Source organism: Alexandromys fortis, unplaced genomic scaffold (assembly GCF_014885135.2).
Source record: "Alexandromys fortis isolate MF-2015 unplaced genomic scaffold, M_Fortis_MF-2015_v1.1 scaffold_197, whole genome shotgun sequence".
Classification (NCBI taxonomy): Eukaryota; Metazoa; Chordata; class Mammalia; order Rodentia; family Cricetidae; genus Alexandromys; species Alexandromys fortis.
This window is the reverse complement of record NW_026068072.1, coordinates 889,554-1,031,073: the sequence shown is the minus strand read 5'-3', so window position 1 is coordinate 1,031,073 and position 141,520 is coordinate 889,554. Positions and strand designations below refer to the sequence as shown.

General features: G+C 48.7%; 5 protein-coding genes across 12 annotated transcripts in view; 3 read left to right on the top strand and 2 right to left on the bottom strand.

The window, feature by feature from the left end:
- The first annotated feature begins 7,186 nt into the window (after window positions 1-7,186).
- Window positions 7,187-25,163, top strand: Dao (D-amino acid oxidase). Its single transcript, XM_050121139.1, has 11 exons — window positions 7,187-7,293; window positions 11,281-11,480; window positions 14,363-14,477; window positions 16,210-16,286; window positions 17,070-17,135; window positions 19,104-19,158; window positions 20,306-20,410; window positions 21,192-21,274; window positions 22,538-22,655; window positions 23,451-23,549; window positions 24,853-25,163. Exons 2-11 carry the CDS (start codon window positions 11,290-11,292, stop codon window positions 24,979-24,981), a joined length of 1,038 nt encoding a protein of 345 aa, XP_049977096.1. The 5' UTR covers window positions 7,187-7,293; window positions 11,281-11,289; the 3' UTR covers window positions 24,982-25,163.
- A 3,127-nt stretch (window positions 25,164-28,290) lies between these two features.
- Window positions 28,291-94,704, bottom strand: Svop (SV2 related protein). Its single transcript, XM_050121129.1, has 16 exons — window positions 94,670-94,704; window positions 71,387-71,547; window positions 69,333-69,418; window positions 66,961-67,059; window positions 65,054-65,125; window positions 60,383-60,507; window positions 50,328-50,391; window positions 47,248-47,373; window positions 45,446-45,574; window positions 44,264-44,337; window positions 40,773-40,849; window positions 37,304-37,411; window positions 34,599-34,710; window positions 33,369-33,450; window positions 31,958-32,047; window positions 28,291-28,497 (listed from the first exon to the last, which is right to left on the bottom strand). Exons 1-16 carry the CDS (start codon window positions 94,702-94,704, stop codon window positions 28,291-28,293), a joined length of 1,647 nt encoding a protein of 548 aa, XP_049977086.1.
- An 8,373-nt stretch (window positions 94,705-103,077) lies between these two features.
- On the top strand, window positions 103,078-130,140 carry Usp30 (ubiquitin specific peptidase 30). Its single transcript, XM_050121070.1, has 13 exons — window positions 103,078-103,301; window positions 105,326-105,435; window positions 106,741-106,923; window positions 110,914-111,017; window positions 115,338-115,436; window positions 115,932-115,977; window positions 117,200-117,294; window positions 121,577-121,636; window positions 122,206-122,292; window positions 123,769-123,849; window positions 123,951-124,170; window positions 127,677-127,794; window positions 128,150-130,140. Exons 1-13 carry the CDS (start codon window positions 103,219-103,221, stop codon window positions 128,412-128,414), a joined length of 1,551 nt encoding a protein of 516 aa, XP_049977027.1. The 5' UTR covers window positions 103,078-103,218; the 3' UTR covers window positions 128,415-130,140.
- Window positions 130,141-130,868: 728 nt separating this feature from the next.
- Alkbh2 (alkB homolog 2, alpha-ketoglutarate dependent dioxygenase) lies at window positions 130,869-137,313 on the bottom strand. Of its 8 annotated transcripts, none has more exons than XM_050121072.1 (4): window positions 137,172-137,313; window positions 134,008-134,308; window positions 131,977-132,202; window positions 130,869-131,193 (listed from the first exon to the last, which is right to left on the bottom strand). In XM_050121072.1, the coding sequence occupies exons 2-4, from the start codon at window positions 134,219-134,221 to the stop codon at window positions 130,887-130,889; spliced, it is 747 nt and encodes a 248-aa protein (XP_049977029.1). In that variant the 5' UTR covers window positions 134,222-134,308; window positions 137,172-137,313; the 3' UTR covers window positions 130,869-130,886. The 8 variants fall into 8 exon arrangements, with proteins under 8 accessions (XP_049977029.1, XP_049977033.1, XP_049977037.1 ...); XM_050121076.1 differs by having other exon boundaries at window positions 137,199-137,313; XM_050121080.1 differs by having other exon boundaries at window positions 131,977-132,175; window positions 137,172-137,311.
- Window positions 136,326-141,520, top strand: part of Ung (uracil DNA glycosylase) — an 8,620-nt gene continuing 3,425 nt past the window's right edge. The window contains exons 1-4 of the mRNA XM_050121071.1: window positions 136,326-136,559; window positions 137,001-137,207; window positions 137,835-137,930; window positions 141,258-141,355. Coding sequence (XP_049977028.1) covers window positions 136,440-136,559; window positions 137,001-137,207; window positions 137,835-137,930; window positions 141,258-141,355 — 521 coding nt within the window. The 5' untranslated portion in view covers window positions 136,326-136,439. The remainder of the gene's footprint in view (window positions 136,560-137,000; window positions 137,208-137,834; window positions 137,931-141,257; window positions 141,356-141,520) is intronic.

Below are 141,520 nucleotides of genomic sequence, written 5' to 3'. Positions count from 1 at the left end.
TTATCAAGTTTGAGGGTCTCCATAGTTTTTCTTCTGTGAAAACAAAAGCAGAACCCATTTACCAATGTAAGTCATGTCCTAGTTTCCATTCTGAGGTCAGTACATCTTTAAAGTATATTGGCTGATTTAATTCTGCATTTTTTCTACTATCCAATGTTTCTGCACAGCTGTTGTTCCTTTCTCGTTAGCAGTTAGAAAATTCAAAGTTAATAAAGCATTATTCATTCTATCTAATTATCCCTTTCTGTTTATTTAACATATCCATTAGAGTTCGATTTCATCTTTCTATAACTGTCTGCCCTGCAGGATTGTGTGGTGTAGCTGTAATATATTTTATATTACAATAATCAAAAATCTGTTTCATTTTCTTAGAGACATATGATGAAGCATTGTCTGTCTTTATTTGTGCAGGCGTACCCACGATGGCAAGAATTTCTAGCAAATGTATAATTACTGAATCAGCCTTTTCTGAACTCAAAGCAGTTGCCCATTGAAAACTTGAATAGATATCAATGGTATGGTGTACATATTTTAGTTTTCCAAATTCTACAAAATGGAACACATCCATTTGCCAGATTTCACTCTTCTGAGTACCCTTTGGATTACTTCTTGCAGGTAGTGGTGCTTAGTTGCATAAAGAGCATGTAGGACATCTCCTTGTAATCACCTTGGCTTGTTGCCATGTAAAAGTCCTTTTTAAAACTTTTGCTATTGACGTGATGTTTTTGTGAAAGGCCTTCAGCACATTTCCAACCAATAATTGATCAATTTCCTTGTACTAGAGGACCTGGCTGACTCATATGGGGTCAAATGTGTGTTATGTATAAGGGATGATGACTATTCTTGATTATATCTTGTACCTGAATAAATAATGAAGTCAATTCTGTATTATCTGGTATAAATTCAGTGGTTTCAACATGCAAAACAGCCTTTTCTGCATATTGTGAATTGGTAACTATGTTGAGAATTTCTTTAAAACCCCTTAGTACCATGAGAATAGCATATAATTCTGATTTTTGGACAGAATCGTAAGGCTTTGTTCCACTTTATTTACATTTTCTGATTTGTAACCTGCCTTTCCTGATTTATTTGCATCAGGATAGAACATGCAGGCTCCAGTAATTGGTGTGTCCCTACAGTGTGAGGAATGATCCAATGAGTTCTCCTTACAAGTCAAATTCTCTCGCTTTTGGTTCACTTTCTACCCATAATTTTTTAATTTCATCATTATTAAAAGGTACTATAATTTTTGCTGGGTCTATTCCTGCTAATTGACAAAGTCTCAATTTTCTTTTTAGAATTAATTGAGACCTTTTACACGCAAGTTTTTATTAATTTTTTTTCTCGGTTTAAGTGGTAAATAGATCCATTCTAACAAAATAACTTCCCTCTGCATTAAAATTCCTGTAAGGGATGTTTGGAAGCTAATATGAACAGAGTGCAGTTAAGATTTGGATCCATACCATACACATGTGCCTCCTGTAATTTCTCTTCAATCAAAGTCAATTCTCTCTCAGCTTCAGCTGATAATTCCTTGGGACCATTTAGGCCCTTGTCCCATCTAAGGTTTTGTTTAAATGAATCAGTCCATCAGGTTTTTATCACAATAGTGGACTATAGCTGAGAAAATGTTTCCTAGCAATCTTTGGAAGTCATTAAGAGTCTGCAATTGATCTCTCCTAATTTGCACCTTTGGAATCTAAGTTTTTGTAAACCTATTTTATAACCTAAATAATTAATAGATTCTCCTTTTTGTATTTTTTCAGGAGCAATTTGTAATCCCCAACAAGGCAAAATTTTCTTTACTTCTTCAAACATTCTTTCTAAAGTATCTACACTTGAATAAGATAGTAAAATGTCATCCATGTAATGGTAAATTATAGATTATGTATCATTTTCAATTGCTGACTTACAAAATATTGACAGAGGATGGGGGCTATGTAACATTCCCTGTGGAAGAATCTTCCATTGATATCTTTTAGCAGACTGAGAATTATTATATGTGGGCACTGTGAAGGCAAATTTTTCTCTGTTTTCTTTTCTTGTAAAGGTATAGTGAAGAAACAATTTTATAATCAATATGCACAGCAGTATGGTTTTCTATAACAGGCATTAGTTTCTTTAATTGCTCTGGGAAGGAGTTTCCTCTATGATGGCAGTAGACAACTGAGCCGGATTTGACACAGAGGCCTGCAAGAGGCCCCTCAAGGAGTTTCCCAACATCAAAAGAGTACCAGGAATATTCCTTGTTGACTTATGTTCATTAGTTCAATGCCTGCCTTTGCTATACCTTCCACATAATCCTGAATGGATTATTCTTAGAAAAAACACTTTTTCTATGAACACCTGTCTACAATCCCTTTTAAAGTGACCTTGTTTGCCACAATTATAACATTTGACATTTTGATTTTTCCTCAAACCTCTGGAAATCACCTCTCCTATCCATGCATCATCATGTTCATGAGATTCTATATTAATTGTATCTCGGATCCATTCCTTAAAAGGTTCTAACCTTGCCTTTAATGGCCTAATGATCCTTTTGCATAGAGAATAGGCATTTTCAAAAGCCAGAGATTCAATTATTATTTGTCTTGTTTCTGAATTTGGTATCATTCCATTTACTGCTGAAGTCAATCTTTATAAGAAATCCATGAAGGCTTCCTTTGGGCCCTATATAACTTTAGTAAATGACTCAATTTTCTTTCCTATTTCTCCAATTCTGTCCCAAGCATTCAAAGCTGCTGTGTGGCATAAACCCAGGGTATGGTCATCACATACAGCCTGCCTTTCTATAGAAGCATAGTCTCCTACAAGAATTTGATCTTGGGGACTGGAGAGATGGCTCAGTGGTTAAGAGCACTGCCTGCTCTTCCAAAAGTCCTGAGTTCAATTCCCAGCAACCACATGGTGGCTCACAACCATCTATAATGAGGTTTGATGCCCTCTTCTGGCCTGCAGGCATACACACAGACAGAATATTGTATGCATAATAAATAAATAAATATTTAAAAAATAAATAAGTATTTAAAAAAATAATTTGATCTTGGGAGTTTTCCCTGCCTCTCGCTTTACTCCATTGTTCAATAACCTTAGCCTCTTTCTGACCCAGATACTCCATGGTAATTGTGGACCAGGCTCTAAAACAGCTTTAACCAAATCAATCCAATCTTTAGTAGAGATAATTCTATTACAAACTGGCAGAGTTTAACATTTGCTTCACAAAGGGTGAATGCATGCCATGAGACTGACTGCTTCCTTGAATCTCTTTAAATCTAACAATGGTACAGGAGTCCAGTTAGTTTTAACAGAGCCTCTGCCATATGCCTATTTCTGTAAAGTCACTGAATATATTAAGGTTGGTTGTCTGAAAACCTTAGGCTGTTCCCCTCTGTTATAATGCAATGCTGAAATTGGCTCTTCACTAAACTCTTCTGTCTGGGTTTAAATCTCTCTGTGATCTGCTTTACTAGATATTCTAATAACACCCAGGTTAATCGACTTGTTTAGTGAGAAGACAAACATGATAATGCTGATAATATTTACAATTGGCATTACATAAATCCCATCTAAATTAGATATCCTCTCATTTACTCATTCCATATTCAAACTGTCTAGCATATTATCATACAGAGACCCAAATCCCTCCATTATTATGGTTTTTCCCTTTTTTTAATGTGGGAAAAACTCTCTTTTTTAACTAATTCCTCCCTTTAAGAATTCTTAATTGTCTTAACAAATCTACCAAGGATGTTGATGAAGCTATAAGACCGATTGCTGCTGCGCAGAACAGGAAGCGCCTGATGAGATTTCAAGGCAGCTACCTAGACTGCAAACATCCCGAAAAGGGGCTTCAGGGAGAGCCTGCAACCCATAGTGGAGAGAGAGAGAAAAAAAAAAGAAGAAGAAAAAGAAAGACTAGCCGGGTGGGGCTGGAGTCCCACGTGCAGCCCCAACCTGTATTGGTGGCTAAAAAGCCTCAGGCAAATGACTTTTTCATGACTTCATACCCCAAACATTGGGTGCCAAATGTACCATGAATAATAAAAACCTGGGGACAGATAGTGGGGTTCAACCTGAAAACCAGAAAAGCAAAGCATCTTAGCCACCCATACCAAGACTGGGCGACCACAGACTGAGTAGACTAAACAGACAGAGCCTCTCTCTCCTCCCATTTTATATTCCCTCTAGTGCTGGGATTAAAGATACACCACCATCTGAATTTGTTCCTGCATTGATCTTATGTAGCCCAAGGTGACCTTGAACTCACAGAGAGCCACCTGCCTTTCTCCCAAATCCTGGGATTAAAGGTATGTGCCACCACTGCCTGACCTCTAGTGGTTTAGCTTTGCTCTTATCTTTAGGCAAGCTTTATTTAAACATAAATAAAATATCACTATAAGAAGCTTCTGTCATCTCTTTGACTGAAAACTCACTGAGATCTTCCTATAGTAACCCATGTCTTCTGAAGGAAGCATAACCCATCCACGCAGGGTCCCCGTGCTCAAAGCCTGTCTATTAAAAAAGCTATAAAAATAAGTTTTCAGAAAATCTATATAATGACATCGCCCCTAGAAGGACATTGCAGGGTGAGTTTCTACATAAGGAATTAACAGAATTTATAAAGAAAATAAGGCATACTAAACAAAATTATTTTGAGAACGGATCTCTCTATGGAGTCCAGGATAGCCCCAAATGCACCATCTTCCTTGTCTTAGTTTTCTAAGTGTTATGTTATAGGTCTAAGCTACTATGCCACCTTAAGTAGACTTAAGTAAAAACATATAGCTATAAATATAGCTGTGAGGGTGGCTCATGCCTGTAATCTAGCATCTCAAGGCTGAGGTAGGAGGGTCAGGAGTTCAAGGCTAGTCTCAGCTACATAGCAAGTTCAAGACCAGCTTGGGCTATGTAATGATATTTTCTCTCAAAACTAAAAGCAAACAGAATTTAAGTCTTTGATTGTTAAGTAACATTTACAACAAGAGATAACATCTATAAATATAGAAAGAGTGCCCTCAAGTCAACAAGAAAAATAATTGACATGCCTCATTGTAAAAATGAAGGACAAAGAGGAGGCATGTAATTGCAAAGGCCAACACACATGAAACTGTATGCAGGGCTGGGACGAGAGTAGGGCCGAAGAGGACGGTGTAAAATCCAAGGAGGCTCCAACCGCCTGGGTAGGACGAGAACAGGTGGATTCTGAGGTGAATACCCCTCTACATTTGTAAATAGAGAGAGCTCTCCTGAAGGGCAGAGCCGACCGTATTTCACATGTACAAACTCTTCAGCACGGTGGCTGCAGTTTTAGGAGTTGATCCTAGAGCAGTAATTAACAAAGATGCCAGAAAAGACATGCAGGGCAGCTCTCCAGATTCAGGAATAACAAAGGAAGCCAGGCTCTGGGGTTCACACCTGCAGTTCCAGCCCTCAGGTGGCTGAGGCAGGAGCATGGAGGGTTCCAGGCCTACCCGGACTAATCAGTGAGAGCTTGTCTCAAAACAAAAGACAAACTAAACAATTAAAACAGAGATGTCCATGTGTTGGCATGGTTGCCTAGCCTGCAGGAAGCCCTGGGTTTGATCCCCAGCACTACCAACCAGCACAGACCAGCATACCTGTAATGCTGGCACTTGCTAGCACTTGGGAAGCAGAGGCAGGAGGACCAACTCTTTAGGGTCATTCTTGGCCCAGCAGCAAGCTAGAGGTCAATCTGGCTGACGTGACCCTGACCAGACTCCAGGCAGAAGGCTTGTTTTCTAACCTCGACTCCTCCTTCTCACCCTGGCTTCTGACTTGAGAATTCTCTCGGGTTCTGCCCTGGCCTGGGTGTGTTAGAGGATGCTGTTCATCAGCCAGGCGTGGATAGAAAACCTCTTCTACTCCTGTAACTCTGGCCAAATAAACAAAAATTGCTTCCATAGCTCTGGGGCCTCTGATTTCAATAATTATCAGTTTAAGCCACTTCTGGGATACCTGGGGAGATAATTTCTCACTAAAAGAATGGGGGGGGGGCAGAGAGAGAGAGAGAGAGAGAGCAGGAGGGAGGGAGAGTGAACTGTAATTTGTCTAATTTTTCTGTTTCTAGTTTGGGGCTAAGGACATTCTCATACAAGCTTTTTGACTGGGTGCATCTTAATCTCCAGTGTGCATATGCAATAGAGTCGGGCCAGTGCTGGGTCTTGGGCAGACATGTACTTGACTTTCAAGGGTACTGGACCCCAGCTCTGATATGGGAGTAGTGAAGAACAGCACATACCTTAAAGGGCTGGACCAGCTGAAGACTCAGAACTGGTCCCATCAGATCAGTCAAACGTAGAGCACTGGAGGATGGGAGCAGGAAATGACCACAACACGGCTCACTCCTGTAAACCTCCAAGTGCGGGGTGGTGAATCAGAGTCCCGAGGAACTTCGCTGGGGTAGCAAGGTATGAGAGACATGTGACTATTCTAAGGTCGAGATAGGACGCTATGTGAAAAGAGGACTTTGCCGTGTGCTCTTATGAAAGAGCAGGCTGTGGCTATACAGAGGCAGGGTGCCTGCCTAGCGTGAGTGTGGCCCTGAGATCCCGCCTGTGTTATTCCTGCTTCCTTCTCAGTGGATGTCACTGAGCTCGGGGCTGGGAGTAGAGGCTGGAGCATCGCAGTTCCCCTCCCCTCTTGGGGCCAGATGAGTGTTTTCTCCCTTTCCAGGCTGGAGGTCTAGCCTTGGCAGAAGAAGGACTGGAGCCCTGCTGCTTTTGTCTCTGGGACATCCTCGCTGCCCACACATCCTCACTACCCAGACAGGCACCCCTTCTTAGTCTCATCTGTCCTGTGTCCCAGAACAGCAGTGAGCTAGTTGACTGGCCTGGAAGTCCTTGTCTTCTGCCTTTGGTCCACAATGGCCAGGGACTGATCCTCCCCTCCGCTGAGTGGCAGCAAGAGGGAGGGAAGAGGCTCATCTCCAGCTGGCCAGGGAGATAGGTCTTCTTGTGTTCACGAACCCCTCCTCCCCACGGGCCTGTCCACAGGGGCTTGGGATCAGCCAGAAAGTCAGGCAGCTCACTAGAGCCAGGGGACATGAGGTTCCTTTGCCAGACTAAGTTCTGTCCCTGGGAGCTGCACGGTGTCTAGCCCCACCCCTTGCTCTGTGCCCCCCCCCCTCCACTGCCGGAGACTTTGACCTTGTGTTCCAGTCCTAGCTGGTGGGCTGAGGGCTGAAGTCAACACACCCCAGAATCTGGAACATTCCTGCTGGAAACGGGAACCTGCAACCACACACCTTTTTCCTCCAGACACCTGGACCCAGTGGTAAGTGGCAGATGAATGCGTGCTGGGGCAGGGGACAGAGCAACATGGCGACTTCCCCAGGCCAACAACTGTGCTTGAGATTGGTGACAAAAAAAAAAAAAGAAAAAAGACAGTCAAGAAAACATCCTTCAGAGAGATGGCACTGTGCCCCATGGAGTCAGATGGGAACAGCGGGTTAAGAACGCCACTTCTCCAAGCCTCAGTTTCCCTCGCTCCGGAACACAGAATCTTTTGCTTTCTTGTTTGTTTTCTGAGGCAGGGTTTCTCTGTGTGGCCCTGGTTGTCCTGGAACTCAGTCCATAGACCAGGCTGGCCTTGAACTCAGAGATCCACCTACCTCTGCCTCCCTAGTCCTGGGATTAAAGGCATACACCACCATGCCCAACTCAGAACACAGTGTCTTTGATCAAATGTCTTTATTATATTATTGTTTAATTGATTTGGTATGGGGATGACTCACACTCGCCACATTCTACATGGGGAGGCCAAAAGAAAACTTCTGGGACTAACTTCTCTCTTTCACCACATGGGTCTCAGTGAAACACAGGCTGTCAGGTGTAGAGGCAGGGACCTTCACCAGCCAAGCCGTCTTGAAGGCTCTGGGATGTGGGATCTTACAGGGTGAATTTGAGATTTAGAAGGGAGATAGATATGAAATGTCTGATGCTGACCCGTGCCTAGTAAGTGATAAAAAGGGTCTTTATCATTACACCGGGGAGGGGCTTGGTCCTCAGTCTCTTGTAACTGTTGTCCCAATTTAAAGGTGAGCTGGAAATAGCACCTGTACAAGATAGTCACTTGGTGTAGCCTGGCTGAGCTGGCTTTTGGTTTTACAAGTCCTTCATATTATTAAGAGCATGTGACAAAGGCACACAATGCTTCCTCTGATTGCTTTCTAGGGGACAAAGGTTATAATCAGAGACACAAAAAGAAAAGTCGGGGCCAGCTGATCTCTGTCTCCGCTTAAATATTTCTAGAGTGCAGCGAGATTCACTCAGGCCGAACTAGATGAGATCTGAGTGTGTCCCACACAGGCGGTAGGTGGGGCTGTCAGCTGGTTCTCCTCTCCTTCAGCTTCTGTCCCTGGTTTCAGATGACAATAAAGGACATTTCTCCTAGAGCAGTTGACCGTAGGATGAAGGTGTTGGGCTGTCTGCATTGTGTCTTGTGCCTTTACTGATGGTGGGATCCAAATAGGCTCTCCTGTGCCATGTTTATGTTGACTTTATTGTCTCTCTCGGTCTCTCTCTTTCTGATCAATGTAATAACTCCACTGGGTCATCTTTGAGGATACACCTTCCAAGCACCTGTGTTATAGCAACTGGCTATAAAACAGGAGCATCACATCACTAGCGTAAAAAACGGCAGCAACCACAAGGAAATGGTTGCCTTGATTCCAGAGCTAAGCATTTGCAGGCCCGTTCATGACTGCATGCATGGATGATCTTACCTGAGGCTGGTCCACAGCTGCAGCAGTCTGGCTCCTGCTTCTAATTAGGACTGCACGCCTTCACATTGCACTCCACGAAGAGCTACCTGTGTCGAGTCAGATGTGATCATTGATAGCACACGCTCTCCTCTTCTGGGCGGGCTGGGAGCTGCTCTCCCTTACCAGTCAGGTCCAGTGACTTGGTCAGGCTTACACCATCAGTGCCTGTCAGAGCTAGGCTGAGCTGAGCATGTCTGCCCTGCTAATCCATCAGACTATAGTTTCTGTGTACTGCGTGCTGTGTGCTGTGTGCTGTGTGCTATGTACTGCGTGCTGTGTGCTGTGTACTGAGTACTGTGTGCTGTGTACTGAGTACTGTGTGCTGTGTACTGTGTGTTGTGTACTGACTACTGCGTGCTGTGTACTGCGTGCTGTGTACGGAGTACTGCTTGCTGTGTGTTGTGTACTGACTACTGTGTGCTGTGTACTGTGTGTTGTGTACTGACTACCGCATGCTGTGTACTGAGTACTGTGTGCTATGTACTGTGTGCTGAGTATTGTGTATTGTGTGCTGTGTACTGTGTATTGTGTCCTGTGTACTGCGTGCTGAGTATTGTGTATTGTGTGCTGTGTACTGAGTACTGTGTACTGTGTGCTGTGTTCTGAGTACTGCTTGCTGTGTACTAAGTACTGAGTACTGCATGTTGTGTACTAAGTACTGAGTACTGTGTACTTATGTGCTGTGTACTGAGTATCGAGTACTGTGCAGTATTTGAGTACTGATTGTTGTATACTAAGTACTGTGTACCGAGTACTGTGTGCTGTGTACTGAGCACTTGGGTACTATGTACTGAAGGCTGACCAGGCACCATAACAGAAACCACTGCCGAGCCCGGCATTGATTCTTCAAGACAGCTGATGAGATTGGAGTTGCTCCTGTTTTACTAATGAAGTGGTCTTATCTCAGGGGTGAGGGTACTTCCTAAACCCCAACACCCAAGTGCAGACTTCAAGCTGCCATCCTCTGTTTGTGGACTCAGTCCCCAGTTTGGCATCGGAAACCTCAGCAGAGTCCAGCCTTCGTGGCCTGCAGCCATCCCCCTTTGCAAAACTAGGCCATATTGAGAATGTTCCGCTGTTCAGGGCCCCAGGCTGGCGTTGCCAAGAGCTGGGGTCTGTGGGAGGCCAGCTGAGTGCAGAGGAGGAGAGTTGAGCTTGGCTCTTCCGGACACACACAATCCCTTTGTTCCACCTCACAGGAGTTGGCTGAAAGGCCCAAGGTCAAAAGCTACTAGGCCTGAACATCCGAAGGTGCAGCCAGCTCAGCACCCCAAGGCAGGCCTAGTCCTCTGCCAGAAGAGGCGGTCCTGAGGGCAAACCCTGCATCGGGGATGCTACCGGCAGCCTGGCGCATAGTAGGGGTGCAGCAAATGTGTCCTGCATTTACTTGAATTCCAGTTAAATTCCAACACAACCACTTGGTGATGGTGTGTGTGAGACACTCCACCCTCTGAGCCTCAGTTTTCTTATCTGTAGAGTGGGACCAAAAGCAGCAGCCCTGACCTCAGAAGGACACAAGAGGCTTAGGTATGAGAATGAGTGAAGCTGTAGCTCAAGGAACATGATAGGTGGTCTCTGAGGGTGGGAGCTTCTCCTCCACACTGGAGCTGCTTTGCCTTTGTCGTCTCCCTGTCCACCCCCCCAACTCCCCATCCCCCTAACTCCCCCACCCCTCCCCAGGTTTGTCTTGCTAAATTGCAACTTAGTAGCTTACCCAGGGTTGACAGCCCACCTGACTAGCCTGCAATACCTGTGGTTGGGACCAACCACCAATTATCAGATCATCTTTGCTTTTGTTTTGTTTTTTGTTTGTTTGGTTCGGTTTTTCAAGACAAGGTTTCTCTGTAGCTTTGAAGCAGATCATTATTTCTTACTGATTTCTTCTTCTTTTCTTATTTATTTACTTTTATCAGGCACAGCTCAGGGTTTCTACTTGAAAACAGAATCTTGAGGATGGAAAGATGGCCAAGAGTTAAGAGCCTGCACTGCTCTTCCAGAGGCCTCAAGTTTAGGTCAGGGGTCTCCAACCCCCTGTAAGCCCAGCTCCAGGAGATCTGATACCCTCTTTGCCTCCTCTTGGTGCCTTGCACCCAGGTTACACATGCATACATGTGCATACGCATCCACATATAGATACATAAAAAATAAGACAAACCTTTTTTTTTTTTTTTTTTTGGTTTTTTGAGACAGGGTTTCTCTGTGGTTTTGGAGCCTGTCCTGGAACTAGCTCTTGTAGACCAGGCTGGTCTCGAACTCACAGAGATCCGCCTGCCTCAGCCTCCCGAGTGCTGGGATTAAAGGCATGCGCCACCACCGCCCGGCTAAGACAAACCTTTTTTAAAAATTGGGAGACTACCCCTTACATTCTAGAATCTTGGACTCGTGGTCATCACCAATGGGAGGGACTGGGCAGCGTGCTTGGTACTTTCCAGGCCGTCAGGAGCCCACCCTGATGGTGGTGGTGACAGTGACCCTCGACCCACTCTCCCCTCTCGCAGGCTGGTGTGATGCGTGTGGTCGTGATCGGAGCGGGAGTCATTGGACTGTCCACGGCCCTCTGCATTCACGAGCGTTTCCACCCAGTGCAGCCACTGCACTTGAAGGTCTACGCAGACCGCTTCACCCCTTTCACCACCAGCGACGTGGCTGCGGGCTTATGGCAGCCCTATCTCTCAGACTCCAGCAACCCACAGGAAGCGTGAGTAGAGGTCCCATGTGGCAGTCTTGGGACTCAGAGGAAGCCTTTTATCACAATTCTTATCGCCAAGGACAAGTCCCTTATGGAAGCTCCAACCTGTGTCCCCGCGCTTGGGAGTAGAGGGGAGTGGCCTATAAGCTTGAGGTCATCAAGGACGACACAAGACTTAGATTAAAACATAAACAGCCAAGTGACTGCACCTACCCATCATCCTGTAGCTCAGGAAGCAGAGGAACGAACGTAGAGTCCCGGCAAGCTGGAGACCAGCCTGATCTAAAGTCCTGGGCTAGTCAAGAGATTTTAAAAGAGTAAATAAATAAGGAAAGAAGAATAAAGCAGTAAGAAAGAATGATGGGCTACAAAGCTACAGAGAAACCCTGTCTCGAAAAACCAAAGCAAACAAACAAAAGACAAAACAAAAGAAATGCTGATCTGGACAGCAGACACTGCTGTGGTCCCCGATCCTAAGAAAGCCATCCTGGGCATTGTTGATCCCATCTAGCCAAGAATAAGACCACTACCACAGTTTTTGAGCCAAATCTAAAGCAAACATTTTTTTTTCCCCTCTGAGAGTTTCTCTGTGTAACAGCCAAACTGACCTGGAACTCACTCTGTAGACCAGGGTGGCCTTGAACTCACAGATTTGCCTACCTCTGCCTCCCAAGTGCTGGGATTAAAGATGTGTGCCACACCCCCCCACACACACACTTGAAACAAGCATTATTAAATACTGGCCAGGATGATGGACACTGGCCAAGTCCATGCCTGGGATTGCTAGGGAATGGCCTCAGATATCTGACGTACTTCCTGCCTATGTATGACCCAGCAATCCTGTGCAGTTGGGACAACCAACCTTGTTTACAGAAGAAAAAACATGTGGGTTGTTAACTTACATGAACAACAAAAGTTGTCTGTCCTTGGGCAAGTGGGGCTTACAGGTTAGAGGCATTTCTGCATGCTAGGAATCTTAAGCACAATAATTTAAACTTATAACTTCAGCTCTCAAAGCCATCACCACGGCCTTGTCTCTGAAACTGGAACAGAGTGGCAAGGGAGAGGCTCAGAATGTAACGCCTTTGCCACTCAAGTCTGACCACAAGGGACAAGATCCCCAGAATCCACTTCTAAGATGGATGTAGTCACTAACATCGGTAATCCCATGTTAGTTAGGGCAACTTCAGGAGGACATCAGAGAATCGCCCAAAACTCACAGCTCAGCTAGCCCAGAGTGCACACAACAAACAGCAAACAAACACAGTGGAGGATGGGGGCAGCACCCAAAGCCGTCCTCCAACCTTCCCATGAGGACCACAGCAGGTGCGTGTGTGAGTATACACACACGGGAAATAAACAAATGTGGAGGCCCATCCTGTGAGGAGTTCCAAGCGCTGGGATCTTCACAGTGCTGGGGCTCGCAACGCTGCAGTACTGATGCATGCAGAGATTGCCAAAGCTAAGGGAGTTGACTGAAGACGGCACAGAAGGCCATGATGTGTGTTTAGTAGCTGACAGGTGTCAACACGAACCCTCAGTGGGTGACATCACACAGACCCTAATGCTCACTCCTGTCAAGAATCTCAGAAACCGTGTTTCCATCCATGGTGTTGCTTTCACGTTGTGTCTTCATCCTCAAACGCAGCTCCCAAGTCACTTACAAGGTTGCTTCCAAGCTTCCAATCTTTCTTTCTTTATTTCTTTTTTTTTTTTTTTTTTTTNTTTTTTTTTTTTTTTTTTTTTTTTTTTTTTTTTGAGCCAGAGTCTCACCATGCAGCTCTGGAACCCACTACGTGGATCAGACTGGCCTCGAACTCATAGAGATCTGCCTGTCTCTGCCTCCTTCTAGGATTTTAAAGATGTGTGGTCCTACATGTGACCTTGATGTTAGCTTCTAGAGGACAATGGACCAGGCACAGAGTCTTCAGCCAGCAAGCACTGGCCCAGCTTGGCTAGAATGGAGCCAGCTGTGTGCCCGAGAAGAGGGACAAGCCAGTGTCTGTGTGCTGTCCCCTGTGGCTCACAGTGGGGGTGCTCAGCTCCAGGCTGCACTGTGTGGTTCCCAGTTCTCAAAGCCTTCGCAGTGTGAGCCCAGACTCCAGGCATGTTCCTGGGATGTACTATGGAATGCTTTTCTTCCTGGTTTCCATCCGGGAAGCCGGGTGTGGGAGAGCTGTTTGGAGCACTGAAGGAGGGAGCCCTGTGGATGTCTGGGTTTTGCACTACACAGGCTGACCTGAACAGTTCTGCCCAGAGCGCTGAGTGACCAAGACCCTGATGCCACTTTGATTAAGAATAAGTTTGGGGTCACAAAGAAAGAAAACAATATTCCAAGTGAAGTATCTGGACAAGGCAACCCTTATATGATCAAGAGGGTGTGCCCAGAAGACCAAACACATGAACACAGGAAGTGTATTCAAGCTTTATTCCAACCCAAATGGTGGCTGTGTCCTTTCCCCATTGACTGGGGTCCAACCATGCATATTCTCTCTCTCTCTCTCTCTCTCTCTCTCTCTCTCTCTCTCTCTCTCTCTCTCTCTCTCTCTCTCTCTGTCTCTCTCTCTCTCTGTGGTTTTCCCTGAGACAGGGCTTCTCTGAGTAGCCCCTACTGTCCTGGAACTTGCTCTGTAGATCAGGCTGGCCTCAAACTCACAGAGATCCACCTGCCTCTGCCTCCCGAGTGCTGGAATTAGATTATTGGGTAGTCTAAAAAGAATTTGTGCACAGGAAAAAAAGGGGGAAGGGGAGAGGGGCCTCAGCTCTAGGTTGTCAAATTCCTTAAGGTCTCACAAGGTAGGGGCTAAAAAGATTTTCATTTCTTGACCTAAACTCGGGTTTTACAGTAACTGGCAGAAGAGACTCACATGTGATATTTCTTACGTTTCCAGGGAGTGGGGTCAGCAAACCTTCGACTACCTGCTGAGCCACATCAATTCTCAAGATGCTGAAAAAATGGGCTTGTCCCTAATCTCAGGCTACAATCTCTTCCAACACGAAGTTCCGGTGAGCCAAGAGTCCTTGACCGTGAGGGCAACACGCAAGGGTGCGGAGAAACTACAGAGCTAGACCACTCTGTGGGCAGAGCGAAAGGATTGGGATCCAAATTGCCAAGGCCCTCTCTTGGGGTATATCAGAGAGACAGAAAGAAGAGAAAAATGGGAGAAATACCAGCAGATTTTATATCCGTGGGCTGTGGATCTGACTGATACAGGTTATAGAGTAGAGAGGGAAATAGGTGTCCTTACCCAAGGTAGCTGACCTTTGAGGGAAGGAAGGTTAAAGGAGGTTCCTGGAGGATTAGGGGTGTTCCTCGTTCGTTCTGCTTTTCTGGTGAACACAAACCCATAAACCCACCTTTAGGTTTGTTTACCCAATAACAAGCTCAGCCCCTGGCATCCATATACCCAAAGAATCTGGAATGTTTGGGTGGAAGTTCCAACCCAAGCCCCCTCCCCCATCTCTCTCCAAACCCTACCACATCTCAGAAAGCCCATAAAATGATGACGCCTCCCCGAGAGATGCTCAAGACCACTCCCACGGGGTATTTAAATTGCTCCTCAGAGAACAGACATGTTTTCCAGTCTCTCTTTCCTGTCTCTCCTCTGGGGAAAATCATTCAGGAGCATTTTATTCATTAAACCTGGGCTTTTTCTAATTCAGTTTGATTTGGTCTGATGTGGATTGCTGTGTCGGCAGAGAGGCTTATCGAGGAGCAGAAACTTTTCACAATTCATCTGCTTACCCTGCCAAAATCCTGTTTAGGACATCACCAGCACTGCCATTTGAGGGGGGGATTTGGACCTAACAGGGCACAGATGGGGCTGGGGTTCTGAGCTGGGGAAGTACTAAGAGATCACAGACTTGCATTCAAATTAGATTTATTTATTTGTTTATTTATTTTTATTTTGGTGGAGGTGAGGATCAAGTGTCTTGTCCCTGAGCTACACCCCCAGCCTCAGGTCCACTGAGATTCTCTGTCTCTCCCCACCACTTACTTGATGCTAAGCAGAGTGAGCATGGACTTGAGCCTAATTGTGTAAGTTCACATCTCAGCTCTACTTCTTCGCTGTGTGACTTCAGACAAGACTTGAACTCTCTAAGGTCATTTGGTCTGTCTGTAAGGATGCTCACCTTACAGACATCCACCTCAATGGCTGGTTGTGGAGACCCAACAACAGAGCCATATAAGTAAATGCTGCCCAATAGGTTTTCTGTAACCAGATAATAGGTTTCTTGACCGATGCTGTAAGCTAAATCAAGTCAAGTTGAAAAAGCAAAGAAACAGGTATATTTGAGGAAGCAACTCCCAGTGAGCCCTCTCGCCCCAGAGATTGGGCCAGAGAAGCTACATGGCTGAACTAAAGCATGGAGCTTATATACCTTGTAGACGAGGGTTGATGATGAATCCTCCACAAACTGAGTTTGTGCCCAAGAATGGCCAAAGATGACTGTTTTAGGTGGGGTCTTGGGTTATTGGCAGCTTCGGGGGAGGAGCTGCCAGAGCCACCAAGAATGTAGAACTAGTCTTTTTGGCACCTTTTCTTTGTTGGAGATTCTCTGAGAGGATGTGGTTTGGAGAAAGAGGGATGGGGTTTTCTGGATGCAGCAGGAGTGAGCTGGAGGTCCAGCCGGACACTGCTGACTGTCTGTCATCCATCAAGCATCCTGTGAGTTTCTGTTATCCTGATGATCAAGTCCACCTATCCCTGTGAGCCTGTCTCTGCTTTCTCCTCAGGACCCTTCCTGGAGAAACACAGTTCTGGGATTTCGGAGGCTGACCCCGAGAGAGATGGACATATTCCCTGAGTACAGGTAAGATCCTGTCACAGGCAAAGACACTGGACATGACAATTCAGACAGAACTGTCTAGAAAGTAGCCAGGAACAGAAGCACCAATTTGCCATCCCATCTCAATCCTAGAGCCCCTGGTACCCTCTACTTCTGGCTTTGGGCTGAAATGTCAATCAACTTTATATCCATATGATGAAATACTAGACACAACTTACCTTTGCAAAAAGGCTTGTTTTAGTTCATGAGGGTGCTTGTCAGAGCTGCTTGTATCTCAAGCTAGGAAGCAAAGAGAGGGGATAATGAAGTCCCACAGTGGCCTTTGAAGGAAGCATCTGATGATTGCGGCTCCTTCCCTAGCACTAACCTTCTAATCTCATCACCTCTCAGTACCTGCCACCTCAGAGACCAATCCTGTGCACAGAACCTTTGAGGACATTCAGCATTTAAATCCTAGCAAATCCACTTTGTCAATCCACTCTCTCAAATGAGAAAACAGAACCTCAGAAAGGCTAAAGGACTTCCCAGGGCCACACAGCCATGTGACCACACTCAGAATTCAGCCCAGCCTGTGTGCTTCCACATTCCTGGCCTCTGGTCCTCTCCTCACCTGACCCCATCCCCCAAAACATCCAGACTCTATTTACATTTCCCAGAATGCCATGGTTTGATGCATTAAGATGAACCCCTACCATCACCCCACAAGCGACACCTGGTGGCTCAGCTCTAGCCACTGGGGACTCGTAGAATAATACAAAGCAACTCTCAAACCTCAGATTCTGACCTCTTTGCCCCCTCTGACTCTAGCTATGGCTGGTTCAACACAAGCCTGTCTTTAGAGGGGAAGAGGTACCTGCCGTGGCTGACTGAGAGGTAAGAGCAGAAGCTTCCTCTGAGAAGGACAGGTGGCAGGGGCCAGCTGTGGAAGAGTAGTCATGCTGCCAAACTCCAAGGCTGAGGAGAATCCCAGGATGCCGTGTGGGAGCTGTCCCTGGTCCTGACCTTCATTCTCTGTGTGCAGAGGCGATGGTCCCCACATCGACTTTCATTTGCTGTACTTCTTAGCAATCTCACTCAAGCCCTCATGCTCATATATAGTGGTTTAAAATGGATTTAAATGTTTTTCTAGATATAGTTACATAACTTGCATAAATTAGCTTCTAAAGCATTTCTCTCCCTTTCATTTTTCTTCTCTAACTGCCCTTGCAAGTATCCCTAGGACGATGTTAAGTGATACAGTCAAGGGCAGATGTCCCGTCTTGCTACTCATGTTTTAACATGAATCATGTAGTGTTCTATATTAAAGGAGACTTGATATATTTCCTATAATTTATTAAGATTTTGAAAAACTCTGAAATAAATGGAGACCTTTGTGATCTGGGAAGACCTTTCAAAATATGGATTTCAGAAGCCTACTCCACACCCACTGAGTTAGAGGCCCTGGGGCAATGGTCCAAAATTTTGGTTTTCATCTTTGTCCTTTTGAGACAGGGTCTCACTATAGCATAGCCCTGGCTGGCATGGTCTCTATGTAGACCGGGTTGACCCAGAACTCGCAGAGATCTGCCTATTCCTACTCCTCAAGTACTGGGATTAATGGAGAGTCTCATGCCTAGTAGTCCAGAAATTTTGTATCTCAATAAGTTCCCTGGGTGAGTGTAGTTATCAGCCAAACTTGGGAACCATGTCATGTGAGCGTTTTCCTGAGAAGCCACAACACACACACACACACACACACACACACACACACACACACACACGTGATTACTCACCCCAGATAGGGAACCCACAACAGACTAAAGTAATTATTACATCAAAGTTCAACTTGGTGAAACCAATGAGTGTATTGAGTTAGTAACAGCAATATGGGTGAGGGGTCACTTACAGGAGTAGAATGACTCAAAGACACCACGTCATCAGAAAGCACAGCCTAACACGGGTGAAAACTGTGACCCTGGTGATCTCTGCTCATCTCAGAGGCAGCTGCATGTCTGGGAGAATCTCCCCTGGGCTGCTCAGCTGGCCTGCGTCTCCTCCCTTAGCCAGTCATTTCTGGTGTGATCTTGGGGAGGGGGCCTCATGAATCTTGTGTTTCATCTTCCCAGTCATGGGGAGTTCATTAACTTCATGTGTCTCAAGAGCCCCCCACCTTCCAGGATGGGTGTTACAGATCTGAAGGAACTGCGCCACAACAAACCACTGGGCTGGCAACACTACTCTTGTCCTTGGGACATTGTGACCCCTGACCAGACTCTTCCCAGGTGTCCACCATTAAGAAATTAGGTAGTTAGAATTCCTTCTGGGAAAACCCTTTGGATAGTTATGCTTTCTAACTCTTTTGATGGGTTTTCGGTGCCTAGTTCAAACCCAAGGCCTCGCATAGTCTGGGCAGACATGCCACCACTGAGCGCTTCTCTGGGACATTCAAAGAGAGAGAAGGGTGTCCCCAGGCCCACTGTCTCTGGTGTTATACTCTAACAAAAGTGCATTTGACACTGGTCCAACTCTGCCTCTTCTCCCCACACCCCTAAAGTTTGTCCCTTTTGATATAAAGCAATCTGATGACAGCAGAATGTAATGAAAGAGAGAGATGGGGTGTGTGTCCCAATCTCGGTGCACACCTCGCTCTGTGACTTTCAGTGAGGGGCAGGGCCTCCAAGAGGACCTTGTTTTCAGAAGGATGCTTTTCAGGCCACTGATCCAGTTGGGTGCCCATGAACTAAATGGCTACATTGGGACACATGGGGCTATGTCCACGAGAATGTTCCCTGTGCTGCCCTCTAGGAGGGATGTGGCAAAGAAGAGAATTCGGGGCTGCTTTGATGTGTCTCTTCATTCCAGGTTGACGGAGAGGGGCGTGAAGCTCTTCCATCGGAAGGTGGAGTCTTTCGAAGAGGTGAGAGGCAGGGATGTGAGGGAGGAAGGCAAGCTGTTTCCTGCTGCTGTGTGGGAGACCCCTTCTTAGACTCTCGGGGCTCCTGCAGGCCTGACCCAGGCTCTAAGCCTGGTCTCAACCCCAGGAGGCCTTGGGCATTCTCGATGTTCGTGGTAAGAAGGCAACAATGGAGTCCCAGAGGCTGGAAGGACCGGGTCTGTTTTAGAGTCAGCTCTAGTCCATGGTGCAGTTCAGGCTCTCCCATGCTTCCTACTGACACCTGGTTGACATTTCTGCAATGCCCAGGCACTCGACTATGGTATGCCACAGGTACACCGTCAGCATTGACAGTGATGAGGTCAGGGCCACCACGTCTTATCAGCCCAGCTGTGTGCCTTCATTTAGTCCCAGAATGCAAAATAATGCTTGGCACAGGCAAAAGGTCAGCATGTCCAGCTGCTGGTGCTGAGCTCGTGGGGTCAGGCCTGGCCCTGATCGACACGTGGGCTCTGCGGTTGACTCTATTACAGCCCCCCTTCCCCATGGCTCTAAGACAGAACACACTTAACAGTTTATATGCCCATGATAGCTTTGTGAGGGAGTCACCAGGGATGGACTGGGAGCATAGGGTGCTTATTGTGTCTGAGTTGATAAGAGTTCTGGGCATAGGCAGAGCCGAAGACAGCATCCTGGCAGAGAGAAGGCAAGAGGATGGGCTCCAAAGGGTCCTGATGGAGGTTGGAGTCATCTTGGCTTAATGTGAACATTCATTTATTCATTCATTCGTTTTTTGTTTTTAAGACAGGGTTTTCTCTGTAGCTTTGGAGCCTGTCCTGAGACTCACTCTGTAGACCAGGCTGGCCTCGAACTCACAGAGATCGCCTGCCTCTTCCTCTCGAGTGCTGGGATTAGAGGCGTGTGCCACCACTGCCCGCCCAGCCATGTGAAGTTTTCTTTAAGATTTTAGGAAAGTTCCCTCTCCACAGTCCTCTCTGCCCAGCAGTCTCTCCTTAGGGTCTCACAGCATCCTCGCTGGCCTGAGGTGAGGCTGCACAGAGAAACCCTGTCTCCAAAAACAAAACAACAAACAATAACAAAAGTGGCTGGAGGGGGCAGGGCCCAGGACAGTCCTCGCTCCTTCCTGTTCCTTGACTGTTCCTGCTGCCAGGTGGCAAGAGGAGGTGCGGACGTGATCATCAACTGTACAGGTGTATGGGCTGGGGCGCTGCAAACAGACGCCTTGCTGCAGCCAGGCCGGGGCCAGATCATTCAGGTGAGGCTGTGGTCAATGGAAAGCTTGTTTACCTGCTCCCAGCACTCTGAAGCTGGTAGGCGGTCTTGTTGAGTGACTCCAGCCTTCGAGGAGGTGACTTACTCCCTGCACCCCAAAAGTTCTGTCTTGGAATTTCTTCCCCATAGTAAAGCGTGTGTGGAGATGTCTCTACCATGTGGGAGCCATTGCACAGGCCTGGGCTATAAAGAAAACGGTGAGCCTTTAAAAGTGCTTCTCAAGTGCCGGATTCACGCCTGAGCACTGTGCTGAGTTGATCAGTTAATCCTTGTAGCAGTTGGTCCTTGCTACAACCCTTTGAGAAGGTTTTGTCAATCAAACACAGCCTCTCTGGAGCACGGAGGTGTCAAGTAACCCGTGCAGGAACGCACCCAGAAAATAGTGAGCCTGGGACTAGAACCCAGGTTAACTGGTCTGTCGGTGTCACCATTGTCCCATGCCTCTCATGATGTGTGGGGCATGTGTGTGCATGCTTGCCTGTTTGTGGGCACACGGATGTGGATGTGCACATGTGCATTGACATGTGTGCAGAGTGTGTGTACGTTCCTTGTGTGGGTTGATACGTGTGTGTGCTTGCTCCTGTGGGCTAAGGTTTTTCCATAGACATGGGGTGAAGATACACAGGATACTCCGGGGAGCAAGGAGAGCTGTCTGTCAGGTGACCCTCCTGCATTTTTGGGTCAGAGGGTCATGAGGGGAGCAAACTAAAGGGGAAACCACTGGCCTCGTTCTCTGACAAGCTGTGACTGCCTTGAACCAACAGGTGGAGGCTCCGTGGATGAAGCACTTCATCCTCACCCACGACTCAAGCCTTGGCATCTACAACTCCCCGTACATCATCCCAGGGTAAATCTCTGGCTCATCTCAGGTCGCAGAGGGGTCACTTTCATGGCCTCTTAACACTCCATCCAGCTGTCTTACAAATGGGCATAGGCAATGAAATCCCTGGGATGGTGGGATGGATTCAACCCTGATTGGGCTTTATCCTGAGCATTCCCTTCGGTGGCAGTGGTGTAAAGCCAGGACAAAGACTCTGATACTCAGGCAGTGACTCCAAAGGTGGTCAGAAAGGCAGCAGGTGGAGAGGGGAGAGCAATTGTGCTGACGGTGTTGATAATGTTGACCGTGGCGCCTGGTGGCGGTGAGGGGGTGGCGGGACTAGTGGTGATGAATGGCAGTAGCATGGTCATTGACGGGGAAAGACGGTGCTGATGGGGATGTTGACAGTCGTGACATAGTTAAGCGGCAGTGTTAAGGAGATCACCGTCATTGATGGTGGTGGAGAGGGAAAGACATTTGGTGCTGATGAAGATGAAGTGTGTTTCTAGCATGGCAGAGATACTGATTCCAGGCAGAGATGACACAGTGGTGCTGGCATGGCAGAGATGCTGATTCCAGGCAGAGATGACACAGTGGTGCTGGCATGGCAGAGATGATGATTCCAGGCAGAGATGGCATGGTGGTGCTGGCATGGCAGAGATGCTGATTCCAGGCAGAGATGACACAGTGGTGCTGGCATGGCAGAGATGCTGATTCCAGGCAGAGATGACACAGTGGTGCTGGCGTGGCAGAGATGCTGATTCCAGGCAGAGATGGCACGGTGGTGCTGGCGTGGCACAGATGCTGATTCCAGGCAGAGATGGCACGGTAGTGCTGGCTGTCCCGGTAGTGACATGAGCGGTGTTGTAGTGTTAGATGTCTTGGGGGTGACTCTATTGGCATGGTGGAGGTGGCAATATCATGATGGTGTTGCTTTGGTGGTATAAATGGTGACAGGGTTGGTGTTGATGACATTGCCGTTTGTGTGCTGCTGTGTCTGTCTTCCCATGACTTGCGGGCACCTGAACTCAGGTCCTCACTGCTGAACTGCAAGCCCTTTATCCCCTGAGCCTCCTCCTTTGTTGATAGAGATGATGGTACTGTTGGCAATTGCGATGCTGGGGATGGGTGGCACAGTGGGTTGGTGGCGATCACAGCGGCAGTGGGGTGTGTCTAGCAGGGATGGCAAGGAACACAGGGTTGGGTGACTCAGTGGAGAAAGAAGGAGTGCGGAGAGGTGCCTCCATCCGCCAGGCTTCATTTTCCTTAGCCCTCTGTATTTTGATCTAGGTCCAAGACAGTTACTCTCGGAGGTGTCTTCCAGCTGGGGAACTGGAATGAATTGAACAGTGTCCATGACCACAACAGCATTTGGAAAAGATGCTGTCAACTGGAGCCCACCCTGAAGGTCAGTGCCTTAGTCAAGGGCATCTGGGTCCTGATGGGAGGATGTCGCTAATGGGATAAGTGGGCAAGTTAACCCCAGACAGACTGGAGTACACAGCAGCACTTGACACCTAACTGGCCCTCCTGAGAAGGTACTTCATAGCGTGGCATCCTAGTGTTTTCAAAGACTTGTGTACTTTATGCCTGTAAGATCATGGCGAGGCTGACAAGATCAGTGGGAGGCAGTGCTGGGTTGGTGGTGACACCTGTAGTGGTGGGGATAGGGACATGGCGAGAATCATTGGTAACACCAGAACAATGGCTGCTGGTGATGTGGTTATTGCTATAGAAGGGGATGGCTCAGGGATAAAAGATTGCAGCACAGCGGTGAGGACCTGATCCCCAGAACTCACGTGGAGAAGATGGGGCAGCACACACCTGTAAGTCCAGCACTCCCGTGACAACGTGGGTGGTGGAGACCAGGACTCCTTGGGCTTGTGAGCCAGCTAGCCTAGCACATGTAGCCATGAACAGACCTTGTTTAAACAAGGTGGAAGGTGAGGGCTGACACCTAAGGTTGTCCTCTGACTTCCACTGTGGCATATATGTACCTGCACATCACACACACACACACACACACACACACACACACACACACACACACACACCTCACACAGCAAGAGGGGGCCGGTAACTGACAATCAGTGATTAAACAGTGTGGGAACTAATGATGAGATTCTAAAAGCTAAATCGCAGCTACCTAGAATGTCAGCAGAGGAAACTAGCCAGGTGAGTTACCAGCTTTTCTCTTCCCCAGAATGCGAGAATTGTTGGTGAACTCACTGGTTTCCGGCCAGTCCGGCCTCAGGTTCGGCTAGAAAGAGAAAAGCTTCATTTTGGATCTTCAAGTGCAGAGGTGTGTTGGGTCAAGGGAAGTGACGCTTGCTCCATCTCTAACAACAACCCTGCCATTTCCTGGGAAACGTCACTGACTGAGATCAGGTGATGGCCACTCCACCTGTGAGTGGGGACACTGAGACTTGAGATGGGAAAGGACTGAGTAAAGAGAAATGGCACTTTATGCCCGGCGGCAGGACAGATTCAGGACCTTCCGGGTCTCCCCTGAAGCTCTTCGAATGGGAACAGCTTTCTCTGTCCTGAGAGAAAACAGGACTGTCGTTGGTGATCTCACCCGCTTAAGTCAGACCACTGGTGACAGGCAGGGCTGTGTGTGTAAACAGAACTTGACTGGAGATATTTCTAGGATGTTCACTTTGTGATGGTACTTTTATCTTTCTGGAGGGGCGCCTCCTGGGTCCCCTCACTGTGGCTGGGAGCTGAGAGCATCAAATCCCTCGGTCATTCTGTGCCAAAGGAATGAGCTGAGCAAGCACACGCTGGAAGCAACCCCTGTACTGAGGTTTGATTTCTCCTTTTAGACAGATAGGGGTGTGTAGAGAGTATATATGTGAACATTGTACTCATGTAGACAAAGGGGCACACATGTGAGTGTGTACAGATGACTGTGTATGTATGGAGGAACCGTGTGTGCCTCTGCAGAGCTGGGTATGTAGATGAGTGTGCACAGATGACTGTGTGTGTGTATGGAGGAGCGTGCGTGCTTCTGCAGAGCCAGGTATGTAGGTGAGTGTGTACAGATGATTGTGTATGTATGGAAGAGCCGGGTGTGCGTCTGCAGAGCCGGGTATGTAGGTGAGTGTGCACAGATGATTGTGTATGTATGAGGGGCCATGTGTACCTCTGCAGAGCCGGGTATGTAGGTGAGTGTGCACAGATGACTGTGTATGTATGGAGGAGCCAGGTGTGCCTCTGCAGAGCTGGGTATGTCGGTGAGTGTGTACAGATGACTGTGTGTATGGAGGAGCCATGCATGCCTCTGCAGAGCTGGGTGTGTGTGTGGAGAGTCATCGGTCAGGGAACATTGCAGCAGATGTCTCTGACTTCAAGGTTTCACGGTTCTACATTTCCTGTGCTAGGGGATGAAGCAAGAGTCTAGATAGGGTACCACCCTATCCCTCCTCAGATAGCTTCCCCCAAGCTAGTCCCAGGCCTTGCCCACCCCCTGGCTAACACACCGATAGAGCTCGTGGCATCTGGTTCAACCGAGCTCTTTAGAAAGCTCCTGGTCTTCCACTGTAGCCAAGCTCTCCCCCTTGATGTCCCTTCTGCATCTGGCCACCATCTCTTTCCTCTCCCAGGTCATCCACAACTATGGTCATGGAGGCTACGGGGTCACAGTTCACTGGGGTTGTGCAATGGAGGCAGCCAACCTCTTTGGAAAAATTCTAGAAGAAAAGAAGTCCAGGATGCCGCCATCCCACCTCTGAGGACTCAAGTGACCATCGCTTGCTCCATGAGGACACCCGAGCCCCTTACAGCCAATTAATTGATATTTTCCTTGGTGATCGTTTTCACTCCCGCTCCCCAGCTTCCTTAGGCAAAGGTATGAGGTGGAGAAATCCTGGTCCTCCCCACACATCTCATCTGGTAAAGCATCGCAGGATGCTGGCTGGCCCTAAACCAGTTTGCGTGAGAGGGGCGGGGGGGGGGGGGGGGGGGGTGTCGAGATCATGTAGCAATGCTATTCTCACAACAGAAGGACTGAACTCAGGCTGGGGCAGGGTCTGGGCTCATCTGCCAAGGAGTGGTCCAGACACCTTTGCTTAGACCTCCGGAGTGGTTCGCAGCACACTTGATGTCTACCATTGTAAAGGGAGGAGGGGGACTCCCGCCCTTGCTACTCTGCTGATCAACATCATTAAAACACTCTGTGGCTATCCACACTCTCTTCAGGGTTGATCCTTGACACGCTTTCTTCCTAGTCTCACCACATGAAGGCCATCTCTATGGTCTTGAGGAGACTTGATCGAGGTTGTACGTGTGTGTGTGTGTGTGTGTGTGTGTGTGTGTGTGTAAGGGCAGGGAAAAGAAGGGGCGGGCACAATTCAGGACCTTGAGCGTGCAAGGTAAATGCACCAGTACTGAGCCGAGCCCCATCCTCGAGACCTGAAATCAGAGAGAGAAGTGTACAACCTTGGGACACTGCATATCTTTATGTTTGTTAATCTATTGTGTCCATGTATGTGGGTGTGAGCCGCCACGGTGGTCATGATGTGTTGGGGTCAGAGGACAGCCCGTAGCAGTCAGTTTTCTCCTTACACCAGGGCTCCACGGATCGAATTCCGGGCATCAGGTACTTACTTACGGAGTCATCTCACAGCAGCACCTGTTGTCATGTTCTGAAGTGATTTCTCATGTGGGGAGAAACAGATGACATTCCCACTAACAAACAGGTTGATTAAAATTAGCTCCCAGCCTTCTGCTCAAGGTCTGGTGGGTTCTGAGGCACGGAGGCTTTGTGAGGTCTCTGCCCTGCTCAGAACACTGATTTTTAAAAAAAAAAAAAAAAAAGTTTATTCCATTTATTTGGTGTGTGTGTCGAGGGAGAGAGGTCTTAAGTCAGGAGGTCTGCATAGCCAAGGCTGGACTCAAACTCACAATCTTCCTGCTTCTGTTTGTCAGGTATTAGTGTGTGGAGTCATGCTGCCCAGGTAAAGCAGAGTCAATCTCTCTGTGTGTCTCTGTCTCTGTGTGTGTCTGTGTGAGTGTGTGTGTGCATGTGTGAGTGTTTTGCTTTTGAGGAGGTCTCGTGAAGCTCAGACTGGTCTCAAGCTCACTAAGTGGCTGAGGATAACCTTGAACTTCTGACCCTCCAACTTCCCCCTCCCAAGTGTTGGGATTCCAGGTTTGTACTCCACAGTAAACTTGAAGTCACTTCAAGGGTTAATTGTTGCTCTTTGGGTAGAAGCTACAACACTCTCCACTGTAGCCCTGGAGAACTCCAGCTGCAACCCCAGCTTCCTCTCCACAGGAGCTGGGTCATTTGAGGATGAAGAAGTGAAACTGACTAGCTGGGGGGAGGGGGGAGAGGGAGGGGAAAGGAGGCAAAGTAAAGACTGCTTGTTACTTAGGACAGCTGAGCTGCCCAAAAATAACTACAAGAAATTAAAAAATTCAAGAAAATGTGACTGAGCTGGGCAATGGTGGTGCCCTAGGGAGTCTGAGACAGGAAGAAGTGGGCTAGCTTGGGCTACACTGGGAAAGTCTGTCTCAAATATCAATAACAATAATAATCAATTAAAATGTGAATGCCAGCATGGGGTTAAGGGGGTGGGCACCAACCTGTCCCCACGAAGAGGCCACTGTGTCTTCCTCCCATTAACAGTGCAGTCTCCTTCAAGCTTACCTCGTGACTGCATCTGAGAGGAGAGGAGACCCAGTCAAAGCACTCTCCCCTGAATGGATCATGTCCACTGACTTTGGAGTGAACTGTCACCAGAACACCATCCCCAATGACCAGTCCGAGGCCCTGTAATGTCTGTCACCAACGTTTTAATAAGATGAATGCACAACGCACATTGACTGCTTCCTGTGTGCGTCAGGCGGTAGGATGGTCTCCTCTGGCCCTTGGTGGGCCTGCAAGCTTCCTTCCTCCCTCGTGGGTTCCGAAATCTGGGAGTACACACAGCCTGCTGAGATCTACCTCAGGTCCTTCTTCCCGAGGCCACGAAAATGGCTTCCCCTCCCCTCTGACAAGGACTTTTCTGAACCTTGTGCCAGGGTGTCCTCCCAGGGCCTACCTCTGTAGGGCCAGGGCTGCTCTTGACAGAGGAGCCATGCGTGAATGCGAAGGCAGGCCCGGAAGGGGCAATGGGCTCCTGGTCCCAAGACAGAGTGAGCCTGCAGCGGGAGCTTCCCCTGGAGATCCCCCAGTCTGTGCAGCCATCTGTACACAGCACAGCCCTGAAGCCTGAGTAAACCAGGACTCGCCGTTCAGTAGGGCTGAGGAGGGAGCCAAAGCAGAGGGCTCAGAAAACCTTCGCTGTTACAGCAGACTCTGGCTTTGGGCTTGAGTTTCCCCTCAGCTAGGCCTCAGTCTCCAGTTTCCAGGTCAGGGAATGGGGTAACAACTTTCTGAGGTTATCGCCCGGTAGGCACCCAGTTCTTCTCCTCAGAGGTTCACCAGGACCCTCTGCAGCCGGGGACGGCAACTCCAGAGGGAGGGGGCCAGGTGGAGGCTGCTTGGCTCAAATTCAAATACCCATTCATCTGCTAGTTTCCACCTGGAAGGCCCTGGAGAGACATCTAGAGGGGCCCAGGCAAGGAAGCATAGGGCATCTCTGGCTCCAGAAAAGCTGCATAAGCCAGACACTAGCTCACCTTAATTCCAAAGAAAGCCTGGGGCCAGGGTGCAGAAGATACCTACTGGACAAAATGGCAGGTGTCACAGGGGTCTGGGCCTGGACTGTATCTATGGAGATCTTTGGGCGGGCAGTGGCTCTCCAAGTGTGTGACATCTGCTCAGCTGGCCCTGAGCTTCCTGGGCCCCTCCCACAGTAGCAGTTTCCCCATGCAGATCCTTCCCCCACCACAGAGAAGCCCCAGGAGCAAATGCCACCCCACCTTCCTGGGATGGGTGACCCTTGACGAACATGGCCAAACACAGAGAAGACGCAAAACCCTGTCGGTTCACATCATCCACTTGGGTAAGTTCTTGATGTCGGCAGTGACCATAAGTGGCCCAGCTGGGCTCTGCCAGCTCCCTAACCTCAAGACCAGCTCAGCTCCCAGGGTTCTTATTCCTGAGAGCCAGAGTTCGACCTGGGGACATCTGCATTGCTGGTCCCTCGACCAACCATCTCCTGGCCCCACTCCCGGTGGCTGGACTCCTGTAGTCCTCGGCCTTTGGTCTCAATGGGCAAAAAGCAGGAGGCCACAGCAGCTAGGAGGCAGCAGCCACTGTAGACGGCCAAGGTCAGGTACACAGAAGATTCCAGCATCACCTAGGGAAGGAGATGGAGATAGATTAGAATGTCCCAGAGATTCCATCTTACGCCTGTAAGAATGGCCAAGATCAAAAACACTGATGACAACTTATGCTTGGAGAGGTTGTGGGGAAAAGGGAACACTCCTGCATTGCTGGTGAGAGTGCAAGCTGGTACAGCCCCTTTGGATATCAGTGTGGCGATTTCTCAGAAAATTAGGAAACAACCTTCCTCAAGACCCAGCAATAACACTTTTGGGTATATACCCAAAGGATGCTCAACCATGCTACAAAGACACGTGCTCAACTATGTTCATAGCAGCTTTGTTTGTCATAGCCAGAACCTGGAAACAACCTAAATGCCCCTCGACTGAAGAATGGATAAGGAAAATGTGGTACATTTACACAATGGAGTACTACACAGCAGAAAAAATAACAACATCTTGAAATTTGCAGGCAAATGGATGGAGCTAGAAAACATCATTTTGAGTGAGGTAACCCAGACCCAGAAAGACAATTTTTTTTAAGATTTATTTATTTATTATGTATACAACATTCCTCACATGTTTGCTTGCATGCCAGATGAGGGCACCAGATCTCATTATGGATGGCTGTGAGCCACCATGTGGTTGCTGGGAATTGAACTCAGGACCTGTGGTTGCTGGGAATTGAACTCAGGACCTGTGGAAGAGCAGTCAGTGCTCTTAACCTCTGAGCCATCTCTCCAGCTCCCCCAGAAAGACAATTATCACATGTACTCACTCATAAGTGGTTTTTAAACAAAACAAAGAAAACCAGCCTACAATTCACAATCCCAGAGAACCTAGACAACAATGAGGACATTAAGAGAGGCTTATGTAGATCTAATCTACATGGGAAGTAGAAAAAAACAAGATCTCCTGAGTAAATTGGGAGCATGGGGACCTTGGGAGAGGGTTGAAGGGGACGGGAGAGGAAGGGAGGGGAGCAGAGAAAAATGTAGAGCTCAATAAAAAAAAAAAAAGACTGTCTCAGAGCCACAGTAAGGCCATATGACTGACGGCAAGCTGAGTACTTCACCCCCATTTTACAGACAGGAGACAGAGGCTCAAGTGCATAGACAAGCCACCAAGTCATACAAGTCACCAAGTATGATGACAGACTTCTGATCCTAGCACCGAGAGGCTGGAGGAGCAGGATCGCTTAAAGTCAAGGCCAGCCTGGGGTCAGAATAAGACATCTCTCAACAAACACACAGCCTAAGGAACATATTCAATCTTATATAATAGTGAGGATAGAGCTGGGATCAGCGGTCAGGCCTGTCAGGCTTAAGATTCTCTACACTGGCCTGGCAGTGGTGATGCTTTAATCCCAGCACCCAGGAAGACAGAGGCAAGAGAATCCGGAATCTAAGTTAGTGCAAGTCTGGGTGTAAGTCAGTGTAAGACTCTGGGTCAAAAGCTAAAACCAACCGAAAAGAATCAACACCCAGTCTGATGGCATATGTCAGACCACAGACAGTGCGGAGCTGAGTCCTCTGTCCCTGAGGACATGGCATAGAGTTAAGACATCCTAAAGAGGCATGGCCCCTTCAGCTCTCAGACTACTTTGAGACAATGGTACCCCAGAATTGGGATTGCTCCAGGGGTCTAGTGCCAGAAGGGGGGAGGAGTCTGGAACCTGGTGCTGGTCAGAAGGAGCCTGTCTCCCAGGAAGAGCTCTCAGAGTTCTGAGGACTTGCTAGAATCTTGCAGGCTGGAGCAGAGACGACGACTGGTCAGTGATGGGGAGGACCACAGCGTGGCCAGGATGGGGAGGACCACAGCGTGGCCAGTACGGGGAGGACCACAGCGTGGCCAGGACGGGGAGGACCACAGCGTGGCCAGGATGGGGAGGACCACAGCGTGGCCAGGACGGGGAGGACCACAGCGTGGCCAGGACCACTAACTATGTAAACCTCTGTTTTCTCCTCTGCTAAACTTGAAGTTTCTCTAATTCTTGAGGATGGACTTGGCGGGGGTCACTGAACCCCTTCATTGGTTCCTCTTCCCAATGTGACCGCAGTGAACGCCCCTCAGCTTTTCTTAACTTTCCATCTCTTCAGTTGGTGCATTGCAACGCTAATTAGGATTTCCAGGATCCAGGGTTTGCCCCTGACAACTCTGGTGACATTAGAAGTGACGTGTGAAGGGACAACAATGCTGAAATGGATGCCAGCACCCCAATTTCTGAGCTACCCAGGACAGGAAAACCTGCAGACACTAGGGGCTGGGGGTGACCCCTAATGGATACAGGGATTTGAGGGGCAATGACATAGTAGACAAAGTAGGGGTACATGGCATTACAAATATACTAATGCCACCACATTATTTGTTAGAATGCTATTGGGAAGACCTTTGGAGACTCAGCTCCACCCCTCTGCAGTTTCTTCCCCCACCCCCACTTTGGGTGGCTGCTGCAAAGAACTGACAGACCACATTCAGCTGCTGCGGGAGCTGCTCAGTCCCTGCAGGCTTCTAAGAGAGACCCCTCGTGGCTATCAGAGACAGGCCAATCCCCACCTTCTCCTGGGAATCAGAGGCAACCTGATTGCAGGCACATAAAGCTCATATGAACTAAGCCTATTTCCTTACAGTCCAGAACTTTCCCTTCTCTTGGACCCAGATTCAGCTGGTGGGACTGAAGCCTCTTGTTGCAGACGCTGGCTGTGCCACGCAGCCTGTCTGCTGGCAGAATTATTACAGCTCCGTCGGGAGGACACCTGACACTGGGTCATTCCTTTGAGCCTACCCCATTCCCTTCTCCTTTTCCCCAAACCTTACATTGTTGCCCTAATATTTGTGTGTGTGTATGTGCGTGCACGTGCACACATGCATACAGCACAAATATGAGCTCAGAGGACAACCTATACACGCCGACTCGCCTTTTGCCTTGTAGGTCCCAGGTGCTAAACTCAAGCCATCAGACTTGGTGATAAGCATCTCTACTGCTGAGCCATCTCACTGGCCCGATTTATCTTTAAAGTAATTAAATTTAATGATGTGACCTACTCCTTAAAATGGATGTTCAGACATGGACATCCATGTTCAGTGGCACCCTGAGTTGCCAAGTTTGGTAACTCGCCCAAATCAGCCAGTTCAGAAAGGAAGACAGACATCTGGAGCAAATAGTGTCTGTTGTTTGTTCCTTGGGTCAATATCCCACTGTTCCTTTGGCCCCGAATTCTGCTCTCAAGCTCCCACCTCAGCCTCCCCAAAGTAGCTGGGACCACACCCAGTGTATCCAAATTATTCTGGGCCAAATCTTCTGGTACCCACAGGGACTTCTGCACTGGGAAAAGCTGAATTCTATCCCAGGCTTGTCTGAGTCCCTGTCTAATGGCCTTGGGTCCTTTATCCTTCTGAGGATCTTCCCCTCTGGGGTGGGTTGCTGGGAAACGTTGTCCACTCCATAGGGCACAGCCGGCCACCCCCTGGATCTGTATCTGGGGCAACACTTGCCTGAGCAATGAACGGAGTAATGAGGGCACCCACTCTCGCCATGCCGCTGCAGGTGCCCAGGCCCAGTGCCCTCGTCGCCGTGGGGTACACCTGGAATGTCAGCGTGTCTGTCAGCAAACATCAGGAGGGATGCTGAAATCCCTTACCCCTCCCACTCAGGACAGGTGGGACTAGCACCCGCAGGCAGGATGGGAATGGGCAAAGGAGGCAGGAGCTTCACCCAAGGCCAAGAGCACAAGGGTGGCTGTGGGCAGGATCCCACTTCCCTCGTTGCTTTTCACTACCGGCAGGTATTCGGCAGTTGGGTTTTTTAGTTAGCAATGTTGAGCGGTGGGATGTGTACAGAGTGCTTGCCTGGCACGGTGAGGCCCTGGATTCTATCCCAGAACAGTAGAAAAGACCGTGCAGTTCAGTAGAAAGCACTGGACCATATATAATACACAATGCACACACATAATTACTGATTATATATAGGGGTCTAGCAATGGCTGTACTCAATATAAAATGAATAAAGGGATTAATATTACAGTTCTGTTTTTCTCTGCTGGACTCGGCAATGGCCGCTGTCTTGTAGGTGCAGACCTACACCATATGCGCCTTCTGCTCCTCCCAAGCTAGTGGATGGCCCCTCAGCCACTTCTGTGTGTTCCGTCTTGAATGGTGTCATTCTGTCTGGTTTTCTATACTAATTTTGTTTGTTTCTTATTTTGTTGTCTATGTGTGTGTTTGGATGGATGCAAGCTGTGTGTGTGTGTGTGTGTGTGTGTGTGTGTGTGTGTGTACCACTAGAGGCCAGAAAAGGCCATCAGAACTCCTGCAGCTGGAGTTGAGCTGCCCAATGTGGATGCTGGGAACCAGACCCACGTCCTCTGGAAGACCAGTATGTGCTCTTAACCACTGAGCCATCTCTCCATCTCCCAGGCTGAGTTTTCAATACAGAAACCTATCACTTGGATAGGTCAAGGCCATCACCTATTCAATTAATTATTCACGGTCACCAATAGTCACTGACTGAAGTTTAGCTAGGCTTAGAGAACTTGAAGAGTTTTCCTAAAACTCTTTTTTCTTTTCTTTTCTTTTCTTTTCTTTTTTTCTTTTTTTGGTACTGGGGCTCAAATCCAGGGCCTTGAATAAGAAAGGCAAACACTTCAGTACTGAGCTGCATGCCCAGCTCACAAACACTGCAGAAGGTTGTCTCCAGGAAGGGGGGATGTGGGCCCTGTCCCATTCCCTTTGGCTCTACACACTTAGGAAACCTCTGGAGTTCTTACACTGAGCTTAAAAATTGGACGAGCAGAAAAAAAGAATGATTGTGAAGTAAGTGGAAGTGATGAGGCAGACCTAAGGATGACTGATATTCCGGTCAACACCACCCCCAGGTGCCCACCCCGCTCTCAGGCACCTCTCCTACCTCAGGCGTGTAAACGTAGGCTGCTTGGAAGCCTCCGGAAATAAATGCTCTTGCAATGAAGAGTAAGAGGGTGAGCACATTTCTGGGGAGGAGAAGACAGCAGGTGAGGGTTTTGCCCGTCTCGTTCTCACCGCACGATCCACCTTCTCAGGAAGAATCAGCACTGAATTGGCAAAGGTACCCCACCCAGCACCTCTGCGTGCTACGCTAAAGCTCGCTCTTACAGTACCCTGCTCTCCATCCAGCAACCCAGCTGGCGGATGGGACGCCTGTGGGCTACAGCTGGGCACGAGGGTGGGAAAATGGTCTGAGTGGCTGAAATCCAGGACTAAGGCTCAGTGACAGAGCACTTGCCTAGCATTCGTGGGGCCTTGGGTTCTAGCAGGACTGTATCTGGCATTCTTAGGGCATTTCTGCTCCCTAACTGTTGGCTTTGTGGTTCTCCTTGATGATCCAGACTACCAACCCATCAGAGTCTAAGCCCCACATCTCCCCCATCCTGCGGGCCACTGGTTCCTTGTCGGGATTGGTCTGTGGCACGTCTATATTCTGGGGCTCTTAGGAGTTGGAAAACTAGAGAATGTCTCTTTAGTAGGGCGTGTTTGAAACAAGGTCTATTTCCATCAAACCCATCACTTTAAAGAGTGCACAGCTTCTGTGGCCACACTGTACTCATGTTTGGGATCGTCATGGTGAGGGAGTTTGAATGAGAAACAGCCCCCATAGGCTCATAGATTTGGATGCGTAGTCCCCAGGGTGTGGCGCTACTTGAGAAAAATTAGGAGGTGTGGCTGTGTTGGAAGAAGTGTGTCCAAGGGTGGGCTGTGAGTTTTCAAAGCCCAAGTCAGGCCCAGCATCTCTTTCTCTTCCTGCTGTCTTCAGAGCCAATACAAAACTCTCAGTTGCTTCTCCAACACCATGTCTGTCTGCATGCCATCATGTTTCTTGCCATGATGATAATGAACTAAACCTCAGAACTAAACTGCCAGCCAGCCCCACTGAAATGTTTTCATTTATAAGAGTTGCTGTGGTCCTGATGTCACTTCACAGCAATAGAACACTGACCAAGACACATGGGAACTCTAAACTTGAAGTTCAGAGAAATAAAACCGAGACACATGGTCCCCTGCTGCACCACAGAGGCTTTGACCGTGAGCCCACCCATCTGCCCGTCATGAAGCACCATGAGCCTGAGTCCTGGTGAGGGGCTGGGGTTCCCCTGATACCCACCTTCCAATGCAGACGAACAGTAGGAGGCTGCAAAGGGAGAAGACAAGGAAACACAAGGCCATGGTCTTCTTGCGGCCCAGGCGGTCAATGACCCACAAAGTCACAAGGACGCCTATGGGGAGAGCAGGGACATGGTAGGCAGTTTCTTAAGTGGTCCCTAATCACCCACCCTATGTCGTCTTCCACCCCTGGGCGTAAACCAGCCGAGCTGAACCCATGAACTCCAGTTCTGCCCCAGCCAAGCGTTTAGACAATACAGTAGACTCCAGACCAATGCCTGCTGCATCTGTGTTAGAGTCAGTGAAGCAGGGGACCTGGGAAGTCACAGCAACCAGGAGACAAGTGTGTACTATTTCAAATCTCTAAGGGAAAGGGTAATGTGTTGCTAAAAGCAAAAAGGCAACTGATACAGGCATCGCAGGGGCCTGAATGATGGCATTCGCTGTAATCAGGCAGCAAGCACACGTCCAGGCTTGGACGCACACCTAGTTGGGTTCAAAGGACTCTTGTTTATTCTAACCTGCCATATAACCAGGAGCCCATCTTCCCTGAGCCTCGGTTTCTTTATCTACAAACGGGACTAGTAAAATGTTGTGCCATCCTCCATAGAGGCAGTACAGCATAGTGCTTGAGATTAGTATATTAGGTAATATTTATTATTACTATATAATCATATTTTGAGAAAGTACTTCCATATCTATTAATCATTAAAAGAATCTTCTAAAACAAATGCCAGTGGATGCCTTTAATCGGAGCACTCAGGAGGCAGAGGCAGGATGATCCCTGTGACTTTGAGGCCAGCCTGGTCTACATAGTGAGTTCCCGGCTAGCCAGGACTATGAACCTGTCTCAAAAAAGTAAAAAATAAATAAATAAAATAAATGCTATCATAAGCCCCACTTTTCATATTTATTTAATTATTGCTTATTGAGTGTCGGGATCTATTCTAGGAGGGCAATATGTGTTAGGAACAATACCAAACAAGAAGATTCCACATTTCAGAGCTGGGAGGTGATGGCAATCAATACTGAACTAAAGTTTCTAAGCTGGCACTCTTGTTTCCTAATGCAACCGGGGGGAGACGTTTTAGGAGAATGATAGAGTCTGGGTGGGGGGACTGGAGAGATGGCTTAGTGGTTAAGAGCCCTGGCTGCTGTTCCAGATGTCCTGAGTTCAATTCCCAGCAACCACATGGTAGCTCACGGCCATCTATAATGAGATCTGGTGCCCTCTTCTGGCCCTGCAGGAATACAGGCAGAACACTGTGTACATAATCAATCAATCAATCTTTTAAAAAAAAAAAAGGAGTCAGGGTGGGGCAAAGGTCTGAACTCTGCCAGCAATGGGACATTCAGTGTCTTAAGCCAATTTCTTAAAAGGCCTCAGGACAAGGGTACAGGCTCAAGGTGTTGTTTGTGGAGCTGACCCGGGCAAGCACCAGTTAAAGATGGTATACAGAGGACTCTGATTGGTCTTTGCTGAGCAGAATGCAATGGTCGCGGAAAATGGAAAGCTGTCGGAGCCAGAATGATCTTGGGCCTCTTTAGTCCCTTTAAATAGCTGTTTAGCTTTGGTTCAGCACTGGGTTTGACATTGTCGCTTTCAGATGGGGGTAGAAAGGGAAGGAGGGAGGAAGGGAGGGACGACAGAAAGAAGGAGGCAGATCACCTTTGCACGGTGTTAAGGTTTGGAAGTTTGATGCCCCCACTACCAGGTCTTTTCCAGTGCATCCGCTGGTGGGGGAGAAATCTCCAGGGCTCCCATCTCTGTGCAAGCCCTGACTGTCATTACAAGATCGTTTATACTGCCAACAGCCTTAGAGGGTAAGGACACTTGTCCCCTCTGGAGCAATGGCAGAAGCTTCTGGAAGCCACTTATAAAGTCCCGGGCATCCTGAGCTTCCTTGGCTGTGGTTTGGACATGGTTTGAGTGTGTCCCCGAGGAATCATGTGTTGGGAACTTGGCCCTCAGTGCAGTTATGTCCAGAGGTAATGGAAGGTGGGTGTGGTCCTGTCTCTGCTTCTTGTCTCTCCTCTCATGGGCTCTCACTACAGGGTTACCATCCCCTGGGAAGCTCTGGTTAGAACTGAGCCAATGCTGGCACCCTGCCCGTCAGCTTCAGAACTGTGCGCTAAATACGCCTTTTTTTTTTTTTTTTTTTTTTTGTTTGTTTTTCGAGGCAGGGTTTCTCTGTAGCTTTGGAGCCTGTCCTGGAACTAGCTCTATAGATCGTGCTGGCCTTGAACTCACAGAGATTCTCCTGAGTGCTGAAATTAAAGGTGTACGCCACCACTGTCCAGTCTAACTACACTTCTTTATAAAGGACATAACCTTAGGTATTTCATTATCATAACGGGGAAGAGATTCCCATACACCTGCGCTGCAGCTCTTCCGCGGGGGCCTTCCTTACCATGGGTGCAAACTGGGGCAGCGGGCCCTGCCATCAATATTTGACCCTTGCTGCAGTGCAGAATTGCAGTAGGGTTCTTGTGACAGGGTGTGACTGCTTGCTCCAATAGCCCAGGAGCCTTGACCTTTTAACAGAATGCTTGGTGCTAGGCAACCTGACTTGCTAGCTTTCAGGTAGGGCCAGACTCTTAGGTGTGTTTATAATATATAGCAAAGGCCTGGGAAAACACTCAAGGCCTGTTTTTCTTTTCTTTTTAAACCCTAAACAGATGGTAGGCTTTCCTGCCCCACCTCACCTGGGAACTCAGACAGGGTGGTCCACAGTAGGTCCATGTAATCCTCCTTGCTCAGGTACTCGCAGGCCAAGCTGCACTTGGCTTCCACTGCCTTCTTCCGGCTGGAGACTAGGGTGGGGAGAGAGAAGCAGGGATAGTCGCACAATCTTGTCCCACAGCTTCCTGTACCCTAGCCCCGGTATGACTTTAACTGTGTAAAGACGTGTTGCATTTGTTTATGCTGTGTAAAGGTTGTTACCTTTGTTTATGCTGCATTTGTTTAATCATGTAAAGATGCATTGCATTTGTTTCTCCTTGCCTGCCTAAGGCACCTGACTGGTCTAATAAAAAGCTGAACAGCCAACAGCTAGGCAGAACCAGATTTAAGTAGGAGGAGAAATCTAAGGCCAGAGAAGAACAAGAGAGAGAGAAGAGAGAATGAGGGAGAAATGGGGGAGACAGCTAGGGCCAGCCAGCAGATATGCAGTAGGACATGCAGAAAGAAAGGTAAAAAGCCCCGAGTCAAAGGGTGGATGAAGAGAAACAGGTCAATTTAAGCTAAAGAAAAGGAAAAGCTAGCCAGAAATAAGCATAAGCTAAGGCCCAGCATTCATAGTTAATAGTAAGCTCCATGTCATGATTTGGGAGCTGGTTAGTAGTCCAAAAGAAAAAACTTGGTACATTCCTTCTTGCCTGTGACTATTGGACGGGGTAACTGACTGCAAAAGTTTATAGTCTTGCCAGATGGTGGTGGTGCACACCTTTAATCCCAGCACTTGGGAGCAGAGGCAGGGGGATCTCTATGAGTTCTAGGCTAGCCTGGTCTACAGAACGAGTTCTGGGACAGTCAGGGCTACACAGAGAAACACTGTCTTTATGAAACAATAACAAAAACTTTTCCAGTCTCCAGGGGTTGGGGTTTGCAGAGGTTTGGATCTGAGACAGCACAGAAAGAGCTGGGAGACAGGCTCAGGAGTGAACCCCTGTGCACCCTACTCCTGCACACTGGTGAATTTTCATGCATTTTCTCCTATTTTGGGGTAGGTTGTAGAAGCACGGGGGAGAAGTAGACTGCTTAGCCATTAATGCGATCCCGGAGCGGCTGCGTTACCTCAGACCCTGCTCAAGCAGGCAGCACCCTCTAAGGCGACTGCTGATTTCTGCCACGTGATAGTGACCCCCTCCATGTTCTTAGCCTCCCCAGATTGCCTGTTTCCACCACACCATGATGTGTGAGAAAACCCACCGGGATTAAGGCCTCTTCAGGAAAACCCCACAGGGATTACAGTTTCTTCAGGGAAGTCCTGGCCGGTCTTGTGATTCTCATCCTTTCTCCTCTTACACCTTAACTGCTGAATAACTCCCCACCCCCAAAAAGTTGGCCCATAAAATGAGCTATCTAAAATCCCCCCTTGTGAATATAGCACTCTCTCTCTTGAGAACCTCACACTACCTTGGGGTACGTACCAGGATCCTTAACACACCCCAGCTCTCATATCACACCAAATCATCATGAAATACCGTGCTGCATGGACAAGATTCAGACGTCACCTGGCCCCTGAAAAGGACTCCCAGACTGCTACTCTCCAAAGACCTAGCCACTGTGTCTCCTACTGTCGTTCCAACTGCATCTTTGCTGGTTTACCTCAGCAAAAGAATATTTATACACACACACATGCATGCACACGCATGCACACATGCACGCACACGCATGCACACATGCAAACACACACATGCATGAAGACACGCACACACACGCATATGCATGTACTTCTTGTGCTGGGTTTCTAGGTATGGCAGAATTGTGTAGCTCTGGAAGCTGGAAACATCTTCCATGTGGCGCTTGACAGAAAAGGCCCCCGATCTCTATCTTCTCTCAGTGCTCAATGTCCACTGTCTGAGGACTGTCCCCTTTGCTCAGTATCAACCCCCCACAATCAGATCTGCAGTTGGGGTGCTTCTAAATAGCTTAGTTTCTCAATAACACCCCCAGTTAGCACGAGGCTCTACCATCTAAGACCTGTAATGAATGAAAAGATAAACAAATTGTGCTGGGCATACTAACCCAGCACCTCAGGGCTTGCTGAGGGCATACTTTACCACTGGGGTCCCCTCCCAGCACCCAGCCTATGGAACTGTCACCCATGGCCCCTTAGGTTTTACAAGCAAACCCTGAAGAAACTTGGTTCTTTTTCCAATGTCAGAATCCCAGCAATGCCTTCAGATAGAACCAACCAAAAGGCTGTGCACCTGCACGCGCATATTTCTCTTTCTTTAATTTGTCTGGTGATTCCTGCTTCAAAATACAGTTCCCTGGGAAGCTTTTAAACCTGACTAATTAGTGATCCTCACCCAGGCTGATTAAACTGGTCTGGAGAGGGTTTAAATGGCGCTGGCATTGCGTCAAAGTTCCCGGGGTGGGGAAACTGCTGGTGGATGCTTGCCTAGGATTCAGGAAGCCCTGGGTTCCAACCACGGTGGGAATGCCCCTTGTAGGGCAGAGATGGAGCTCTGTCCTTGTTCTCATGGGAGAACGGTACATTGGCCACTGCCCAGGATCACGTACATAGAACTGCAAATTGGGTTTTGGGCCCTTCGTGGGTGGGGATAATTTGGAAAGACTATTTTGGCTCTGTGCGGTCCTTGTTTTTAAAAGGCCCCTAGTGACAGAAGCTGCAGCTCTGGGAGGGTTCCAGGACACCCCAACCTACCGTTGAGCTATCCAGCCCTTTCCTTGTCACACTTATGGGGCAACTGTTGCTCCTCTGAGAGCTCCGTCTCCCTGTACCAAATGGAGCCCTAGTCTAAGGGACAGAATCTAACCCAGGGAGACTCATGGAAACACAATGCATTCGGTTTTGTAGAATGCGGTTTTCTCCAATTTCACAACAGCTCTTCCCCCTCTTTTTCTTTCTTTCTTAAAAAACCAAAACAAAAAGCCTGGTGGTGGTGGTGCACGTCTTTAATCCCAGTACTCAGGGAGGCAGAGGCAGGCAGATCTCTGTGAGTCTGAAGCCAGCCTGCTCTAAGGAATGAGTTCCAGGACAGCCAGAAATACACAGAGAAACCCTGTCTTGAAAAAAAAATGGATCTTTATGTTCATTTATTTAGTCATTTTGGTGGTGGGGAATAAACCCAGGACGCCACACGTGCTAAGTGGGCGCACCCCCTTATCTCTTAGAATGCATTCTCCTCAGGTCTCTTGCAGAGATGAACATTTCCGTGACACCCCCTCAGTGCAGACAGATTGCTCTTTCCTCAAGTGAGACTGACCAGTGACACCTCAGCTTATCAGCAAATGCTGCCAGCTTCAGAGCTCGAGCCCTGACTTAGGCTGGGACTGGGCACGTGTCATCTCCATCATCACAAAGTTGCCCAGAGTCTTGGGAACTTGGAATTCATGCCACAGTGATGATGGCAACACCTTGCAGGGGAGAAAATGTGGCTGTGTTCATGTGGGGTGGGGGACAGTAAAAAAAGGGATACTCACTGCTGCAGACATCTCCTGCCTGGAAGAGTTCCGTGGTGAGCAGAACCAAGCCGTAATAAGAAAAGGCATTGGAAAACCTGTGGGGGGAAAAGCCAGGATGGAGACATCAGAGAGGCACAAGGCTCCTTCCAGCTCCGGAAGGCTACTCCCTCACCAGTCTTGGCAGGCTCTTGGAGCCTTTTGGGGATCCTGAGCAGGGAGATGGCTGGCAGGAAGCATTGTGATGGGATAGAGGGATATGATTCTGTGTTCTTGGAAGGACCAAGATGGACTGTGTGACATCCCAAGATGGACAACATGGCATTCCCGCTGGCATCGAAGGGGCTTCTGGGCTAACACGGAGGGGCTAAACATGATTTTTAGAATTTCACACTGCAATGACACTTCTTCCCTCCTGCATAGATCTGGAATTTGCATTTAGAGTGTACAGAACTAGACTATTTGTAAAAAACAGCCATGACGGAACTAAGACACAACCAGAGGCTGAAGGTGAACCTCCCACGTTACAGCGATGCCTGCAAGCAGAAACTTCTTTTTTTTTTTTTTTGATTAAGTAACTTGCATTTATTAAGTACCTTTTACATGCAAGGCATTGCAATAGGATTTTCCCGTATATGCTATATCATTAAATGCACTGGTATTTCAGGGGGTCTTGGTTGGAACTTCGTGCAGTCTTGGATTTGAGAAGGGACAGTCATCACTCAGAAGATGTGAGTCCCTAGTGATCCACGACCCACATGGACTCTAACATCTGGGTTTGTGCTACGAGTACACACAGTCACATAAAGACAAGTAAATGTGAAAAGAGTAACTTATTACATTGTAAATCTCCAAAAAACAATTCAGTTTCTTTTAAATTTAGCAGTTAGCAGAGGTGTGATGCTTAACACTAATCTTTCTCCTGTGCTACAGGGTCTAAATATTCAAGAATACTAAACTGTCTTTTCCTTTCTACCCAGAACAGAAAGACAGCTTTGTGCTTGTTCTTCCTACCTCGGGTAGAGCTGCTGATAAAACAGTCCTCTCCCCACTTCCCAAGACAAAAATCAGGGGTTCACTTTTGCCTTCAGCAACCAAGTCTTTCTGCAGTGGCCCTCTCTTCACTTTCAGGCTTATTGCTCCTGCCTGGCTAACTATAGGGTCTTCTTCCTGTTTGCCCAGACTCTAGTCCAGTGGTTCTGAACCTTCCTAATCTACGAACCTTCAGAACAGTTATGGTTGGGGTTGGAAGCAGCAACTTCTACAGTTCAGTCAGTCTGACTAAAGCAGAGCTGTTTTGATTGGTTAAAATGCCACTTCCTTCATCTTCTGCATCTCTTACTTGTGTAAGTGTACTTGACCACTGTAACTTCAAGCATAACATTCCTGTGTTATGTAACATGTGTCAGACATAGAAGATGGGGAGAGGGGTTCTCACGTGGTTCGTGATGGCTAGTGCTGTCAAAGGCTTCTTCCCTCGTAACTGCTGCCCCGTCACCTGACAATCACCCTCTTGTCTGCTCAGTCTCATTTGTCAAATCTTAGGCATGAGTCTCCTAGTGCCCTGGGATGTAAATCAACTCTCGGCCTCCACTTATACAACACGTGACGCTGGGTCAACATGGGGAAATAGAAAATGAAGTTGCCAGGAACAAACAAAATGCCATGGTGAAGAATGGTTATGGACGTTGAGCATTGCATGCTCCCAGAATTCCCTTGGGCTGTCTTTCTAGCCACGTATTGGTGATCTTCACCTGACCCAGCCAGCAGCCTTCACCTAGCAAGTAAAACCGTCAGAACGTGTTAACTTGGCAGATCACTCGCTTCCGCCAAATACATAAATAAATAAATGCTGAAGGAAAAAGGAAAAGAAAAACCAAAAGTGTCATCAGGTTGCAGTAACCAAGACTGGCAAGTAGAGAGAGTCCTGGGCAAATGCCCTGCTTTGCGCCTTGCCTCTCTCAGTGATGGCAGTTCTTTATTTAAAGACATGGGGCCACATCATAATTGCTTCAAAATAAACTGTTCTCTTGGAGGTACAAACTGGGCTTGACATTGACAGGATTAAAATTAGCCTCTCACAAATTGCTTTTGAGATTCAAAATCAATCCAAGTGAATTACAGATTCTTTAAAAATTATTTAATTTTTTCTTCTAGATTATAGATTCTTAAAAGTTGGTATTTTGATCCTGTCCAACTCCCCTTTCTAAAATCCTACGGGCACCACTTTGAACTGGGCACACAGCGGGCATTTAATAAGTGCTTGGTGAACTGATTCAGCTCTTAGGAACGCGGAGGCAGAACTCAAGCCTGGCTCCGTGCTACCAAGCCTTTCTTCCCTCTTCCCTGTAATCGACCATGCTGGGAACACCTCTCTCATAATCAATGCTTCTGTTCAAAGGTGAACAGGAACCAGGTTGAAAATAGAACTCAAATCCTGCAGCCACACAGAGCCTTGTGCTGGCGCTGCTGCGGGCGAGATCTGGGAAAGAGAAGAATGGCTGCAATTGCACTTGCTACAAAGACGAAATAATCACTCTCTGCACTTGCCTCCCTGCCAGTCTCCTCCCATGACTGCAACTCAAGCAAAATTAAACCAGGCAGGAACGGAGGGGTCCCATGAATGGCTGTGTTCACCACATCTTAGTTTTCAAAGGATGAACTGTGTACCATGGTGGTAGCTGAGGCAGCAGGTGCAGAGAAGAGGCCCTGGTCGGCGTAAACAGTAGCTTCCTGTAGAAAGTTCCCTTGGAAGTTTTCTTTCCGTTCCTTTGGTTGCATCAGCCTCACCATGTACTCCTGGCTCCTGAGCATCTGCCCTTCCCACAGCCGCCCGGTCTCTGGTACACAGGCTCAGTGCCTGGGCACACCAGCCACCCTGTCTCTGGTACACAGGCTCAGTGCCTGGGCACACCAGCCACCCTGTCTCTGGTACACAGGCTCAGTACCTGGGCACACCAGACACCCTGTCTCTGGTACATAGGAACAGTGCCTGGGCACACCCTCTCTCTAGTACACAGGATCAGTGCCTGGGCACACCAACCACACGGCTACTTTACTGTATCTACCTTTGAGAGCATCATTAGGGATGACTTGCAACTCAAGCATTTTCTCAAAGAGCAGAAATAGAAATGCCTCCCTTCAAAGCTACTTATCTGAGTAGCTCCACGTCCAGTTCAAAGTGTGAAGAAGTGAACAGCCCACCTTAATGCAGATGGGGTCAGGAGTGTGGTGCTGGCAGCACACATGGTGGCCAGCCTGTAATCCCAGAATTCCAGAGGCAGAGACCAGATCTCGATAGCAAGCCGACTAGCACCAAGTGAGAGACCCTGCCTTGATTTATAATGTTGAGAAAGACTGGGGCAGACACCTGATGTCACCTATGGGTGACCCATACATACATATGCATATACGTATGTGCAAACATTCATAGATACAAACACATTCAAAACAAATAAGTAAATCTCAAGTCCCAAGCAGTGTTCTGTGAGTGGGCAGTCAGCAGCTCTTACCATATAAACCACAGCAGGAGAGTTGTCCAGCGAAAGTGGGGTGTAAAAAGATCCCTCATTTTGCCTCTGTCTTCCTGTTTCAAGACAAGGACATGTGGATTATTGGCTAGCTCCCAGGGCACAGGGGCTTTGGCTGGAGGCCTGATTCTTTCTCTCTCTCTCTCTCTCTCTCTCTCTCTCTCTCTCTCACACACACACACAGATACATACACACACACAGAGACACACAGAAACACACAGATACACAGACACATAGACACAGACACATATAGATATATACAGACACACAGATACACACACACACACGCACGCACACACATGTACACACACACGCACACACACACACACACACACACACACACACACACACACACACACACTGCTAATGGCATAGCCAGGGATAGAGGACACAAGCTTGGCAAGTCAAGACTCATCCCATTCCTTCCTGCTGAGAACCTAACAGGCCAGAGCCTTGATTACCACAGGCCAGAACCATTCTGTACTTCCAACATGGAGCAGGAGGCAGACCCCCAAGGTGGGCACTGTTGGGCCCCTGGGTTTGTTTCCGTGCAAGGGGCATGAAATCATTTCACACATATACAGCCAGTTCCTGGTCAGGGGCACCACAGTGCATCTGCTGAGAGCCAACTCAACATAGGCTACTTTGCCCAAAGACTGACTACCTAAATGATCTATTTGTCAATTCCACAAAAATTTAAAGAATTTTTTTTCAAATCTTTGCTTAACAATTGCTCTTTTTAAAAATTGAGCTGGGAGCAAAACAGAAGCAGAAGCAGTTATAAACGCACTGGCTGGCGGGACAGCTCCCTAATCGCTGCCTACGTTCTCCAGCAGGAGTTCAGAATTTGGCAGTCAAGCTGCCAGTTGGAATTGCCAAACTCCCTTTACCAGTTCCACACTAGATTTCCAGTTCATGTACACAGACACGCACAAACACAAGTGCAGGCCATGCCAGGATCTGCACTCACCCACACATGTGCCCGCACTTGTATGCCAGCCTCATGCAATCGATTCCTTGCATGCACACACACACATACATGTGCCCATACATGGCATGCCAGCCTCATGCAATCACTTCCTTGCTTCTCTCTCTCTCTCTCTCTCTCTCTCTCTCTCTCTCTCTCTCTCTCTCTCTCTCTCTCTCTCTCCCCAGACTCTGACCTGTCTGGAAATGATGAGCTTTCCCAGAGGCATGGGGGCTCCATTTTCTGTTGCTATCCGCTTTAAGGTGGCAATTGCCTTCTCCTGGTTCCCAGACAGCACGTCATACCTAGCACTCTCCGGCAGCCACTGAGGGGACAGGAGATCCAGATGTGGCCGGTTAGTGGGGAGCAGCACTCTCTGCAGGCCGCCCTCCCTCATCTGTGTGGGAGTCTTTGAGAGTTGGGTCTCTGGAGTTAGAATCCTGGCTTTGAATGCTGGCTCCTCTGTGTGCTACATGGCTATAGGGTCCTGTGCCGTGAGGTCACTTCCTGTGCCTGTTTCTTCCTTCACACCTTCAGGTGTTCAGAGGGGTAAATGGGATAACAGAAGCAGAGAGCTTGGCGAAGGGTTGGCGTGGGTTCGTGTAACTGTCATCACTGTCCTGGTTGCTTTTAGAGTTGGGGGGGAGGGTGGTAAATAATGACACCATCAAAAACCTCCCCTCAACTCTTGAGAGACTCTGCCTTCGTGGGCTTAGTTAGCATCATCTTGTAAACTAAGTCTGAGAGAGAAGTCGGGAGTTTTAAGCCCGATGGAGCCCCAGCCCCAAGTGCAGAGGCAAGTGCACTCCAGTGAAGGGAGACAGTGGTTTGTACAACCACTGATGTTGTAGAAATTGTGGGGCTGGGACCCAGCCAGTTCAAATAAGGTCTGATATTTGGAAAATCAGCCGGCCTCTGGAAGTCAGTTTTCTTATTAGTAAATGAGGACATAGCAGAGTTTGAGGTCCACCAAAATGCATGTCATTGTGTGGAATTCTCCATAGATGTGGCTGCCTAGCCACAGACTACATTTCCCAGCTTCCCTTGCAACTAGGTGAGCCCACAAGACTAACAATCATCAAGGTTAGCAGACATTAAAGGAGCAAGGGTGTGAGCCTCCACTTTGCTCCCCCCACCACCCCTGACTCCAAGTATCCTAGGGGATGACTGAACTACAGGTTGCAAAAAACAAAACTACACAAAAAATATCAAAACTTGGGCTGAGATCCCCCATGGGAACCAGAATGCTCTTTCTAGACTGTTCAGTTGCAAAGAAGCAACCTCCTTCTGCATTGAGCTACTGAGTTGGTGGCTTGGTCACAAGAACAAATGTCATTCTAAGTAACAAGGGCTTCATCACAGCCCTTCCCCATGTGGTTATGGGGAGAAAGAAAAGTAAATGTGTGTGAGTAGCCTAGCACACAGGTTCCCTCACAGCCTCTCTCCCTGCGTGTGTGTGTGTATGGAAGAGTGTGTGCACATGCTCTACACACTATACACAAGATGTGAGATGTAAGATGAGGAGACCATGTGAGCTCCTGGATACAGCCATGTCTGAAAGCCAGACATATAATCCTCTATCATATGTCTGTTCCTATGTTTTGTTCAAGCCAGTATGAATTTTGTTTCTGTCACTTGAAGTTCAGAGTTCCAGTGGGTCCAATGGAGTCACTTTAAGCCTTAGTCTTACAGAGAACATCTCAAAAGAGTTCGCATGCAGGGAATCCACCCCAGGCCACCCCCCCCCATACTCATTGGTTTTTTGATACAGGGTTTCTCTGTGTAAAAGCCCTGGCTGTCTTGGAACTTGCTCCATAGACGAGACTGGCCTCATACACTGACAAAGATCTGTCTGCCTCTGCTTCCCTGGTAGCAAAGGCACCACCACCACGCCAAGCCCACAAATAATAATCTTGAGAGACAGAGCTTTGGTGTCTTCCACTCACTTCACTCTAAGGTTCCCCAGACCGGCAAGGAGATGGCTGTAAACATACGTACGAAGCACAGAACAGCGAAGAGGAGCAGCGGGGCGGCCGAGAGCATTAGCAGCCAGCGCCAGCCCAGGCTGGGCATCACGAACACCGCCAGGAGGACTTCGAACACCGTCCCGATGGCCCAGAAGACCTGGCATGGGAAAGTAAGAGTCAGTGGTGGGGTACAGTGAATAAGAGTGGAAAATCAGAGTGCCCCCCTTTTCTCTCAATGTGGCACATCCTGCTGTGGTCCCACCCACCGCGTAACACTTGAGTGGTGCTGGCCGGACTGCACAGCACAGTGGAGGACGCGGAAAGGACCCGTGTTCTGTGACACAGGTATGACGCTGGGCATCAAGGGACTGTAGTTCCGTCCTATTTCCAAGGTTTTCCTAGCCAGTGCGCAGCGCACTGATAGGGAACATGTCTGGCCTGTTCTGTGGCCATCAGGGCCATCTACCTCTGGAGCTCACTCTCTGAAAGAAACTGTCTCCGTGGTACTCGCCCCTGCTCCCTCCACTCTGCCCCTCCACCAGTCCCTGGGCATCTGTTTCTGTTTTTTACATTGTCGTTTTTTAAAAAATCTGTTTGAGCAGGATCTGGCTATGTAACCCAGGCTGTGCCTCAGACTCTCTACGTAGTCCACCCTGGCTTTAAACTCAAGATCTTTCCTTAACCTCCCGGGTGTCGGGATTATAGGCAATTTCAAGGATGTAGGTCCTGTCCTCATGATCTTGACTACTCCAGCCACCCATGTGGCAGAATCACGTAACATTCATCCTTGGCTCACCAATGTTGTAGCATATGCCACAATTTCCTCCCTTTTCAAGGCTTGATGCTATTCCATTGTGTGTGAATATACCACATCTTCCTCATGGAAACTTGAGGCTTCCGTCTCTCTGTGTGTGGTTATACAGATTGTCACTCTGGCTCTGTCCACTGGCATCTGCTTCCCTTGGTCCACAGGCTCCAGCATCCTTCTTGGGAATCCTCTCTCCCTTCTCCCCAAGTTGCTCAGCTCCCTACCTGTGGCTTCCCACTGTTTGCCGCTAATAGGGAGCCCAGGGAATGAGAGAAGAGCAGGGTGGAGACCAAGGTTGGCTTACTGTCCAGGTGCCTCCCCTGTAGGATGGTCACAGGCTGGCTCAGCTGAAGGTCTCTCCAGAGGATCCCTCATCCAACTGTTATGGCGGCTCACTGCTCCCTCTTGGTCTTTCAAGGGAGACTTTACTGCTGTTATTATTTTTAAGTCACAGTTATTTGCTAAGGGAGTGATGAATGGTTTTTGGAAATCAGTTCTCTCCTTATGTAACTTGGGTCCTGGGTTTTGAACTCACGTCCTCAGGCTTGGTAACAGGTGACATTTCACAGGCCCTGTTATTATGGTTATTATCTTAAGTACTAGAGATCAAAGCCTGAGGCCAGCGAGCGCTCTACCACCTGAGCTACAGCCCCAGCCCTCTTCCCACTTCTCCTTTGGGGGCGTGGTCTTAATAAATTGTCTAGGCAGACCTTGAAGTTATGATGCTTGCCTCAGTCTCCCCAGTAACTGGCATGATAAGCTTGATCCACTAGGCTCAGCAGGGACTTTCTAAGTCCTCTTCAGACTGATCTGTTCTTGTTCCTGGTTGGGCTGTCCAGCTGCAAGCACCACTAAGTCCCTAGAGCCTTCCTAAATCCCCCTTTTCTTAAAGGAGCCACAATCCATTTCTGTGGCTAAGCATCGTGAGGGAACCATTAAAATGTCTCACGACAGGTATGTTAAGGATGTGGACCAGTCAGGATGCTCATGCTACGAACTCAAAACATTTTTTTTGAGACAGGGTCTTGCTATGTGGTCCTGAGTGGCCTGGAACTTGCAGCAATCCTCCTGCCTCTGCTTACTGAATTTGGAGATCACAGGCATGAGCCCCCATTCTCAGCTTTAGTTGTGGATCTTGGGAAGCCCGAAAGAGAACTGAGTATGACCGGGGTTAGTTAGCCAGATTTCAAGATCAGCCGGCCTGCCAGGCAATTCTGTCATTGAAACAACTGGCGGGGATGGTGGTAAATGTCTGTAGCATTAACATGAGGGAGGCAGAGGCAGGAGGATTGCCCCAAATCCAAGGCCAGTCTGAGAACACATAGGGTTCCAGGCTACACAGTGAAAGTCTGTCTCAAAACAAGTACATCAACAGTTCAGTATTCACACAACTGATTACCCCGTCTGTGTCCAGCAGCTGAGAGTTGGCCAGTCTGATGGACCAGAGGCAGGATTGGGAGGTGTAACTCAGTGGGCACAGTGAGAGCGATGCTTGGTGTGATCACGTGACTGGGGAGTCAGCCCTGAAAGCGCTGGTACATAGCAAGCAAAATCAGAAGTCTTTCCACTATCCCTGCAAGGCAGGGTCTGACAGCTGTAGAGTGAGTTCAAGGCCAGCCTGAGCAATTTAGCAAGACTCTTGTCTCAAAATAAATAAAAAGGACAAAGAGAGTTGGGGGACGTAGCTCAAAAGTGGAGCACTTGCCTAACAGGTCCTATGTCAGCAGTGCTCAGCCTTTGGGAGGTGACCGCTTTGGGGGTTAAATGACCCTTTCACCGGGGTCACATACCAGATAATTGTGTTACAATTCGTAACAGTAGCAAAATTACAGTAGCAATGAAAATAATTTCATGGTTGGGGTCTCCACAACATGAGGAACTGAATTAAAGGGCCGCAGCTTTAGGAAGGTTGGAAACCACTGACCTAGATCAACCTCCAATTAAAAGGGAAGGAGGAAAAATATTTATACTCTATACCCGGGAACATATTTGTCTATTGCTAGTGTGTCTGTTATTTATTTATTTATTTATTTATTTATTTATTTATTTATTTATTGAGACAGGGTTTCTCTATGTAGCAGTCCTGGCTGTCCTGGAACTCACTCTGCAGACCCGGCTGGCCTCAAACTCACAGAGATTTACCTGCCTCTGCTTCCCCAGTGCTGGGATTAAGGGTGTGTGCCACTACCGCCTGGCTTGTTATGTTTTTCTTAAACTCCCCTTTGCAGTCTTGTGGCTCCATAAATTCCAGAACAGATTGCCAGTCAGTTAGTATTCCCTAGAGGCCATCACCCTCTCCTTACCTCTATCAGCAAAATGCACTTGGCTCTGGCTTTCATGGGAAGAAACTCAGCATACAGCGTCACCCTAGGCGAGCAAAGAGACAGGGGCTAAGAGAGTAGGAAGATGGCAGATTCTGAATTCCTCCAACAATGGTCTGTGGACTCCTAAGTCAGAACTTTCTGGGATGGTGGCTACAGTCAGAAACTGACAAGTTCTTACTGCGACTCCAGGCTGCCTTCCAACTCCCCATCTGCCTGCCTCCGTCTCCTGAGTACTGGGCTACCTGTGTGCACCTTGGCGTTCTGTAAGTGTGTGACTCTCTCCACCTTTGGAAGCAGATTCTCGAGCATGGGCCCCGGCTACTGCATTTTTAACCAACTTCTCGGAGGATCCTCAGATTCCATTGAGCTTCCTTTGAGGTTGGCTGTAGCTTCAGAGTCTGGGGAAAGTCTAGTTGTGGGTTTATGGGCAGCTGTGTTAATAGTTGCTATCCCCGGGTTTTATATGGCCTTTTGTCCTGGGGGACACCCTCAGCCTGGGCCCCTGATGTCTGTGTGTCCCTGGACAACCACAGGGAGAATGCCACATTGCCCCCAGCAGTTGCATTGAGGGTGCTCGAGGCCAGCCTGCTCCTCACGGGTGCACTAATCTTCACAGATGGGAGTTGATGTCTGACAGATTTCTCCACGCCCGGGTATCATTTTTACACTTGCAACTAGGACGTACTCCAGATTTGCCAGTGTCCTGTTCTCTGCAAAACCTCTACCCACCAGCTGAGCTACAGACCGTGGCTGCATTGGTGACAATTTGTGGCTTTAATTTGTCTTTCTTCTTGCATTTATTAATCACATCCTAATATAAGAAAGCTCTTTTGGAGATGGCAAGATGGGTCAGCCAATAAAAGGTGCCTGCTGCCAAGTCCAGTGTCCCGCGTTTGATCCCTATAACTCCATACGGTAGAAAGAGTGCTGACCCCTACAAGGGGTTCTCTGACCTTCACTGTGTACTAGATCACCTGGAATGTGTCCTGGCCCTGCATCACTTTACCTGAACGATGCTCTGTGGGTGCTCACAGCGCCAACTACTGGACATAAACCGCTACTGCTTCACTGTCACCATCTGCTCCTCATTCTCGTGAAAGGACGTTTGCAACTTTAGTTAGATTTTTGTTTATTTTTTTTTCTATTTTATAGCCCAAAAATCACTTGTAGTGATAAAAAAGAGCACTATTTAACTCCCTTTTAAAAAGTAGAATCCAAATGTTGGGACTGAAGATCGCTTACTGTTTAAGAGCTCGGAGGACTGGAATTGGATTCCCAGCACTCACGTGGTGGTGTAACCACCTGCAACTCCAGTTCTACGGGACCAGATGCCCTCTTCTGACCTCTGCAGGTATTTCACACACATGGTGCACATGTGCATGTGCGCGCACACGCACACATGCAGTCAAAATGTTATACATGTAAATCATTTTTTAATCCAGTTTTGCCCTTTTGATGCTGGAGATTGAGTTCCAGGCCATGTACAAGCAAGGCAAGGGCTCTACCAGTGGGCTATATCCTAAGCAACCAAATCAAACATTTTTAAAATTTGGCAAAGATTTTTTTTTATTTTGTGTGTGTGTGTGTGTGTGTGTGTGTGTGCCTTGCACATGTGCAGTGCCCTCACAGGCCAGAAGAGGGCACTGGATCCTTTGGAGCTAGGGTTGCAGTCATTATGTGCTATGGAACACAGGTGCTGTGAATTAAACCCATCTCCCCTCCGAGAGCAGTAAGCACTCTCAACTGCTGAACCATCTCTCTGCCCCAACAGAACTCTTACACTTCCCCATAGACATAAAGGGAGATCACTCAGTACCTTACTGAGACTTCTCTTACTGTCTTAAAAAGGACAAAAAACTGCCAGGAGGAATAGTCCTCTACTTCTGGCATCAACCTCCAAGAAGGGCAGGCCCTGTGAGCAGCATGCTCTTCTCAGTTGGTGTCAGGGCTGCACGGCTCAGCCAGCAGTTATAAGTTAGGTTTGATTCCCAGCATTGCTAGCTGCAAACTTGGGATGCAGGAGACTGTGGCTGTGGCTTCCTGTCTTAGATCCCAGGGGCTATGTCTGGGTAGAGCCAGATGGAACCTTCTAGGTTTATCAGGTCATCTACTCCACCCCTTGACTGAAAATGTAAGCCAGCCTCGCTGACACAGTAGAACCACCCAACTGCAGGACTTGAGTTAAGCAAATCCTTGTCCTGTAAGTGCTAGGTGATCCGTGACCAGCAATAGCTAATTCTCAGCTCACCTAATGAGCACACAACTTTGGCCAAGACTCCTGTGAGCTGGTTTTCTGATTAGTCAAATGGGGATAGGGTTGGGCTAAACGTGGGAAGACAGTAGCACAGCTGTCCTGTGATACTCAGGTGCGTCACCATCGGCAATGAATCCTCTGTACTATAGTTAGTTATGTCATGTGCATTGGCGTTTTGACTGTACTGTGTGAGGGTGTCAGGTCCCCTGGAACTGGATTTACAGACAGTTGTGAGCTGCCACATGGGTGCGGAGAAATGACCCCGGGTCCTTTGGAAGAGCAGTCAGTGCTCTTAACTGCTGAGCCATCTTCCAGCCCCTGGACTGTAGCTCCTTTTTTTTTTTTTTTTTTTTTTTTTTTTTTTTTTTTTTTTTTTTTTTTTTCGACACAGGTTTTCTCTGTAGCTTTGGTGCCTGTCCTGGAACTAGCTCTTGTAGACAGGCTGGCCTTCAACTCACAGAGATCCGCCTGCCTCTGCCTGTTGTGATTAAAGGTGTGCACCACCATTGCCCAGCTGAACTGTAGCTCTTATCGCCAGTGTAAATGTGTTTGGGGAGGGGAGGAATGAGAGGGACAGAGGCAGGGAAAAGGGCCCCTTACAAGTGGCTTGTCATCACATTGTTGTAATTTGGGTGTCTGTCACATATGCCTGGGCTTTCATATGTTGACACTTCCTCCTCAGTCTGCTAAACTTGATCCAGTTGTGCTGTCTGGGGGTGGAGACTCAAGGCTGGGGGAGGTGATCAGGGTTAGATAGCATCATTAGGGTCAGTCCCCAGATTGAATCCTGACCTTTTATGGAGGGTGACAGTCTTGCTAACCAGGAACTCACTAGGCAGCTCAGATTGATCTCAAACCCATGGTGACCCTCCTTGGTTTGCCCCGGAACTCTGGGATCACAGGAAAGAGCCACCATGTTCATGTTGGATCTTGGAGGTTTGGAAAGGAGACCTGGGAACATGTGTGTGCCTCCTGTCTCTTGTCACGTTATGCTTGAGCCAGGTCAGTGGCTGCCAGCAAGGTGGCTGGTCACCAGCAGATGCAGCCCCAGTCTTCGCCTGGACTATGAACTGAGATAAACCTTTCTTTATAACCTACCCCACTTGTGGCATTGTGTTCTCGTGATGGCACACAAGTTGTTACTATGACACCTGGCTGTTGATTTATTTTAAAATTATAAGCCAAGATGTCATTCTTGTGGTTTTCTGAGGAACTCTGGCTGGGCAAAGTTACTCTAAAGGAATGGAAACTTTTACTATTACCTGACTACCTAAAAATATTGTCACCTAAATGTTTCCCCACATAGCACTTAGGGAGTCATCTTTATAACTAGATGAGAGTGCTGGCTGATTACAACATAATTAGGCTTATGTAAATGACTACATCTGAAGTGCTAAGGGGCCCCGAGCCTTCCTAATGCTTCTGTGATCTTGCTTGTGGTTTTATCTGTCTTCTAAACAGATAACACAGCTGTTTAGATGTAGGAAATCTCAGGTCAGCCATGAACTAGCTGTGGGACCTGTGGCACATATGCCTCTCTCTCTCTCTCTCTCTCTCTCTCTCTCTCCCTCCCTCCCTCCCTCCCTCCCTCCCTTCCTTCTTCCTTCCTTCCTTCCTCCCTTCCTTCCTCTCTTTGGCATGTGTGTGTAGAGCTTCGGTGGCTTTGCTGAGCTCTTTGGTGGCACAAGATCATTATAAACTAGGAAGGCTTTGGCAGATCTCAGTGACTCAGACCATCACATAAAGAGTGTCTATAAATGAACGTACAACCTACAAGATATGTTTTTAAAACAGAGAAGATAAAACAGAGAAGAAGGTCTGTCTGGATTACTCGGAAAAAAATGTGGCAGGGTTGGTATTGAGCTGGAGTTCCTAAGAAGAAAATCGGCAGGAAATCAAATCGTGGGCTTCAGGAAAGCGTTAAAGCCGGAGCAGCAGTTCGTGAAAGACATTGGACAGAACAGTACAGGTGCAGACGATCAAGCATGACCCGGGTGGGTAATTATCACCCAGACTAAGAGAAAGGTTATACTGGAGTGGAGATGGCTACCCAGCCAGGAACTCTCCTAACAGCTGCCCGTGGTAACTGGAGAGGCAGTAGCTGCTGCCACAGCCACAGTGCCAGTCCAGGGCACTATGTCCTAGGAAGCCAGCAGGTGCGGCTGGGAGAGCATGGCCTTGTCCTCCCTTGTCCCTGGGTAGGTCTGAGCAAATTAAGTCAGGCGTGTAAGGAGGCTCCGTGGAAGAACTCCAGGATATGGAAATATAATGGCTCAGAGTGAACCACTGAGGGTTACGGTGAGCTAATCAAGTCAGTACCTCCGTGCACCCAACCTCGATCTGTAGAGGAAGCAACTGATACAGACGGATGGACCCTTCCCATGCCCTTCTAGACCATGAGTGTGTTTGACTTCGGTATCTTTGTAGATGTGAACTGAAATCACTGACACTCCTGAGCACGGATGACTACAGACTTTTAGGGTATTTCACTGGGGTTACCTTTGTTATGGGATGGTGGTTTGGGTTGCTGCCTCACCCTCCCTGCCTGTCCTTTGGAAAAGGCTGTGGTATAGGTGACAGGATGCTGACTTCTGAGTGTTGTCATTCAGATTTGGAAAACCATGGGAGACAGCCAGGTACCATGGTACTTCTGCCCGCCTTCAACCCTACTGGGGCTCGGTTAATTGAAACAAAATATAGTTGTTAAAATAATAACTACAAAGTTTAAGTCCAAAAGGTACCCTACATGGATGGAAAAGGACACTCCAAAATGTCATAAGGTTTTTGAATGACCACCTCAATGGCTGGGGTGTGCTACCTCCCTGTGGGTTGTTAGCCAGGGAAGCCCATGAGGCCCCACAAACCATTAAGTCTATTACTGCTGCTGGTTGTATTCCAGAACGAGCCGGTAAGACCCTCCTGCTGAAGACACTACAGGTAATGCTTTGACTGCGGGACATGGAGAAATTAAGCTGGGACTGAACTGGAAACTCCACCCACTGGCTGGCTTTCAAAAGTGACAGAAGGGGCCATGCAGGCTACTGGTGGAGAAATGTCGCCAACATTCCTGCTTGGCTAAGGATCCTGTGTGTTAAAGTACCATTATTCTAGGCAGGATGTTCCTTCCTATGCAATCGTGGCCGAACTATGGTGGGCAGAACCAACCGCCTTCCAGTTGCATTTGTTTGTTTGTTTTTTGTTTTTCAAGACAGTGTTTCCCAGCATCTATAGAGCCTGTCCTGGGACTCACTCTGTAGACCAGGCTGGCCTCGAACTCGCAGAGATCTGCTTGCCTCTGCCTCTTGAGTGCTGGGATAAAGGTGTGCACCACCATTGCCTGGCTTTCCAGTTGCATTTAAGGCCCATTCCACAAGAGAGAGTTCACATCTGATACTACAATTCAGGACAAAATCCCATGACTGGGGAAGGAAGGTCATAGGACCCAATGGGGAAGCAACTTCTATGGTTTTTCTGGATGGATGTGATGCACCTGTCATACTGCCTTCTAAACGTGTGCATTTACACACACACACACACACACACACACAGTTTGACACAACAGACCACAGTTGTTATCAGCCTCAACTCATACCACTGGTGAAGTTCCTGAGAACAAGTGGCTGTTACTGAGGCATGGCGGCCTCGGCATGGCGGCCTTGGTGTGGCGACTTCTTTCATAGGTGGACATCTGTAATCACCCCTTCAAGGCTCGGGAATCATTTGGGAAGAGGAATGAGAAAGAAGGTAAGAGCTGGCTGAAGGGGTGGAGTGTTGTGTAATGGTTTCCTTGGAGATTGAAACATTCTCTCCTTAAGCCTGAAGGAGAGCAACTCAAGCAGGTCAGGAAGTCCCTGAAACTGACCAGACTCCCTAGGCTCCTCCCTGCCACAGTGAGCAATCAAAGCTGAGAGTCCTTCCCAGAGGAGTGGAGCTGGACTGAGCTGCAAAGAAGACTCCAGAGGAGACCGGCTGCCTCGAAGAAGTTTAGACCAACGGAGGCACCAGGAAGGACCATGCTCCAAACTGATGCAGGCTGTGCAGTGTACTCCAGGGTCCTAGGTTTTATGAGCTGTACCCCGTACTGGAGTGGGCCTTGGTGATCCAGCTGTATAGGAGTCATTTCTGCTCCTGTAAGTAACCCCTCACCCTTAAGTAAGTAACCCCAATAAAACTCACTGGTTCACCCAGTTGGACTTGGGTGGTATCTGTACTTTGGTCAGTAGTGGGTCGCCTGTCTGGGTGTGTAGACATGTGTGCTCTGTCTTCCCAGGGAAAGTTTTGTCATTCAATGCCTGGTGCCCTTTTCCCCATCCCTGAGGACTCTGGGAATGACACTTCTCCCAGACTCTGGGAGCCCTTTTCATCATGTGGTCCTCTATTGTTTGTTTGGGGTATAATCTTCCTTTGTTCTAATTACTCTGCCGTGTAATTCCATATACTCATATGTTTCCAGAAGTTCCTCAAATTATCTGTTTTTAGAGCATCCTTTCCTGCTTATGAGCTCATTAGAGTCCTATCACCTTTATGTCATTTCCAGGGGATGTTTGTAAGCAGAAGTTTAGGGTGCAGCACGTCTCTTCTGCCATTCTAGCGTCCCTGAGCATCCCTGGGGAAGGAATTCACGTGAGCCAGGATAGTTGCTCCAGCCACCAGAGGGAGCCGCTGTGTGGACGGTGGCTCATGTGCAGGAATCTCTGGAGCCGAGCCACACTGGTTACTAGCGGCTGCCAGCCCAGATTGATGACCGTGTCTCTGTTACTGGTCTTTGCTTCGAGCGCCAGTGGTTTTTAATTCCTAACTAGTGTGCAATCATGGTGTTTCACTTCAGGAAAGCCTGCCGGAGGCCAGCTCTACAGAGCCCAGGAAGAAGCCATCTGGAAGGCCTCACTGACTTTCCACAAGGCAGGAGGCTAAACATGGGTGTTAGGTTCATGTGGTCAATCTCCCCTTCACACTACACTCCATCTGTCATTCACCCCCACACCACAACACTGTCTGTCATGTGACTTTCTCATCAGTGCTGTGGGAAACTGGATGCCAAGATCTGGCTTTATAGGAAAATGTTTGCTGGCTTGTTTGGAAACATGGTGTCAAGTATTCCAAGATGGCCTTGGAATTGTTACCTAACTAAAACTTTGATCTCCTGCCTTGAGCTCCCAGGTTCTCAGATTACAGGTATGAGAAAACACACTCGGTTTACGGTGCTGGGGATCCAGCCAAGGGCATGCTAGGCAAACCTGGGGATGATCGAGTCTCTCATATGAAGTGACAGGGCACTTGACAGAGCCTAGGATGACCCAGGAGGATAGTTCATAGGAAGGGAGTTCTCTCCCAGGCACTGTCCTGAGTACTTCATATGTGGTATCATGATGCTCTAGGGGACCCATCAAGAGGGCAGGTGCTGATAAAATTACCATGTAGGAAGGATCAGTGACATGTCTAAGACCAAAGAGCTGAGTCGGGATTCATACCCAGGTCCTCTGGTTTGCAGAGACTGTGATTCAGCCACACTGATTCAGGATGAACCTCCCCTTTCTAGAGATCAGGTCTCCAGATTGTCCCCAAAGAGGCCCATGGGTGTATATGTTACATGCTGTGCCTCCCTTGGCACTGACGCCTGAGCAATGGCGAGGCACCAGCTTGCACACGGAGCTCTTTAACAATGAAGCATGCACACATGCCTTTTAAACCAGCAGTCCTTAGGTGATGGCATTCCCATTAAAAAGAATAGATGGTTCTAGAAGTCAAGGCATTAAAGTGACTTCCAGAGTGATTTTTATTGCTATCATAGATTTTGTTGCTACGGGGTGAATTTGTGTGGACTTAGCCTCAGCATCTTCCCGCGGTCTTAGCTCTGAGAGAGAAAGCTTTCAGACCTGCACAGTTCAAGAATCCCAAAGATGGGCTGGAGAGATGACTCAGAGGTTAAGAGCATTGCCTGCTCTTCCAAAGGTCCTGAGTTCAATTCCCAGCAACCACATGGTGGCTCACAACCATGTGTAATGGGGTCTGGTGCCATCTTCTGGCCTTCAGGCATACACACAGACAGAATATTGTATACATTATAAATACATATAAAAAAATAATCCCAAAGATATTTTTTGTTGCTGTTGTTATTTGAGACTTTTTTTTTTTTTTTGAGATAGGATCTCATTCTTTAGCCCTGCCAAGTCTAGAACTTAATATAGACCAGGTTGGCTTCCAACTCAAACTCATAGAGCTCTCTCTGCCTCTGCCTCCTAAGTGCTGGCATGAAAGACGTGTGTCATCACATCTGAAGTCCCATAAGACTGTAAGCAACAGCTGCCACCTGGTAACTTTGGGTTCCAGATTTAAATGAGAAAGATGCAAACACAGAATCCACATTTGCCAGTGAGAGAAACTGACCCTAATAATTGGGAGCCAGTAAGGCCATCAGGGGGCGCCATGGATGTCTCTGAGTTCCCCCAGTGAAGCGCAAGAACAAGCACTACAGCCCTGGCCTGTAAAGGGTGTGGTGACCAGGGATGGGACCCCTGTGCTGTGAGGTCTGGTCACCCACCTGATGGACCAGCTACATCAACAATCACTCATGCTGAAGATGGGGCCTTTAGACCGGGTGGCAGAGGAGGAAGAGAATTGGCACCCGAGACCAGCAGCAGTAGCAGGGCCTGTGGCCCATCCCTCCAGTCCTTGGGAAAGTCTGCAGGAGAGGCTGGCCAAGTCCTGGAGGGACGGACCGTCCTATGATGGGCACACATCAGGGTGCATGGCCCTCTGAGGAGCCCAAGGGGCAGACTGCACTGGGTGTCACACTAAGCTGCTGGATTAGTTCAGGCACAACGCCTGAACCAGGGGCTTGTTCCCTCATTCCCTCTGCACCAGCCGGGAACATTGCCTGCAAGAGCTCACAGCTGGACCTGTACAGGCTTTGCTTTGGCCCAAGGGTTGTAGTGGGTTGTTTGGAATAAAGACTATCACCTTTTCTGAGTTTCAGTGTCCACCACTGAAAAATGGAGCTTGTGAGATCCATCGGCACACACACCCCTCCTAGCAGCCCCGATGTGGGGACGTTAAATGTACCATCAAAGTTGGGTCTGCTTTGTTCTGACTTTGCTGTTAGGACCTTTGGACGCTGTGCTGATGCTGCTGTCAGCTGAAGGATACTGATGCTAAGGCTGCCTTTCCCACGGTGGCTCCAGGTTCTAGAAACCCAACACAGCTGTCCCCTTATCTCCAGGGCTCTGGGACCTAAACCTGGGGCTGTTCATTCCCCTCCTACAAAATGACGTAATATTTGACGGACACACACCCCTGTATGCTCTAAATCTTTACTAGATGGCTGATAGCACATACCATAGTACAAACGTTAGCCTCGTGGCCAACGGTGTATATTCTCTAGCGACTAATGACAAGGGTGGGGTCCCAACACGTTCACTTCTTCCCTGAGTATTTTTTTTATTTTATTTATTTATTTATTTATTTTTTTTGGTTTTTCGAGACAGGGTTTCTCTGTGGTTTTGGAACCTGTCCTGGAACTAGCTCTTGTAGACCAGGCTGGTCTCGAACTCACAGAGATCNGAGACAGGGTTTCTCTGTGGTTTTGGAACCTGTCCTGGAACTAGCTCTTGTAGACCAGGCTGGTCTCGAACTCACAGAGATCCGCCTGCCTCTGCCTCCCAAGTGCTGGGATTAAAGGCATGCGCCACCACCGCCCGGCCCCCTGAGTATTTTTAAATCCATGGCGACTGAACCTATGCATACAGAGGTGTTTTTAGGCCAAAGCTGGGTATTTACTTACGACTGGGGCACACCTCCGATCCCAAAGCCCACCAGGCCTCGGAGCACCAGGATCCAACTATACACGGGTGCGAAAGCACTGAGGACGCCGTAGTACAGGGTCCAGAGCACACTGATCTTCAGCCCCTGTGGAGACGAGACAAGGAGTCACAGGAGCCGTGGGACCTCCAGGATCTGAACCCTCTTCTGGCCTCCATGGGTACAGCAGGCACATGACACACAGCCATACACACAGGTAAAACACCCATAGATATAAAATAAAAATACATAAAATCTCAAAAGATTTTCAGTTATCAATAGTTCCACTTTATAAGCAACCCACACAGGCAGGGGCACGCCGGGTGTCAGGCAACCTGGGCCACTCTGGCTGTGTGTGGAGTACCATCAGTGCCGGTTAGGGTCCAGAGGGTTAGCCATGAGGTAAACAGATGGCTGTGCATCTCACGCCATCTCCAACATTCTCACCGTAAACCCAGAAGAAGGCTTCTGATCCTTCCTAGACCGTCACTCTTCTCTATTTCAGGGGATGAGGGGACACAGAACGGATGCACTTGGACCAGAGCTAACAGTGATCCTTCCACAGATTGAAGACTCACAGACCGTGAGCCCAACAAACCTTTTATCTCTAAACGCTGGTTTGTCTTGGGTGCTTGTTTTATAGCAGACGATAGCCGGCTAACAGTGTGATTAATATTGATTATGAGTTTTAAGTAAAGGGGACATGATGTTCACTGGGGTTGAGAATCAGACAGGGACAGCATGACAAATATGGTACAAATTTTAGAAAGTGTTAATTACCCTTAGAGATGGAGAAACAAATTCAAGATAAATGTTATTTAAGGGATGCTGGCCGGATACTGAGAGACAGCATTCACTTGCTAATTTAGCCACTGACTTATCAATGTGCACATATGTTGAACACTTGCTATGTGCCTAGCATAACAATGCTGATATATCCATAATTTATGCATCTTTTTCTTCAATATGCATATGTCAAGTAGCTGCTGTGTACTTGGCCACAGGACTGCTGAAACATACCATCTACCCATCCAACCACATGGCATGTATGTACTGAGTTTCTGCTGCTTGCTTGGCACTGAACGGCAGGAACAAACCGGACAGTTGAGTCTCTTGGTGCGGGAGAATTGTCTGTATTCTGTCAATCATGTTATAAATAAATGCTGATTGACCAGGCAGGAAGTATAGGCGAGAAAACCAGACAGGAAGTAGAAATGATGTAATGAGAAGAGGAGAATTCTGGGAAGGAGGAAGCTGATTCCTCCCACTCCTGCCTAGACCACCGAAGCAGCAGGATGTGATCTGCCCCACTGAAAAAAGGTACTGAGCCACATGATCAGAAAAATGGGCTAATCAAGATGTGAGAGTTAGCCAATGAGAGGCTATGGCTTATAATGGGCCAATCAGCTTATAATTTATGGAGACCTATGTGTGATTTTCTTTGGGGCTAAACAGTTGTGGGGTACTGGGCAGGACAGAAGCCCCCCTTCATGATACAGTCTCTGACTTCATAGGACTCTTGTCTGCATTTTAAAAACTGTTCTCGCACAATTGTGTGGGTTCATTGTAGAACCCCTGTGGGAAGGAGGTTTCTCATCTCTGTTTTATGAATTGTTGCGGCAGAGTGGGAGAGTGATTCGTGCAAAATCAGCACATATCAGGGCCACACCCACAGCCAGAGCTTCCAATGCCTGAGAGTTGAGCTTCGAAGAAGCCACTTCCTTCCTCCAGGGCCTTTGGTAGCTTCCACCAATCTCCAGCAAACTGAACTCTTCAGGCAGGTGAGCCCTGGCAGGGACAGCTGGGGACTGAGCCAATGAGTGGACTGCCCTCACTTCATGGGTTTCTACTGAGTTATGACGAAAAGTCACGATGAGAGATGGTGAGTCCCAGTCACTAGGTAACACAGGTTTCCAAAAAAGCTATAAGCCCCTTTTTTTTGTTGTTTTTATGCTTTAAAATGTATCTTTTTAGAATAGAGGCAACTCATTGAAAACCCCATAAAACCCTGTGAAGGATGAATAAACTGTGGGGTTGGGGTGTAGCTCAGGGCTAGGAGACACGATTAACACGCTGCAGGGCCTGGGGTCAACCCCCAGCACTAAAATCTAGAACACACTGGACGTGTCTGTCTCTGGGTTACCAGTTTGCAACCTGTAACCCAGAAAGCCTGGGATGCATTCTTGGTTCTCTCTGACCGGGTGACCTGATTACACCACCCACACTCTGAACTGTAGTAATTACAACTAGAACATTCTAACACGCATTGGCAAACACTTATGCATATTACACATACTTCATTTTGTTTTTTGAGATAGTCTCGTGTAGCCCAAGCTAGTCTTGTACTCACTGTGTACCAGGGTGACCTTAAACTGCTGAATCGTCCATTCCCTCCCTAGCGCTGGGGTTAGAGGCGTGTGCCACCCACACCCAGTTTTATTTGGTACTGAGAGGGAGCATGGCTTTGTGTGTACTGGGCAAGCACTCACCCATTGGACTGCACCCCAGTCCTACATATATTTTCTGGCTGGGCCCCTCCCCCTTTGTTCTTTTTGTCACCTTTGTTTGCATGCAGGGAAACTGAGGCTCAGAGAGGTGAAGCAACTTGCCTTTCTCCATGGGAGTGGAAGAATGGATGGTGGGAGTGAGGATATAACTTCCTTGTCCTCACCTTTCTATGGTTGACATAAGCCCCCAGGCATTAGGAAATTCCATCTGAACTAAAGTACCTCACTGAGCCCCAATGCAGACACTCAGATGGACATGAAAACCTATCACTTGGACCAAGACAGTAAGAAGCCCTTCTGTGTTTGACGCTTCTGGCAGGTGACCTGTTGCGCCCAAGCCCTTGGAGGATCTCGGGGGAGGCTTCCTAATTACAGCCGGCTCCTTGCTTCCTGAATTTGCACAGAAACTCCATCATGGGAGGAGAAGCCATTGGAGGACACTTCTCCTTTCTCTCCGGCAGCCTGTTGGGTGTGAAACTTAGCTAGCCTAGGAGCAGAGCCAGCAGAACACGTTATGGGCAGCACTTCATGCAGCCTCGTTTCTTTGGGACTGATCTCTTTGGGGAGAACTCAGGTCTGTAAGCAGCTGAGGCCATGGTGAAGAACCTGGACTCTAGAGGAAGGTGCCAGTGTGTGGATGCTGCCTACTATGAATGGGGACAAGCTTGACATACAGCAAGAGTAGTAATAGACATTTATGAAATGATTTATCTCTGCCAAGACCTCGCGTGCAAGGCTTTGGCGTGTCCGAGCCATACCACGTAGGCATGAGGACACAAGGCTCAGGAGTTTGTCTGGGAAGTAGCTGTGACCTGACCCCAAGCAGCCTGGCTCAGGCCCATGCTTTCCACAGAGAGATGGTCCCTTGTTGTTTGCTAGAATGAACCAACCACATGGATATTGGATAAAGCCTTATGGTCCCAGGTGATGGGATTAACTCTGCAAGTGACAGCAGTGTCGGAGGCAGGCACTTTCTCTCTGGACCAGGTCCCTCAGTGCCACCCACCTGGGGGCTGGATGGGACTCCTGGCGTCTACCTATGAGATGCCATTGTCACCTCTTCCCTTAGTTGTCACAACCCAGTCTGCCCACACATCATCAAATATTCCCCTCCCCTGTATTGAGAAGCAGTGTCCTGAAAAGTGCAAAACTGGGGTTATAATTTATAAGATTTAGTAACATCATTATTGAAAATCCACTTACGAGTTTTTAAGATCCAAACTCTTGGGTCAGTGAGATGGCCCAGTGGGTAAAAACTTTCCAAAATCAATCCTAACCACAAGGGTTCCCTCCTTGCCGCCCACATGGTGGAAGGAGAGAACGGACTCCCCATAGTTATCTTCTGACCTCTACACATGTGCTGTGGAACAGGAGGCTGTATACACACACACACACACACACACACACACAAATAAATAAATGTAAAAAATAAAAGAAAGGATGGGGAGCATACCCCACGCCAGCTGTGTAGAGCTCCTTGGGCCCAAGTTGACAGATGGGAGGGGACTAACTTTGCCTACAGAGAATGTCAGTGACCCAAGAGCAGTCTAATAAAGTGAGAGGAATACCCGATAAAGGGAATCTCTCATCAAAGCCTTGGAGGAACTGAGAGCTGTGGCAGGAGCCGGGTGGGATTCCAGCCACTTTCCCCTCCTTCCTGTTTATAAAGCCGTTTTATATCATTAAAGCAGACCAGACATGAGCGGTCCAGCACAAATGGTGTTTTGTTTCACTTGAGACAGGGTCTCTCTAGCCCAGACTGACCTCAGATTCCTCAAAATCCTCCTGCCTGGGCCTTCTGAATGCTGGGATATTCACTGCCATGGCCGCAACAAACATTTAAACCAGGCAGTAATCCCCGTCAGAACAGTGGATATGGAAGGCAGGCCAGGGAAGGCTCCTGCCTGGCAGACTGAGACAGGATGCATTCTTCTAGGACAAAAGAGCTGACGTCATCTACCATCCTTCACCCATCGTGGTGTAGGGACACATGTTGGCACAGAACATCCCCTGGCCTCTCAGATGTGCCTTCTGCACCCACGATACTGCAGTCACATCCCACCCCTGCTAACGCGTCAGGCTGTATTGTGCTGCCCCATGATGTCTGGACTGCCACAGAGGGTGAGCATTTAGGGGAGGGGCCTTACTGTTTTCCTGCCGTACTGATCTGAGATGTTTCCCCAGAGCGTGGAACTGGACATCATGCCGATGAACACCACCTATGGGCAGACAGACAGTTTCTATTAGCAGCACGGAGTGAAAGGAAACAGCAATTAGTCTCTCTCTCTCTCTCTCTCTCTCTCTCTCTCTCTCTCTCTCTCTCTCTCTCTCTCACACACACACACACACACAATCACACACACAGCACTGCAGAGCAGATAAACCTGTTGCTGAGACAGCTCCTTTTTCGTTTTGGGACAGGGTCTGTCTGTGTAGTTCAGGCTGCCTTCAAATTCTCAATCCTCCTGTCTCAGCCTCCTGAGAGCTAGGATTAAAGGTGGGTACCACCACCCTTAAGCAGGTCTCCCAACAATCACACTCCACCCCTGCTAAAGCTTTAACCACAAAAATGACTCCCACTGGGCTGTGACCTCACTGCTCAGATTAGTCATGTTTTACCTTACATAGCACCCCAAACAATCAGATAAAATCGCCATAATGATCAAACTCATAAAGCTCAAACCTGGGGTCCATCACTAATTAGCCACAGCTTGGCCACAGCCGAGCTGTGTGACTGGAGTGAGCAGCTTAATCTATCTGCCTCTCTTCCCTTCATGACAGTCAAAGGGCACAACGGAAGATGTGCTGTGGTCATTAGTGTTCACTGCCAACTTGACAGGGTCTAGTGTTACCTAGGAGACAAGCCCGTGTGCATGACTGAGAAGGGGGGGTCTTAACGGGGCAGATGGAGGTGGGAAGCCATTCTAATCACAGATAGCCCTATCCCATGAGCCAGACTGAATAAAAAGGAGAGAGATATGGGTACCAGGAATCATCTGTTTCCTGACTGGGGATGCCATGCGACCAGCTCCCCACACTCCTCCTTCATGCCTTGCCCACCGGACACACTGTATCTCCTCAGACCACCTGCCAAGTCAACCCGGCTCTCTTAAGTTGTTCCTTGTCAGGGTTACAGTCAGCAGTGAGACTAGTAGCTAACACAGGTGTACACTGTATCCAACATGGCTCCGCCCTTTGGACATAAAGCTTTCAGAAACATTGCGATCATGGTTGCTGTTCTCTCCCCTGGCCTTTATCCCTTCCTCTGAATTCCCAGAGCAAAAAATTGGAGGATTCGGCCTCAGTTACCTTCAGAGATTCTCTCCAGAGAGCACAGCACTTACTGGAGTCGACTGCCTGTCAAGGGCAGTGTTTCTAACCCTCACGTTACCCTCCTGGAAAGCAGGGTACAGCGGGGATGTGAGGCTCCTACGGTATACATGCACATTGTGGTGGGTTCCAGATTGTTTGAGGTTCCCAAGGAGCTAAAGCTCTGGAGGGGTAGAGCTGGTTGCTAACTTGCTGGGACCGGTCACAGGGGTAGGGCATTGGGTGGGAGGAGCTAAGAGGAGCCGATATCAGCGTTTCCATCCAGGGCTAGTGTGCTGGCTAGTTTTATATCACCTTGACATAAGCTACAGTCATTCCAGAAGAGAGAAACTCAGTTGAGGAAATTCCTCCACCAATTGGCCTGTGGGCAAGCCTGTGGTATATTCCCTTGATTGACGTTTAATGTCCTGATTAAGGTCATGGTTCGCTGTGGATGATCACTGCCAGGTGATCCAGGTGCTATAAAAGGTAAAACCCAGCAGTGAGGAGCAAGACAGTAGGCTGTCGTTCTCCACAGCGTCTACTTCAGCTCCTGCCTCCAGGCTCCACCTTGAGTCCCTGCACTGACTTCCCCCAGCAATGCACTCTGCAGTGGGACTATACGCAGAATGAACCCTTTCCTCTCTAGGACAGCTTGGCTCTTCTCTGCTGAGCCCTGGCAGCAGGAGATGGGCAGCGCTCCCACAGGACACCAGGGGAATCTGTGAACTGCTGGGCTGCCTACCGAAGTCAGCAGTGCCACCTGCCAGCTGGGGAGTCGCCACTCACAGTGCAGCTGAGGTGCCAGGATGCTCAGGATCATCATCTCCATGGCGTCAGCCATCTGTGGGAAGAAGGGAAACCCTGAGGCCAAAGTGTGAGCTGCCCTGCTGGCATCTGGCCAGACATCCATGGGAAAGCCTCTGGGACGGAACCAATGAGCGGCTACATGGGGACTCAGGCGACACCTGACATGCTTGTTGGGTTTCCTCACAGTGTCTGCTTGCTTTAAAAATTTATTTTTAAGCCTCATATTTATTTCTTTTGTACAAATGGGTGTTTTGCCTTCACGTAGGTCTGTGCATTAGGTGCATGCAGTGCCCTTAAACGCCAGAAGAGGGCGGTGGATCCCCCAGAGTTATAGGAAATTGTGACCCACCATGTGGGCACTAGGAATTGTGGGAACTGAACCTGGGTACTCCAGATGAGCAACCAGTGCTTTTAACCACTGAGCCATTTCTCCAGTCATTTTTTAAATTTACATTTGTGTGTGTGTGTGTGTGTGTGTGTGTGTGTGTGTGTGCCATCTCACTGGCCCCTGTAGTGGTTTTTGTTTGTTTGTGAGACAGGGCCTCATTATGTAGTCCAGACTGGTCCAAACCAGCAATCTTCCTGCCTTCATCTCCTGCATGCTGGGATTACTTACACTTAGCACCATGGACAGCATCATTTCCCCCTATTTTTAAAAACACAGGTTCTTGGGTCAATGAGACAGCTGTAGCATGAATAATGAAAACCCAGAGACAGATATTGGCGTTCAACCTGAAGATCAGAAAAGCAAAGCAGCTAGCCACTGACTCTTACCTCCACCTCAGACAGAAAATGGACGAGATCCTGTTTCCATGAGTCCTGAAGACTCCACACTCCACACTCCGCTCAGTTCTTGGCTCCTCCCCCTTACATTCCTCTCTTCACCCAGCTTATCACTAGGGTCTCCACCTCCCTAGTGCTGGGATTAAAGGTGTGTGATCGCAAGTGTTGGGATCACCTCTGTGTGAGCTCTGTTTCTCTTTTAGACAGATTCAATATCTTGTAGCCAGGGTGGCCTTGAACTCACAGAGATGCATCTGCCTCTGTCTCCCAAGTCCTGGGATTAAAGGTGTGAGCCACCACTGCCTGGCCTGTATGGCTGCTTTGCTCTCTGATCTTCAGGCAAGCTTTATTTATTAAAACATAGATAATATACCACTATAGACTGATTAATAATAACAAACACTTGCTGCCAAGCCTGAGGCCATGAATTTGGTCCCCAGGATCCACATGGTGAAAGGAACAAACCAACTCCTGTCCCTGCCAGTTGTCCTCTGACCACCACATACATGTTCACCATGGCACACACACATGCGTGTGTGCATGCACACACACACACATACACACACGTGATAAAAAACACAGGTGCTCCCCAGATGAAGTGAGAAAGTGCCACGTGCCTAAAAGCTAAGCACACATTTTCACAAAGATAGAAAGACAGTCTGGTCTTTTTTCCTTCGGTGCAGTTTACTCCTTTGTCTTTTGCTGGTCGGTCATGTGTTCATGAAGAATTCTCTGCATATTTAATGAACACAGTGTTTGAATATATTAGCATATATTAAGAAGCCCCAGTTACTAAATGTCTTGATACTACTTTATGACTAGACAGAATATTGGAAAATTTAAAACAGACCAACAAACAAGTAACAGGGGTGTGGAGCACAGTAAGGGCAGACCCACACACAGGCCAGGGGAGTGTGGGGCACAGTAAAGGTAGATCCACACACAGGCCACAGGAATGTGGGGGGCAGCAGAGAAACTGGTGGTCCATTTTGAAACATGTGCTCAGGTCACATCTCACACCATGCTCAGAGAAGCATTGCAGCTAGATTAAAGATTCGGTGTTGTAGCTCTATAAGGGTTCCTTAGCTAGCGTTTGTGGAAACCTTGAATCAGAAGGCACTCTTTGCTTTATTTTGCATTTTGCAGTGCTGGGGTAGAACCCAGTGCCTGGCACATGGCTGGGCAAACATGCTGAACTATACTCCCAGCCCAGATGGCAACTTTCTATGAAGTCTGTTTTCCTGGGTGGGGATATGACCCAACACCACCACCTCACAGTAGCCCTGAGTCCCCAAGGGCAGAGATTCACTTAAGTAGCTGGATGCCTCCTGAGGGTGATGGCCAACCATGTCCACCTTCCTCCCAGCATGCACCTGGGCCACCACACTATATGAATTTTGCTGATTGGCATTCAGGCAGGAGCTCTGTGTGGGGCGAGCTGTGCTATTCTTGTTGCCATGGTATCTAGCTGAGCTTCAGGAGGATCCTTGGAGTGTCCATGAGATGCTATGCCCAGATACTTACCCAAGCCAAGCCAGTGAGAACAGAGAGTTTCCACTGAAATCTTCCAAACCCAATGGCTTCCACCGCATCTTCCACCATAAAAGTGTCTAGGAAGGCAAAGGGGGAGGAGAGAAGGGGTCAATATCTATTGGATGGTGGTCCCCAGACAGGCTAATTAACCACAGCATGTGCTGCTGTAAGAATTAACATCATAGCTATCACCCTTATAATCATCACTCTCATCACCACCACCAATCATGACCATCATCACCATCATCATCACTACCAATCATTAGCATCACCATCATTGCCACCATCAATCATGACCGTTATCACCATCATCACCACCAATCATGACCATCACTATCATCATCATCACCACCACCAATCATGACCATCACAATCAGTACCACCAATCATGACCATCACCATCATCATCACCACCACCACCAATTGTGATCATCGCCATCATCATCACTACCAATCATCACCATCATCACCACCATCAATCATGACCATCACCGTCATCACTACTGTGGTGGGTTGAAAGAAAATATCCCCCACAGACCCATAGGGAGTGACACTATTAGTGCCCTGTGAGAAGAAGTGTCTTGCCATGGGAACGACCTTTGAGGTGTCATATACTCAGGCTAACTCAATGTGGCACACAGTCTGCTCCTGCTGCCTGTGGACCAAGATGTAGAACTCTCAGCCCCTTCTCCAGCACCATGTCTGTCTGCATGCCACCATGCCCTCCATGACAGCAAGCCACCCCAATTCAATGTTTGTTGTGAGAATTTAGCAGAATCGCTGTATCTGGTGTAGGCACTAGAATGAGTAGTTGTTTTCTAGAAGGACTTTGACTTTGAAGAATTATTGTGAAAACTGATTGTTTTCCGTGATTTGGAGAATTGTTTTTCTGAAGGGACGTTACAGCCTTCACATGACTTTGGCCACAAGATGCCTCTGGCATATCTGAGGCTCTGAGATTATCATGCATTGCAAAAGATACACAATAAAGAATTAAAGTCATCGGGGCTGGAGAGATGGCTCAGCGGTTAAGAGCACTGACTGCTCTTCCTGAGGACCCGGGTTCAAATTCCAGTGCCCACATGGCAGCTCACAACTGTCTGAAAATCCAGTTCCAGGGGATCTGACACCTTCACACCAATGCACATAAAATAAAGCTAAATAAACCATAAAAAATTTAAAAAAAAGAATTAAAGTCATGAGGGCATGTGATGCTTCCCTTTAGAGAGGACCTTGGCATGAGGAATAATTTACCTGAAAAACAGCTTCTTGTAACAATCAATAAATGTGCCTTTGTTTGGCTGTTCGGGATTCAGTTCAGTTTTTCAGAGACTATACAGGCCTTAAAATTTCATTTTGGAGTGACCTCTTTCTTCACTAGACCCACACAACACAGAACACTCGCAATGTTCTCCTTGATAAGAGTTGCAATGGTCATGGTCTTCAGACTGAGACAAGCACCACCATCACCATCATTACTCCATCGCCACAATGGCCATCATCATGGTTATCACCATCACTACCGCCATCTTTTTTTTTTCTCTGTGTAACATCCCTGGCTGTCCTGGAACTCACTCTGTGTACCAGACTGGCTTCAAACACACAGAGATCTGCCTGCCTCTGCCTCCCAAGTGCTGAGATTAAAGGTGTGCACCACCACTGCCCGGCTCATTACCACCATCTTTACTGCCACCATCGCCATTACCACCACCACCCCCATCACCATAGTTATCATATCATAATCATCATCATTGTCATCACTACAACCATTTTCAGCATCAGCACCATCAGCACCACCTTCGGCACCGTCAGCGGCAGCAGAGTTGTTGCTGCTCTTCTCAGCCAAGTGCGCAACGATGCATCTAGCAAGGATTGTGAGGTAACCATGCCCTCCTGAAGTAGGCCTTGGAGTCCCAGCCTACCCTGCCAGTGCCACCCTTCGGTGTCTGTGCCTTCCCAGCTGCCCCTTCACAAGAACTCCGTAAGACCACCACAGCAGGCAAGCAGAGTGCCAGCCTAATGCCTGAGTCTCCGGGCCTTCTTACCATCAGTGGGATTGGCAAACTCCTTGGGCACAGCAGCCCCATCATCCAGCTCAACTGCTTCTAGGCCTACTCGGACCCCCTCGATCTGAACGTCATGCTCTCCGGAAGCCACGTCGTCCTCTGACCTTGCGCTCTCTCCTGTGCGGCGGAATTTCACCACCCTAGAGAAGAAGGCAAATGTGATCAAGATGGCTGGAGCTCCCTCCGGACAGCCTTACTGCCCAGCTTTCCCACCCACGACAGGTAAAGAGCATTTGCTCACCAACTGGAAGGCTGGATGGGAGGAAACGGGGGTAGTGGTAACACTGGGAGTTATTGATCTCTTGACAGTATTGGTGCCTGGTGTTCTCATGTGTATGGCTGTGGCTTAGTCTGACCTGAGTTCTGTTTTGACATAACCTTGCACATTGCCTAAGAGTTCTCAGAAAGCGTGGTTGGCTGTTCCCTAGCTGTGGAACATTATAGTGTGTGTTTACACAGACAGCAACAAGGTGACCTAGCCTCCTGAGTTCAATGTCACATGGCCAAGAGCATCACGAGCGTTGTGTGTGTGCAGGGTAGTACAGTGTAGGGCTACTTGCTTGGGTAGACGCATCTGTCTGTAACAGGTATGAAGAAAAGTTGCTCTGGTCTATGCTGCTTTGACCGACAGCAGGGTTTTCTCATGTCGTGGTGACCCCAACCGTAACATTACTTTTGTTGCTACTTCATAAAATCTTGCTACAGTTATGAATCATAATGTAAATATCTGATGTTATATGTAATTTTACTATGTTAAAGTGAAAGCCTTTCTTTTTTGTTTAAACAGAAAAAGGGGAAATGGAGTAGGAGGGCCTTCTGTCTATGTGTTGGTTTCATTGGTCAAATAAAGAATCTGCCTTGGCCTTTTGATAGGACAGCAGCTTAGATAGGCGGAGTAGACAGAACAGAATGCTGGGAGAAAGAAGGGAGGCAGTGAGCCGCCGCCATGAAGCTGCCAGGTCAGATATGCTGAATCTCTCCCAGTAAGCCACAGTCATGTGGTGACATACAGATTATTAGAAATGGGTTAAGCAAGATGTGAGAGTTAGCCAATAAGAGGCTAGAACTAATGGGCCAGGCAGTGTTTAAATGAATACAGTTTCCATGTAATTATTTCGGGTAAAGCTAGCTGGGAGCTGGGCAGCGGGAAGTAGCCCACCGCTCCTCATTACTACAGGATATCTGTTGTCACAGGTTGAGAACTGCCGCTTTAGAGGGACCGCCCAAAACTTTAAATTGGGGGAATTTCACATTAAAAACCACATGGCATTCCCAGGTCTCTTGACCCTGACGGGAACTCAGTCGCCTTTTCCCTAGATGGCCTCCAGCCCTGAGGGCTGTGACCTCACCTCTATGCTCCTCTGCTTCTCCCCACTACCCACTTTGCCCATTTGTCTGGCCCTGAAGATATTTGAATTTGAGTCTCCACAGACCTGCACCGTGCCACTCGCTCCTCAAACTACATATTCTTTCCTCATCCCTCCCTCTTTCCTTCCTCTTCCTCCACTCCTTTTTTAAAAATAAAAGCAGTCAAAACAAACAAAAAAGCTGGGCGGTGGTGGCACACACCTTTAATCCCAGCACTCGGGAGGCAGAGGCAGGCGGATCTCTGTGAGTTCGAGGCAAGCTAGTTCCAGGACAGGAACCAAAAAAGCTACAGAGAAACCCTGTCTTGAAAATCAATAATAATAATAATAAAGGCAGGGTCTCCCTATAGCCCAGACTGGCCTTGAACTCCAGATGCCTCCCTGCTTCAGCCTCCAGGTTCTTCATAGATGCGCGACACAATTCCTGGACAAAACTAAGCTATTTCTCGTCTCTCTGGAGGAGGCATGGTGTCTCTGAGAGACTTTGTCTGAGACTCCGGACAGAGTGAACAGTTTCCTTGTAACCTTTCCTTCCCAAGCAGAAGGCCCCTGCTGTCAGTCACCCAGGTCTAAAGTCAAATGCGCTCCCCAGCTCCAGGAGAGGGCGCTGTCCAGTATGGAAGATTCATTTCCATGTGACTGAAAAATCACAGGCAGTAGAGGGGCCATGTGAGCAACTGAGCAAAATGAATCCTTGGTTTAAAGAGGCAGAAGGAGTGGGCAAGCTCAGTTCCAACTGCTGCTGTCATTATTATCGAGATGGAATTACGTAGTCAGGACAGTAGTGGGAGCCTTTCGCGCATAAGCCACCCCGCCAGCCCTTCATTAATATCTTTCTGACACTGAGCCTGCACGGGCTGTTGAGAAACAGACTTGGAAGCAATTTCTATTCAAGCGCTTTAAACTAAATATTTGGTTTTCGGATTTTTCTCTCTGTTGCCCATTCTGCCCTCAAACTCACTATCCTCCTGCCTCAGCCTCTGAAGTGCCGGGATGAAAAGCCCATGTCATGCCAGCACACCTCCTGACTTGTTCTTGCACATCTGGGCAGCAGATCTTAACAATTATCTAATTTGCAAATGTTTTCCTGAGTCCACGCCCGGGCTCTTCTGTCTGAATGTGTCGTTAGACACAAGGAGAGTTTCTACACTGAGAAGGTCCAACATCTGGTTTTGCTTTTATTGCCTCTGTCATGTCCAGAACAGTCACCACGGGACGCAAGGTCATAAAGTGTTCTGTTCTCTCCTAACCATTTATGTGTATGTGAGCGCACGCACGCATGCACATGCACATATATGCATATCACAGCATACCTGCAGAGGGCGGAAGACCACTTGCAGGAGTCTCTAAAGTAGCAAGCACCTTTACCCACTGAATCATCTTGCCAGTCCCTCTTCTAAAGGTTTGTGGGTTTTGTCTTTGATGCAGTTGGAGCTGAGTTTTTTAGATGGTGTAAGTTTAGGGCTGATTTATTCTGCTCTCCTTTCCCTGATAGGCAGTTGTGTGCCCTTGCTGAGGTCAGCGCTTCTCCTGGCTTTGTATTCATTGAGCTATCTGTTGGGGCAAGTGACACACAGGTTTGACCTGCATAGCTTTGCAGCAAGTATTTTTTTCAAATTATTTTAAAAATTAATTTTGAGCCAGGTAGTGTTGCGGGAGCTCCTTTGGCTCCTTCAGCCAACAGCCACTGAGATACCAGCCCATTGGGGCATGGTCTCTCTCCCTTTAAAAAAGCAGCCACTTCCCTCCACTCACTCTCTGGCTTCTGGCTCCGCTTCCGGCGACTAGGCTCCCTTCCTGACTGCACAGAGGGCTGTTGTCTGGGACGGTGATCTGTAAGTCTTTCCCCCTTAAATAAATAACCATTCTATTAATCATAATTCCAAACTGGTGTGGGATTATTTGTGACTTACACCTTCAAGGTAGTGGTGGCGCATGTCTTTAATCCTAGCACTTGGGAGGTGGATCTCCATGAGTTATTGTTTTTAACGTTTTTTTTTGTTTTGTTTTTTTTTTTTTTACTTTATATAGGTGGGTGTTTTGACTGTATCACATGAATGCAATACCTGTGGAGGCCAAAAGAGGGCATCAGATTCCCCTGGTACTGGAATTACAGTTGACTGAAAAGCCATGTGGGTACTAGGGACTGAACCCAGGTCTTCTGGAAGAGGAGCCAGTGCTCTGAGCCACTGAGTCATCTCTCCAGCCTCTCCACCTTCTTTCTGAGTAACAATCTCACTGAATCTGCAGCTCGGGGCTGACCAGTGCTCCACCTCTCTGCCTGTCTCTACCCCCAGTATCAGGATCAGAGGTTCACAGTCCGTGGGTACTGGGGACCAAACATGGGTCCTGATGCTTCCACAGCAAGGACTTTACACACTCGGCCATTCTCCCAGCTCTGACAACCCCTCGCTTTTAGAAAAGTCATCCCATTTTCCTGGCAACCAACCTAAGAGTTAGGTTCTAGTTCACATTGAACGAGGTGCTCAGGGTCACACAGCTTGAAGGAGTTGAGCCTCCAGCCTGGCTTTCTTTGCAATCGCAGCTCTGAGCTATAATCACCTGGCTCCTGGTCAGAGTCACCCTGAACGTCTACAGGTGTGGAAATGGATGAGCAGCCGGAGCTAAGCAGGTTAGAGAGGGCCAGCTATCCAGACACAGAGAATGGTGTGTTCTAGAGTCGCAATCCAAGTACACAGCCCAGGTCCAGCCTGCTGACCTCTGCAGACTGTCACTATGATACAGAAATCGCCAGAACCCTCAACCTGCTTACAACACAGATAGCTGGGCCTCAAGGTCTGCCCTGGCGGGGGAGTGGGTGGGGGCGAGATTTTATTTTGAAGTTCCTGGGAGCTGCTTGGAATCAGACAAGGATGTCCATCACTCCTGGGACCCCTCACCATGAAGCAAGGCTAAGGGACCTCCATGTTCCCTGTGGGCTGGGCAGGTTGTCTGCAGCTCATCCTCCACCCAGGAGGATAAGAACACAGGACTCCGACCAGTGTCCCATTAGTCTGGAGTGTCCCAGCTGGATGGCAGGTGTTCTCTATGGGGAAAGGGTAGGAGATAAACTGCCTTTGAGAGGACACCAGCTGGGCGGGGGGCGATGCATGCACCTCTTGAGAAGCAACTATCCAGAAAGAACCAGATCTTGCTAAGAGCATGTGTTTATGGGACACTGGGGGCTGCTGATGGAGACCCCAAGAGGCCTTCAAGCTGAGAACTGACTTTCATGCACCCCGTTTTTCAGCACCAGCGGGCTAAATATTTCCATGATGGATGGCCAAGTTCAAGCCACCAGTGGGCAAATGGTAGGATCTGAAAAGTCCTGAGTGTTTAAAGTGAGTGTGCCCTGAACAGCTGGTCCAAGCAGGCTTCACTGTGGCCCAGTCACCCGCACAGGCTATAGAACACACAAAATCTTCACAATGAGTTAAAGCCAATCACAAGAGGCCTTGTAAGTCTGGTGCGCATATAGTGTGACCAGAGCTAGGGTATCTGGAGAGGCAGAAGGGCAAGGTGCTGGTTGCCAGGAGCCAGGCAGTTGCCAAGCAACAGGGAGTGACTTCTAAGTGGAGACCAGGCTTCCCTCTGGGGTGAGAGTGATAACGCCGTGTGAATACCTTAAATGCCACTGACTTGTAAAAACAGTTAAAGCAATAAGCTTAGTGTTATGTGTTTCTACCTGAAACAAATGAACACAGTCCACCCAGACTCTCAACTCCTACGTTGCATGAGTGTCCCAGGCATGGGTGCCCCTGGAGGGCATTTGTTTATTCAACAAACACTTGCCGACTGCACCAGGCTAAAGGGTACATCTGGCATTATAAAACTGGGCATTTGGAATTGGAAACTCTCAAGATGGCTGAACCAAAGCTAGGGAAGCCACTTGCTGTGTGACATGGGATACACTCCCAGCTCCTCTGGGAAATGGGCAGACATGTCCAGTCATAGCCACCCTGCCCTGGGAGGGGACCCACATCACAAAGCCAGATAGTTGGCCTGGTGCAGGCATGTACCTGAGGTCCCAGGTACTCAGGAGGACAAGCAGGACAGCCTGAGCAAAACAGTGAGACCTCATTTCAAAAACCAAAACCAAATCCACCCTACCGTGTGTGTGTGTGTGTGTGTGTGCGCGCACACACATTTTGTTCCCTATAGTTTTCACAAAAACTAAAAACGAAATTACTGGAGGAGGGTCTGGTTTCCATTTCTGTTGCTGTGATAACATATCCCGTCAAAGAGCAACTCTGGGGAAAGGGGGTTTATTTTCGCTCACAGTTCTAGGTTCCATCCCAGGATTTGGGGGAAGTCCATGCAGGAACCTCAGACAGCTGATGCACACCACACCCACCGTCAGGAGCATGCTCTGGCGCTCTTCCCCTACAAGTTCAGGGCCCCACCCACTGCCTAGGGAATGGTGCTACCCACAGTGGGTTGGGTCTTCCTACAGGCATGAACAATCCCCCAGAAACACACCCACAGGCTAACCCAGTGTAGAGAGTCTCTCATTGGGACCCTTATGCCCAGAGGAGCTGGGAGTGTATCCTATGTCACCCAGCAAGTGGCTTCCCTAGCTTTGGTTCAGCCATCTTGAGAGTTTCCAATTCCAAACAAGTCTCTTCTGTGATAGCATGCTGTCAGTGATTTTGCTTCTGCTTGTCTAAACTAGGAACTTTCTTCAGGAGGGGAGGGGCTTATCATTGATGTATGTGATGTTCATTTAAGAACGTGTATCACATCGCACAGTGTGCCGTCACACCAGTCAAAGGTAGGCACAACCCGAGTGTTCATGGGTAAGTGGATGGATAAACTGTGGTACAGCCCTACAATGGAACACTATATAGCCTTAGAAAGGAAGCAAATTCTTACACCTTACAACCTAGGAAAATCTTAAAAGCATTACATTAGGAGAATGAGCCACACACAGAATAAACACTTTATGATTCTACTTTTATGAGGGGACCCAGAGATCAACAGTAGAACCATGGTTCTGGGGGACTGGAAGGAGACGGAATGGGAAGTGGCTTTATTTGTTTTGTTGTTTCCTCTTTTGTTTTGGAGACCAAGATTAGGTAGCTCAGGCTGACTTTGAGCTCATCATGCCTCTGCCTCAGGCTCCTGTTGCCTGGGACTACTCGTGTATGCCCCATGTCCAGCTCAGGGATGAGTATGTGATGATTTCAGAGCATTAGAAGGGGGAGATGCAAGTCTTTGGGGATGGATATGATGGTGGTAGCATGTTATCCAGTGTGCTTACTGCCACTGTGTCCTCCAAAATAGCAGAATGGTTTGCATACGTGTTTCTACAGTAGACATGCATCTTGGCTAGGATTTCTGTCGCTATGAAGAGAAACCATGGCCACGCCAACTCTTATCAAGGAAAACATTTAATTGGGGCTGGCTTGCAGTTTCAGAGCTTTAGTCCCTTATTGTCTTGGAAGGACATGAAGGACACAGGCAGACATGGTGCTGGAGAAGGAGCTGAGAGTTCTACATCTGATCCGCAGGCAACAGGAAGCGAACTGTCCCATTCTGGGCATAGTTTGAGCATATATGAGACCTCAAAGCCTGACCCCATAGTGGCATACCTCCTCCCACAAGGCCACACTTCCTCCAACAAGGCCACACCTCCTCCCACAAGGCCACACCTCCTCCAACAAGGCCACACTTCCTCCAACAAGGCCACACCTCCTCCAACAAGACCACACCTCCTCCAACAAGGCCACACCTCCTAGTAGCGCCATTCCCTATAGGCCAAGCATTCAAACACACGAGTCCATGGGGACCTGCCTATTCAAACCATGACGATATGTATCACATCATGCATGTTTTCCTACATAGACATGCACCACATGCCTTCACACAAGCTGATTGTACTGGGCAACAGGAATCCAGGGGATCCCCCTTGGTAGCTGTGAGAGAGCAGGGCTCTGAGACTTCAGAGTTGTCCTGATCCAGGCTTCCACCTCCCTAAGGAGCTTGCAGAACCTCGGCTGAACTGTACCTCAGTGGTACAGTTCCCACCTAAGGGTACCCAGGTCATGGGTTCAAGCCCCAACATCCCCTAAAACAATAGTGTCCAGCCTTGGCCCCACCCTACTGCATCAGCATTTGAAGCCCTGCCCTGATGCGGAGGGCTGTAGGGGATGGGGGCTCCTGAGGGAGAAAAACATTTTTCTTTTCCTTTTCGACTCAATGACTTTTGAATTGATTTGTTTTGTTTTTGGGGGGTTTTGTTTTTCTGTTTTTTTGAGACAGGCTTTCTCTGGGGAGCCCTGGCTGTCCTGGAACTCACTCTGTAGACCAGGCTGACCTTGAGCTCACAGAGATCCTCCTGCCCCTGCCTTCTGTGTGCTCGACTGCCTGGCAAGTTTGGGCATTTTTTAACTGGGATGTCAGATTGCTTTTGTTCCGTGTGTTTCCTGAGTACAAGTTCATGCTGCGTGGGCTCACAGATGACCTTGTGAAATGGGGAGATGGGCTGGTGGGACCAATGTGAACAGACCCCTGCTGAGTGGGGATGACCCCGTCTTGCAGGTTCTCTTGACGCTTCCTCCCTGATGACCTTCAAGAAGCAGCTTTGATTGTTAGACTTGTCCTCAGACAGATGTGAAAGAGAGACCTTTGACTTCGTGAAATTAGACGCAACCAGGCAAGCCATATTTTGAATCTGTTGGGCTCCAAAAAAATGTTTATCAACTGTATGAGCCAAGGTTTCCTGAGGGGGATATGAAAGGAGCGTAAGACAGGCCGGCTCCTGCTGCTTGGATTTCTTGGCATTTAAATATATATATTTAAATATATATAGTTTATATTATATATATAAATATATATAGTTTATATATATAGTTTAAATATATATAGTTTATAATTTACCAAAATAGCCAGAGACATTTGTTTTATCTAACTTTGCTACTTAAGGAAGAGAAGAGCTTGAGACAGCTGCCCAGCGAGATCTGCCCTGTCAGGGACCCTAAGCAAGGGCCTGCGACTCCAGAGTGCTTATCAGAGTCTTTCTGTTCATCTCAGCCTCTGACCCTAATTCCTTGAGACCAGGCTGACAACTGAAGCTTGAATTGATCTGTGGTCATCACAGGGTAGCATTTGGGGTCCTGCAGACAGAGGGGCCACCTCAGACTGTCTTGGCTTTGACTCTCCATATCCACACTATTCAGGCGCTGTGTGACCCTGGGAAGGTCACTTCACCACTCTGAGTCAGTTTCCTGGATTTTAAGTAGAAAAGGTAGTTCTTGTCTCACAGGGTTGCCATGGGAACTGAAGGTATCACTGTGGAGACAGTATCTTGAAAAGACTGGTGATTTCCTTAAATGCTGATCCAGGGCTGGTGGTCTGCTCAATGCTGGCTACGGAGTAGGACAGAGGTCATATGGTTCTCAGCATTGTAGTGGTGAGGTCATGGAGCACCTTCTCTCACAAGAGGATTATGTTCCCACAGCATTGCGGGAGGGACACAGGGACACCTCAGAGGTAGCTGTCTGTGAAGTGCTTGCCTTACAAATAGGAGGGGGGCCACGTTTGAGCTCCTAAACCCAGTTTTTAAAAAGCCAGGTGTGGGGCACATGTTGGTAATTCTACCTCTGGGGAGCCAGAGCCAGGTGGGTCCCTGGGGCTCACCTGACAACTACTCAGGCAACTTCCTGGTCAGTGAGAGACCCCATCTCAAAGGAAAGGGAAACGGCACCTGAGGAGCAACAGCTGTGTTGTCTCAGGATCCCACACGCAGGCACAAACACGCGTGCACCACAAGCTGTGCTGTGATTTAGGTGTGGACAGGCTAAGAGACCCTTTGAAAGGATGTGTTCTGCTTACAACAGTGGGCACGGGAGTGGCAGGAGAGGGCAGGAGGATGTGCTCCATAGACTGAGAACCAGAGAAGGAAGGAGACTGGGGACAAGATCCCAGGACCCAATGCCAGCTGAGCTTTTGCTGTCTGAGGATGAGTCCACTCTAGAAGGGGTGACACGGTGGCTTCAGTATGAGATACTGTCCCCCACCAGCTCCTGCCCCCGCCAGCTCCTGTCCCCCGCCAGCTCCTGTCTCCCCCCCCCCGCCAGCTCCTGTTCCCCTCCGCCAGCTCCTGTCCTCCCAGCCCCTGTCCCCCACCAGCTCCTGCCCCCACCAGTTCCTGTCCCTCATCAGCTCCTGCCCATCCAGCTCCTGTGCCCTGCCAGCTCCTGTCCCCTGCAAGCTCCTGTCCCCCACTCCTGCCAGCTCCTGTCCCCCACCTGCTTCTGTCTGGAGTAGGGTTTGTTCCAGCTGCTGGTGCTTTTCTGAGAGGCTGAGGAACCTTCAGCATGAAGCATCTAGCAGGAGGAAGGACGTACCCTGTAGCTATGTCATCCTGGCTCCTTCCTGTCACGGTCTCTATTTCCTGGACTCTGTGCTGTTGACAGCACCTACCACAAGCCTTTGTCATCATAAGCTGAGCTGTCCTCCCTCACCATGGTGGCTGAAGCCTCAGAGACTGTGAGACAAAAATAAAAGATCTATTAAGATGTCATGTCGGGCGTTTGATCACGGCAAAGATACCTGAGACAGATTGACGGGGCTCTCAGATGGCAAAGAAGCTGGAATCCAGGAAGCCGACGTGTCTTACTGAAAGATAGTGAGAGAAGACGGGAGACCAGGGCAGGGGGCTGTGTGGTGGCTGTTGTGGGACCAGAGGGCTGTGGGGTAGAGGGTGAGAGCCTTCCTTCAGGACCGCTGGGTCTGCCTCTGCATTTTCCCAGCCAGACAGGGAAACGTCCTCCTGGGGAGACATTTGTAAGGCTAAACAGGCCATTGGGTGACTGAGATACCAGTCACAAAAAGCACCCCTCAACCTCGTCCCAGGTGCCTGTGCTGTTTGGCACTGGGGCCCCTGGAACCTGACAGCCATTGCTGAGTGGGTCCACACACTGCAACTCAAGCAACAGGAACGGCCGAGATCGCTGACAAATGGCCCTCGCCTGGGATCCTGCAGAGCCAGCCTGAGGCCCTCTTTATTTTTATGATTTATTTTTGTTTTATGTACATCAGTGTTCTGCAGCCAAGTATGTCTGTCTGAGGATGCCAGATCCTCTGGAGCTGGAGTTACAGGCAGTTGCGAGCTGCCATGCGGGTGTTGGGAATTGAAGCTGGGTCCTCCGGAAGAGCAGCCAGTGTTCTTAACCACTGAACCATCTTTCCAGCCCCCTTTGAAGGGGCTCTTAGATTGCTGTGGTTTGGGAAATGCTGCCCAAGGAGGGGACCTCTCTTGTCAATACCCGAGGTTCTGGTGTGTGGAAGGACACTGTCGTTCAATCTGGACCCAAAGAATGACTGCTGTAGGAGGTGGGGGACAGGTCTCGAGCCGGTGTAAGGAGCCCCTTCTCAGCCAGAAAAGCCCTGAGACTAAAAGGCTGTTTTAGGGGTGCTAGATGCAGGAGAGGCTTTCTAGGCAGGTGGATGCCCACATGACCAGATCAAGAGTGATATTTAAATATGTATGCATCACAGCAGGGGGCCAGAGGCAAGCCTTGAGGACTGCGTCCTAAGGGGTTCCAATTGATTGACAGGTGAAGTAAGGTTTAGAGAGAATGCTATGACTGCACCAGGACCTTTTAGACACTGACAACCCTTAGACAGTGCATAGGAGACCTTGGATTCAGCATTCTAATCTCTGAAAAAAAATTTACAAAGATTTTACTTTCATTTGTGTGTGTGTGTGTGTATGTGTGCACGTGCGTGCGCGTGCGAGTGCACATATGTGCACATGCACACACACAAACAGAAGCCAGGAGAGAATGTTGGATCCCTTAGAGCTGTAGTTACAGTCGTACAACCTGGACACTTGCAGCTTAACTTAGGCCTCTGCAGGAGCAACCGATACACTTAACCCCTAAATTAACCCCTTAACCCCTCCAGCCCTGTGACTTTTTTACTTGATCTTAGCCAAAAGATCGTGTATAGCATGAATAATAAAAACCCAGAGATAGAAATTGGGGTTCAACTCAAAAACCAGAAAAGCACAGCAGCCAAGCCACTAGAGAACTCTTACCTCTACAAGGTTGGACAACTGCAAACTAAGCAGACCAAGCCTCTCTCTCTTCCCATTTTATATTCCCTCTAGTGCTGGGATTAAACACATGTGATTCCCAAGTCCTGAGATTAAAGGTGTGTGCTATTGCTGCCTGACCTCTAAATCTGGTCTTCAGGAGAGATTTATTGATCAAAATACAAACAATATACCACTACAGTTGAAAAGTGATCCTGTGACTTTTTTAAAACACTGGCTAGGCCGGGCGGTGGTGGGACACACCTTTATCCCAGCACTTGGGAGGCAGAGGCAGGTGGATCTCTGGGAGTTTGAGGCCAGCCTGGTCTACAAGAGCTAGTTACAGAAAAGGCTCCAAAGACACATAGAAACCCTGTTTTGAAAAACAAAACAAAACAAAACAAGACAGGCTGGCCTCAAAGTCATGATCTTCCTGCCTCAGCTCCCCAAATGCTGGCTTCCAGGTGTGCACAAACATGCTAGGCTCCAGCATGGTGTTCTTAATCTATAGGCTAGTGTTTCCCTACAGAAGCCAAGAGCACTTGGAGGGAGCTGTTTAACCACCCCAGGCCAGAGGCTCTAGACCTCTGCAGGGTGGCTCAGGGACTCCAAGCTCAGGAAGATGCTGACAGTGCCCACAGAAGTTTGGAAACCTCACCCTTGAAGGTTCCTTCCACTCCTGAATTCTAAGTCTGTCGTGGATATAAATTCTAGTTTTCTGTGGATTTCATTTGTTTTCCTGTTGTTGATTGATGAGCAATGAGCTTGAATCTGAGAAACAGATGTCTAACTTGTGATCATATTCATTATCTCCCTCACTGTGACCTGAGGAAAACCATCTAGAGGGGAAAGGTCTATTCTGGCTCGTGGGTTACGGGGTCACAGTCTGTGATAGCGGGAAAGGTGTGTGTCTGCAGGAGCTTGCCCATGACTGGGCAGACTAGGAAACAGATCCAAAGCAGGGTCAGGCTGTCACCTAAAGCCCACACCAGGTGACTCAGTTCCTCCTGCCAGGCTCTACCTCCTAAACACTCTCCGGTCTCCTAAAGCATCTCCAGGAACTGGAGACCGGAGGATCACACACGAGCCTGGCCTTGCAGTGCACACTCCCATCGCCATTTTGGTCTTCCACAGTTACCAGCAGAATCTCCCACCAAGCTCTGCTTACTATTCTAAGGCTTCCCTAGCACAGAAGTCTTCCGCATTCCTGCCACAAACCAGTTCTGAAGCCCAGAAGCCTCTGGTAATGCTGAACATGGCAGTGGGTCACTTCCAGGACCTGGTTTCTTATATTGGCACCATTTCCCACGACTGTGATGAAACAATGGATTTCTCTGGGGGCAGATTGCTGTGGCACAGCTGTGCTGGCCAGAGCTCACACATCTGGATGGATCAGGAAGGTTAAAGAAGGCCAGAACCAGGACCCAGCTGCCTGTATGCCTCAAGACCAACTCCCCAATCTCCCACATCCTCCAGTTAAGCCCCATGTCCTGAAGGTGCCACAGACTCTCAAACCCAAGCCATCAACTGGAGACCAAATGTTCAAATGAGTAAGCTGGAGGGGATATTCCACATCCCAACCATAATAGTAATGTTCACAGACAGAGGGAGGGCGCCCATGAGTCCCACACCATGTTCTCTGCACACACTCATGAGTGCCCACTCATGTGTGCTCAGCTTCACAGATGGTGAAGTTGAGGCATGGGAGGAACCACAACCTGCCCCACAGTCCTACAAAGTTAGCAGGTCTGGTTGAACCTGATGCCCAGCAATGGCTCTCAGCTGGGTCACCAATGGAGCAGTGAGGAGGAGTCAGGGCTCAGGCTACAGCTTACAGGTGGTTTGCCATGACCAGCTAGCTTTTATACATTTGCTTTGATACAAGCTCTTACTTGTCTTGTCCTGGCTGACCTGGAACTCATCACATGGGCCAGACTGGCCTTAACTTCCAGAGGTCCTCTTGTCTCTGCCTCTCAATTCCTAGGATCAAAGAGGTCACACCTAGCTGGAAGTTTTTATTCTTGCCACTACACAATGAGTGTGCAGCGACGATCTTCTCATTGTAAGACTGAGTTCTTGCCCTGGTGACTCTCAGAATCTCTTAAGCAAAGGCACACGGAGTGGGATAGAGGTCAGGGAAGATTCGAGTGTTTCTGAGGAAGCAGGTATGAAGTCAGAAACTGGGGTTCCAGGGGAGTCAGAAGTGGGGTTCCAGGGGAGATTGGAAGGTCATAACTGAAGCTGAGAAGTAGAGGAGGTAGGTTGAAGCATTGAGCGGGTAGGGACATAGCTAAATTCCCAACAGTGAGAGCTGATCTAAAATGTCAGTCATGTCAAGGAGAAAAGCTTGTCTTACAGCTTGAACCTGGAGTGTCGCTGGAAGGCCCGTGTTAAAGACTCACCAGCCTCTGGAAGGTGGTGGGTCTGTGGGAGTAAAGTTAGGTCATTGGAGGTAGACCCTGCAACGGTCCTGGGGGCCCTCACCACTTTCCTGTCTGTCCCTCTGTACTTTTTGTATGTGCTGAAGTGAGAGACCTTCTTGGCCACACATTCCTGCTGCCAGAATATGATTGTAATATCATCATTCTCCTAAGACAACAGAGTAAACCAGCCATGGGCTATCCCAAGACAAAGGAGCCAACCAGTCACAGGTTATCCCAAGACAGTGGAGCCAACAAGCCATGGGCTATCTCAAGACAATGAAGACAACCAGTCATGGGTTATCCCAAGATAATGGAACCAACCAGCCATGGGCTAACTCAAGACAATGGACCCAACCAGCCACAGGACAATGGAGCCAATTGGCCATGGGTTAAGACCTCTGAAACCATAAACCAACTTTCTTTCTTCTAGATTGTTTTCTTAGGTAATCTGTTGGAAATAAGAAAATCTTATTAACCTGAATGGATTAAAGACGAAATAGACTCCAGTACTAACACAAGAACAATCACTTAACCCAGAATGGCACCCGGTACAACCAGCTAGAGAGGTCACGACCAGGGGTCAGCAAGATGGCTCAGCTAGGAAAAGCAGCTTGCTGCCAAGTCTGTTAAACTGAGTTCCATCCTTCAGTTCCACAAGGAGAACTCACTGCCAAAAGTTGTTCTGGGACCTCCATATGCATCACACACACACACACACACACACACACACACACACACACACAATAGAAATAATGTTTTAAAAGAAAACTGTGAGAAATAAATAAATAAATAAATAAATAAATAAATAGCAAGAAATCTGTGTCTGATTTTCCGAGGTGGCTGGAGGTTGGAGCCCCTGCAGTGCTGTGTAACCATGTTCATCCCAACTGGCAGGAAAAATAGTTCAGTCACTGCAGGGATTTCCTGTTGTTTTTCTTCATCACAAAGCTTTCTTAACCCTTGGCTGCATAAACTGGTCTACACTAGGGCCCAATGATCCAGCATAAACTGGTCTACACTAGGGCCCAGTGACCCAGCCTTGGGTGGAATCTGCAGCCCTGCTTCCACACTAAGAGTGCGGAATGATTCCTCTCCCTGCAAACCTTTCTTTACAGAGGAAACACACTGGGCGGTAAGGGCTGGGGTGTGGTTTGGGGCACAGCATGCGCCTAGTGTGGTCAAGCCCTTGGGTCAATTGTAACACCAAAATAAATGAGTTTTAGGAGGTGAGGGCTGGCAAGATGGCTCAGTGGGTAAAAGGGCTTGCTGCACAAGCTCTCAGATGCACGGTGAATTCCTGGAACCCATGTGAAGGTGGCTGGAGAGAACTGATAGCATACGTTGTCCTCTGATCTACATATGTGCACTGTGGCAGGTGCACCTAAACACACATATGTATACACACAATGATAGGTTTTCTGTCCCCCCCCCCAATAGGTTTCTCCATCAGTTCAGTAAGCCAGATCAAGCCAAACTGAAAAAGTATAACAGGTATATTTGAGCAGAACAACTCCCGGGCATGTTCTCTGGTCCCAGAGATGGAAGCCCGAGAAGTCACACACCCAAACTAAAGCGAGGAGACTTTATAGGTTGTAGGCGAGAGGTGATATCACAAGCTGGGCACTTCTGCGGGGGACTTGGGCATTCGGTAGCAACAGGGGAGGAAGTTGCAATAGTTGCTAAAATGCGGCACGGGGCTTTTTGGTGCCTTTCCTTTGTTCAGAGCCTCTCTGAGAGGGCGGGATTTGGAGAAAATAGAGAGGGGAATGGGGCTTTCTGGATTGTGCAGGAGTGAGCTGGAGATTCCAACCGAACACATAGTAATAATAAAGCTTTCAAATGATAAATGCTACAAAATGGAAAACGTTAGCTTGATGTCATCCGTGGAGGATGGATGGAGACTGCTTATTTTTTCAGTTATGGAAAAACATATGCAACAAATTTCATCATCTTGCTGCTTGTGATAGCACACAGCTGTAATACCTGAACTCAAGACACAGAAGTAAGAGGCCTAGGAGTTCAAGGCCAGCCTTGGCTACTTAGTGAAGTCAAGGCCAGCTTGGACTGTATGAGACTCTGTATCCAAAAAAGCAAAGCAAAGAATTCCTATTTTAACCATTTTCAGTTCTGTGGCACTGAGTGCAGTTACATGATGACACAGCTGCCGCCAGCATCCAGCTACACATCTTTTCAAACCCCCAGGTCTATGCCCGTCAACTGCTGCTTCCTGTTCACCCCTTTCCCTTCCAACTCCCTGGAGACCACTCTGTCTCTGGAAATATACTTGCTCTGGGCACATGGTTCAAGCCACTGCACTGAGTACTCAGGACTGGCCTGCTTCCCTTTGCACCCTGACTTCAGGGTTCACTCCTGCTACCATGGTCCAGAATGTTTTTCCCTTTCAAGGCTGAACAGTATTCTGATTGACTAGACAGATATACCACACTTTATCTGTTAATGGATATAGGACCTCTCCACGGTTTGGCTACTATTGATAACATAGTGATGCACACGGGTACGCAAAGAGACTTCAGGGCTCAGGGCAGCTTGGTACACACCTGCCAAGATAGACTCAATAGAGACCAACCAGAAAGTAGGCCTGAGTCTCAGTTTACCCTAAGGCAACACCTGACTCCGGAAAAGACCACAAACCTGGACCACCCAGACACCACCCAGCAAAGGACCAATCAGCATCCAAAGGGGAAGTACCTGACATCCCAACAATTTGTAGATAGAATCACCTGACATCCTTTAGCCCAGCACACACCCATCCCCTTTTGCCACAACACCACTAGACAAATGTCAATCAGGGGTCCCTCACTCCCACCTCTGCTATGACAAAACCCCCACCCCAACTGAAGTTAAGCTCTCGGATCATGCCATGCACATGTGATGAGTTCAAGTTCAAACTTGAATAAAGACTTTTTTTGCTTTTCCATACAGGATTCGGTCTCTGTGGTGATATTTTGGGGGTCCCTGTGATCTGGGCATAACAAAATCACATGTCCATTTCTTTTGGGTACATAGCCATCCCTCAGTAGCTATGGAAATTGATTCCAGAACCTTCCATGGAAATCATAGTCTTTGGGTACTCAAATAATATGAAATGGTATGGGATTTACACACGACCTCCACACATCCTCCTGTATACATTAATGGACTCCTAAATTACTTACAGTCCCTGTCACAGCGTCAACACCATAGAAACAGACTGCCATTGAGAGAACAACAAAATCAGCCTGCAGATGCTCAGTGAGGAAGCAATGCTCTTCTCTGTTTCGAACTCACAACTCGTCGATGCTGTGGATACAGACCCTGGCATGTAGAACCTGCTAGGGCAGATAGATCCTAGTCTTGAGTTTCTGAGGCCCCACCACCCTGTTCCACAACAGCCAGACCAGTTCCCACTCCTATGGACAAGGCAAGGAATTGTGGCCTTTCCCAGGGCTCATTGCCTGCATCTTCTGGTTTGAGTTTTGCTGGCTTAGGGCTTATGGTACCTAACTGAGAGAGAGCTCAGCTGTTCGAGGCAGTGTGCAACAAGAACCACAGGAAGCCTTTGAGCAGGTAACTGCATGGTCTGCCATCTGACCAAGGCCCTCTTGAGATGGAGGGATTGCTCAGCTGTTAGGAATACATGCTGCTCTTGCAGAGGACCTGACGGCTCACACCTATGACATCAGCTCCAGGAGACCCAATGACCCCTCTGAACTCTGTGGGCACCCACACTCATGTCCACATACTTACACAGAGACACACGCACACATAGAAAAAATTTAATTAAGTCTGAAGGGAAAACCTTCCAGTGGATGTGCTGAGAGCAGGCTCTTAGGAAGCAAGGTCAAGAGTGGGGAGGCTAGCAAGGAGCTAAATCCTGCGGAGAACAGATGGGACGTGCCTGTGGGATCTAGAGACTGTGAGAGAAGCAGGCTGAAGTGTGGATGACACAGAGACACAAGAGCAGCAGACGAGATTTCCCAAAGATTGAAAGTGCTGGAGAAAGCCAAAGCGGAACTCAAAGGTTTGGAAGGGAGGTGTGGTCACCAGGGAATGGGGGTTGTGGTCACCAGGGAATGGAGGTGTGCTCACCAGGGAATGGGCTGCTGAAAGAGGAGGGATTGTGAGGTCAAGTTGGGGGGCTGGAGCAGGTTTGATGGCTAAGGTCACTAACCCATCTTGCAGAGAATCAGGGCTGCTTCCCAGCACTATGTTGTGAGAGGGCCACAACCTCCTCCAGGAACTCAATTTCTGGAGCTCTGAAGTCCTTTTCTGGCCTCTGAGGATTCCTACGCACATAGTGCACATAAATCTCACTCAGGCACACACATTCACATACATTAACAATCAATCTTTATTACTATCATTTTTTTTTATTCTTTTTGGTTTTTCGAGACAGGGTTTCTCTGTGGCTTTGGAACCTGTCCTGGAACTAGCTCTGTAGACCAGGCTGGTCTCGAACTCACAGAGATCCGCCTGCCTCTGCCTCCCGAGTGCTGGGATTAAAGGCGTGCGCCACCATCGCCCGGCCTACTATCATTTTTTTAAAAAAAAACATTCAAATTCAGACGCATGTGGCCACACCACTGCAGGCGTTTCTGCAAAGATGCTTCCTTTATTTCATGAACAAAGTGAGGTCCAGAGGCCCAAGACAAAGGAGTGGAAAACAAGAAATACCAGAAACATTCATTGGAGTGGCACTACCCAGTGTTTTCCCTTTCTCCCAGATCAGGTTAACTATGTAGGGACAAGCAGGCTCCCAACTTCACGGATGAGCTCCTAGCCTTGGTGGGATGAGGTTAAAGGTCAAAAATCACCCCAGTGGTAAGCATCAGAGGTAGGATTTGAACCCAGCACAGCCTGACTCCAATTCCCCCATTTTGTCTCAGTTACTGAGGCCAAAGAAATGAAGGACTCGTTTGAGGTGTCAGATGCATGCTCCACTGCGAAGACAGGAAATGTAAAAGAGAAATGGTGGATGGAGTACTCAGAAGCTGGAGACTAACTTCACAGCATCCCGGAAGGCCCTGAGTGTCCTGTCTCTGTGCTTTTGGGGTCACCTCTAAAGATGTCCTATCAGCACACTCTACTGGATGACTTTGAGATACATCATACTCTTCCCACGCTGGGCTTTTTCTCACCAAGTCCCCTCTTTCTGGAATGTTCCACACTGCTACTGTGTTTCTGAAAGGAACCACACATCGGGAAGGTCTCCTCGATCTCATTATCTAGAATCGGGATTCCTGAACAGCCCTTGGCTAGATGAGCATTTAAAACAGTTCTCCTAGCTACAAGTGTGACTCCGTCAATGCTCGCCTACTCTCCCAGGCCAGGCCTGCACAACAGAACCCAGGAAAACGCTGCAAGCCGCGCAGTTCCAGAAACTTCTGGACATCTACACACCGTGGTAGCCCCTTGCCACAGGGAGCCAGTGAAATGAAGTGAGCATTTGAAGATGGGCAGGTTTTGTTTATTTATACTATGTATTTGTCCTGGTCAGCTTGGACTATCAACTGGACATAGCTTGAGAGGGAGGCCAGGCTGGCCTGTGTATCCTCTGTGGGGAACTGTCTCGACTGTTACTTGACAGAGGAAGGTCCAGCCCACTGTGGGTGGCACCAGTCCCTGGGCAGGTGGTTCTGAGCTATGTAAGAAAGCCAGATGGGTATAAGCTGGTCAGTGAGTCAGCAAGCAGCGTCCTCCATGGTTCCTGCTGTACCTTGATTGTCAAGTAACCTCCCGAGTAGCAGTAGGAGGCAATGCTGCCTGCAACAGCAAGTGTGCTGCTTCAAGTTCTTGCTCTGGCTTCCCTGAGTGCTGGACTGTGATGAGGAACACAGGCTGGACACGCCCTTCCCTCCTCTGTGATGCAGGCTGTCTTAGCACAGCCACAGAAATGTAAGTAGAACAATATTATATTGCATAAATTATTTCACATGTAATAACTTATATTAACCACATGTGGCCAGTGGCTACCATACTGTGACTATAGACTGCAACTCTTTCAAGGTATGGGCCATTTTCTCCTAACCAGCCATCCAGTGTTGTATCAAGGATGGTATGTATCAAAGTTAAACTATTGAGTGGCCAGGTATGGTGGCACACACTTTTAATCCCAGCACTCAGGAGGCAGAGGCAGGCAGGTCTCTGTGAGCTCTAGGACAGCCTGGTCCATATAGCGAATTCCAGGGGAAGACAGAGTCATCTGAGGGCTGGAGATGTAGATGAGTGACAGAGTTCTTTCTTAGCACGCATGAGGCCCTGGGCTCCAGCCCCATCACCAAAAAGAAGAATCATTATCCTGGAAAAGAGAAATCTCACGCGCACAGGTACACCATAAGGAAGAAGAGTACACAAACTTTCAGCTGCTCGTTCCACACATGCTCCCAGAAGAAAGCAGAGAAACAACAAGGGCCCTTGGTGGTCTCCACTGGGCCATGGCCAGGGCTGCGCAGCAGGGCCTCCAGGCACACCAGACGTTCTTAGACACCCTTGCTCCCTCCCCTCCCCAACACTGCAATCTGCTTAGAGGCTTAGGGCCTGTGAACACCCAACCTCCTGCAGAGCCCAGTCTGTTTCAGAGTCCACTTCTGCCAGCTCTCTGAATTTTTTTTAAACCATATTGCTCTCAGGAAATCTGTTGCCTGCAATCTGTGCATAATATATGCAGGGCATGGTTTGAGAAACAGCTAAGTCGTGATGTATAACCCACTCAGATTCACACGGCTGCCGGCTTCTTTCTCTTTTAGCTCCTTCGTTCTTAGAAACGGAGGTCAGCCCGGCTACAGACTAATTATGACTTCATTCAAGTGTATTTTGGGGCTTTCTCTTTCAAAAGACTTTGGCTTTTTGTTTTTATTTACCTGCACGTGTGCCTGTTTGCCACATGTGAGGACAGAAGAAGGCATCAGACGTCCTAAAACTGGAGTTACAGGTATTTGTGAGAACGTGGGTGCTGGGAACCAAACTCTGTGCCCTGGAAGAGCAGCCAGTGCTTGCTCTTGACAGCCGGACGGGCTCACCAGCCCCTGGGGTTTTTGAGCAGCCATTTTGGGGAATCCAGTAGCACCAATCTACACAATCACTTTTTTTTTTTTTCAAGGCAGGGTTTCTCTGTAGCTTTGGAGCCTGTCCTGGAACTAGCTCTTGTAGACCAGGCTGGCCTCGAACTCACAGAGATTCGCCTGCCTCTGCCTCCCAATTAAGGCATGAACCACCACCGCCTGGTATAACTATCTTTTATAGATGTTTCAGACGTAATGACAATAATAAATAGCCAATGTCCATCCCTTTGTGTAGTCAAGCACTTAGCACACATCTCATTTGACCTCCATAATAAACATGAATCAAGTATCATGGTAGTCATTTCTTCAGGAATTGGACCTGGCTACTCGAGTATGCTACCCACACACCGTGCCGCTGTCCACGTGGCCTCAGCTAGAGAAACTGAGTCTTAAAAAGGCTAATTGATTGGAGATCAAGATTTGAACCCAAATCTGCCTGGTTAAGAGCCATTGTTCTCTGACAGTACACCATTTAATCTCTCCAATAGATACCACATATTCTGTCTATAGAATATTGAGATTGAGAATTTAAAAGCGCCCGAGGGCCAAGATGGATACTATCTGCAAACTGTAATCCCTGCAACTACTTTGTGTGTATTGAATAGTTGTAATATATTTCAATTTAAAATAAAATCAATTGTTATTATTAGTGGTAGTGTTGTCTTTTTGAGACAGGATGGGGCTGGGGCTGGCCTAGAATGTGAACTGCCGAGCTTCGGTCCCCTCCCTCAAGTGCTGGGATTCCAGAGCTGCATCTCCTGACCAAGCCTGAATCAATTCCATGTGTCAGTTTCCCTGTTCTCACCATCTCCTCCTGTATATCAGTGCTGGGGCCGGGATCCACGGCCTTGGCGTGGTAGGAGAGCACTCTGAACGAACCACGCCACGGCTCCCTGTTTGCACTCTTTTTTACTTACAGAAAGAATCAGTAAGTAATGTCATATCTATATATTAGTAGATCAAAGGCATGTATGTCTTTTGCCAAATTCACGTGCTCTGAGAGTGCTTAGAAATTCATTCCACTAAAGCTGACATTCCAATATATGTATTCTGTTTCAATTCGTGGATTATTTTCTTTGGAGTAATTGTTTGGCTCTGTGAACATGATGTTTGAGCTCGGCGAGAGTGGTATGGATTCTTTGAGGAATCTGTACTTTGACATTTATGTTTTTGTGTATGGTACATGGACTTTGGGATATTAGCAGTGCGTACCCTTCAACATTGTAAAATAAAGCTGTCATTAGTTCAGGGGTTTTTATGGATCTAGTAACAAAAGCTGAAAAGTACAATTTCAATTAATGAAAACTGAATGATGATAATTAATTTTCTGTGAATTGGGAAGTAAATATGACAACCCCCACAGGTACTCAGAGGCTCAGAGAAGCCGGATCAGTCACTCGAAAAGTCACTGGGAGAATTCTTCAGCAGCTTGAGTTGGGGGGACCCACACCATTTTTAAAGTCGGTCAAGTACACACAGGCCAACAATAACCAATCCTTCCCAAGAGACCCAAATGGAATTGACTTCCACCTCCCAGATGACTGTGACTCTAAAAATTAAAACAGGAACTTCTGGAAATATTCTCTTTAATCTTAGTTATCCCCACTCAGACTCTTGGAATTTGCTTGACAATTCAGTATTGCTTGTGGCAGGAAAAATACCTGCAACCCCTCCAAGGCCTCCGTCCTTCCCACTGTGTGTGTTCCCCCAAGATTCTTAGAGTGAACTGTCTATCATCCTCCACCCCAATTCCCGACCTCAGAGGAATGCATTCCTAGCGCTTCCAGCGCGCTGAGGCTTACTCCAGCCAGCTCTCCCCAAACCCTTCATTCAGAAGGCGAGAGTCCCCGACCAGCCATCCAGCCACTGCTCACAGCCCTCTCATTCACAGGCTCTACAAACAACGACTGCCCCAGCCTCTCGGCTAGGAACATCCCTGCTGTTAGGAAAGCAGTTTGCAACATCACATCGGTCCTTTCCAAAAGACCTTGCAGGGGAAAAAAATCAGGAATTGAACAACATGAGGAAAGGCTGGTAAGGACAGATATCAGCCCACATTTCCAAACAACATCCAGCACGTTCTCATAGCATAGACCTCAAAACCCCTTCAGGGTTGAGAGCGATTTTCAAGGGAAAACACGGAAAACTAAGGATTCTCACAAGGTCCTGACAGATACGGGGGGTGGGGAGGGGGTAGGTAATGAATCAGAAACAGAAGCTTGGCTAGGAAAATGGCTTTTCTCCTTCAGGCCCAATTCTTCCCTCTGTAATAGCGTTTTCCAATTCAAGAGGCCGTGCGGGGATGCACCCCTGCAGGCTTTGCTCTTCTAAAGGGCACCCCGCCTGCCTCCCTTCGCCCCCGCGATACTCACGGCAACTGCCTGAGCTGGAACAGGTCCTCCTCCATGTCCTCGCTGCGCCAGGGCGAGCCTGGGCATGGCCCTTACATGGTGGAGCCGTGCCGGCGTGCCGGCTTTCAGCACCGGGATGCTGGACAGCTCCACCGCTTCCTCCCCGGGCAGCGGCTGGGGGAGGGAGCCCTACCCGGGAGACAAAGCCGCCGCCGCCAGGAGACCGACGGGAGTGGGCGGAGGACGAGGGGAGGGCTGCGCGGTAGAGGGGGCGGGGCGAGCCCTGCTGCTCCCAGGAGCCCACGGTTCGCTGACTGGGGGTGTCTGCGGGGGCACCCCAGCCTGCCAGATGATGCCTCTCTCTCTGAATGCTTGTAGGAATTTTTTTAGTGTTCTGGAAGATTAAGCTCTGGGATGGAGTACAGGTTTTTGAAAATGTACTCCATGTATTACACCACTGTGTGCTGAACACCAACTGAGTGCCAGTCACAGTAACAGGCTGTTGACAGAACGGAGCTGAGGGCCTGATGAAATGACCTACGAAAGGAAAGGCCAGAAGGCGGAAAGGTAACTTGCTTGTTCTTCACAGTCTGACTAGAACTTCAACCCCTTCGATTTTCATACATATATCTCAGGTGCCCAGAAGAGTGTGCCTGGCACACAGAACGTCCTTAGTAAACATCCATCCTGGCTGTGGTGGCACAAGGGAGGGTTAACCAGGAGGAAAGCCCCCGAGGTTACTAACAAGCTCAAGGACAGATGGGTACATATCAAAACTGTGTCTCAGAACTTAAGCCAGGCGTGGTGGTGCACAACCTTGATGCCAGCACTTGGAGGCAGAGGCTGGTGAATCTCTGTGAGTTCCAGGCCAGCTAGGGCTACAGAGTGAGATGCCACAGAGAGAGAATAGCAACAGTGAGCAATCCTCAATTCTACTGGGGTGGGCCTGGTGCCCGGATACTTAAAGAGCTCCTCAGAAGCCCAGAGTGGAAACTTCTGGTCCTTGTGTGAAGAAATGGAGAAAAGAATTCAGCTACCAAGATGGCAGCTCCTATGCTTCCCATGTATGACAGCCATGACTGGAATGAAGATCACAGGACAGAAGAAAGAGAGAAACATCTTTTTCTAATTTTTTACAGTTTACATGTATGCACATGTGTCTGTGTGTGTGTGTGTGCCTCTAGAAGTCAAAAGAGGGTATTTGATTTCCTGGAACTTGAGTTTCAGGCCCCCAACACAGACCCTCTGGAATCAATGCAAGTGTTCTTTGTTACTGAGCCAACTTTCAAGCCCCCACCACCTTTAAAAATACGGTTTTTTATTGTATGTGTTTGCCTCCATGTACGTATGTGCACCATGTGCATGCAGTGCTTACAGAGGCCACAAGAGGGCATCAGATCCCTTGGAACTGGATATACAAATGGTTATCAGCTACCATGTGGGTGCTGGGAACCAAACTCAGGTCCACTGGAAGAGTAGCCAGAGCTCTCAACCATCTCTATAGTCCCCTCCCCCCAACAATTTTATTCTTTTTCTTTGTTTTTTTAAACTTTATTGCTAACCAACTAGAAGAGGAGTTGGTCCAGGGTACAAGGACACCAATCTGAGAACTGGAAGTCATTGTTATTTCCAAGGCAGATAGAGAGGCAGGCAGACAGACAACACACACTCAAGAAGAACCCTGAGCCAGGTGTGGTGGTCCAGGCCTGTGATCCTCACCCTTGAGGCCTGTCAGGTCAACAGAGTGAGACTTTGTCTCAAAACCATAAAAGTCAAGGGCTAGAGAGATTGCTCCATGGTTAGAGCACTTGCTGCTCTTTCAGAGGACCTAAGTTTTGTTCCCAGCACTCACTTCACATGGCTCACAACTGCCTGTAACTCCAGTTCTAAGGATCTGATGCCTTCCATAGTTACCTGTACACAGATGTGTGTGTGTGTGTACACACACATACACACATGCACACACACAATAAAAATTAAATGGAAACAACAAAAGCTAAAAACTAAGCAATCAAACAAAAACCTTGAAAATCTGGAGTAGAGTGTTCCAAACACCCAGGGTGTTCTGTTTTGTTTTTGTTTTTTGAGGCAGTTTTTCTCTGTGTAGCCCTGGCTCTCCCAGAACTCACTCTGCAGACCAGGTTGGCTGATCTACCTGATGCCTTCTTCACCCAGGGTGTTTTGGTTTGGGTGGTTTTTGTTTTTTTTGAGACAGGGTTTTTCTGTAGCTTTGGAGCCTGTCCTGGCACTCACTTTGTAGCCCAGGCTGGCCTCAAACTCACAGAGATCTGTCTGCCTCTGTCTCCCAATTGCTGGGATTAATCCCAGGATGTTCTTATCCTCCATTGTTCCCAAGATTCTTCAAAAAAGTTTCCATGAAACAGGTTCTGGTCTATCTCTGTGACATGAGGAAACAGGTCTTAGAACCATAAAGAATTCACACAGACACTTGACCAGGTAGGGGTTGCTTTGAACTTAAAGATCTGTTTCTAAGGACTGCATCCTCAAGTTCCAGGCTCTCTTGGAGATTCTCAAACAAAATCACCCTGTGTGGGGATAGGTGGAGGGATGAAAGGAGGGAGGGAGTGGGAACTGGGATTGGTATGTAAAATTAAAAAAAATAATTTGTTTTCTTTTTTAAAAAATTAAATAAAGCCAGGTTGTGGTGGTGCATGCCTTTAATCCCAACACTCGGGAGGCAGAGGCAGATGGATCTCTGTGAGTTTGAGACCAGCCTGGTCTACAAGAGCTAGTGCCAGGACCGGCTCCAAAGCTATAGAGAAACCCTGTCTCAAAAAAAAAAAAATAAAAGTAAAATAAAATAAATTTTAAAAAGAAAAAACAATTCTGTGTTACTAAAACACCAGATAATGATTGGGAAACCTGTCTTCTAGATACTCTTCAGGACATAGAAAAAAGTGACTAAAAACTGCCACTATAGGGGGAACTGTCTTTGAAATTTCCTGTTTCATGGAAAAGTCTGCTGGATACTATGGGCCTGTATGCTGAAGATGGATGCCCCAACGGTACAGAAGAACTTTGGGTGACTTTCCAGGCAGTGAGAAATCTCTGTCAATTCTGGAGTTTTAGAAGTTGCTTACAATAACTTATTGTTTTCTTAGGTAATATTATATCCTTCTGGAGTCTTTGATGGAGTTAAAGAATAGATAGATAGTTATAGTTTTCCTTAGATATGATAAAAGATAAAGTAGATATAAATATTATAGCTATAATTCTTGCTTGATACTTGTCTTGTTAATGTAATTTTACTATGTTAAAGTTAAAACAGAAAAGGGGAGGTGATGTGGGATTTCCCTCTGTATTCTGTAATTACCATTGATTAATAAAGAAAACTGCTTTGGATCTATAGCAGAGCAGTACTTAGTTAAGCATGGAAAGCTAGGCTAAATTCTGGGATGAAAAAGGGCGGAGATAGAAAAACCATTGAGCTGCTGCCAGAGACAGACTGCTAAAACTTTGCTGGTAGGCCACGACCTTGTGGTGATGCACAGATTAATGGAGATGGGTTAAATTAAGATGTAAGAGTTAGCCACTAAGAAGCTACAGCTAATAGGCCAAACAATAATTTAAATAATATAGTTTCTGTGTGATTATTTTAGGGCTAAGTGGCTGGGAACTAACCAGTGGCTGTCTTTGCAACAAGATAACTTGAATAAACTCAAAACTGAGAATCCAATTATAGTGTGATAGCTTGCATTAGTGTGACAAGTTACCTGAGAAAAAGACTTAGAAAGTGTGTGTGTGTGTGTAGTGTGGGGGGGTAGTGTGGGGGGTAGTGTGTGTATGTGGGGGGGTAGTATGTGTGTATGTGTGTGTGTAGCATGCGTGGGTAATGTGTGTGTGTGTAGGTAGTGTGTGTATGTGTGTGGGGGTAGTGTGTGTGTAGATAGTGTGTGTGGGTAGTGTGTGTGGGTAGTGTGTGTATGTGGGGGGGTAGTGTGTGGGTAGTGTGTGTGTAGATAGTGTGTGTGGGTAGTGTGTGTGGGTAGTGTGAGGGGGTAGTGTGTGTATGTGGGGGGTAGTGTGTGGGTAGTGTGTGTGTAGATAGTGTGTGTGGGTAGTGTTGTGGGTAGTGTGTGTGGGTAGTGTGAGGGGGTAGTGTGTGTATGTGTGTGGGGGTAGTGTGTGGGTAGTGTGTGTGTATGTGTGTGGGGGTAGTGTGCATGGGTAGTGTGTATATGCGCGCTCATGCATGTGTGCTTGCATGTGGGGGGTAGTGTGTATGTAGGTAGTGTGTGTGTGTGTTTCTCAAATGTTCAGAGATGTCAGTCCATGCTCATTCAGCCTGGGATGAGAAGGCAACGCCATTGCAGAAGCCAGTGACAAAGGAAAGCCGCTTGCTTTAAGGCAGCCAGGAGGCAGAGGGCAAGGGCCTGGAGCCCAGATGCAACCTTCAAAGGCTGATATAGGGGCTGGAGAAAGCAGGATCCCAGTTCAATTCTCAGCACCTTGTCTGGGAACTGAAAGCAAAACAAAAAGCCATAAAAGCCAGGGGATAGAGAGATGGCTGCGAGGTTATGAGCACTGCTGCTCTTCAAGTCCTAAGTTTACTTCCCAGTACCCACAGCAGGTGGCTCACTACTGCCTGTAACTCCAGTTCCATGGGAATCTGACGCCCTCTTCTGGCCTCCTTGAATACTGCACACACATTCACATACACAATTTCAAAGAATAAATACAAAAATGTAAAAAGCACACTCCAAAAAGCTGATCTCTCCCTCAAGGTCCGAGCTCCTAGCATTTCCCCTGCCTTCCAAAGTCAGGAGCCTCTGGAACCATTGCTTTGAGTACATGGCCTTGGGGACATCACACATCACCTAGCAGAGGGACTTTGAAAACCCATCAGTGTCTGTGGACAGAGCGACATTTGCGCCTAACAGCCTGTAGCCATCTCTGTTAACTCTCTCACATGTGTGCATTTGTGGTGTGTGTATTTGTTTGTGTTCACACATGTAGGGTTGCACATGTGTGTGAAGGTGCATGCACTTGTGTGTGTGCACAGGTGTGGAGGCACAAGGTTGGCATCCAGTGTCTGCTTTGGAGGTTCTCTCTGAGGACTTTCCTAGATTCCAGAACTAACTGTTTCAGCCTGTCCGTCTAGTCAGTTTGCTCTTGGGCTTCCCTGTGTCCACCTCCTATGCCAGGACTTCCTGGAGGCCTCCAGTCCTACTGGGCACTTTATGTGGGTCCTGGGGATTCAAATTGCTGTCCTTACAGCTGCACATCAAGTGCTTAACACGTCGAGCCATCTCCCTACCCCCTCTGGGCTACCTTTTACCTCTTGTTTGTTTATTGCAGTCTGTACCACCCATACTCATTCATAGTCTACCCCACCACTGCCCTATAGCACACCGGGTAACATGACCCCTAGCCTCAGCTGAGTGGTCCAGGAGGTTGACACTATCCTAAAGGTGTCCAGTGTAGGCCTGGAGATGTGACTGCTGGCACAGGCTTGCCTGGCATGCATGAAGATCTGGATTCCAACCCCAGCACTGAGTAAAACTGGATACAGCTGTGCAAGCCTATCATTCCAGCACTCATGAAGACCAGGAACCTAAGGTTGTCCTTGCCTACACACTGGGTTTAAGGCTCTGCCTCAAAATTTATATACATGGCTGTGTGTGTGCATGTCTGTTATGACATCATCTATATATGTATATATATATGCACATATATATTACATGCAATGCAAACACTGGTCAGTAGCATCTGGTCTTCTCAATGATAGACTTCTCAATGAGTCTATCATCTTCTCAATGATAGACTCAAATGCTCTTGAGTTACAATGCAACCCCATGATAATTAGCTTTGTCAACTGAACACAACGTAGAGTCACCTGGGAAGTGATTCTCAATGGGAATGGTCTACATTAGTGCGCCCTATGTGTCTTTATTTTTATTTTATTTTCATTATTATTATTTTGTTTTTTTTTTCAAGACAGAGTTTCTCTGTGTAGTCCTGGCTCACCTAGGACTCGCTCTGTAGACCAGGCTGGCCTCAGACCCAGAGATCCCCCTGCCTCTGCCTCCTGAGTCCTGCGATTAAAGGCATGTGTCACCACCACCTGGCTGTCATTCTGCTCTTGGCTACTGATGTTTTGTAACACACCACCTGAAGGTCCCACCACTGTGGTTTCCCCCAAACAGCAGCCTGTAACTTGGAACTGTGAGCTGAAAGAAACTCTTTTTGCCCTCAGATGCTTTTCATCAGGACAGTTCATCACTGCGAAAGAAGTTAAACTGGAACAGACCCGCCCTGGACTCCCATCTCTATCCTCAATGTATTCCAAAAGCAGGAACTCGAACAGATACCTGTGCACCAATGTTTAAAAGCAACACCTTTCTCTGAAGCTGAGAGGGGGGCCTGGGGTGTAGCTCAGTCGGGAGAGTGCTCAACTAACACGCATGGGTTCAATTCCCAAAAGTGCACAAAAGTGGCCATGGTGGCACACACCTGCAACAGCAGTATTCGGAAGGGGGAGGTAGGAAGAGCAGATCTCAAGCTCATCAAACGTGTGTTCATCCACAAAGAATGAAGTCTGATAGAAGCTGGACAGTGGATGCACCTTGAAAACATTATGCTAAATGAAAAAAGCTGAGCATAAAAGGCTCAGAGGTTAAGAGCACTGACTGGTCTTTCAGACAACCTGGGTTCAATTCCCAGCACTCACATGTGGCTCACAACATCCATAATGAGATCTGGTGCCCTCTTCTGGCCTGCAGACACACATGGAGACAGAACACTGTATCCATAATGTTTTTTTAAGGTCAGACGGTATTGAATTCACACAGCATGTAGAAATGACAAATCCATAAAGACAAAATGTGAAGCAGACGCTATGGAGAGACTGGGAAATCACTCTTTGATTTAAAAGTTATATGGAAGCTAGAGTGTGTTCCTTGTGTCACGGAACTAGTGCACTTATAAACTGGGCTGGCAAGATGGCTGAGCAGGTAAGGGTGCTTGCTACCAGGCCTGGTTACCTGGGTTTGAACCCACATGGTGGAAGGAGAGAACAAAGTCCCTCAAGTTGTCTTTTAATGTGCCACATTATGACACATGCCTCTCCAGTAAATAAATGTAATATTTTTTAATTGGCTAAAGGTTGTAAAATGGCTCAGTTGCTATAAAAAACAATATAAACTGGTCTGAAAAATAATTACAATATAAATCTGTGATCTTGCTGGGTGGTGGTAGCTCACGCCTTTAGTCCAAGCACTTGGGAGGCAGAGACAGGTGGATCTCTGTGAGTTCAAGGCTAGCTTGGTCTCCACATTGAGTTCCAGGACAAGCTCCAAATGGTACAGAAAAACTCTGTCTCAAAAAAAAAATCTGTTATCTCATTACTTGGTACAGATCCAGAAGGACTGAAAACGAGGCCGTGTTTATTGCCAAGAAACGGGAACAACTTGAGTGTCCACTGAGAAGAAGATAGAGGAGAGGAGCTAGTACTTACAATGGAATGTTATTTTGCTATAAAAAAGACTTTATACCAAGCAAACTAAGCCAACCACCAAGACTCTTCCCACGAGAGTACTGGAGACAGCCAACCTCATAGGCTCAGAAATAGAAGGTACTTCCTAGGGTGAAGGAGGAGGGATAGGGAGAGTTGCTCAAAACACACACAGTTTTCAGGAGAGAAACGCCACACAGCAACGTGCTCATGCAAGGCAGGAATTATAATTGTATTTATTTATTATACATTTGACAGCAATTCATCACCTGAGAAATATCTGGTTTGTGTTCGTGTTTTGCTGTTTTTAAGAGTGATTCTAAGAACCGTTATGTAGGACTTTGTAGGAAGTATGAACCTAATAGAAACATTTTTTAAACACTGCATTTTAATTTATTGTGTGTGCACATGGATGTGTGTGCGTGTGTATGTGTTCCAGAACGTATATGTGTGTTTTTGTATGTGTATCTGTGTCTGTGTGTGTGTGTGTGCGCGCGCGCGCGCGCGCGCGCGTGTGCACCAGAGCATATTTAGGGAGGTTAGGATAACTTTGGTTCTCTTTTACCGTATGGTCCTAGGGACTGAACTCAGGTTGTGAGATCTGGGGGCAGGCGCCTTTAGGTGCAGAGCCATTTTGCCAGTCCACATTTTTTTTTTAAATCAAAGATGGAAACATCTAATTTTTAAATCTCTCAGTTTAATAACAGCCTTTCCACAAGAAACATGACCCAAGCTCTGTCCTGAAGGCGGAGCGTCTGCGTTTTTTTTTTTTTTTTTTTTTTTTTTAATTGAGAAGCGTCTGCGTTTTTGACTGTAGCCTGAGCTTATTCTGAAGCAGTCCACAGCCCGGAAAGCCTCCCTTAGCAACGAATCAGGCCGCGGTTGCTAAGGGAAAAGGAATCGGTAAGAGCTTGTCCGTCCACTATTGCGGTCCGGCAACAGCAACTTCCGGTTTGTCGTCCTGCCTTCCCCCCCGCCGAGACGGGGTGGCTACCGTGGGTTCCGTCGCCTGGGGAACGTCGCGTACTGGGATCCTCTTTACGCTGCTGCGGGCGGGGGGCGGCGGCTGTCGGTGGTGGTGGTGGCTGCGGCCGTGATGCTGAGTTCCCGGGCGCAGGCGGCGAGGACGGCGGCCGACAAGGCCCTCCAGCGCTTCCTGCGCACCGGGGCGGCCGTCAGGTGAGCGGGCGGAGGATGGCGGGCCCGGGGCCTCCAGGCCTGCGCCAACCGGGCCGAGACAGACACCGCGGCCCAGCGCCGCTTTCTCGTCCCTGCAGTGGCCGCGGCCTGCGAGGTCCCGCATCCTTTTCGGTGACCCCAGACCCGGACCCCAGGCCCTCAGTCTTCCCAGGTCTGCATGTCCCCTCCAGTTTGTTATATGTCTGTCTCCCACCTCTGCCCTGCTGGCAGTTCTCATTTCTGCGTCTTACATGCGCCGGTCTCCAATCTATCGCAGCCCCTCAGCTGCTAAGCTGCTCAGTCTGTAACTACTTAAGGCTCTTCGTTCCTCCTAGGACCCCTGCGTGCACCCAGCCTGTTTACCTCTATCCTCCCAAGGCCTGGGACCACACCCCCATTGCTCACCCTGACTGCTGGGTCCGACCTGTTGCTTGGGTTGTCTTCCTGGGATATTGGGGCAGCTCTAACACTGCCTTACCCTCCTTGGAAGCCTCCAGTGTCCAACCTGTCCTTAGCGATGAGAACTAAGCCTTGCATAGACCTTGCCTGTGGCCTAACTGCTGACCTGAGAGCAGGACTGGCCTCTGCTTGGGCTTCTCCCTCCCAGACTTTCCTACTCTTCCCTATGATACCACTCTGCAGAGGAACCAATCAATCCACACTCTGCTTCTTTCTTTTAAGCCAAGTTCTGCGTCATTCTATGGACTCATTCTGGAAGAACAAATATTGATTTGAAATTCACGATTAGCTGTGATGTCGGAGAATGCTGGCTATTGCCGACGGTTACTAGTGCCCTAGTATTGTCCCTAATGCCCCTTCTCAGTGAGTGCTTATTGAGCTGGGATACACATTCATGCAGTCGGGGTGGGATATAGCTCAGTGGTAGAGCACTCGTGTATCAGCTATGAGGCCCTAAATTCAGTCCCTGGTACTGAGGGGGAAAATCAACTTCATACAGTCCAAACATTAGGGTAAAAACGTATTACACACATGTCCACATGCAACATGTATGTGGATACATGTTGCACATAAGTGTGATTTCCCTTAAAATTGTGTTTTGGATAGTACTGTGGTTTCCTTATCTGTAGTAGAATCGTGCTGTGTTCAAGTCAAGCCTGAAATGAAGAACTCTTTAATCTTATGAATTTGCAGAAGATCCCTCTCGTATTGTTCAGTATTCCCACAGAGAAATCCATTTCTAAACCCAGGCATGATGCCACAACTCTGTCATTCTAATTGCTCAGGAGGCTAAAGTAGAAGGACTCTTGAGTTCAAAGCCAGCCTGGGCTACAGAGTGACTGAGGGAGACTCTATCTAAAAAACTAAGTAAGTAAGTAAATAGGGCGAGCCTGGGGAAATGGTTCAGGTGTTCAAGAGCTTACCGCCCAAGCAGCAAGTGTGAGGAGCAATGTTCAGATCACCAGAAGCCATGTGAGCACCAGGTAGCCTGGCATAGCCTGCGCTTGGCCTAGGAGAAGCATGGGAATTTGAGCGGCTGTGCCAGTGAGCTCTGTGTTCAAATGAGAGGCTCAGCCTGAAGGGACTGATGATGAGGACGCCGGTGTCAGCCCCTCCCCCACCCCCAGTTTGGTTCTTAGTGCTTAAGCATCCTGATTTTCAAGACACAATCTTCCTTCCTTTCCTTCCTTCCCTTCCTTCCTTCCTTCCTTCCTTCCTTCCTTCCTTCCTTCCTTCCTTCCTTCCTTCTTTCCTTCCTTCCTTCCTTCCTTCCTGTTTTTCAAGACATGGTTTCTTTGTGTATCCCTGGCTGTCCTGGAACTCACTATACAGGACCAGGCTGGCTTTGAAGTCAGAGATCTGCCTGCCTCTGCCTCCCCGTTGCTGGGATTAAAGGCTTATGTGTCCGTGGCCTGCTTCAAGACAGTCTTATTGGTGTATATTACCTTAAGTTTAAAGCTTGCTGATTGGTGGGTTATTTTGACAAAGTCATTCTCCCTGTCAGTGTCTGTGTACCCACCTGCTTCTGTGAAACAAAATGACAGTAAGTGTCTTTTCTTTTTTAGATATAAAGTCATGAAGAACTGGGGAGTGATAGGCGGAATTGCGGCTGCTCTTGCAGCAGGAATATATGTTATTTGGGGTCCCATTACAGAAAGGAAGAAGCGGAGGAAAGGTATTGGATTTGACTTGAGTCCCTCTTGTCTGAAAGGGATTGGGTGTTTGGTTTTTTTTTTTTTTAAGATTTATTTATTTATTACACATTTAGTGTTCTGCTGGCATGCTTGCCTTCAGGCCAGATGAGGGCACCATATCTTATTACAGATGGTAATGTGATATACAGATGTGAGCCACCATGTGGGTGCTGGGAATTGAACTCAGGACCTTTGGAAGAGCAGCCATCTCTCTAGCTCCCTTGTCCTCTCATCTTTAAAGTAAGGACCGTGGTCTGTGAGGGGGAACTCCCCACTCTTAGGTGAGAAGGCTCTGGTTTAGCACCTTTTTGCACTTGATTTTAAGACATGTTTTGTGCTAGCCTGGTGGCTCATGCCTGTAATTCCAGCACTTAGCGCTGGAGCAGGAGGATGCCATGCCATGAGTTTGAATCCAGCCTGTGCTATACAGCAGTGCCTGGCCAGGCAGTGTTACACAGGCAAGACCTGAGTGGAGTTGGTGGGGTGAGGAGTGGGGAGGGCAAGGGGGCATGCTTTGTAATTATGTTTCAAGTGGCTCAGTTGTCTGAGGTTCTCATTAGTGTGTAATTATATTTTCAGTCCTGCAGCTGACTGATTACATCAAAGGAGTGGTTTTCCTGAGAAAGAGGAGGGAAGGGGAGAACTGGGAGGGAGGAGGAACCCAAGTCTATCACAAACTCTGATCCTTGTTAAATAAGGAGATGGTTGTGGAGAATTTTGTTTGTGTTTTCTTGGATGTTTGAGAATTTTCATATTAAAATGTTTCTTAACAAGGCTTGGGTAGCACACACAGTCAGAGCCTAGGAGACTGAGGCAGGAGGCTTTGAGGTTGAGGCCAGCCTGGGCGCTTATGGACTGAGGGAAAGAGGGCATCCTGTCAGCTGTGCTGCTGTCTTTGCAGACAGACTGACCAGAATCAGCGTCTTTCTTGGTCACTGTGGCAAGAACAAAAGCATTGTCCCAGGAGGCAGCTGAGTTGCCCGCTGCTGTGGGGACACTGTTCTCTAACTAAAGGAGAACACGAGGGTAAGGAGGAAGGCGTGGCTACTGCCTTTGTCCATTTAATATCTGTGCCAGGCACCTGGAAGGATTTCAGAGAGAACACAGGACAGAGGCCTGTTGTGTGGTTCACAGTTCATAGCATAGAATGCCCAGTGCCCCCGGCTTGCTCAGGTCGGAATCCCAGCTGAGGGCTCCCTGCAGACGCAGGGCCCCAGACCCCAGACGGGAGAGCAAAGGTCGGCCCAGCTGATGCACTGTCCTTCTCTACCCACGCTCTCCATTAGGACTTGTGCCTGGGCTTGTCAACTTAGGGAACACCTGCTTCATGAACTCGCTGCTACAGGGATTGTCTGCCTGTCCCGCCTTCGTCAAGTGGCTGGAAGAATTCACCACCCAGTACTCCAGGGACCAGCAGGGACCACACACACACCAGTGCCTGTCCTTAACACTGCTGAACCTCCTGAAAGGTACAGTGGGGACTTGAGGGGTACGCATCTTCAGTGAGGAGATAACAGAAGAAAAACTTAGTAGCCATTTTGCATGGTGAGGGGGGCATTCAGAACTAAGATTTTTAGATTAAATTAGATTAAAAGTTAAATTTTAGTTATGTTTTATTAGAATCAATTGCATTCAAATTAAATCAGTCAGAATTTTTTTAAAAGTTGCATTTATTGTATATGCATGCTTGTGTGCCATAGCACACATAACAAGGTAACTTTGGTTCTTTTCTGCTGTGTGCTCCTGGGGTCTGAGCTCAGGTTGTGAGATTTGGTGGCAGGTGCCTTTTCTTACAGAGTTATCTCACCAACCCCACTTTTTAAAAAAAAAAAAAATTAAAAAATGGAGCCATCTATTTTAAAAATTGTCAGTTTAGCCAGGAGTAGTGGCTCGCTCCTTAATCCCACCTCTTGGGAGACAGAGGCAGGTGGATGTCTATGAGTTTGAGGCTAGCCTGGTCTAAAGAGTGAGTTCCAGGACAGCCAGGGCTACACATAGAAACCCTGTCTCAGAAAACCAAAAAGAAACAAATAAATATATCCACTACCACACTTCAACTCTTAGAAGTTTGTTTAGAAAGTGAGTGTTTTGGCCCAGGAACTAAGATCATTCACAAAGTAAAGACAAATAAAAGCTCTTAGGATTTGCTTCCTTTTGCCTGTCAGAAAAGATTAAAAAGCAAATTGCAGATGCCAGAGCCTGGCAGTTGTTAACTGGGGTGTGCACACACTGCGATGGGGGTGGAACTTGGTCTGACCTTTCTTGAATGTGCTTTAGAACAGCTCGGGAGCCCTTGCACCCTGGCCAGTGCTGTCTGGCCTGAAAATCTCACGGCTAAAAGTCTTCCTTGTGGCTGCTGTTAGTGTCTGCAGAAAGATGTGAAGACTTTTTATTTATGTGTATGTGTGGGTGCTTGTGAAGGCCATGAGGGAGAGTCGGGTCTCCTGGAGCTGGAGTTACTGGCAGTCGTGAGCTGTCCTCGCGTGGTGCCGGGAACTGAACTTGAGTCCTCTGAAAGTGCAGCTAAACTCTTAACTGCTGAGTCATCCCTTCAGGCCACCTGTTCAACCTCATTATTGTAAATCTGTGTGCAAAAAGGTTATTTATTTATTTGCTTACGTGTGTGTGTGTGTGTGTGTGTGTGTGTGTGTGTGTGTTTAGGTACATAGACATGGCATGGCCCCTTGGGTTTCGGATTAAATCAGGTCATTAGACTTTGTATCAGCACCCTTACCTGCCAAGCCATCTCATCAATCCCAATTCAGTTTTGAGCAAAAATTTTGTTTTTATTATTTTTAACTATTGAACTGTCCTTGATGGTATTTGTTTAAATCTGGATATTACATGGTAGTACGCAAAGGTCTCCAGCATGTTCCTAAACACCCAGGGTTGTGGGTGCCTGACAGAAGCCACCAAACAGGGCTGCTTTACCACGGTTTGATCTCTTTTAATTTGGGGGAGGTAATAATGTTAAAAGGAGCAGCATAGAAAGTAGAATGTGACTTCATCTTAGTGGCACGGGAGCTTCACAGCTAATGGTTGCTTTCTAGGCAGGAGGTTAAAATGGAGGTGATCCTGGTGCAGCACAGTTACTGGTGTCTTAGCAAACATTCACTGTGCCACTGCCTGGCTACAGCAGCACTTGGCCTGTGGGAAAGTGCTCCTGCCCAAGCGTGTGGACCAAGAGGCTCTGGGAGCACATGCCGTAATCCCAGCAAGGCCTGGCAGAGACAGAGGAGTCCCCGCGGCCAGCCAGTCTAACCCAGCAATGAGTTCCAGTTTTAGCGAGCGTGTTGGTCTCAAAAAATATGGTGGAGAGTAGTGGAGGAAGAGGTTTGACGTCCAATTCTGGCCTCCATTGACACACACACCTACATATATGTGTATGAGGTGCTGTGACATCCGACTCTGGCCTCCATAGACACACACACCTACATATAGGCACATGAGGTGGTATTTTTCTGGCATTGCCATTTCCCTGATGATGAGTGGCCACTGCAGCTCTCCTGCTTGTGGGCCATTGTCTAGAAATGGCTGCTCAAGGCTCTGCCTGTGTTTGAGTTTGGGGTTTTGTTGTTCTTAGTACTTTTTTATTAGAATTTTTTTCTTTTAAAAATTGATGTGTATGTGGGAGGGGGGGCACATGTATGTAGGTGTCATGGAGGCCAGAAGAGGGCACTGGGTTCCCTGGAGCTGGACTTAGAAAGGTGAGCTGGGAGCTGAACTTGAGTCCTCTGGAGAACACAAGCGCTCTTAGCTTCTGAGCAGCCTCTGCAGCCCTGGCACTTTGTGTACCCTACGTCTTAGCCCCTTTGCGGCCCTTGCTTCTTAGCTCAGCTTGTCTATGATCCCTGCTGTTCAGCCTTCCTTCCGGCTGCAGTAGCAGCTCTGCATATGGCCATTACACAGAAGCGTGTGTCCTCAGGTATCGGGCGGAGCTCTACTGTTGGTGGCAGGTTATGAAACTGCCAGTGACCTTGCCAGATTGCCTCACAGCGTCCCAGGCAGCCATTGACATTTTCCCAGGAGTGTGATTTCTTATTCAGCTCTACAGCCTTTGTCCTGGAGGGTGAGTGGCTGGGCCTAGTTGCTCACCTCCTGCTGCTCAGGTAGCAACCTCCCGTGCCCTGCCCCTGAGGCTCTGGCCATTGTCAAAGGGTGGGGCTGCCCTGGGGGCAGGAGGTCTGCAGTGTTGCCACCCTCTGGAGTCAGAGTCTGAAGTGTCAAAACCAAGGAGGAGAAAGTCTGCCCTGTAGTACGTGGATCACTGAACCAGATCCTGAGACTGCAGGGTCTTTCTTTACCTCCCACTTGAGCAACACTAGCCCTGTGCACTGCGTCTGGAGGCCTCTGGTCAGATTAGAGTCAGCACTCTGTGCCTGTGGCCAGTCTAGGGCCCCATCTTTTTTTGTTGTTGTATTAGTTTGTGTGCGTGAGGGGATGGGGCGGGGGGGGGGGGAGGATGCCACTATGTACCCTTGGCTGTCCTGGAGTCTACTGTGTAGCCCAGGCTGGCCTCAAAGTCAAAGAGATCCAGCTGACTCTATCCCCTGAGTGCTGGGATTAAAGTCCTGCACCACCCCCACACCCAGCTTCAATGCATTTGTATTGTTTATGTGCCTATGTGCATCTGTGTGTGTATCCTTAGCTGGAGTTAGAGGTGGAGAGCTGCCTGATGTTGGCGCTGGGCTCTGAACTCCAAACCTCATGATCGAGCAACAAGTTCCTATAACCACTGCAGCCCTTCCAGTCCTGGGGCTGCCTGTCTTGCTAGTGAAGCCTCTTAGTGTCTAGGCTGTATCTGTGCTCCATCTGCAGAGGCTGCTTCTTCCACAGAGGTTGCTTCATCCGCAGAGGCTGCTCCATCCACAGAGGCTGCCTCCTGACCCTCGGTGTAGATAGAGCAAACCCAACTCTATCTTTTTATAATTTATACTGTTCTTTGTTATCATTATCTGGGATAGGACCTTGTTCTGCTGACAAGATTGGTTCCAAATTCCTGGGGTCAAGAAATCTTCCTACCTCAGCAGCCTATGCCAGACAAACTTCTAATGCATTCAGCTGCCCCTTCAGCTGCTTTATGCATCCAAGCACGCTTAGAGCCTGGTGGTCCGTACGAGCAAAGGCTGAGAAGTCATGGCAGAGGCGTGGAGAGAGGTGCTCCACGCTGGGTGTGGAGTTGACCTAGTACGAGGGCTCTTCAACCTTGGGGATTATGAGTTCAGATCATACTCAACTGACAGTCATGGTAATTTGTAGCTACCTGAAATCTTAAGATTCATTCAACCAACATGCTGTGCCTGCTTGCTGATTCAGCAGTGTGTGAGGCTCCAAAGAGCGTGAGGGAAGAGGGAGCTGCGGTGCCACCTGACACTGCTGTCACCTCTGCTGCTGTGGTGTGCGACACATCTGGCCAGGTCTGCTCTCATTCAGTTGTTGTCTTCCTTTCTTGTACCCAGCTTTGTCCTGCCAAGAAGTCACGGAGGATGAGGTCTTGGATGCGAGCTGCCTTCTGGATGTCTTGAGAATGTACAGGTGGCAGATCTCTTCCTTTGAAGAACAGGTGAGCACTCCAGACAGCAGGCTGAGCTTGGAGAGTCCTTTTTCCTAGGGACTGTGTGTGTGTGTGTGTGTGTGTGTGTGTGATCAAGCCCAGGCCTTGAATACGCTAGGCAAGTGCTCTCCCAGTGAGTTATATCCTCTGCTTTTCTGGGACATTTTGGGCAGCCTTAGTGTTATGTGAGCAGAGCTCCAATGTCTCACTCCTGTCCTGATCAAAGAGGACACAAAACTCCATGACACTTAGGGATAGACACCTGGCCTTGGGCGAAAACAGTGGTCACACAGGAGAACTTCCGGCTTCCACTGACTGCACTCCAAGTCGTGAGAGACCCTCCAGCCCATACCCTTGTTCCAAAGGACCCATCTTCAGAGATGACTTTAGCGCCCCCAGGCCTTGAGCAGGCATCTCTCACAGCCACCGGGCTTTGTTCAAGATGTTCTCCCTCCCCTTTTGCAACTTCATTGTGATCTTTGGAATTTGGCATGCCGCCCTCCTGCCTGGGTCCCCAGAGTGACACACTCCAGCTTCCCCAGCACCCAGACGCATCTTTCCCAGCTGCGTCTCCAAGTGGCCTGGCAGAGAGCAGCTCCTCAGAGATGACCACACTGGGGCTGGATGGGAGGTGTGGAAACATGGGATGGGTGAGTGGCCCACACCCCTTGGTCTTACAGATTATTTCTTGTTCCTCCCTGATCTGAAGCCCTGTGCCGTGTTTCAAACACAAAATGGGTGATGAGTGTCTTTGTGAAGGTTTCTCTTGCTGGCTGCACTTGTGCGCTGAACTCTGTGTGTTTCTATCTCCATTTGGAACTGACCTCAGCTGCTGGACTGACTCAGCTGTCCTTCCCTGGGTCTCAGCTGGGAGAGTGACTCCCAGGTCAGTCTCCAAGGGCATTGTTCCTTTTTGTAAGTCCCACCCTTCTGTCAAGGACCTTCTCAAGCCAAGTCACCTTTGGGACTATTTCCAAAAGTCCGTGCATGGCAGCTGATGGTCCAGTCATGATGCAGCCACCGTGTCTATGTTAGTACATCTCTTGCTCCTTGAAGCGGACAGAGTGTTGGTCTGCTGTTGGTCCAGAGCCAGCTCACACTGACGGGCAGCCCATTTTGTGTCTAAACCAGGAGCTATAGCTGGTTTATAGGAGATGCACTAGGTTCAATCCTGCATGTGCTTTACCTAACTGCATCCCTGTGCAGCCCAGTAAGGAGTCAGGGTACAGATGGGAGCACAGGGTCACAGAGGCAAAGTGACTTGCCCAGTCTCCTGCTGTATCAGCGGCAGAGGCAGGGCTGAAGCTGTCACCCTCCACCCTCTTCTGTAGTATTGCCCCTTTCCTCATAGCCCGAGCAGCTTACAGACTGGCTGACACAGAGGCTGTATGAGCCTACAGAAAGAGCCAGCTACCTGCTGGGTCTCCTTCCTGACAGGCCTGAGCTGCGCTTGTGCCATTGGCTGATGGTGGGTGGCCTTCCACAACTGCCTCTGGATAAGCACTTGCACACCTGAGCTCAAGGTCACCTGTAGCTCAGGTCAGAGGTGGACTCACTTGCCCAAGGTCCCATCCCAGTACTCCAAATTACGTTTAATTAAAAAAAAATTTTTTTTGTTGTTTTTTGAGACAGCTTTGGTGCCTGTCCTGGAACTAGCTCCCATAGACCAGGCTGGCCTTGAACTCACAGAGATTCACCTGTCTCTGCCTCTCAAGTGCTGGGATTAAAGGCGTGTGCCATCACCGCCTGGCTAAATTAAAATTGTAGGATGATGAAATAGTGCCCCAGTTTGCTGTGATTTCTGCTTGGTGAGTGTCCTAGTTAGGGCCACTGTTGCTGTGTGGACACATGATGGCCAAAAGAAAGTTGGAGAAGAAAGGGTTTATTTGACTTACACTTCCACATTGTAATCCATCTTGAGAGAAGTCAGGGCGGGAACTCAAGCAAGGGGCAGGAGCTGATGCAGAGGCCATGGAGGGGTGCTGTTTACTGGCTTGCTCACCATAGCTTGCTCAGCCTGCTTTCTTATAGAACCAGGACTACCAGCCCAGAGTTGGCACTACCCAACCACAGTGGGCTGGGCCCTCTTCCATCGATTGATAACTAAGAAAATGCCCCACAGGCTTGCCTACAGTCCAATTATTTTAAAAGATCTATTTATTGTGTATACAGTGCTCTGTCGACATATGTGCCTATATGCCAGAAGAGGGCACCAGATCTTGTTATAAATGGTTGTGAGCCACCATGTGGTTGCTGGGAATTGAACTCTGGAAGGACAGCCAGTGCTCTTAACCTCTGAGCCATCTCTACAGCCCCTCTACAGCCCAATCTTACAGAAGGCATTTTCTCACTTGAAGGTTCCCTCCTCTCTGCTGACTCTAGCTTGTGTGAGGAGACACAGAACTATCCTATACAGCAGGGCCCGGTTGTTAGCTGAGGAAAGGTGGGGGCTGCTTCAGGGATCCAGCCTAGAATGGCATAGCTCAAGTGAGGCATAGGCAGGAGCTGGAGAGGTTTGGAGTTGGAGTGTACTTAGGGGTTGGAGCCAAAGCTTCATGCTGGTTTGGCCCAGTGGGTGGTGGGAAGGAGCATGCAGGTGACTGGATTGTTTTAGGGTGTGCCTCAGCGCAGGGGTAGGGATGGGAGGCCTGAAGGGAGAGTAGGAAGAGGAGGGGGCAGCACTGAAGGTCAGGGAAGCCTGGAATTGGAATAAGCTGGGTATGCTGTGGGATCACAGAAGAAGCCAGGGCTAAGTCCGTCACTGAGTACAGGACTTCTCAGGAGCATGTGGGGCCCTCGTCTGCTCTAGAAGCCATTGTGTGCAGGTCGGGGGAGGCTTCTCTTTGGCGGAGGGAACTGCCATCAGGCTGGATGGGGTCCTTCAGAAGCTGGGTGAGCTCAGTGTCCAGTGCCTGCTTGGAATGCACGGGACTCTGGCTTCCATGCCAGCACTGCAAAGCCAGACATAAATAAAAGCTGAAAGAACTGATTACTGTGGCCTGACACTGAGCTCAAATATGGGATCTGCTCTACCAGCTTAAAACAATCACCCTGCACTTGTGTGCAGTGAGACTCGGTGCAATCCACAGGCCTGGGGGCCCAGGGTCTGCGACGGGGAGAGAAGGAGCCCAGAGGTCTTTCAGATTGCTCCTAAGAGACATTTCCTGTCACAGGAGCCAGTAATGCCACCTCTGCACTCATTCCAAGTATTGGAGCAGAGAGTCATGGGCGTGTCCACCACAGAAGTCAGCAGGCAGAGCACTGCAAGTGAAGAGTTCATGTAATTAATCTTAATCAATAAGACATCGGGAGTCAGATAGCAGGGAAAGAACCTGGAAGATCAGAGAAGCAGGGAGCAGCCACCAGTCACCTCCTATCTTTACCATTCGCCATTTAAAAAGGCCGAGATCCTCTATCCACCCTGTCTTCTTGTCTCTCTCTGTGTATAGTCTTCTAAACCTCTGTGGTTAATTTTGGTCAGCTAGTGGCTAGCTTCACCCTCTGACTCCAGACAAGCTTTATTTGTCAGAACACAATCAAAATATTACACAACGTGCAAGTGCCTGCCAGTGGGCAGAGATATGAAGATAAAATCCTTCCCTTGGTCACTGAGCCTCAGGGCTTTGCCCGCCCAACCACAATGCTGCATCATCAGCCCCAACAACAAAAGCAATACTTTTTTAAATATTTATTTTTATTTTCTGTGTGTAGGTGTTTGTCTCGTGTGTTCCAAGAGGACAGAGGAGGGCCTCAGATCCTCTGAAATGGGTTACAGATGGTCATGAGCCACCATGAGGGTGCTGGGAACCAAACCCAGGTCCTCTGCAAGAGCAGCCAGTGCTCTCATCCACTGAACTGTCTCTCCAGCCCCAAACAAAATTTTATACAGTCAGCCCTTAAAGGAAGGGGATTTTGCTTCATGCTACATTGTGGATAAACCTTGAAGACATTGTGCTCAGGAAAATACATGTTCTACGGTGTACAGTGGCACAGAAGCAGGACAGTAGTGAGTCCAGTTCCATTCATGTGAGCTGTCAGATTTCTCAGGACAGAGGTAGGATGGTGGCTGTGGTGTCTCAGATGGAGATGAACAGTGGTGCTGGTGGCACAGCGATGTGAACGTGCTCGGTGCTGCTGCTGTGCCCCTGGCAAGGTTGAGGTGTTGAATTTTGTACTGTGTACATCTCGCCTTGTTTTTAAAGGAAGCCCCTCCTGGAGTTGGGTGCAGGTGTCCTTCAGTGAGTGGGACCCTGAGAAAACAGAAAACACTCTGCCCTGGTAAGGGTCAGGTCTGCTGTGCTCTCTCAAGGATGCTCTGTCCTTTGACAGGATGCCCACGAGTTATTCCATGTCATCACCTCCTCACTGGAGGACGAACGGGACCGCCAGCCTCGTGTCACTCATTTGTTCGATGTTCATTCCCTGGAGGTAAGGTCTTCATGGCAGCCCGTGCTTATGCAGTGAGTCTTCATCAGGCCTAGACGTGAACGTAAGATCCAGTGACCGGAGGTGTGAGGCTGGCAAACCTTAGACAGCATGCTCCTGTTGGTGTGTGTACTAGGGGCCAGCTTCTTTAAGATGACTCGCTGCTGCAGCTTGGGTTTTGTTGGAGGAGAGAATAAGGCTGTTTTCCCTGTTAGTAGAGGGGGGCGAGGGCCATGGGTTCCCCGAGTGGGTGCTTATCTCCCTGTAACGCTGTAAAGAGCTGACTGGCGAAGGGGAAGCATCCCAGAGAGAAGAAACATGTTTGTGGCCACCATATAGGAACTCATGTAGAAATCAACCCGAAGGCCGTCAGTGCCACCTTCAGAGCGTGGGCTGTGGACAGCGTTACGGGTGGCTCAGAAACTTATAAGATTGCTGGGGGGCGAGGGCTGTTAAAGGGTTGCAACTGTGTTTTCAGTCTCTCTTTTCTTCCTACAGCAACAGTCAGACTTGACTCCCAGACAAGTCACCTGCCACACAAGAGGTAGTCATTTTCTACTGATTCAATGTGTATTTCTAAAGAAAGGAATGAAAGCAAACTGTGCACCTTTTAGATGGGTCAAGCGCTACGTGTGTCTCTCTTGCTGGCAGCATCCAGCTGCAGCTGTGCTGGACCTCCACGTCTGCTGAGGGCCTGGAGTGTTCTGGAAAAAGCTTTGAATGAGGCACTCCGAGTCCTCTATCCCAGCTTAGGCTATTCTCACCACTTCCGCTTGCCCTAGGCAAGCTGCCCTATCTCCCCTTGAATGTTAGTCCTGAGAAAGATCCAGTAAACGGAAATCTGTCCTTCAGCATTTCCACTGTGGCCAGCTTTCACTGCAGAGAACCCTTTGTATTCTCAAGAGTTGAATCAGCACAGCCTCTGGGTCGTTGTAGTTGAGCTGGCAGTCAGTCCCTGGCAGCACCAGGCTCCACAACTCTTATCTGAGCTCCACAGTGGATCCAGGAAACAATGACCCATTTTCACCAAATGAAATTTACAGAAACCAACGGTAGGCTCATGTCCCACACTTGTGATGCTGAGGCAGGAGGATTTACTGTGTTTTTAAGGCCAGTTTGGGCTGTATAGTAAGTTTAGGTCAGCCTGGGTTAGAGCATAAGACCATATTTCTGTGTCTCAAAAAAAAGGTTGGGGAGAGAGAAGAAATAATTTTCCAGGTCACATGACTAATAAACAGACTCAAGACCTCACTCAGGACTGTCTGATTCTCGAGAGAGAGTTTCTCATGAGAGTTTTGTCTACTAACCCCATCCTCGTCAAAGAGCAGCCTATAGAACTTGTTTATTCAGGTTGTTTCTGTGCTTCCCTTGCTTTATGGAAAGCCTGTGCCTCCTCCTGCCCTCTCCAACAGTCCGTGTGCACCTGTAGATCTCATGTGCATCCTTCTCCGCGCCCTGCCCTCTCCAACAGTCCGTGTGCACCTGTAGATCTCATGTGCATCCTTCTCCCCCTCCTGTCCTCTCCAACAGTCCGTGTGCACCTGTAGATCTCATGTGCATCCTTCTTGGTGTCTGCTCCATGGTACACAGCCTCACTCACGGGCCTTAAGCTTCTTCTGTGAGGATGAGACTGGAAGTCAGCAAGGACAACTCACTGTGCTTCATGAAACAGTTTCCTAAAGGAGGAAAATCTGCTGTGTGCTAAGGAGGGTGGGGTCTGGTTGGATCTTGGGTGATGTGACATGTCAAATGTGCTTTGCTTCTAGGGTCTCCTCACCCCACGTCCAATCACTGGAAGTCTCAACACCCTTTCCATGGAAGACTCACTAGTAACATGGTGTGCAAACACTGTGAGCACCAGGTAAGTGGCTGCCCCTTTATGACGCAGAAAGCGCAGTCTGATTTCGGGGCAGCTTTGGCGATTGCCTGCCCTCTGTTCACCTGGGTCAGTGCCAGTGTCATTTGACCCTCAGGCCCCAAGAGCAGAGATGTGGTGTGCTGTGGACTGTAGCTCGGGTATTAGCTTGCTCATGATGCGCACAGTGGATTTGAGGAGTGGGAGGGGCTTTAGCTTTGCATTTGAGGGTTCAAACCTTTCTTTATGGAAAAACTTCAACACAATACAAAGAGAATTTTACAGCTGTTACATTAATCTTAGAACATTCTAACACCTTGCCCTGCCCCTGCCAAAAAAAAAAAAAATGCCCCCAAACCTTACATATGAGCATTTTTTCTGAATGCCTCACAGCTGCTATTGTACCTTCTGTGTGCTGGGTACAAAGTCTAGTCTGGGCTTCCCCAAGCAGAGCTCTTTCATAGGCAGCCTGTTTGCATGCAGACCTTCTCGTGTGGTACGTGCAGCATCACGTCTTGCTGTTTAGAGCCTGGCACAGCTGTGTCACATGGCCCTGCCGTGTTCTTGTCCACTGTCAGCTGAGTTTATATTGTTTCCACTTTGGGGTTTTGTGTGCGGCTGCCACATGTGGAGACCCTGACTCGAACCTTTGAGAAGCTGTGAGATGGCTCTCTCCAGGGCGGCTGCCCCATTCCACGTGGGTGCCAAGACCCAGTGTCCCAAGGCCTCGCTGGTACTGTCCTGTCTGACTCCTGGACACTGGCCTTCATTGCAGTCATGGAGTAGTTCCCAGTTGAGGAGTTCATCTGCTTTCCTGGGCATAACTGACAAGTAGATTTCACATAAATCTGAAGAGTGCTGAGTGATGTTTGATACGTTCTCTAAGTGATGGCCACAGTCAAGTTAGCCCATCTGGAGTAATGACCTTAGTGTGTGGGTGGTGAGAATGCTCTCAAGACCCACATCGGCAAGTTCCAAGTGTGCTTTAACTATAATCGCTAGGCTGTGTGCCAGATAGATCCCTGAGGTCTGTGCCAGTATATCCCGTCTGCCTTCTACCTCAGCAGTCACCAGACTACTCGTCTCTGGAATTTTGTCTTGAAGCAAAGTCATGTGGGGGTTGTTTTGGGGGGTTATGCCCCCAGGTTCATCTGTGTGGTCAGAAAGGATGGTATTGTCTTGTTTTTCCTGGCAGAATAGTATCTGTCGTGTACAGGTGTGTGTGTTTAGCACATTTTCTTTTCCTACTCTGGTGGCTGCTGAGCTTGCTTCTGTGGCTTGGGTATCGTGCTGATGCTGCTGTAAGTGTGGATCCCAGGTGTCTTTAGGAAGTGCTGAACTCACCTCCTTCCAGTACATACCCCAGAGAGATTGAGTCAATCGTTGATTCTATTGGTTGGTTAGGTGATTGACTTGAGACAGGCTGTCACTGTGATAACCTAGGCTGACCTGACACTCTGACACCTTCTGCTTCTTGCATCCCGAGGATGGGCTCACAGGTGTGCACCAGACTCTTCTGGCTGTAGCTTTTTGAAGGTTATCCCTTTGTTTTTCATGGGGGCTGCCCCAGTTTGGGTTCCTGCCACAATGTAACAAGAGTTCCTGTTTCACCCTTTCACATGTCTTGTCTTTGTGGGTGTCTGTGCCCATCTGAGTGGAAGCCACTGTGAGCCTTGTGTCACTTGTCAGAAACAATCTACCTTGTTTCTTGAGACGTGACCTCTCACTGCTCTGGAATTTGCCGAGTCGGCTTGGCAGGCCAACCAGTGAGCCTCAGGAATCTGCCTGTCTCCACCTTCCTGGATCTGGGACTTGTTGTTTTGTTTTGTTTTAATGTAGGTTCTGGGGATTAAACTAGATTCCCTATGCTTGTAAGGTAAAGCACTTGACCTCTGAACCATCCTGGCAGTCACCCTTCTTGTTTTTTGTAGTAGCCATTCAAGTAGAGATGTGTCCCTGTGGTTTGATCAGCATTTCCCTGACAACTGTAGTTCTCCATGTTGCTGTCTGCTATGTCTGGGTCTTGGGAAAATGTTTTATGGGGTCCATTGCTAATCTCCCTTTCTTCCTTCTATCCTTCCTCCCCTTCTTCCTTCCTTCCTGCCATCCTGCTTGCCTTTCATTCCTCACTCCTACCTTCTTCCCTGTCTCTGTCTCTCTTAACCTTAAGTGTTTCGATCTTATGTAGGTATGTGTACCACATGCATGGCTGGTGCCTGCAGGGGGATCTGGAAGTAGAGTTTCAGATGGTTGTGAGCCCCTCTATATGGGTGCTGGGAACTAAACTTGGCTCCTCTGCAAGAGCAACAAGCGCTCTTAACCACAGAGTCATCCTTCAGCGTCTTTTCTTTTCCTTCCTCCTCTTTTTCTTTCCCTCCTTCCTTCCCTCTTTTAACTCCCTCCTCTTTTTCTTTTTTGTTGTTGTTTGTGGAACAGGATCTCACGTAGCCCAGGCTAGCCTCTGAACTGATGCTCCTACCTGTGCCTCCCAAGTTTGAATATTACAAGCATCGCTACCACCCCTGGCTGCTTGTTTTCAAAAATATTGCTTTTTTTTTTTTTTTGGTGGGGGTGCTGTTGATTCCTGAGTTCCTCGTATATTTTGGCTCTCACACTCATCAGGTGTGTGATTTACAAATGTTTTCTCTTACTCGGTAGTGGCCTTCGGTGTTTCTTTGCTGTCTAGTTTTGATTGACATCACCTGTGACTGTTAATTTTTTGAAAAGGTTCATATGTTATAATTCCTTGATATGTCTTGCCCATTCATCTCTGAATTTTCCTTCCATTTATTTGTATTTTGAAGCTGTTACAAGTGAAATTAGGAATGTTTTATTTTTTGCTTGTCACCAGCATATAGGACTGCAGTTGTTTGTTGATCCATTTTATGTCTTGAGAGCTTACAAAATGTTATTATTTATTTTATTCTAGTTTTCACAATGATGGGGACCTGACTCCCACAAGCACTCTCTCTGACACATGCATATCCTGTACATAGGTGAAGTAGCAGGCACACACACACACAGAGTGTAAAGTTTCCCTTTCCTTCTTTTCCAGTAAGTTTTCTACTCAGATTCTCTCTCAGCCATGCTGAGTTTCCCTCTGCCCTGGGGCATATTTATAACACATCTCTGCAACTCTGGGTGCCAGCTTCACACCCAGGAAGACATCTCATGGTTGCTGCTTCCTCTTCCCCTGTGTTGCTAGGTATTTTATTGCATATTTTGTACAGCAGAGACTCGGGTTCTGTTGTCCTGGAGGAAATGATTGTTGTAGGCAGAGTGTACACATCTGTCATCCCAACTGTAAAGAGGTGGAGCCTGGAGGGTTAGGGGTCCAAGCCAACTTCAGCTGCAGGGTCTGGGCCACACAAAACCCACAGAAACCCCTCCGAGTACACACACACACACACACACACACACACACACACACACAAAGAAAAGAAAAGAAAAGAAAAGAAAAGAAAAGAAAGAAAGAAAGAAAGAAAGAAAGAGAAAAAGGAAGAAAAGGAAATGGATTTTGTTCTGACAGGTAGTTAACTTGGTTCAGATCTCAAACTCTGTCTCCTTCCTTAGACAGCAAATGCTCTGTTCTGTATTTACTTCTGGATGTTATGTCTACCAAGACCCTCAAGGTCCCCCTGCACTTATATGCTCTGTGGGCAGTCGTGGAACAGGCAGGCAGGCATACACAGAATTCAGGGCTCCCCCTCCGGGACAGCCCTGTCTGCCTGCCAGCCTGGATTCTGTCTTCGGACGTCTCAGTCCTGAGCAAGGCTACTTTTCTCTAGCACTGTGTAAAGTAGGCAGGCAGACCTCACCTAGGAACCCATTTCTCTCCATCAATCACTGTCCAAAGGGTCCTGCTTTTAAAGTCTTTCCAGGGATTGCAGGTCTAAGCCATCCCGTCGCCTCACACAGGGACGCTTCATAGCACAGTGTGGCCGTCTGTGTAGAAACTCATGTCTTCCACTGCAGTACTGTTAGCAGAGTCTCGCTCTGTGGACATCTGCAGTTCTCTGATGTCTTAGGCTTCAGCTACTCCTGTTTATGGTGCCGTCAGTGGCACTGATAGAAGTCCTGGCAGTTAGTGCCAATTCCGTAGGAGTTGTGTGAAAACGTGTATGTATATCCCAAGCTGCTGGGTCGGGTGCGCACCCCAGAGCCGTCTTCACGCTGCAGGCTAATGCTGTTGTGCACTGGACGGCACTGTGACAGTTTAATATCTGAATACTAAGCGTTTCATCTGTCGATGCTAAGCTCTTTGGATTTTCTGCAATATTTGTTTCAGAGTCCTGTTCGATTTGATACCTTTGACAGTCTTTCCCTCAGTATTCCAGCTGCCACTTGGGTACGTATTGATCTACGGCTTATTTCGATCTGTTCTGGACACCATTCAGTCCCACAAGGGCTTTGAGGCATCTTATGTGGCCCAGGTACTAAGTGTCATTCAGGTATGGCTGGCTGAGCCATTTCAGCTCTGATGGGAGGGTCTGATTGTGGGAGAGGGAAGGTGACTCTTCATCTCACTGAAGACATTGGCATTTCCATACTTGTGTTTATGCGCACATCCCAAACTCTAAGGTTGTAGGTCTGTGTGCAGGTGCACAGTCCCTAAAGCTCCACCCCAGACCTGTGCAGGTGCATGGTCCCTAAAGCCCTACCCCCCAGGCCTATGTAGGTGCACAGTCCCTAAAAGCCCTACCCCCACCCCAGGCCCGTTTAGGTGCATGATTCCCACAGCTCTGCCCCTCCTGAGTCTATCAGCAGTAGCAGCATAGGGGTTAAATGACACTGAGGTGTGTTGTGAAGCTTTATGCCTGGGTACTCCAAAACACAGCCCTGGGAGGCTACCCGCCACCTGCTAATGGTTTCAGCATGACTCCTGTGAGCTGTTCTGACTGCCTGCTTCTGCTCTAGGGACACCCACTGACCCTGGACCACTGCCTTCATCATTTCATCTCCTCTGAGTCAGTGCGGGATGTTGTGTGTGACAACTGCACAAAGGTATGCTTTGCAGTGTCCCCTCCCAGCTTACACCATGTGCTTTTGTGGTACCTCTCATGCCACCCCATGAGCTTCCAGCTAGATATGCCTGGGCATCTTTCAGCCTCTGCCATTTCCCCTGCCTTGGTTTGCAGAGTGGCTACCTATGAATTTGTTTCCCAGGTGAGTTTTGTTTCTTCCATGGTGTTTACAGGGGAAAATGTTAAGCTTTGTGCATAGAGCTGAAACACACCCACTCCAGTCTGTAGCTCTTCCATTCCCCTGTCTTGTGTCCACCTTTTCAGATGTGCCAGACTTCTGAACGCAGAGGAAATACAGACTTCAGACTTTGGGGGCTGAGTGGGTGATTCCACACAGCAGCTGCCTGCCTCTCTCTCTCTCTCTCTCTCTCTCTCTCTCTCTCTCTCTCTCTCTCTCACACACACACACACACACACACACACACACACACACACAGCCCACTCCAGTATGGATAATGACTCTTGAAAGCTGCATTCCTGGAGCTTCCTGCTCAACCTGCAGGCAGCTTCAGTGAAGTCTCTTCTTTCCTCGCAATTGCTCTATTTATGAAATCTCCTGGGGTGGGTGTAGGGGCTTCTGAATCTTGGAAGTTGCAGTGACCTTCCCAAGTTTTGCATGTCCTTGTGAATTTCCAGGGCCACCTGAGCTTCCCTGCACACTCCAGAAAAAGAAGATTTAGTGGAACCTTGGGTGGTGTTAGGCAGCAACCAGGCAGGAAAGATGGTGCTCACAGGTGCCCTCAGGTGTCCATTGAGAGATCTGCTGCTGCTCCATCTCCAGGGTCTTCAGGGCTTTGCTTTAGGCAGGACCACAGGTGCTGAAATCCAGTTCACACCCCAGTCCCACTATCAGCAGAAACTGCCTGTGATTCTGAGGCTCTCTAAGGCAGGGATGTCCAAGGCGTCTATGATTGTCCCCAGAAGCCACTCAAGTGAACTCCTGAGCAAAGTGTTCAGGGCTGGGCATCACCCAGGTCTCCTAATCCTCCTACTGTGACTGGGGCAGAGAGGGTGAGGGAGGAGGCGGTCTGGGGAACCCACACAGGACTGGTTTTCTAGAGTTATTAATTTTGTGTATATGAGTGTTTTAGCCTGCATGTATGTGTGTACACCATATGAGTGCCAGGTGTCCACACAAGTCAGAAGAGGGCACAGGATCTGGAACTAGAGTTACAAATGGTTGTGAGCCACCATGTGGGTCTAGGAACCAAACCTGGGTCCTTTGAACTGCCGAGACAGATCTCTGTAGCCCTCTCTCCATAGAGTTTCTGAAGACAAGATTTAAGAAATTCACACTTTTGTTTTTCCCTTTCTCTTCCCTCCACGGCTCCTGTTTAATGGCCAAGAGGAATCTTTGAGGTTGACCTGCAGCTCCGCGGGTGTCTGCAGTCAATATGCTGTTATATGACCTGTTATATGTCTGACCCTGCAGACATATGCTGTTACTTTCTTGCAGATTGAAGCAAAAGGAACGCTGAATGGGGAAAAGGTGGAACACCAGAGGACCACTTTTGTTAAACAGTTGAAGCTAGGCAAGGTGAGCCTACCTGTGCATGTGGTTGGCCATGCTTGGGGGTGGGGGGCGACTCTGTCAGCTGCGGAAGCACCTTAGCACTGCACTTTCCTCTCTGCCCACAGCTGCCCCAGTGCCTCTGTATCCATCTCCAGCGGCTCAGCTGGTCCAGCCATGGCACGCCCTTGAAGCGGCACGAGCACGTGCAGTTTAACGAGTTCCTAATGATGGACTTCTACAAGTACCGCCTCCTGGGACACAAACCAAGTCAGCATGGCCCCAAAGCCAGTGAGAACCTAGGGTCTGCCCTGGAGCTACAGGACACACAAGCGGCCCCAAAGCCAGGTGTGTACTGTGGGACGCTCTGCACAGAGAGGGCTTTGGTGGCCCCACTTTTGGCTCTTATGACATGCACACTAGCTATGCAGTGGTTGGCTAACTTCATAATAACAGGTTTGGAGGTTGAAGGGAAATGGCTTGGTGTTTCTTCGAAGCACTAGGGACGGAACCCAGCACCTCAGTTCTACTAGGCTAGCACTCTCCCTGAGCTACGACCGTCAGAATTACCTAAAGAGCTGAAATTACACAGTCATGAGACACGGTTTAAACTGTCACTGGGCCAGTGAGCTGGCTTGTAGTGAAGCAGTCTCAGTTGACTCCGTGGAACCCACACCAAGGCAGGGGCAGGTTCCACAGCCTTGTTCTCTCCTCCGTGGAACCCACACCAAGGCAGTGGGCAGGTCCTACAGCCTTGTTCTCTCCTCTGTAGAACCCACACCAAGGCAGGGAGCAGGTTCCACAGCCTTGTTCTCTCCTCTGTGGAACCCACACCAAGGCAGTGGGCAGGTCCTACAGCCTTGTTCTCTCCTCTGTGGAACCCACACCAAGGCAGGGGCAGGTTCCACAGCCTTGTTCTCTCCTCTGTGGAACCCACACCAAGGCAGGGGCAGGTTTCACAGCCTTGTTCTCTCCTCCACATGCTGTAGTGTGTGCATATGCATCAGTCACAGTACAGTTCAAAATGTGCAAATATAAACAACGGGCACCATTGACACACGCTGTTAATCCCAGCGCTTGAGAGCAGAGGCAGGTGGATCTCTGTGACTTCGAGGCCAGCCTGGTCTACAGAGTGAGTTCCAGGAAAGAGAGAGAGAGAGAGAGAGAGAGAGAGAGAGAGAGAGAGAGAGAGAGAGAGAGAAGTTATCACAGATGGAAAGGTTGACAGTGTGGGGCTGCCATCTTGCTTTTGACCTTTTGATGAACTTGCGGCTGACAGTCTGTGAGCATCTCACTGGGTCAACAGCCCTGCTGTACTTTAGAAAACCCAGCTACCTCTGCCTCTCTTCCTCCTCTGAGGTTCTTCTTACTGTGAGGGAAGGCGACTCTAATACCTCTGCTGGGAAGAAGTTCAGGTTCCACAGTGAAGTGGTTGGTCTGAGGAAGAGCAGTAAGTGGGGAAAATGGCTGAGAATGTGATGTTGGGCGTGGGTTCTGAGAACATCTTTTGTGACCTGCAGGTTCTGTAGAGTTGTAGGTAGGAAAGACCCCTGGCTTGCAGGAGTCAGGCTGGCTTTGTACATTCCCATACTTTACTGGTTTAGAGACTGTGTGTGTGTGTGTGTGTGTCTGTCTGTCTGTCTGTCCATCTTCAAATGTCATTCTTCAGGACCCATCTCTCAATGCCCTGGAACTTGTCAAGAAGGCTAGCCAGTGAGCCAAGTTTCTAGGTCTCTGCCTCCGCAGCTCTTAAGATTGCAAGGGCATGTGCCTCCATGAATGGCTTAAAAAAAAAAAATACAGGTCATAATATAGACCAGGCTGGTCTCATGCTTACAAAGATCTGCTTGCCTCTGCCTCTCAAATGGTGGGATTAAAGTCATGTGCCAGGGGCTATAACAGTGGTTCTCAACCTTCCTAATGCCATAACCCTTTAATACAGTTCCTCATGTTGTAGTGACCCCAACCATAAAATTACTTTCTTTATAATAGTACAACACAATTGTACATATTTTGCTACTGTTCTGAATCCTAATGTAAATATCTGATAGGCAGGATATGTCTGATATGCGACCCCTGTGTTGAGAACCCTTGGTCTGGAGAGATGGCTCAGTGGTTAAGAACACTCACTGTCTGTTCTTCCAGAGGACCTGGGTTTGATTTCCAGCACCCACTTGGCAGCTCACAACTGGCTGTAATTCCAGTGCCAGGGATCCAGTATTGTTCTCTGACCTCCATGGATACCAGGCACTCAGATGATACTCATACACACATGCAGGCAAAACATGAACACATGAAATAAACGTAAAAATTTTTTAAAAATGTGACACTACACCCAGCTTCTGGCACCTTTTTAAAAACTATAGGTTCTGAGACTCAAACTCGGGTACATGTGTTTGAAGATGAATAAGATGAATACCATACTCCTCTCTCTCCTCTCCATCCTCCCCATCCTCTCCCCTCACCTCCCTTCCCTCATTTCACCTCTTCTTGCTACCACTGCATTGGTTGGCAAGATGTCACTTCAGTGGGACTATCTCTCTGGATTGGTGGTTTGGAAGGAAATGGCCTTCAAAGAGAGTGGCCTTGTTGGAGTAGTTGTGGCTTTGTTGGATGAAGGTGTTGGGGGGAAGCCCAAAGACTTCCTCAAAAGGTCTCATTTCTCAAACTTCATCAGTGTGACAGTCAGTCAACTTCCTGCTGCCTTCTGGTCAAGATGTAGCCAGCATCATGTCTGCCTGCATGATGCTACAATGCTCCCTGTCACGATGATAATGGACTGAACCTCTGAACTGTAAGCCTCCACCTCAACTAAATGTTTTCTTTGTAAGAGTTGCTGTGGTCATAGTGTTGCCTTCACAGCAATAAAAACCATAACTAGATACTGGGTGAACGGGGGAACAGCTTAGACAGGGAGAGCCTCAGCCCCTGGCTCTTGTTTCAGTCTGAGAGCCTCTCCTGCTTGCTCTCCCAGGCTGCAGGGCAGTCCCTGATGTTCAGAGTGTGGTGGATGTGAGCACAGAAGGTGACAATGAGCTCCTTAGTGTGTGAGCCCCACATGCTCTCCTTAAGGGAAGGACGTGTGTGACGTCTGGAGCGCTTGTCGTCTTCTGAAGCTGTGTGGGACGTTTCTGGTGGTTGCTGCTCAGGAAGGGATGCTCCTGGCCTCAGGATCTGAGTTCCCTCCCAGCACAGTGCTGCCCACCTCACTGGTTTTTTTTTTGTTTGTTTGTTTGTTTGTTTGTTTTTTTTTTTTGTTTTTCGAGACAGGGTTTCTCTGTGGCTTTAGAGCCTGTCCTGGAACTAGCTCTGTAGACCAGGCTGGTCTCGAACTCACAGAGATCCACCTGCCTCTGCCTCCCAAGTGCTGGGATTAAAGGCACTGGGTTTTGTTTTTATTCTTTGGTTGGGTTTTTCATGACAGGGTTTCTCTAGAACTTGCTCTGTAGACCAGGCTAGCTTCAGAGATCTGCCTGCCTCTGCCTCTCAAGTGTTGCTATTAAAGGTGTGCGCCAGCATGCCCACCTTCACCTCACTATTGATAGTGCACAATGAGAGTCTTGGTTTGCTTCAGAAGCTAGGGCAGCTGCTGCTACGTAGACTTGAACAAAGGTGGGAGAATTCACATCAGTCCAGTGTGGGTAGTGCAGTGGGATGCACCTTCGGGGTGATGGGATGCAGGTGGGGACCGGCCATTGTGCTGCTTGCCCATGCCTGGCACCCATAGGCCAAGGTGGCATTTCAGAGCCAGCTTGGGGCACTGCATGACCCTGTCTGCAGTCAAACAGAAACCACAGCCAATTGTTTGCACAGATCAGCTGCCCATGTCTGTGACTCAGGCTTTTCTGTTACAGGTCTGAGTCAGCCAGGAGCCAAGACACAGATTTTTATGAATGGTGCCTGCTCGCCATCCTTGTTGCCAGCCCTGCCTTCCCCGATGGCCTTCTCTCTGCCGGTGGTTCCTGACTACAGGTGAGGACGACTGAGGCACCCACTGTCCGCTCACTGTGCTCTACTGTTCTCAGTGTAGAAACAAGTGGACGTGTGCATTTAGGTGCACTCACATTGTTACTCCATTTAAAGGAAATTATGGAAGTGTATGAAATCTGCACGTGTGTGCACACGTGAGTAATGTAAAGAGAACTGTTTCCTGGGATTCTCGCTAGGTGGCCAGTGCAGACTTCAGTGTTCACTGTAACACACTCAGTGTTCAGGCGTAGAGCTGTGTTTAGCAGTGTGCGTGTGGACCATTGCACTCACCTCCTATAGTGTGACACACGCAAGGCCTGGTTCTCTCACCAACAACTGGCATTTTTCCACCCTTCAGCTCCTCCACATACCTGTTCCGCTTGATGGCAGTTGTCGTCCACCATGGAGACATGCACTCTGGACACTTTGTCACTTACAGACGGTCACCACCTTCAGCCAAGAACCCTCTCTCAACCAGCAACCAGTGGCTGTGGATTTCTGATGACACTGTCCGCAAGGCCAGCCTGCAGGAGGTCCTGTCTTCCAGCGCCTACCTGCTGTTCTATGAGCGAGTTCTGTCCAGGGCGCAGCAGCAGGGGCGGGAGTACAGGGCTGAGGAGTGACAGGCCAGCCCAGAGCCAGGCCCATGGTGAGGCCACATCCGTGTTAAAAGAAGGCATGCCACGTGTCCACGTGCGAGCCAGCCCCTGCAGAGCCCCTCAGCCTTCTGTGTATTCTGAGAGCAGGCTCCACACAGGAACCAGTCTTCGCAGTGCTGCCAGGGTGTACCAGAAGGTGTCCTCGTGAGGACAGCATCCATTGTGTCTAGAGCATCTTACTCATCTGACACAGGTCATTAAAGAAACCGACTCCAGGAGCCACCCTTCCTATACTGTAATTTGCCTTTGTTTGATCCCCTGACATTTCAGCATAGATCTTTATTTTTAATAAGGAGGCCCGTAAATATCATTGGCAAGACTTAGTGACATTATTAAAGGCAACAATTCAGAAGAACAAGTGCCTTTCCCTTCTGGTTGTTCTGAGAACAGGCATGACCTAAGATTCACAGGCACAATGTTGGGAAAGCCCTCGTCCTTCCAAGTTCCTTGGAGGTCAAAAGAACAGCATGGTGGCTCAGGCCTGGAGTCCCAGCACTCAGATGCTGAGGCAGGAGGATCATTACAAGTTCCTGGCCAGCCTGAGCTACATATAAAACCTTGTCTCCTCCCAAAAGCCTCAAGACCACGTCCCCACCTTTGGGTCTGTCTTTTGTAATCTTCAGTTCTTTATATGTGATCACGCCACTTGCCAGTCCGCCCTGGGGAGAGGTGGTTCTAAGCCTGTCCACAGCTGTGGTGTCTGCACCGCTGCTCGTCACCTCTGGAAGATGGCTAGCTTCCTGTTATCAGTTGCCTATAGTAGGGTTTACAGGCAAGAGTCTGGGCGGGGTGACCTGAGAGCTGAGCTGGGAGAGTGCCCTGGCCCAGGGCCACAGTCTCTCTGAACCTTGCCTTTTCAGTAAGGGCCCACAGTGAGGAGGAAAGCGGTGTGGTGTTTGAACAGAACTGCAGCCAACACATCCTGCCGTTACTTTCTAGGAGCGTATTCTAAGTGTGTGTGTCTTCAGTGACCTTGTTAAGCAAAGGGTACTCTGGGCATTTTCTTCCGTTTTCAGATAAGTTTCATGAATAGCCCAGGGATGGAGGAATGTTGATGGCACAATAGTACAAGTTAGTAATTTAAAAAAAAAAAAAAGATACCAAACCAAATTCAGACTGACTCTTCCGATGTAAGATTTGGAACCAGACCTATCCAAAGGTAACTGAGGTAAGGCCTAGGATGTTTTCTCTGCAGGGGTAAGCTGCAGACGTTCCAGATGTGCCTAAGCATCGGCTTTGAGATCAGATCTCACTGTGCAGACTCCGAGACTGCTGTGCTGGCCTCCAGCCACAGTTCCCACAGGGGCGGCTGAACCATTTGTTCTGGCCCAGGTGGCCCTGTGGACAAGTGCTCAGTCCCTCGGTCACTTGTGATCTTAGAGGTCAGCTAGGGAAGAAAGACCACCAAAAGGACAACTGTGGAACGCTGGTCCCAGCCCAGGGTTTGGGCCAAGGCTGTAAATGTGTGACCCTGGCCAAGTGCTAATGTACTTCCTCATTTTGTAAATTATTAGACATTAGGTAGCAACCAAGGATGATTTCTAGTTTTAAGTTATTCACAGTAGGTAGCTTCTTCCTGGAAAAACCTAAGTTAAGCTAGTACTTAGGCTATAGGCTGCTGAGTGTGGATCTGCTAAAGGCACTTTTGTATCTGCTGTGTACTAAGCAATAAAGATGGTTTATTAGGAAACACTTGAGTGGTGGGCTTTAGTCTTTTTAAACGGGTTGTGTACAACAGGCTGCCTGTGAACTTTCAAAGACCTACCTAGGCCCCGGCCTTCTGAGTGCCGGCATTAAATATGCGGCGCCACGCCAGACCTGTGTGGTATTTTATTGCGGATGTGACATGGCGTCCTCCTCCTGCACTGGGTGCTGTGTACTGTGTAATGAGAATAAATCCTCTCTTCAAGCAAAAAGAGAAAATACAAGGTACTGATTATTAGAAATAGATTTTAGGGGCTGGACAGATATCTCAGCAGGTAGGAGCATTTGCTGCCATTCCAGACTTAAGCTCAGGTACCGAGGCTCTTGCAAGACCTCAGTTTGGGGGCTGGAGAGGTGGCTCAGAGGTTAAGAGCATTGCCTGTTCTTCCAAAGGTCCTGAGTTCAATTCCCAGCAACCACATGGTGGCTCACAACCATCTGTAATGGGGTCTGGTGCCCTCTTCTGGCCTGCAGGCATACACACAGACAGAATATTGTATACATAATAAATAAATGAATAAATATTAAAAATAAATAAAGGCTTTATATTTTAAAAAAATCAAAAAAAAAAAAAAGACCTGAGTTTGGGTCCCAGCACCTGTGTCAAGCAGCTCACAACCACCCGGTAACTCCAGCACCAGGTGATCGCACACCTCCTGGCACTGGCATCCCTGGCACCTGCACACATGCGGCACGCACACGTACAAATAAAAATAATAAATAGAAAATGTTTTACTTCTTAGTAGGTAAAATTTTCCGAAAAGTCAAGTTGACCCGAGGAGCCAGGACCTTCTTGCGGATGGGGAGACTGTGGTACCAGTGGGTATTGGTGGGGTGGTTCATCATCAGTAGGCTTCCATGGGCCAGCTGCAGCTTGACTACCTCCACTGTCTGCCGGGGTCTCTTCCCTCGAGAGTCTTTGTGCCGGAAGAGGAAGTCTCTGCAGGCCCCAAAGGAGACAGATGCGATGGGACTCCCAGGAGCCAGTTCTCTTTCATCATCTCTGTGTTCCCCGATGTGGTCGCAACCATCTTTGTACCTGTAGTGGGAAAACAACCACAGTGCCGAAGAAACCCTCTCCATCACCTGCCGATACTGCCGGTGCCTCATCCTAGCCCGAAGCAGCAGCGTGCTGTTTCTGTACATCCCTAGCCTGCGAGACCAGAGAGCCCAATCTGAATGTCTTTGCCAAGCAAGGTGTTTGAATGAGAAAGGCCCCCAGTTGGTGGAACTTTAGAGCCAATCAGGAGTAGGTGTGTCATTGTGGTTGGGCTTTGAAGTTTCAAAAGCTCACTCCAAGCCCAGTGTCTGTCTCTGCCCACTGCTTGCAGATGAGAAGGTGAAGCTCTCGGCCCCTGCTCCAGGGCTATGCATCTGCTTCCCACCATAATGACCATGGACTAACTCTCTAAAACAGAAAGCAAGCCTCGGTAAATGTTTTCTTTTCTAAGAGTTGCTTTGCTTATGGTGTCTCCTCACAGCAAAAGAACACTGACTAGGACACTTAGCTACATCTTGTCATGCTTGCAGACCTCACACATCAGATCAAATAGCCACGCCTTCAGTCACCAGGTTCTTGTAGGGAAAACCTGCCCTACTCCGCCTGCAGACACACCAACCACACCCTGTGCAGCCTGGCCCTGCCCTTCATACTCTTTTCTCCCTGGTTCCTGATTTCCACTCTGTGGACACCATGCATTCCTCTGTTCTACTCAAGATGTTAGTATCCCCAGCTCTCTAGCTAGTTCCCTGTCCCTCTAATGTGAGCTCCATCTCTCCAGTCCCAAAAGTCCTTAGCCCTTCCCCGGGGAGCAGACGTTACCTGTTAATGAGCACAAAGTTGAAGGTCTGCCCTGTCACCCCGAAGATCCGATCTCGAACACGATCTAGAACTGGAATCCAGGGCTTTGGTGTCAGTGTAAGACCAGAGAAGGTGTATGTCAGTCCAGCGTCTCCGTAGGTTGCCTGCTTCCTGGGAACGCTGTGCCACTTTCCAAATACTTGGACCTTGGCCAGTGCACCTGGGCAGATGAAATGGCAGCTCTGACCTCAAGGGATATAGACAGATGAGTCCTGTGCGTCTTCTGGGTACTCACAAGGCAGGGAACTAGAAACGGCATTTCCTCTGCTCGTCGTGTTATAGAATGCCCTTTTTGGGGATCTCTTCCCCGAAGGCACTGTGGCTTACTCTCATTCTCATGAAGGGGTATGGTGGCATACCCCTATAATCTCATCACTCTGGTGCTGATGTAGGCAGAGCACAAGTTCCAGGCAAGTGTGCCTCAAAAAAACCCAAAGAGTTGGAGAGGTGGCTCAGCTGGTAAAGTGCCTGTCACAAGGTGTGGCTGCATGTGCCTCAAATCCCACTGCTGGGGGCTCACCGGCCAGCTGGTCTAGCTGGAACTGCAAGAAAAATGGGAGGGGGGGTACCTAGCTGGTCATTGTACAACATGAGGGGCAAAAGGAATGCAGGGCTCTGGCTTTGTTGTGTGCACATACAAAACATGCGTACACACTAGCATTAAAACCAGTGGGCCGCAAAACCAAAGACATAAAAGCACAACAGAGGCTTAGGATGGACGGCTCTGCAGGAGTAGGAGTCAGAGACTGAGTAGTGTGTGAAAATAACCAAAATGCATCATACACATACATGAAATTGTTGAAGAACTAAAAAATAAAAACAAATCACAGATGACTTGGTCTATAAGCAGCTGAGGCCATCTTTCTCCTCTTTTTTTTTCTTTTTTAATAAACTGTTTTTTTCTTTTTTAATAAACTGTGGTGCACACCTTTAATCCCAGCAGAGGCAGGTGGATCTCTGAGTTCAAGGCCATCCCGGTCTACAGAGTGAGTTTCTGGACAGCCAGGGCTACACAGTGAGATCCTGTCTCAAAAAAAAAAAAAAAAAAAAAAACACAACACTTTTATGTTTGCCCGCATATCTGTACAACTTGTATGTGTCTGGTCCCTCGAAGGTTGGAAGAGGGTATCAGAGTGCCTAGGACTGGAGTTACAGAGGGCTGTGAGCTGCCATGTGGTTGATGGGAATCAAACCTGGGTCCTCTGGGAGAACAGCTGATCATAACTTCTGAGTCCTCTTTCAACTCCTCATATATTTATTTATGGCCTTTAAAGACAGGGAGGGTCTCGTGCAACCCAGGCTAGCTTTGAACTCTTTAGCTGAGGATGACCTTGAACTCCGGATCCTCCTACCTCCACCTCCCAAGTTCTGAAGTTACAGGTCTGCACCAGCACAGCACGGCTTCAGGTTTTAAAACTGTCATTCATTGCTTTAACTAAAGTCAGAACATAAAGAGACAGCTCTGAACATAATGGAACATGAATGGAAGGTTTTGTCAGCTGTGTGTTCATTACAGCTTCTCAATATGTAGTCTCCAGGCAACAGCATCAACACCACCTTCAGACTCTTCAGAGACTGAACTGGAAGGGTCAGGAAGCAGCAGAGTTCTGAGGGCAGCAGGCGTCCGGCTAAACCACACAGCCTTCCGTGAGAAACTACCTGGCTATCTGCGGTATCGCCTACTAGACAAGCACAACTTGGCTGCATATGAGTGTCTGTTCGTTTGACCATGCTGAGGTCTAACCTGGGGTTTTGTGAATAGAGAAGCGCTCTACCACTGGCCTGGAAGACTGGTAAAAACGCTGATGCCTAGGCTGCACCTCCCGCTATTCTGATTCAGTATCACAAAGAACCTCGAAAGTTTGGGAGTTTATTTTTTTAACTTCCCAGGTAATTTCGCTCTAGACCCTGTCACTGCCTGAGTTCACGCTTCTCCTAACAGAGGCACATTCTTTCATCACCTAAGCCTAACACCTAAAACCCTCCGCTTACCAGTAAAATACTCCACTTCTTGCTCCAACTCTCGGAAGATCTCGTCTGCCTCGGCTTTGCCAAACAGGATGGTGTAATCACAATTCAGACCTTGCGCGCGAAGGTGCCGCCAGCTGGGGCTCGACTGGCCGCCCGAGGCTCCTCCCGACGGGACTGGCTCCTCCCCTCCCCCTCGGAGGTCGCCCGGGTCGGGCCTCACTAGGAACCTGTCCATCCCGCCGCCCCTGCGCAGCCGCGGAGGTGAGTGGCCACGCGAAGGGGGCCCCCAGGCTCAGTGCTCCACCGCGTGCCACTGACGCGTCTACAAAGGAAACAGAAGGCATTAAAACTAGGAACTGCCTGGCGGTTCCTATCCAGGTGGTGAGCTTGCAAACCCCGCAGGCCTGCTCTCTTGTTTACGTTTTCGTAGCACCAGCTGACCTCCACGGTACAATCCTCCTGCCCCTGTAGCCAACTGCTGGGATCTCAGGCACACAGTCCCAGGCCCCGCCCCCTTCGGAATTCGCCAGCTCCGGCTGCAAACGCTACAAATGGGAAGAGGTGCCGTGCACGGGGTTCGCCCAGAGACACCCAGAATAACAAGGTGTCTCTGGCCTGCGCCCAGGGGATGGGACTGACACAGGAGAGTAGCTCCACTGGAGAAAACCAGGGTATGAGGCCCCACGCGAAGGCTCTGCACAGACGTACAAACAGAGCTCTGCAACTCCAGACGCCCTCATGCGCCTTTCCCAGGCTGGGCGGGACTTCCGGCACAGCGCCACCTACCGGTCCCTCTGCGCACCGCAGGATGCTGCTTTTCCAGCAATCTGCAATGTTGAGGCCTGTCGACTGATTCTGGGGTCACCTTTGTGGGGATCCAAGAGCCTAGTGTCGTACAGGATACTGTCTCGTTGGTGTGTGTGTGTGTGTGTGTGTGTGTGTGTGTGTGTGTGTGTGTGTGTGTGTAAACAATGGATAAACCTGAACATCTGACAAAGCCACAGCATTGTCTCCCCACCACAGTCAAGATGGGGAGCAATTACACCATCCCATAAAATCCTCCCCAGGCACCAACTTAATGGTCTTGTCTATATAACCCCTACCTGCTCTGTCGGCTGTTCCTGTTGCTTTTACCAGAATTCCAAATAAATGGAATTATATGCTGTAACAGTCTTTTCTATTTGACTTCTGTTTGTAAGCTTTTAGATAAAACTATGCTGCTTTTTGTCTCTAGCATCAAGTACGGACATTATGTGTATATATTGTATAAACAAACGCAGATGCTGTTTGTACCAGTGTCCCCCTTTCATTGCTGGGTTAGTGTTCTGGTGTATGGATGAAGCACAATATAAAGACTGTGTGGCAGTCATTTCTGGCTATAGGTGACACAGCAAAATCACTCTTCGGGCTCAGACTTTTTCTGTGAGTGATTTTACTTCACTTGAGAAAACGCCTAGGAGGGTGGTTGTGGGGTTGTGCGGCCAGAGGAAAAGTGTATCTGTGATCTGCAGCCTGTTGGAGCACAGGCGCTCCGTGATGGCGGCTCACTTCCTAAAAAGCACTTCCTGTCCCTAAAAGCACTTCCTGTCCTGAACTCTGGCACCCTCCAGCAAAACCCAGGTCCCCTCTCACGCACACTGTATTTTGGAGATGGAAACAGGAAAAGGGCAATGTAAAAAATAAGATTACTTTGTACAGTCCGGAAGTTTTGAGCAGGTTGACAGGCTGGGGGGTTGGGCGGAAGACCTCACAGGGGAGGGTCCTAAGCCAGGGCTGAAGCTTTGCTTTCGAGGTACAAGGACAAAGTGCACTGGGTATGAAGATCTCAGAGGCCCCCCTGGGGAGCAGCCTGGAGAACTGCTAGGGTGTCGGGGAGTTAAGATTTGAAAGCTGTAGCCCAGGCTGGCCTCTAACAAACCAAGATAGGCGTTAAGATTCTGATCCTCCTGCCTCCACCTCCCAAATGCTGGGGTTACTGGGTGTACAGCCACTCAGCGGCATAGGAGGTTTTTCCTGGACTGTAGTCAAGGTTTAATCTACACCTCAAAAGATCACCCAGTTAGAAAAGAACAGCTGGGATTGTTCAAGTCTAGATTTGGGGATAACTGAAAGATGTTTATGGTCTGAATGGAAGGAAATAAGTGGGTGAGATAAACGGAGCCAGGGGGTGTGTAGCTCGGTGGTCGAGTGGCTGCTCAGCATGCACGAAGGCCCAGAGTTCAAACCTAAGACTGAACGGAGGAAACCTGAGAGAGACCTGTGCAGGAGGAGGCGGGGCCTCGCAAGCCCCACCTCGCCAGGGGCGGTGCCGCAGCCCCTCCCACACATGCGCGCTGGGCCCCACCGCCCCAGTCCCGCCAGCTTCCCGCCCCCGGCTCGAACTGGCGCCGTCGGCGGAGCGCCAACCGTGAGCACTGCTGCAAGTGTCCAGGAGCTCGGTCCCCGGTGCAGGCATGATCGGCCAGAAAACCCTCTACTCCTTCTTCTCCCCGAGCCCCACCGGGAAGCGGAGCACGCGCAGCCCCGAGCCCACCCCGAAGGGAGACGTGGCTGCCGAGGACAGCGGCGATGCGGTGAGGCGTGCGGGGCAGTGCGGGACTCGGGGAGAGGCGGCGGGGTTCCGGTCAGGAGCACCGTGCACGCCGCTGCTCGGCCAGACCCGGCCTCCTTATGGGTTCAAAACAGCCGCGCGCTTCGGCGGCCGCCATGCTGAGACGCCAACCAATGGGGATGGGGCTCGGCCTCCGCCGAGCCAATCGGCGTGCAGGATTCCCTCCCCTCCCTTCATGGGGTCCAATCACAGGCGGCAGGCGGCGGGCGAGGTTTTTGCCGCGAAAAGGCCGCGTGGGCCGTAAGCGCGTAGGCGGGCGGGGCTCTGCGGCGGCTCAGCCCGGGTCTCCTCGGCCCAGGTCGGCTCAGCCATGGGCGTCTTCGGGCGGCGACCTTTGGGGTTGGCGCAGGGGCTGCGGGGGGCCAGGGCGCGAAGTCTTACTTCCGACCCCGACTCCTGGCAGGCCAGCCCCGCCAAGAAGGCCCGGGTCGGGCTGGACGAGCCGGCCACGCCGCCCTCGTCGCCGCTCAGCGAGGAGCAGCTCGTCCGCATCCAGAGGAACAAGGCCGCGGCCCTGCTCAGGCTCGCCGCTCGCAACGTGCCCGCCGGCTTCGGCGAGAGCTGGAAGAAGCACCTGAGCGGAGAGTTCGGGAAGCCGTACTTCATCAAGGTCGGTGGGCGCGCGGGTGCAGCCTGCGTTTGCGGGCGGCTGTCTTTCGGCCTCCTGGTATTTGGGTTAAAGCAAGGACTGGAAGGTGGTTTTCTGGCTGGTATTCCTATGGGGAGGAGGGCTATGCAGGACAATTTGGGGAGGCTCCTTTTCACGTGCATCTGAGATTGAACTCTGGTTGGCGCGCTTGGCGCCAGCTGGCCTCGTGGCCTCATGTAAGCCACTTGGTTGGCGCACCAGGAAACCCTGCTGAAGTAAACCCTCAACCAGACTGAGTGAAATGACCTTTAGCCTTCTTTTAAAACAGGGAAAGAAGGTTTAAGGCCTTGGACTATAATCCCAACTCGAGAGGGTCAGAAGCTGCCAACGGGGGGGGGGGGGGCAGACTCTGGGCTCCAAAAGACGTTGTTTTAAGGGGTGGCAAAGAGTCGGGGTCACTGAAATGAAAGTAGCTTAGCGAATCAACCTTAATCCAGCCCAGGGTAAAAAAAAAAAAAAAAAGGGGGTTTAAATCATACAAAGAACCAAACGAGGCTTCAAACACGTTTTATAAAAAGGTTTTTAAGCCTACTTTTTATGGTTTCCTGTGAGAATCTGCTTTTAAGTCTGGTTTATCTTTGAAATCAGCTAATGGGCTTTGTTGCTGAAGAGAGAAAGCATCACAAGGTCTATCCACCTCCGGAGCAGGTGTTCACTTGGACCCAGATGTGTGACATCCGAGATGTAAGTGAGACTGGGGTCTGGGTAGGGAGGCGTCAAGTAGTGTTTCCTAATTTCAGGCCGTGGTTTGGGACTAAGTGACCCTGAAATGTGAGGCTCGGTTGTGTTGCCGGTGCAGAGCTGTGCTGAGCTGAGCTGAGCACTCAGCCACTGGACAGAGCTCCGGCTGTTTATTCTTTTAACCATATTCTATTTCCAAAACAACAGAAAAGTATCTGTACACATTTGCTTGCATGCTCACTTTTTTCTCTTAAATTCTTTGTTATATGTTACCCCAAGGTTATTTCAGTCTCTTGATCATAGGCAGCGGGAACGGAGAAGTGAGGGTCTTTCCGTTCATATTATGTGCGATGTGGGGAAAATGCAAAGAAGTTAACACATACTCATAATCTCAGCACTTGGGGTTGAAGGCCAGCCTGGGCTACTTGAGACCCTGACTCAAAAGGCAAAAGCAAGTGCTGTTCTATCTGTACTGAGGTAGGAAGCATAGCCTGGGGTGCTTGTTTCAGGTAGCGTGCCTGCGCTACTCTGAATGATGGCTCCTGGTAACTCCGCTCTCCTGGCTTCCTCAGCCAGCCTTTCTCAGACTGGTAAGGAGCAGAGCAAGTGAACAGATACTCATGAGTTGAATAGACCAGAGTGTCCTCAGCCTGCTCAGGTGCAGACCGCTGTTGAGTGTGGACCCTGAAGCCACGGTTTGCTTGAGCTGAGCACTTGTGTGTGTGGATTTGTGTAGAGACTGCTTTGCCTCATGCTCAGAGGGTCATACCCCCGGGAACTCTAGCATTGCCTGTCATAGCCTTTGCTGCTGGCTGTGCTGGGGATTGAACCAGGATTTCTCAAGGCTGTGCAACTGGACCCATTTCATTCTGACGGTGATCTGAGTTACCCAAACTGGTTTTGAACATACTCAGGCCGACCTTCAATTTCTGGTTTAGTTTTGTTTTTTTTCTGTTGTCTTTGATCCTTGCAGTGCTGGGGAGTCGAGCTCATGGTGTCAGTATTGTGCCTTACCATTGAGCCATGGCCTTAATTTTTTTAAGATTTATTTATTAGTTATGTATATAACATTCTGTTTGCATGTGTTTTCTGGTTCAGAAGAGGGTACCAGATCTTACTACAGATGGTAGTTAGCCATCATGTGGTTGCTAGGAATTGAACTCAGAACCTCTGGAAGAACAGTCATTGCTCTTAACCTCTGAGCCATCTCTCCAGACCACCCAGCCTTAAATTTTGATGCACTGCCTCAGCCTCTCAGATAGCCGGAATTGTAGCCTGAATGCTTGGTTCTTCTCAGCATTTTGAAGGTTGATTCATTTTTTTGGACTGTCGTTCTCAAGAGCTTTGGTGTACGGCATTCTTCCTTTCTCTTTTTTAAATGCTTCTTGTTTTATGTGCATTGGTGTTTCCCTGCACGTGTATCTGTGTGAGTGTCAGATCCCTGGAACTGGAGTTGTAGTCAGGTCTGAGCTGTCACGTGGGTGCTGGGATAGAGCCCGGGTCCTCTACAGCCCCTCCTTTCTCTTCCAGAGGGTAACTTAAAGGGGTCTTGTTCCTTGATTGAACTCGGGACATTGGGCTTGTAGTCAAGTAGCTTTGCCTACTGAAGCATTTCAGCCCCGTATTTTCTTATTTTTGATGAACACGTATTGATTGTATGTGCTTTGCAGGTATGGTGACATTGCACAGCTCTCACCCCGGACATTTATCTTTACTTGTTTTCCTTTTTTCTAATAAAGACTTTTACATTTTTTGTACTCTTTTGCCTGAATGTGAATGTCTGCAGCACATGTATGCAGACCCTTTGGGAGGCCAGACGAGGGCCATGTGGATGCTGGGAAATGAACCTAGGTCTTCTGCAAGAGCAGCCAGTGCTCTTTACTGCAGTGCCATCTCCAGCCCTTTGCTTTGTTTTGGAAACATTCCAGTTCTTGCTCCTATTTAATTGTTGTCAACTGAGGTTACTATAGTGTGCTGTAGATCATTAGAAGTTGCTCCTCCTTGCTGGGTGGTGATGGGCCACACCTTTAATTCCTGCACTTGGAGGCAAAGGAGGTCAGTGACTTTGAGAGCTGCCTGAACAGAGTGAGTTCCAGGACTGTCAGCTGCACAGGGAAAGAAACCCGCCTGGAAAAAAAAGGGGGGGGCAGGCCCCCCCATTCCTCCCAGCTTCTGCTAGTCCTTGTTCTCCGGGAAAGTGAACTTCCTCTGTTGGAGTTAGTCTTAAGGCCTGGGTGGCACACGGAGGCTCTTCACTGATTGCCTGCCTTTACCATGTCTTCCGTGTCACTTCAGTGTGTGCCGTGGCTGCATGACTGTGCACCCCAGCCTTGCCTCTGCCTGTCGCTGGTTTTAGGGTTAGTAAATGCCTTGCCCCAGGAGCTGTAAAGTAGGTGGTGAGGCCGTTGGGCTGCAGCCGTGCCTGACCCTCAGGATGACCCCTGGGTCCTCTCAGCCTCTGCTGGGGACTTCTGTGGGGAACACACAGGCTCAGGGAAACCAGGTCCTAAAACAGGAAAGTTCTGTGTGCCCAGGTTCTTCATGGAGGACGCTGACTGTGTGGCACAGAGCTGCGCAGTGGGAATCAAAGCCTGCAGCTGAATTCTAAGGGAACAGAGGTGTTAGCCATGGAGGAAATGCTGGAAGGACGGGGAAGCAGAAGAGTGAAGACGAGACAGGGCCTGTGTCCACACCTGAGAAAGGCACCAGCCTTCATGGCTAGCCAGCTACTCCAGTGCTTGTTATCTGGCCTCGTTCTCAGCGTGTTGCCCATTCAGTCCTGCGGGCATCGGCTGTTGGGAGGGATCTAGGTGCCGGTCTGTGAAGCTCAGGTTGGCTCTTCCTTTGCCCAGCCCAGCAGTGTTTTCCCATAAGGAGAGCAGGCTGACTGCCTGGGAAAGCCAGCACAGTAGGTAGCTGTCTGGCCTTTTAACATGGTCATCCACAAAGGTGGTGGTCCGTGTGCTACAGGGACTTCCATGGGTACTGAGAAGTGCTTAGCTTGTAGTGACCACCTCCCCCTACCCCTACGCGGTGCTAACGTGTGATGGGCTAGGATGGTCCCTCCTCCGTATGTTTTCTGAGTGGTTCCATGCGTTACCAAGTTTTGTCGTGTGAGAAGTGAAGAGAAACCTAAGTGGGCCATTACATCGAGGCCACTGAGTGAAGGGTGGGGTGTTAATGGGGCTGCTAGCAAGCATGTGGTGGGCTGTTCCTTTAGGGGTCCTCAGTTGGTCCTTTAGTGGGGCTCCACTGTTCTTTGTGGTCCTGTGTGTCCACCATGTGTTGCTCTTAACTGAACCTGGTATTGTCTGATACTTGCGTTTACAGGTGAAGGTTGTCATTCTGGGACAGGATCCTTATCACGGCCCTAATCAAGCTCACGGGCTCTGCTTCAGTGTGCAAAGACCAGTTCCACCTCCACCCAGGTACACCGTGGTGCAGCTGGCATCAGTCAGGCCATAGGCGGTATGGTTGGGATGGCTGGGCCATTGAGGATTGGCACTGCTGGCGGAGGGTGCATATACCGAGAACTAGACGGTGGATTGTGACTGCCCTACTCAGTTCTTCCACGGTGCATTCTGACTTCCAGT

Coding starts and splice junctions, on each gene's coding strand:
- Alkbh2 (XM_050121072.1), bottom strand. CDS start 134,221: ATGGACAGGTTCCTAGTGAGGCCCGACCCGGGCGACCTCCGAGGGGGA. Junction 132,203..134,007: donor AGAAGTGGAGTATTTTACTG/GTAAGCGGAGGG, acceptor ATATCCCTTGAG/GTCAGAGCTGCCATTTCATC. Junction 131,194..131,976: donor AACTTTGTGCTCATTAACAG/GTAACGTCTGCT, acceptor TTCCCACTACAG/GTACAAAGATGGTTGCGACC.
- Dao (XM_050121139.1), top strand. CDS start 11,290: ATGCGTGTGGTCGTGATCGGAGCGGGAGTCATTGGACTGTCCACGGCC. Junction 20,411..21,191: donor GCCGGGGCCAGATCATTCAG/GTGAGGCTGTGG, acceptor TTGAACCAACAG/GTGGAGGCTCCGTGGATGAA. Junction 23,550..24,852: donor TTGGATCTTCAAGTGCAGAG/GTGTGTTGGGTC, acceptor TTCCTCTCCCAG/GTCATCCACAACTATGGTCA.
- Usp30 (XM_050121070.1), top strand. CDS start 103,219: ATGCTGAGTTCCCGGGCGCAGGCGGCGAGGACGGCGGCCGACAAGGCC. Junction 115,978..117,199: donor AGTCACCTGCCACACAAGAG/GTAGTCATTTTC, acceptor CTTTGCTTCTAG/GGTCTCCTCACCCCACGTCC. Junction 122,293..123,768: donor TGTGTGACAACTGCACAAAG/GTATGCTTTGCA, acceptor ACTTTCTTGCAG/ATTGAAGCAAAAGGAACGCT.
- Svop (XM_050121129.1), bottom strand. CDS start 94,704: ATGGAGGAGGACCTGTTCCAGCTCAGGCAGTTGCC. Junction 40,850..44,263: donor CTCCTGCTGTGGTTTATATG/GTAAGAGCTGCT, acceptor TTCCCCCCACAG/GTTTTCCAATGCCTTTTCTT. Junction 34,711..37,303: donor CACCCTGTCTGAGTTCCCAG/GTGAGGTGGGGC, acceptor CTCTCCCCATAG/GCGTCCTTGTGACTTTGTGG.